Source organism: Stegodyphus dumicola, chromosome 1, assembly GCF_044657685.1.
Source record: "Stegodyphus dumicola isolate Sdum_Otavi_A_Nest chromosome 1, ASM4465768v1".
Lineage (NCBI taxonomy): Eukaryota > Metazoa > Arthropoda > Arachnida > Araneae > Eresidae > Stegodyphus > Stegodyphus dumicola.
The window spans coordinates 265996987-266141165 of NC_140768.1; the positions used below are offsets into that span (position 1 = coordinate 265996987).

General features: G+C 33.9%; 1 protein-coding gene across 3 annotated transcripts; it reads left to right on the plus strand.

Moving 5' to 3' along the window:
* The first annotated feature begins 215 nt into the window (after positions 1–215).
* On the plus strand, positions 216–112227 carry LOC118201283 (putative monocarboxylate transporter 5). 3 transcript variants are annotated; one of them, XM_085806511.1, is made up of 6 exons: positions 216–293; positions 95360–95589; positions 99715–99858; positions 102564–103126; positions 105171–105738; positions 108941–112227. In XM_085806511.1, the coding sequence occupies exons 2-6, from the start codon at positions 95391–95393 to the stop codon at positions 109102–109104; spliced, it is 1638 nt and encodes a 545-aa protein (XP_085662637.1). In that variant the 5' UTR covers positions 216–293; positions 95360–95390; the 3' UTR covers positions 109105–112227. The 3 variants fall into 3 exon arrangements, with proteins under 3 accessions (XP_085662637.1, XP_035229244.1, XP_035229243.1); XM_035373353.2 differs by lacking the exon at positions 216–293 and adding an exon at positions 89895–90009; XM_035373352.2 differs by lacking the exon at positions 216–293 and adding an exon at positions 89923–90063.
* Positions 112228–144179: the final 31952 nt, after the last annotated feature.

A 144179-nucleotide genomic window follows, 5' to 3' on the forward strand; every position in this document is an offset into this window, starting at 1 on the left:
TCAAGGTGTTATATAATAATGAAAACTATAGATGTAATTTTCTTGCCCAGTTAGACTTGGGCTACTAATTCTTAAGCAGATTCCTTATAATTCTTTGTATTTAATCTACCCATTCTATTTTATATCCTGTGATATTATCGTTAAGCTCTTCATTTGATTTTTTGTTTCGACATTTTTCTGCTGGCTGTTTGATCAGGTGTTTGAAAGTGCCACAAATCAAATAGAAGGCATATATACAGCCAGTTACAATCTCCAAATCCAGTCATCAGCTCTGTCTTGGAAGTATGTGAGAAGTAAGTGAGTATATATATATATATATAATATTGCTTTTTTATTTTTGCCTGGTTTTGCTGAAATCTTTCTGAAAAGAAAATTGATTATGGTTTTAGTGTTTATTTTAATCTCTGAGGGGATTTCTTTATTCTTAGTATTAAATAAGACATAAATAAATAGATTTTAAAGATTTACAAGGTGTACATTTTAACCATGGAGTTAAGACGTATATGGAGCGGACATTGTGCGCCAAATCGGAAATGGAAAAAGGGTCAGTTTCAATCCCATACTCCCTTTCCATCGACTCTCGCCCACTCCTTCGCTACAATAGGGTGCTATTTAATTACTTTGATGACACTCTTGGCAATATTTTCCATATTTTTTAAATTTAAAGGAATAAAATTATTTATTACTATGCTACTGAAAAAAGAAACGATACTTAAAAAGATAAGATTACTTATCTTATCATTAAGATAAGAAAAGATTACTTATCTTAATGATACATAAAGATAAGAAAAGATTTCGTTTTTTACTTAAAAAGATAGTTTTCACTGGTATGTGGTTTTGAAATATAAAGTAATCTATATTTTCCTTTTTTGTTTCTGCTTTCTTTTGCGTTGAAGCACCCTAGTGGTAATTTTTGCACTGAAAATATCTGTTTACAGTTTACGTTGGAGATAAGGTAATGTTGCATATATTAACAAATGCCATGCTACTACTTAATCTTTTAATGGATAAATGTACATAAAATAATATCCTATAGCATGGCAGAATATGATTATTTGAAGGACATTTTGATCTTCAAAACTTTAGTGATTTCATCTTAAGCTGAAATATTAATAAAATAGCTTTAATGAATAAAATCACTAAAGCTTAAGATAGAACTTAAGATTTACCGATTTTATTCAAGTAATTTTAAATTATTTGAAATTAGTTTCGCGTTAAATGATTTAAAATTAATATATTTATATATTTTTCGTAATTGCCACCCACTATAACTGTTAGGGCACTATAACAGCCAGTTGTATTAGAACTATTTATTTGAATAATTCTAATTAACTATTTATTTGAATAGCTTTAATTCCTTATCTTGCGATATGCTGGATAAAGAACGGACTGAAAACCATGTTGTGCACATAATTCGACCAAAGAATAAACATTATATAAGGATAACAAGCATGTATTGGTGTTTAGGTCTATAGGAAATTAAATCATTTTAAAGGAGATAATAAATTACTTCTGTTTAAAGGAAAATAATTTTTATGTTTATTAGTCAAGTATAATTAAGTTTTTTACAACACTGAACACATCTTAAAAATAAAAATTGGTAATAAAAAATATTCTTATAATAGAAATGCTTTAAAATATAAAATAATGATTTGATTTTGTTAAAATTTGAATTGATATTTTTACCAAATTTTATTCATTTAATTATCTTATATAAATAATTTATTTTATTTGGTTTATTCTAAAGGAAATTCAATTTGAAAAGTTCTCAAATTAATATCGTTTAAAGACTAGCGTACATTAAGTAATATGAATAAAAATTTAAGAAATATTATAATTAATTTTGTAAATTGTAAGAAAATACAAGTTTTATATTTTATAATATTTCCTTAGAATTATATTTGGTATTTCTAAATATATCACAAAGAAGCTATTTACATTATGTGACCTCCATAGAGATCTATCTCTTCCTTAAAATTTTAGGATGTAACTTAATAAATTTTGAACATTGACATAAAATTATATTTTGTATTTTTTATTAATGTATTCCATAATTTGTATCAAGTTTTTGATAATGTGGATGCTGTATTATGAAGTAAGTATTTAAACGCAAGTGGAATAAAAAAGTGCGTAACTTCATTTAATCTAATTTTTTGAACTTCTGATGAAATTCATCAGAAATTTCACATATACTATTGATCATCTATTTTAAAAAGTGCTTGTTTCGAAAAATGTTATTCAAATCATTTTTGTTAAAAAATAATTTATATAAAATGTTCTGTAAATGAACTCATCTAGGCATTCGGACACTTGGAATAAACAGTGTGTATTTAATAAAAACACAAAAATAAGTGGAAATTCAATATTTCATTGGATTTCCTTCAGCTAAAATTACATTTTTCATGCGATTTGGCATGGATTCAACAATTTTTTCGTGAAAGAATATTCAATTTTTTTCATTCCTATGTAAGAGTTGGTTTTACTAAAGTTTTCAAAGAAGTATCATGCTTCTTATACTTTATTACATCGTTCTATTACTTATACCAATTCGCTTCATACATATTCCCTAAAATTTAAGTCCGGAAAATAGGTAGAAGTTTGATAACTTCAGTACAGTTGTACAATAACCGCAAGCGAACATGGTTCTGTGTTTAGGATACTTAATGATAATGAAGTTTGAACGTATTTTTCATTCTAAGTTTTCTTGCAAATGCCATTAGATTTTCATTAAAAACATTTATATATTTATAGTAATCCATATTATTTTCGATAAACACTAAAGTTCGTATTCTAAAGGCAGCGAAACATCCCCAAAACATTATACCTCTAACAATAGGCAATAGATTTTCGAATTCTATCCTTTATTCGTATTTTAACCTTTATTCATTCGTCTATCAAACCTAAATATATAAAATTTGAAGCTTCTGAATACATCACATTGTTCTAAATATGATGAAACTTTGATTACTATAGATTTAGCGAATGCTAGGGCTTTCCTTTTTACTTCCTTGTTCGAAGTAAAAAGGAAGTATTGTAATCGCGAAAAGTTTCAGGCAGCATATTTCAACGCAAATATCCGTTTTTACCGCTATCGAATGCAATTTAACGATGTTTTTGCGTGATATATATATCCACTCTGTTACTCTGCTCAGTGATCTCAGTTTTTTTTATTTTTATATGTTTGTAAATTGTGCATTTTTTGCTTTAAAAATAATTGAATTATGTAGTTCCTATCTTCCGGTTAATGTTTCTGTGTCTTTATTAAATCGGTATGCAATATTTTTAGAATTATCAACAATTTAAAAGTTGTTTAAGTGCCGCTAAGCCTAATAATTTTTTCGATGGCTGCCATTGCTTGTTTACATATGAAACAGCAGAATAGTACATTTGTTGCCAATCTAGAGAAAGTAAGCTTTGCAATAACAAAGATAACGCCTTCTTTTATTATGGCGAATTAAATCATGTTTAATCCATTCTGGAATTTATTCGAGGAAATAAGTGTTTAAGATTTACTTCATAATTTTCAATACAGATATCTTGAGTTTTAATGTATTTTTGCCTTTCTCGAAGTGAGAACTGAATTAATTGAATGACAAATACTGAATCGTCTGTGAAAAAGTGTTTCTTTTGTTGTTGTTGTTGTTCTTTGCTTAATTTCTTTTATACTTCGTTTTAGATTTATTATAAAATTTGAATAGAACACATGGCAACGATTAGATAATTCTTAAGATGATATAAATTGTGTGCAGTATGAGTTAAAAAAATCAGAAAATGAATGAAATGTAACGCTGTTAAGTGAACCTAGGGCCAGAGTGTCGCTATGGTAAACAAATATAGTGAATTTTAAAGAATGCATTTATTATATTGTGGTTTATGCGATATCGACGAAATAGATTTAATTCAATCCAATAAGTGTAAATGAAATGCATGAAATAATGAATATAATTTAATATTCCGTACAAGGAAGTCATGTGGTGCACACATCAGATTTTTTTTGTATACTGTTGACGAGGAATTCCCTTATTGCTGATCACCTCTTCCATTTATGTGTCCTAAATAGCTTTTCTTAAAGTTTCAGGGTTAATTTTTTAAGCAAATGTTTTTTATAAATCTTTTGAAAGTTTTACAGTGCTAATTTTTGCATCTTGTTTGATTTTTCACACAACAAACCTGCGATTCCTTGGTGTTAACTTGGAATTTGGTCCAGATCTCTAAACATTTTCAACAGTTCCACGCAATTTCCATCGTTTTATTACATCCATAATCCTTGGATCACATGCATATGCATTATCCAACAACTGCCATATTCTGGTCATTTAACTTATTTTGCGCTTTTGCCTAATTTTCTTGTTATGTTTTTCTGTCCATTTCCTTTTTTCTCCTTCTTCTGTTACTAGTCTTGCAGCATCTTGTTTAGCTTTATTCTGTGATAATTTATGCTATTCTGCTTTTAATCTGGTGTTATTATTCCTTATGATTATAACTGGGACTATCATTCTACCATCAGTAACTTCCAATACACTGAATTCGAATTTTCCATTTCTAATTTGAAATAAAATCCCTTTATCATTTACATCAGGTACAAAACTTATGATATTTATTACTTTTTATTTCTGTTGGATTTCCAGAAAATAATTTTATGCGGTTAGACTCAATTTGACCTCCTTGTACGAAGTAAAGTATGTAATCGTTGTATTGTAAGGAAGTATTTTAATCACGAAAATTTTCGGGTATCATATTTCAACGACAGTAGCTATTTTTATCTCTCCGAATCAGTTGACACGATTTTTTTCGTAATGTCTGTACGCATGCAATAAAGGACTTCGTTTTTTAAAACGGATTGTATAATGGATTTTTTTGAGCGACATCTCTACGTACGTATGGGTACGTAATTATGTAGGTATTTATGTATGTATCTAGCATAAATCAAAACGATTAGCTGTAGAATGTTGAAATTTTGTATATGGGATTGCCATAACATCTAGGTGTGGATTTCCCTTTTCTATTGCAATCGGTAGCACCAAACGTGTATGTATATATGTATCCACCCATCCACCCACCCCTCATCTGGCTTAAAAGTTCTTATCCAGCCCTCTTTTCCCATCCCTCGTCGTACACATGTACTTCTAATTAAAGAGGTGTGTTCAATGACGAAAATATTCATGCTTTAGCAATGTCAAATTAACAAAAAAAATTTTTCGACAAGTTAGGAAATCTAACTTTTAATGAGGTCTCCCAATTCCTATTACTATATTTGGGAAAGTTTCATATTCTTTATGAAAAAATAAGATTATCAAATGTTTGACTTTCGTACGACAAAAATTGACAAGAATATTTAATTTCAAAATTTGCAGTTTTTGACTTCATTTTCAACTTGCTTTGAAGGATTGGTAATTCGGATTAGAATAATTCAAGGAAATGTCCACATTAGGTTTTTTTATTTGTGCAAAAGAAATATTTTTTCCAAATTTTAAATGTATCACATATTTTTCCATAAGCCAGCATTTTAGCGTTTAAAACAGGATTTCTTAAACTTTTTCAATAGCGACTTCTTTTTATCACTGAGATTTTTTTCGTGAACCCAGGACCCCAAAATATTTACGAAAATTTGCTGAGACCCCATAAGTATTGCGCCAATCCGAATTAACTTATTACTCAAACAATTTTACAATTACCAAATATTAAATGAATCACGCGTGAGTGAAACTGTCATTTTTTTCACTTGTGTCGTAACATACTATTGCTGTTTTAGGTCATTAACTTTAATTTCTAATCTTAAGACATAGAACAATCTCAAAATTTTAAATAACTAACAGACGAAATGACAGCGTAACGTGCATAGCAAATAAAACGAACGTTTATATTAAAAAAGAATGCGCTGAATAGTTTTCGTTTTTTTTATTTGTATCTATTTTCAGATACATCGTGTAAAAATATTTGGTAATTGTAAAATAGTTTGAGTAATAAGTTAATGAAATATTTAAATTGCTAAAATTCTTGGCGATCCCCCTGCTGCAGGTCCCGCAACCCCCATGGGGGGTGGCGACCCACAGTTTAAGAAACTCTAGTTTAAAATATCCCTGTGAATAATGAGGTGTGCGTCATTATTATCTATTATAAAGAAATCCAAAGTTGTGATTTCACCCATTAAAAGCTGAACATTAATCCCAAAGTAGCGGCAGATACGAAATTTCTACTTCCGAACTCTAAATAATTTCTTTATTTCCGGTCGTATAAGGAGCTGCAATTTCAACGCTACTGGAGGATTTTAAAAGACTAATTCTTCAAGGTGTCTTTCTGTTTCCACGGTTGTTAAAAAAGTTTCTGTTTTCGCAAAATCATCAATCTTTATTACCTCTATCCCAAAGGGGTTACATATGGTCATTACAGGTGGGGGCCGACTGGGTCTTGACCTCTCCTGAAATGTAGTTTTTGAAAGCAAAAAGTTTTTAGAATTAAAAAAAGAATTTTTGAAAGAAATAATAAAAAATATTTACGATCTGAGATCTTTCCATGAATGAAGCTAATACTGTATTTAAAAGGGCAGAGAGAGATGATTTAGCCATGAATTAAAAGATCGTTTTCTAGAGTAAAAATGAAATTCTTCCGAAATTCTGCATAAAGGAGAGTTAAAATAAAATCTTTCAGAATAAATATTCGTTACGAAACGAAAGGTGGATTAAAAGAAAATACACCTCGCCATATCATCGCAGCATCTGACAAAGTATATCCTAGCCAAAAGAAGCCTTTTTTCCTGCCAACGTCATAATTGAGAAATATAGCATCGGAATCTCGATTGAATAGACTTGCTTTACTTACATTCATCGGAATATCCAAATAAATACGCCTCTTAATGTAATGTAATTAATTTTCTTGTTGTACAGACAGCCAATTATCATCGACATATTCCGCGGGTATGTATGCCAGGGACGCGCACATTCTGAGGTGAGTTCTAATTTATTTATTATGCCTATATTCGATAACAAGTTCCAATTCTTGTATCTTTCTCCAGAGACACTGATTTAAGTGGAAATAATGTCTTATTTTTTCCTGAAGTAAAAAGATTTTTCAGTGAAATTATAACTGCAGTTTCAAAATCCATCACAATTTCTTTAGGATCACAATCAGAAAGATGATATTTTAATTAAACAAAATAATCTATCATAAGTTTGCTTTCGCTTATGGGGGTGTAAGCAAAACAACATTAATCTCTTTGGAGTTACTCCCAGTGTCAACATGTATAGTATAAATCTGAGAGAAAAGCTTTGAACAACTTTTGAAAGTTCCATCCATAAAAAAAGTTTTGCAGCTTTTCATTGCTTCTCTTCTCTTCTTATTTGAAAAAAATTCATCGAACAACAAGAAACCAAAGTTATCATCTATAGCTAATAATTCATTAGTAATTTCCAAATCTTCCATATAAGTAGCTCCTCGAGGTATCCTTCCACACTTTGCCTAGATTTGTAGAGAGCTATTTGAATACTTGAAAACTACGAAATACTGGTTAATATGTCAAAGCCTTAATTGCATAGTTTTCAAACTTCTTCATTTTAAATTTAAGAAAGTGGATTATTTTCTTCTTTCAGCTGTTTTTTTGCTAACTTTTTTTTTTAGTACAAAGGGGCTTTGTCCTTGAAGGACTATTGTTTTCGTTTCGCGATTTTGCGTAGGAACCCTATAAACGCCGCATCACTTTTCAAGCTGTTACCACAAAGTATTATCGCCCTGTGTTATATATAAAGAAATTAAATAATGGAAAATCTGCATAAATGCATGTACACTGACTACCAATAAGTATTTGGACACCTATGCAAATGACGATATTTGCGGTCCTAAGGTATGTCACGGACTCCGCCGGTATATATCGTGTAGGAAACAGCATCGGCTTTAGTCGCATGCAGGATGCCTCGCAGTTCGGAGCTCTCTGATTTCGAGAAAGGTACAATTATCGGGTATCACAAATGTGGCCGATTCTTAAGGGACATATCTAGCGATCTGAAGTACCCAAAATCGACAGTGGCCTATGTGATTAAGAAGTGGAAGGTGAGCGGTGATTGTCGGAATGTGCCCCGAGTCGTCAGACCAACGAAACTGGGAGATAGAGACCGACGAGTGCTGTCCAGAGAAATTCGGAAGAACCACACCCAACCGATAGCTCTCATCCGCGAGGAGTTTCAACAGGCATCCGGAAGTATTGTTTCAATGAATACCATCCGTAAGGAAGCACATCTGCTTGGTTTTCATGGTCGTGCTGCTGCCCATAAGCCTTTGATCACAAAGTCCAACCGTGCTGCTCGATTAATGTGGTGCAATGTGGTGCTGCTCGATTAATGTGATTGGACCGTAGATCAGTGGAAACGGGTTCTTTGGAGTGATGAATCAAGGTTCACCTTTTACTGTTCGGATGGCAGGGTCTGGGTCTGGCGTCTACCTGGGGAACGTCTCCTGCCAGAATGCATTGTGCCAACAGTCAAGTTCGGCGGAGGTGAAATTATGGTCTGGGGTTTTTTCTCCTGGTATGGGCTGGGACCCTTGGTCCCCATTCATGGTAAGCTCAACTCCGATGATCTATTTTGGATGACAATGTGCTTCCTACGTTGTGGCAGTTTTACGGGTTGGACCCCTGTTCCTTTCAGGACGACAATGCCAGTTGTCATGTTTCGACGTTAACCAAGGCTTGGTATGGTGCTAATGGAGTTCATCGAATGGACTGGCCTGCCCAGAGTCCAGACCTTAACCCTATCGAGAACCTCTGGGACGAGTTGCATAGTCGAATTCAGGGGTGCACTACCCGTGCAAAATCGGTGAAGGAACTTCTATGTCTTCTTCAAGCCGAGTGGAAAAAATACCACTAGCTGTCATACAAAGACTTGTGGAAAGTATGCCCCGGAGGGTCCACGCTGTAATTACCTCTCGTGGAGGCTCTACCAACTATTGATTTTGAATAAAGTTAGTTTTTTTTTCTACCACAGGTGTCCAAATACTTATTGGTAGTCAGTGTATATTTCTCGCATTGTGATAAAACAACGGTACATAGAGCCATAGAATTTTGAATGATGTAATCCTTCTACGAATATGGGCATGTGGAAGACCAAATTTTGAAATTTAAAATTTGTTTTATGATCGATTTCCTATTTTGTAAAACTTTAAAGAATTTTCGATTAACAAATTCAAGGATTTCAAAGCGAGCAACGGCAACGTTGTACAGAAAAATCATTTTTATCTCCAGCGCGCGAGTCTCTGTATCGGAAATTCTAAAGATATGCTCATTTAAAAACTATTTTGCGATATTTACTGTTGAACTGAATTTTATGGTTTAAATGCGAAGAATGTGATATTTAATAAATAAATGTAACACATAAAATGTTTAAAAAACGCCCCTTTGGACGTAATTTAAAATCTGAAACATTTCAGATTTTCTTTTTTATGGGGACCAAAGAATCTGCTGTGTCAGGTTGATATAAACGAATTTTTCTTCTAAAACGACTTCTTCTTTGGTCTTAATTGCGCCTTTTTAGCTTTTAATTCTTTCATTTATTGAAATTCAATGTAGTCCATTGAACTACTTTTTCCTTATTTCTATTCCGAATTCGATATTGATAAACTTTATAAATTTTTTTTTTCCCTTTTAGTTTTAAAAATGTCTAAAACATCTATATTGATTAAGATAAGATGCGAAAATAACAGCTAATACTGTAACAGAATTACAAATAGAATAAAACTAAAGATTTCAAGAAGAGCCTAAAGACTAACAACGTCAAGTCGAAGACTAACTTATTCACAAAGAAACTGCCCACTTCTTCTTAATGACTTATCGTGGGATCCCCACCTGAGGAGCTGTGGGAAAGGGACTGCACTCTCTGATTTCGCGGAAACAGGAAGAATTTTGATAAACGCGGAAAGAGAAATCGCGGAGACAGAACTAATTCTACTTTTGTTAAACAGTATTTTTAAGTGCGGTCAGATTAAATATATTTTTTATAGTATGTGGGAAAACTTTCGGTTCAGTGATATAGTTGATAAGATGGCGAGGGTATTCTAAACATTTATAGCATCTAAATTCTCTTTCGTGTCAGAGACTACGAATTCGTTCAGGTTTTGAATATATATTTAGTTCTTTGTTTAATTGGCAAAATTTTATTCCTTTGATTATTTTTATAGACTTTTTCAAAGGAATATCTAGATTTCAGGGTCTTAGGGACGAATATCTGTGATAATTTGTAATAACAATAAGCTATTTTTCAGGTATATTTTGAATTTATACATTAATTATACTTAATGCTTTTATGCCTTCATTAAATAAGTTTCTCATACTATTTTTTATGGTTTCATAATCATTTAAGTTTTGTATAAATCTTCTGAAATGTTTAATTTATCCCTCTCTATAAAATGTTCATTAATTGTAACGGAGACTTTCTTCTTTAACTAGACTACTATGAGCAGTTTCTTCAATGCCTTAATTTTATTAATTTCTAATCCCAATACCCACTTTTGAAAGTAATTATTCAAGTACCAATTAAGTACCAATTTTGTCACGAAATCTAGGGTACGTTTTCATGTCCAATAAATTTTTGCTTAAAATACTCCTACTTATCGTCACAAAAGTTATTATTTCACAAATTCGTAGCTATTCGCATCCTTTGCGGATTCTCTAGCAGTTAACTGATTTATATTATACGACGGTTAAATTTATATCACTGCATTCATTTTTAAAACTTCTGTTTCCAACATTTGGAGTTCAAATTCTTTTCCTTTAGCTTCCTTAGTTGATCTATCATTCAACATTCTTTCTTAAAGAACCCTAAGGAATTATTTATTATAATTCTTACTTTTTAAAATGATATCTAATTTCATATTGAATTTGATATCAAAACGAGCTTCTTCACTTAATTCTCATGAACTTTATATCAAATCTTTTTTTCTGCTTTTAGCTATGTATGCCACTTTTCTATGTCATTTGAGCCATTTTGATTCAATAAATTATACACAATTTATAATTCTTAAAAGTTAGCAGAATAGTTTAAGCAATTAGTCACTTTTATTCCGATTTCGTCCTCAGTAGGTTGCACACTCAAAGACAAGAAAGTAACCACCTCTGAGATATGTGAACTTTGTTCTCATTGACGCTTTACCACATACTAATATTTCTTGCATTTTAATTTATTAATACAGTATTTTATTTACATTTTACCCATCCAGCCATTTGCTGGGGTATCTAAACCACATTCCATTACAGGCGCTCCGCATCCTCGCACTTTTACTCATTCTGTGCCTTCTGTCTATTTGCAAATTATTAAACTTCCCGCATTCATTAAAACCCATCAGTTTAAGTTTATGGCTTTAACTCCAGTACTGCTTTTCTCAAAATGTTTAAAAACCTTTACCACGTTATAACTTTGTTCGGATTGTCTTCAGAAACTCTCCTCCTAGGAAAGCATTTTCTCATTCGGAAACAAAAGACCATACCAGCTGTGCCTTTTGTTTGCATACTAAACATTATACTTCGCGCATGAAACTTGCATTATTTCGTTTCCAGAAGACGTTAGTTTACTCTCTACATAAGAAATGTATGAAGTGACCGCCATCTGGAACAACTCTTATTGTAGCACAAACAGTGTTAAAGTAGCTATTGATTGTTAACAAGATATCTTATTTCCAGCAAAGAAAATGCAGCTAAGAAATTTTATTTTTTGCCTGCCTGTGGAGAAAAGTACAGCCTTTAGAATTGCACACACTACAGTCTTTCATACTGAAACGCGCTAGTGCTAGGAAATCAAAAGTCAAAGTCATGTCGATCGTTTTCTTCAATAATTTGAGATGATTTATCATGAGGTTTTGCTAGCAAAAGATCTACTCTTAGTGTTGCGGATTGCGCATAAGCTTTTTTACATTTGGGCAATAAAGTCAGAAGAAAATGGCTACAGAAAATGGAGGACCGGATGGATTGTGCATGATGACAACTGTCCTATGAAAAATGTGAAAATCTGTTTCATTCGCCATAATTTTCACCAACTGACGCGAACGGGCTGGCTGCATGGGTGTTTTCGTGGTTTTCCCCATGTGTAACGTGTATATGAGCCAGTTCCCTTAAAAAGTCCTCCACGAAGGCATCCCTCCCTTAAGGCAGATAGCCCTCGAGTGCTTTGCCGTAATCTAATAAACCAAACCAACCAAATCACCAACTGACTTTTGCCTTTTCTTTCTTATCAAAATGGCTCTATATACATTTTTCAAGCTAACCAGAACGGTAAGATGACCATTCTATAATCGATTCCAAAAGAGTTGTTCTTCTAATGCTTCCAGGAATGGCAAGAGTTCTGGAGCGAATGTAAGCGTTCCTAGGAATGTTACTTTGAAAGTAATAGATATTAAAATCTTACGTTTGAAATAAAACTTCCTACAAGCATTTTATGAGTTCTTGTTTTATACAGGAATATTTATAATCAAATGAATTTATGTATTTCTGTTACTTAATTTTTATTTTCATATTTAAATGAAACAAAATAAAGAGAAGTCTAAATAGTAGGTAAGTAGGTGACGGAGGATGGGGACGCCTGATGTATAACATAAGTGAACAGGCATGTGTCACGCATCCTTCCAGGACCAAATCGGGAATTTATTAGTTTTGAAAGAATACATTGCCATAGAAGGGCGCTTTTGACATATTCGTTGTACATTGCTATAATTTTGACATGCGTTGAGATGATGGTGGACATATACATACATAAATACATTGTAGGGTTTATATTTATTTTAACTAACATTTATTTTAAGTTTAAACTACCTTTCCTGTCAAGCCTTACTTTCCCCTGGAACTGCCAATGCCAGAGTATGTAAATTTTAGTAGAACACGCAAGGATTCAAATTATCAGCGGAAGTATTCTGAGTTAAATAGAAAGGAAACGAGTTCGAGGTGTGCTGTTCTTACTTCACGAGCGCGGAGGTAGTTAGCCAGAAATTGAAGAACCCCGCCTGTGTGCTTGCCTGGAAGTATTGTTAATCGTTCAACGTGATCTTCAAGTTTGCTGAATTAGCAGCGGTATTGTAAAACGCGGTGAGGTTACTTACTTTTAGTTACTTACTTTACTCGTAGTTAGAGTCTTGTCTTTAGTTTCTTTTCAGGTTATTATTTTTATTTTACCGCCAAGTTGGCGTAGTTTGTGAGCGTCAAGAGCACGCACTTGTAATTTATTACGTTGAATAAAAAGGGACTTAAACCCTTAACAAGACTCTGTCTTTTATCCAGTTTCAACAGTCACCTCTTGGTTGCGTGCAAGTTGGAGGCGCGCAACGCTACATTGGCGCCCGAACACTTATCGAACTGAAATGGCCGAAAATTGGATGGAAGCCGCTGGACAACACCAAGAAATGACAAGCCAATTGGAAGGATTTGGATACCTGGTCCAGACTTTGAGAGCGTCAATCAAGCCAAACGTCAATTTCGACGGAAAAAATTCGGTGGCGATATTTCTAGAAGGCCTAGAAAATAACTTCCAGCTCTACCCTGTGCTTGAAAGACAAAAAGTTGCCATCGCCACATCCGCACTAAGAGGACAGGCCGCGCTATGGTGGAAAAATATAGGCAAATTTTTATTAGGGGAATTTGGAAGCCAGACATATACATTTGAAAATTTCAAAAAATAGTTAGTAAAGGCCTTCCCCATAGTGAAAGATCGAGCAAGGCTGGAAGCCGAACTATATAGTTTCTATCAACGGGATATAGAAGAGTTGACGGACTTTATTCTACGAAAAATTAAGCTGACGGATATGCTGTATGGGAAGAAACCCGATGCGGAGATTATTGAAATAATCTTACTAAGATTGTTACCCGCTGTTCAAGACTACTTCGAAATTAGAAACCCAAGCACATTGCAGGAGCTCTTAGAATTGGCGTAGAAGTTTCAAAATCGCAGAATAGCGGAAAAAGCTAGAGGGGCAACGTATTCTCAAAGTACCCGAAGGAAATCTTCAAGTGAGGAAACCATAAATGGAAATCGCTCTTATTGGGGGAAAGAGTTATCAAGCTAACTCATCGAAACTCGAAGGTCAAGGCCCAAAAAGAAAATTCGAAAATAAACATCCGCGTACCCAGAAGGCACAGATTGAAAGGAAAGCTTTAAACGAGTAGAGGGGCCTGTGAAAGGGAGGGTCCAGACCCCGGAAGTTTAAAAAAAAAAAAAACCCTCAAAAAGACATTTAAATACGGTCATCGTAAAAAACTCACATCTACCAATTATACAAGTCCTGGTTGGCGATGTACCAGTAGAAGCCCTCATCGATACAGGAGCAGAAGGGAATTTTATGAGCGAAAATTTCTTCAAAAAGAATTTTTATAGGGTCCGATTATTTAAAACCAAAAATACGGAAATTATAGCGGCGCAAGGAAAAACATGTCACTGCATCGGGAAATTATCATTAAACATACAGGTAAAAGAGGAAAGCCTCAAAGTATTAATTTTTGTAGTGAAGAATCTGCAAAATCCTCTTATTTTAAGTATGGAGTTTTTAAGGGCCGCGAGGGCCAAATTGAATTTTCAAGACAGTTCCGTGGTGCTGGAGATGGACCAGAGGGTGGTGGAACCTGTGGAAAAACCGCAAGTGGACCTTAGCCATCTGAATGACCATGAAAGGCAAGCAATACAGCAAGTGGTGAGTAATTTTTCTAACTTGTTCTCAGAAAAGCCGGGAAATTGTCAAATAGTTACGCATAAGATACAATTAAGTGCCGAAAAACCTTGTAGGACTAAACCTTATCGGTACGACAAACAAAAAGACTTAATCATCGAAGAACATATTCAGGAGATGTTAAAGAATAAAATAATAACGCCCATAAATAGTGAGTACGCGATTCCAGTCGTACTACGTAAGAAAAAGAACGAGTTTCCTCCTTCGGATAAAAGGGCTTGGAGGTTTGCTATCGATTACAGAAAACTAAATAGTATTACTAAATTTCCAGTTTACCTTTTGCCGGTTATAGAGGAAATTGTTAGACAGATCAAATCGACAAGATACATGTCTACTTTGGACTTAACGTCTGGCTACTATCAAATAGCTATGAGACCCGAAGACATACATAAAACCGCGTTTATAACAAAATCGGGCACTTATGCATTTTTACGCATGCCCTTTGGGTTGTGTGGGGCCCCATCAACATTCCAGAGAGCTATGGACATTGTTCTAAAGCCTGTCCTAGGAAAATCAACTTTAATTTATCTAGATGATATAATTATAACGAGTAGTACGTTGGAACAACACATTAATGATCTAGAGCAAGTTTTTAAATTATTAAAAGAGGCCGGTCTTACAATTAACGCCTCAAAATGCAAGTTCGCAACTAAAGAACTTAAATATCTCGGTTATAAAATTTCGCAAAAGGGTATAGAAACGCAAGATTCAAAAATAAAAGCCATCAAGAATTTTCCACCGCCCAACACCGCCAAGAAACTTTCTTCTTTCCTTGGGTTATGTTCTTACTATCGGTCTTTCATAAAAGATTTCGCTAATATTGTTGAACCACTCTTAGTAATCAAAAGAAAGAGAGGTAAATTTACGTGGACAGCGGAAGCAAATACAGCTTTTGAAAGATTAAAAGAAGCGCTCATCAATGCCCCTGTTTTAAAATTCCCGGAGGGGGACGAAAACCTGGAAATTGCAGCAGATGCGTCAGACTATGCGGTGGGTGCGGTTCTTATGCAAAATAGCCATCCTCTGGCATTTTTTAGTAAAACGTTGAATCAGACACAAAGGAATTATACAGCTACAGAAAGAGAAACATTAGCCGTATTAATGGCTGTACACAAATTTCGAGTTTATTTCGGCAAAGCGCCAGTAACAGTCTTTTCGGATCATGCGGCTGTTGGTAGACTTTACTCGGGGAAAAGCCTAACGCCCAGGTTAATAAGATGGGCTTTAAAACTCCAAGAATATAATATCAGAATAAAATATAAACCGGGTAAGGAAAACAATGTAGCTGACGCACTTTCTCGTATAAAACTGGATGATGAAGGAAATGAACTTAAATGCGCTGTGTTGACTTCAAAAATTTTAGATTCTAGAGATACGATTATTACTGAACTGAAAGCTGATCCTAAATTTGGAAATATCTATGCATATTTGAAAGACCCCGAAAGCTTTGATCACACAGATATCGATGCGATAAGAAATAGAGCAGAAAACTGTGAAATAATAGATAATTTATTATTTTATACGAAAACAAAAAACGAAAATCTTGAGTACAAACCAGTCATCCCAGCCTCGCTTCGATTAAGCATTTTGAAGAAATTACACGACGCGAAAACAGCGGGTCATTTAGGGGTCAGAAAGACTTTAAAAAGGGTACGCGAGGCGGTATATTTCCCGCAATTATACAAAATAGTAACGGCGTATGTCAGGTCCTGCAATCAATGTCAGTTAATAAATGATATTAATTACAGCCCGGCCGGGTACTTAAATAGCATTCGCGCTACATTTCCGAATGAAATTTTAGGCATAGATCTTCTTGGTCCCTTCCCCCAGAGCGAGTTAAATAAAAATCGTTTTCTTTTAGTAATAGTAGATCATTTTTCAAAATGGACAGAAATTGTTCCACTTAAACGCGCGTCAGCCAAAATAGTCGCAGATGCATTCTTACACAGATACATTTTAAAATACGGTGCACCGATAAAAGTCATTAGCGATAACGGAAAACAATTCATTAGTCAAATATTTGAAAACATATGCAATGGACTTGGCATACGCCATATCAAAATGGTTCCGTATAGACCACAGGCAAACATAGCAGAAAGAGTGAATAAAAACATAGTAAAAATAATTCGCAGTTACGTGAGCACACATCACAAGCGCTGGGATGGCTACATAAATGAATTAGCTTATGCTTTAAGAACGGAAAATCACGATACTACGGGAAAAACCCCAGCAGAATTATTTTTAGGCAGAAAGTTAATTACGCCTTTAGATAAATTATTCTTTGTGCAACAAAGAGAGCAAGAGTTTAAACAGAAAGATGTGCAAAAACTGATTGATCAGGCGCTTAAAAGCTCGGATACGGCAAGCAAAAAGCATATTATGATAGAAAACGCCGTGAAGCAGATTTTAAAGTTGGGGATAAAGTATTGAAGCGGAAATTTTCTTTATCAAGTGCCCCAGAAAATTTTACGGCAAAGCTAGCTCCAAAATTTGAAGGCCCCTATGTAATTCAGGAAATCAAAGGAGTCTTATTATATCTTAAGAAGGAGAGAGGGGAGATCTGTAAAGCAAGTCCCGACCAGGTGAAAAAATACTATAATCCAAATGATTTTGAAATCCTTAAAAGTTTCTTGCAGGACTCAAGTCTAAACGAAGTAGAAGGTCCAGAAATAACAACAACTGTTCCACCACCCAAGAAGCAGAGAACTGAAGAGAGACCTAGCCCTTCTACAACCCGGACGACGGTATCAAAAAGAAAAAATAAAAACTTTCAAACTCCAGAATTTAAGAAAAACAAGAATACAGATGCACCGCGTAAAGAAACCGTGGTAAAGAGCAAAACACCACCTACAACGGATCGCAGGAGAAATTATACATCAAGGAGAACGCGCCCAGGGCCAGAAGGTCAGGTGCGAGCAAGGCCGGTGTTCCGGAAACTGAAACGGCAACAGGAGGAACAAAAATACCAGGAACAACAGAAGAAATTCAAGAAGGACTCCAGGCCGCAGGACGTCAAGACCAGCCGTCCCATGGAAAAACGGAAACGACAACAGCCCGACGATTACTCCGCCAAGAGGCCAGCATGCAGAGGACGCAAAAGAAAAACTAATGTGGACGACACTCGGAGGTCAGTAAGGAGAAGATTGACGTCCATGAAACCTATAACTTGGGAACAATGAACCAGAAAAGAATGACGGAGTTTCAAGCATCGAAAACTCAAAGATAAGTTAAAATCTTCTATAAAATTTTTTTTCTCTTTTGTTCCGAAATGTTATGCATAAGTACGAAGTTCTATGTTTTGACGAAAGTCAATATGTCTCGGTTGAGACTTAGTTTTGTTTTACTTTATTTAGCTAAGGCAAAAGTATTATTCTCTTTAAGTATAAAAGCTAAGAACAAACATTTTCTGTTGGTCGAAAGACTAATTCTGTTATGTTAAAGCCAAAATTTGGCCGAAGATAAAAATAACTTCGTATTCTTGTATTAATAAGAATTTTAGTTTCAGTGCCGCCAGCTTGGCGAAGAATGAGTAAAGTAAAAATTTATTTCTCTTATTCATTTTATGGTAAATTGTAAAAATCATATGTATTAAAATTTTGTAAATGTACGTAAATACTTGAATGTTATGTAAAAGTAGAATTTAGTCTAGAAGCATAAAATTTTAGATGCTAAAAGTAAAATGCTCAAAAGGAATGAATTCAAAATTTAAGTATTAAACTGTAGATAAAGTCATGCTTTAGAGCGAAAGCCTGCATGTTTAAAGATGAATGAGGGGGAAGTTAGAATGAATGTGTTTTGTAGGGTTCTCCACCTACACTTGAATTTTTAAGAATGTTAAAGTAGCTCATCGAGTTGTAGAATGTCGAGTAAGGTGTGTCTATTTGGTCGTTGAATTCTAACAAATCATGGTGGTTAGGGGAAGTGTTGTAAGACTAAAACACGAATATTCCCGCTTGACACCACACATGGTGGAGAGCCAAGGTAAAGTTAAATTAATGCTTGAAAAATTGAATGAATGTGAATTAAGCAATAACTAAGGAAAACGAATCGTTTAAAAACAAAAATTTATTGTGTCAAGAAAGTGTAAATTATAATGTATTTAGAAAGATACTGATACTTATTCCTTCCAGATGCTGGAAGGAAAAGACCAAGATTGATTGATGAAGTCCAGGAAAAGTTGCTGTAAGAAGAGAGAGTTATAAGTATACACAGAAATTTAGTATACAATTTGTTACATAAGATTTTTTTTGTGTAAACGAGGTTCTCGAGAGTTAGTTCAGAATTATAGAAACTTACAACAGGTCGTTTGTAGGAACTGCTTTTTCAAATTCTGGCAGAGGCAAATGTAGGGTTTATATTTATTTTAACTAACATTTATTTTAAGTTTAAACTACCTTTCCTGTCAAGCCTTACTTTCCCCTGGAACTGCCAATGCCAGAGTATGTAAATTTTAGTAGAACGCGCAAGGATTCAAATTATCAGCGGAAGTATTCTGAGTTAAATAGAAAGGAAACGAGTTCGAGGTATGCTGTTCTTACTTCACGAGCGCGGAGGTAGTTAGCCAGAAATTGAAGAACCCCGCCGGTGTGCTTGCCTGGAAGTATTGTTAATCGTTCAACGTGATCTTCAAGTTTGCTGAATTAGCAGCGGTATTGTAAAACGCGGTGAGGTTACTTACTTTTAGTTACTTACTTTACTCGTAGTTAGAGTCTTGTCTTTAGTTTCTTTTCAGGTTATTATTTTTATTTTACCGCCAAGTTGGCGTAGTTTGTGAGCGTCAAGAGCACGCACTTGTAATTTATTACGTTGAATAAAAAGGGACTTAAACCCTTAACAAGACTCTGTCTTTTATCCAGTTTCAACAGTCACCTCTTGGTTGCGTGCAAGTTGGAGGCGCGCAACGCTACAACATAACATATAAATAATAGAGATACAATTAAACATATAAGTAAGCATATAAATAAAAACATAAATAAACATAAATAAATACATATTTAAAGAAGTTAAAACACTTTTTACAAATATTAACATACATAAATGAAGTAAAATAAAAATATAAATAAAAATAGAAAGAACAGATATAAGAATACAGTAGCATAAAAATAACTAATTTAAATACAAAATAATGCATAAATAACTAGTCATATAAGACTTTCAGCAAAATATGTAAGCACAGAATATAATTATAATAAATGCAAATAACATAATGGATGTTTGTATACTAATGATTGATTGTGGTTGGCAGAGTTCTTTTCTAAGTGCTGCTATTGTATCGATTATTTTACAGATTTTATTTACAGCAGCTTTATTCTTTATTAAGAAGCGGCGGTAAGCTTCCCTATTATTTAATAGGGAAGCAGTGGCAGATGAAGGTTTGCTGTAATAGGACATGCAAATAAGTAGTGGTCAGACATACCATTTTGTCCACGAACGCATAAATCTGTTGTTGAAACTCCATGTTTATAGAAGTATGATGAAAATGGGCCATGCCCTGGGATAAAGTTGGTGAGTGGTGCTGTAGCTATAAGTCGATCTGTTGTAACTTTTGGTAAAAGATCATATGTACGCCTGCCCGTTTCGCCTTGGATCCATTCTCGTTGCCATTGTTGCAGAGCCTTTGTTTTTAGAGCTGTGTTTAAATATGAAGGAGGAGCAGGAATTGTAATTTCCTGTGCATTATGGTTGTTAGCAGCAGCTTTGGCAAGCAGATCTGCTGCCTCGTTACCAGTATTGCCAACATATGCTATCCCATCATATTAATATGAGATTGTGAATAGCGTTGTAGAGTTTCTTGCAGATTTATTATAAGCCGTGAAGCATGATTTGGATTTTCTGTTGCATATATAGTCTAAATATATGCATATAGTCTAAATAGTGCGGTATAGTTGTAATCCTTTAAAAAGAAAGCTCAAGCTAGATTCTCGCGGATTTTTCATGAAACTAAAGAGGTTATCACATATGGCGACAGTCCCTGCTAATCGGGACTTTTCTGAGAAACGAGATTCTGGTAGCACTGGTTTAAATGGGAGGATTCCTAGAAAAAAAGAGACCCGCTGGAAGCGAAGTCCCACCTAGCTACGGAAACGATATAGCAGCTACGCGGAATTTTTTCAAACCTCACTGAAAATGTCTTGGCTGGAGTTCTATCCCGAGTAGAGATTAACCAGTCAGACGAAAGTTCTGCTTCTGAAGGATCACGTGATCCTAATCTGAGGGATAATCGATTACTGTTTGGCGTTCAAGTCTTTGTAGTAAGTGAAAATGGTTACCTAGCTACGTGGGTTTCCTGGAAATGTGCGGGTTCTGAGAATTGTCCCTTTCGATGTCAAATCCCGCGTAGCCGAAACATGATGTGATTTGGACCTTATATTAATTAAAGGCTAAATGTTATCTAATATATAATCTAAATTTTATAAATATATAAATATTTTGCGAAATGTACAGCGGTGGCCTGGTGAGATAGCTATACGACGGGCTTAGGGTTGGCAGATTTAGCGCGAACTCGCCCATTTGGCTACAAAATCGGCGATATGCCATAGACAGAGCGAGAGTGCTCTAAAACGCATTCTTAGCGGTTTTCTAGGAAATATTCTCGAAGGAGGTTTAAAGCTATAACCTGCCTGTAGGGGGGGGTGAAGTAGTGTCTTAAGAGATTAGCTTGAGAGCGATCGATCCAGTCGGGAGCTGTACTTATGTGTATTGTCGTAAAGCTGTCTTCATCGTTATAGCCCAAAGACTGTGTTGCGAATTTTTTCAGCGTGCTTGTCGTAGTTCTTCGACGACTGTAAACGTGTCTTTCGAACTGCCCTGTGTAACAGTACATACTGGCGAATAAATTATGATTTGATTCTTCCTCAAATGTTTTCATCAGTCACTCCAAATCCACGAACCCATAGAACGCAACAATATGCGTAAATATATTTTATAAATATATATTTTTAAATATAGTTTATAAATATATATATTTAAATATATTTTATAAATATATTTAAAAATATATATCTAAATTTTGTCTAATACAGTAAGAACATCCAATAGGATAAAACGAATGTCTGTGGTAGAATTAAAAATAAACAGATGTATATCCTACAACCAACAAGAGCAAGGTATCATTTAACTTGCACAAGAGAACTATGCACAATATAATAATGAGATTTTCTTTAAATTCTAATTTCTTACCTAAACTTTTAAAAAACTCAATTTATAAAACTGCAATTCATTAACTATAATATTCAAAGCCTATATATTTTGAGAAAATATTGAACCTCAAATTCTTATGCTGTTACTTTTTTTTGCTTTCAAGGCCCCACTCTTTTTCATGTGTTTTTGAAGTGAGCAACAGATCAGCTGAGCAAACATAACTTCATTAATAAAATGCTGGCTTTACTTTTCTTAACTAAATCCGCTGAAGTACATATATCTTATCACATTGTCTAGGACACCTTTTCGGATGAAAACGTCTACATTGAATACATAATATCTTCCAAATGTGAATGCAGATCGCTGGCTGATAACTGGGGATTAGCGACTGAAATTCTCTCGAAGAGAATATTAGTCATAGACAATAATAAGATGAAGAGAAAGATAGAAATATTATTCTCGTCGCTTAAAATAAAAGCTAAACGAATAACCTCACGAAATAAATATAAACCCGTCCTTTTTACAACTAAAAATGTCATAAACAGGTACCTTTGCTGTGTCAAACTTTCAAAGAGGAGAGGATAGAAGACTCAATCACTAAAGTCCTAAACTGTATTTTAGAGATGGCAGAAGTTTCAGAATATCATCAAAAGATCATTATAAAAATTGTCGAAATTATCCTAACTCAGCAAAAATTAAGGAAGATTATTCTCAAGAAGTGAATATGTAAAAGTTAACTCGATGATTCAATAAGCTATGCCAGGACACAGAAATCATCTTAGAATGATAATTACAAGGATTGGTATCTTGATTAAGCTTTAAAAAGATGCGCGCGAGTATATTATATGCATATATATATATATACAGGGTGTTTCATAGATCATTGGACAAATTTGAAGGGTTGGTGGAGCGTACTAAAACATGCATTTTTTGTATAGGAATGTAGAGTCTAAAGTGACGGGAAAAAAAAAAAAAAGACACGAGAAGAAAATTTGTTTATATACAAAATCAACACAAAGTGCTTCTTTGTAGCAATGCAGTATTCACAATAAATGTTCAAAATTGCGACCACTAGCAGTAATATATGCTTGGTAACGTCGCAGAAGGGATTGACGAACATTTTGAAAAACGACAGGCATTTCGCGCACGCTTGCAGCCACTATAGATAGTCATGCAACGAGGTCCTCCAGTGAGTCAACGGGAGTCTCGTAAATGATGCTCCTCAGAGGGCCTAATATGAAAAATCCAAGCTAGATAAATCTGGCAAACGGGGTGGTCATCGAACGGGTCCACCACGGCCAATCTATCGGCCCGGAAATGTTCCATCCAAGTAATTGCGAACCCGCAGGTGGTTATGGGCTGATAGAACCACATGCGATCACAAACGACAGCCGGAACATCCTCCAGCAATTCCAGTGACACCTCTTGCAGAAAAATATCATAACATAAGCCATTTGTACATGCAGGTAAGAGCTATGGGCCTATGAGGTAGTCGTTAACAATACCCGCCCACACATTCACGGAGAAGCGGGTTTGGAATGCATGTAGACGTGTGCCGTGTGGATTATGAGTTGCCCACACATGCATGTCGTGGCTATTGAAGATGCCGTCCTGTGAGAAAGTTGCCTCGTCCGTGAATAGCCCATCCGATGCGAAATCCGCCTGCACCGCACTGTGCTGCAAGAACCAACGACAGAAATGAACTCGAAGAGGGTAAACTGTCTCTTGCAAGGCTTGGACTCTGCAAATGGTATGGGTGCAAACCATTTTCATGCAATACTCTCCAAACGGTGGAATGACTCAGCTGCAGACGACGTACAATAGCTATTGTACTTGTCTGAGGTGATTCATACACAATGTTCAAGACGGATTCTTCAATGCGAGGTTGTCGTGCACTTCTTCCACTCCTAGTGTTACATGTGGCTTCAAATGTCCCGTTTTCACACAGAGACCGATGCAACCTCTTGAACATTATGTGCTTCGGCATACACCTGTTCTGAAACCGTTCCTGGTACAACCGTAGCGCTGCTCTGCCGTTACCATTAGCAGCACCATACATGAGATGCATGTCAGCGTTTTCCCTGCGCGTAAACTCACCCATCACACTCGACATCAGAGTTCCGAATGATCCTCTGATGCATCGGATCCCGGTTTGTCCGGCACACTACCGCCCTCTACCGCTGCATTGCCAATCAATCACAGCTGTAGTTGCTATTACTGTTAGTGTTCCCCTTTTTGACCATTTATTGTGAATACTATTCTGCTGCAAAGAAGCACGTTGCGTTGATTTTGTACATAAACACATTTTCCTCTCGTGTCGTTTTTTTTGTGTTCCTGCCTTAACCCGTCACTTTAAACCCTACATTCCTATACAAAAAATGCGTGTTTTAGTACGCTCCACTACCACTCCAAGTTTATCCCATGATCTATGAATCACCCTTATACATATACACTCTTTTGCAAAAAAATCGAAGCACCAAGAAGGACTCTTGCGATCGTAACGAAATTTTGTATGTAAAAACATCTTGATCGAACATGAGCAAAGTTCCAAGGCAAATGAACAAGAATTGCGATAATAGCGCGCATTTGTAGTGCGCTATTCGCAAAGTATAAAACCAGTAATAGAGGCGAAAAATGTATCTTGTTGGTTGCTACCATTGTAATTTCGTAAAAAAGAAACTAAAGATGCCATTACAACGATATCGAAAACCTTAGAGACAACTAAACGACTTCGAACGTGGTCGCATTGTAGGGTTGCGGGAAGCTGGGTGGTCATACCGAGCAATAGGCCGCCACCTGCAGCGTACAGACACTGCTGTGCAAAGATGTTGGCAGCAACGGTTGCTACAAGGAAATTGCCGACGAAATGAAGACTCTGGAAGGCCAAGGAGCACAAATGCGAGGCAAGATAGGAGGACTGTTCGCCAGACACGAACCGCCGCAACGGTATCATTGTCGACTATTCAACGCACTACAGCCTCGTCTATACCTCTCGTGGTACAGTCCACCATCTCACGGCGCTCACTCTGTGAGGCGGGGTTACGCTCAATGAGGCCTTTGAGACGTTTGCCTTTGACTCCATCCACAACATCGGCGGAGTCGTCTGGAGTGGTGTCACAGCCGATCATCATGGATGCCGTCAGACTGGCATCGTCTACTGTTCAGGGATGAATCCCGCTTCACTCTTGAATCAGATAACCACCGTGTTCGTGTCTGGAGAGGACGGGGACAGCAGTCTCAATCAGCCTTTGCTTTACAGAGGCATACAGCCCTAACCCCAGGTGTGAGGGTGTGGGGCGCTATTTCTTATGACAGCAAGTCATCTTTAGTCATTCTCCATACATTTTTAACAGCTCAACGATATGTTGATACCATCCTGAGGCCGGTTGCATTACCCTTCATGGCACGTCATCCTGGGGACATTTTCCAACAAGATAATGCCAGGCCATATACCGCTCGCATATCTTTGGACTGTCTCCGTGCGGTTGATACTCTTCCTTTGCCAGTAAAGTCACCTGACCTTTCCCCAATTGAGCATGACTGGGACTTGGTAGGCCGTCAGATTCGGGCACCACAAAATATCACAGATCTGGAGGGACAACTGATGAATGCCTGGCAGAATGTGTTGCAGGATGACATTAGAAACCTGTACCATTCCGTGCCTCGACGAATTCAAGCATGCATTGCCGCCAGGTTCGGTTCGACCAACTACTAATTTGAACACTCAATGGGTGATTGTGAGCCGTGAACAGGTACTATGACTTTGGATTTTTAATCATTTTATTATCTGTGTATCAGCTATACACATATTCAATTTCATCAAAATCAACCACTTCATTCATGGTGATTCGATTTAACGAAGCTGTAATAAAACAAATTCCAAATTCCAAATTAGTGCTTCCAAATACCCATATTCGGCAGAGGATTACGGTATTCAAAATTTGATGGCTCTAGGTACCCTTGTTTTATCACAGTGCGGGAAACATATATACATCTATGCAGATACTTCATTATTTAATTTCTTTAAATATAACGCAGGGCTCTAACATTTGGTGGCAACAATTTGAAAAGTGATAGTGTTTATAGTGATTCAACGCAAAATGCCAAAACAAAATTAATAGGCCTTCTGGGCTAGCGTCTTTGGGCTAACAATAACTAAATAAATCAAAAAATCTGAAAGGTTTCAGATTTGAAATTACATCCAAAGTGGCGGTTTTTTAACATTTTTTCTGGTACCTTTATTTATTAAATATCACGTTCTTCGCACTTAAACCATAAAATTCAGTTCAAGAGCAATATCGCAAAATAGTTTTAAATTGATCACATCTTTAGAATTTCCGATACAGAGTCTAGCGCGCTGGAGATAAAAATTTTTTTTCCCCGTATACAATGTTGCCATTGCTCGCTTTGAAATCGTTTAGTTTTTTTAATCAAAAATTCGTTGAAGCGTTACAAAATACGAAATCGAAAGTAAAATACATATATTAATACAGATCACATACACACATACATTCATGAAGATTCTTCATTATTAAATTTCTTTAAATATAATATAAGGCAATAATGTTTGGTGGCAACAATTTGGAAAGTGATTAGAAGTTTATAGATTTCAACGGAAAATGCCAAAACTAAATTAATAGTCCTTGAGGACAAATTGCCTCTTTGGATTAAAAAAGTATGCTTGCTCTGCAGCCGTTCTTTGGTCTACTGAACGGTTCTTAACGGAAATCAATGAAATATCACCTTTGTTTCTTTTTTGTTACGGTACGCATTAGCGCCGGTAGCAACGGCACAGGGCTCCATTTTTTTCAATATTTTTCCGTTGCAAACACTATAAATACTAGTTCATTTTTAAAATATCCTCAGCTATAATTTTCAAGTAAAAGAAACATCTTTCAAAGAAATAAGAAGTAAAGATTTAAGCTTTCGCACTATGAAGCTCTGTTCATTAGGCGGGGTGAGGAACCCAGTGACATCACATTGCTCCCCAACTGGGTTCATGTGGGCATTGTTCCCTTCAAAGGGATAACCCAGCCCTTTTTTTTCTTTAGCCCTGTGCCTGTTGTAGATTTCTTCCCCCACGTCGCATAAAATGGTTGGCAACACTTCGTATTTCATAGCAGAGCTTCCTTTTACTCGCAATAAAAGTGATTTTGACAGACCGAATAATTCACTACAAATAGTTCCCATTAGGAAGCGGTTCGGAGAATGAACTTCCAATTTAGAACTTTCGCACCTGCAATAGAAAGTTGGATTGTATGGCAGTTTAAACGCTTCAACGCATTGTCTGTGCTTCTGAAATTGGTGCCATTCTCTAGGTAGATCATAGATTGGCAACCTCGTATTGCAATCAATTTTCTTGGCGCTTGTAAAAATGTATCTATGCTAAGAGATACAACCAGATCTAGATTCACTGCTCTGAGAGAGGACACTAGTATACAGTGTTGCCATTGCTCGCTTTGAAATGTAGACAAGACGATCCATACGTTTGCTCTATTTTCTAAGAAAAGAGGTCTACAGAGATCGATACCAAGACCTCAAATGTGGCTGCATTGCCAACACGGTCCATATGCAAATGAATCGGAGGAACATTGCATACTGTCGAGTTTAACCTTTTTCAGACAGTACATTTGGTTATGACATTTCTAATGACTCATCTACTTACGATTACAAAATATTTCTATCTTAATGCTGCGGACTCATTCCGGCATCCCGATTTTTTTCTATGAAGTTTTCTGATTAATCACAGGGTTAAATGCGTTTCGGACGGAAGTAGATTGGGTAGGGATAAGCAAATTCATCGCTTGGCTCAATAATCTTTGTCTTAACTGTTATTAACCTTTCGTCATCTTTAACGATCACTAGACAGTCCAAAGCTAATAAATTAAAACAGCCTTCCAAAGATGCTTTTCAGCATTTTCAATTTTTGCCACTGATAGGATATTTTCCTTGAAAACTGTCCGTTTGCAAGCATTGTTAATAAATCTTATCATCCAGCCTAAAATTTTGAGTCTTTGAAAACTGAGAAAACTTGCAGTATTAGTTTTTTTCTGCATCTACAATGAGATTGGTCAAACTGGTCCCTTTCTTGCGTCCTTCCCGTATATTTCTTCATCTTTCTGACCCGTTAATTCAGGATGGTCTATCTCTTCTTTATACAACCTTTATGATCCATCCCACCATCTCGACTCGAACTACATTCTTGTGATGAGATCTCAGCAACATTTAACTTACTGGGAATATCATCGGTCTGAGACTGTTGATTTTTAAATTTTCCTAACCTTCTTTTCCACGAGAGCTCCCCATTCATCGTTTCTTTGTATCCACGCTAATGCTCCAACAGAGTCCTTCGAGTAACACATTGGTATATCAGACACAGCAAATGCTTTTAAAATGGCTACAGAAAGCCCTACTCCCAGAGCACAAGCCAAAAGTTCGAGCCTTAGTAGAGTTATTTATTCTAAGGCGACAATCGACTTTTAAAACCCCAAGCCAATTGCACTCTGAAACCTTTTCGTCTTCACATCGCAGGTAGATCACTGCCGCGTATTCCTGCTTACTTGCATCGCAATAGGTATAGAGTGGTCAACTATTTTGAGTTCCAAATCTCTTCTAGATATTTTTGTACTCCGTAGATTTCAATTTCTTTGTATCACTTCAAAAGATCTGATTGATGTTATCTGGGAGAAGAGAATCCAATTCTTATTTCTCTTGGATTAGAATTTTAGCTGTAGTAACGCAGCGACAAGGTATCCTACAGAATCAAGTATACCCTACGTAACTAGAATTTATCTATTCGAAGGTTTAGAATTCTTCAGTTCTATTTTGAAACTAATTTTTATTCAACTAATAATTTATTCATCTTCTTAGTCCCCATTAGACCTAATACAGGAACCAAACAGTTACTTTCTGTATCGGGAAACGTCAACGAAAAATCAGAGCTGATCGCGTTGCAAGGTCCGAATTCCCACATTCTTAAACTCATTTTAGCTTTGATCATGATTTCAGTAGTGTTAAGAATAAAATCTTTCAGCTTAGCTTCATTTTCTACGGATGAAATACAGTTATTCACATAAATGATCTGGATAGGTTTTCTGCAGAATTTCTCGATTTTTCGAAAACGGTAGATAAATGGTAGCGAATGACGGCTCCTAACAAAAAGGGACTGTAAGTAGTTACAAATACTACTTTGTTATGTTGAAACTTTTCAATATGAATTTTATTTTTCCACCACAGAAATTTTAGATAGTCCCAGTATTCAAGGTACTTCGAGATTTAACCTCTATTTACAGAAAGGTCTTCTTATGTCTAAAACAAATCCTAAATTTCCCCCCTAAATCTGTTTCCCCCCCTAAATCTCCGAAACATAGCTGGTATTTGTTCAAAGGGGTTGAGACCCTTTAAAAGACAACCATTGGGAGACGGGTTTTGATGTATTTTGCATTCAAATCCGGTTTAATTTTTGTCTTTAGATTATCTACTTTGATTACTAAGTGACGGGGAAGAAAATGATCTTTAATTTCTATTCTTTCGTTTGGTGCTTCCTTTATCACACCCTTTTTCTAACCATTCTAAAGAACCCTTGTCGTAAAAATCCAGCTTGTCCAAAGTTTTCAGTTTCTGAGTAGTACTCAAAAGTCTTCTCTTAGCAATATGTCGATTTGACGGAGTATACAGACTATTATTATCAATCCATGGAACATCCTATAACGAGTGATATTTTTATTCTATTTTCTTGAAAAATGTCTCTATCTCATCGATAATTTTGAGCGTTTCCAATTTCCTAAGTTTTTGTACTTTCATTTCCCCAGTATCCAAGCTGCCTATAAAGGTCTGTATATGCACTAGCATCGCCCCTTGGGCTGATCTTTCATCTTGACCACAAAGTGTCGAACCTAGTTTATTTTTTACTGTTGTAAGGCCTCTCTGCAACTGTTTGATTCTTCCTGTCGGAAGTCAGCCATACACATCACTTCCTATTAATAAATCAATTTTTGTGAGACCAGCCCCTAAATTAGATAACCGAGTTTTATTATGTTTGAGCTCTGTCAGAAATCGGTTTTTCGTAATACGGGGAAGATCTCTGCAAATAACTTCGTGATCCAGAAATTGTAACTGAAGAACCTCTTTTGAATTTGGATGACAAAGTAGAATGAGGAATTTCTGATGAGGCTTTGCTTTATATATATGTTCTTCCTAATTATGTATGTGCTAAACTTTGAGTGGAGACAAGTTTCAGATTTAGGTCCTTGGCAATAGAACTCAGGATATAAATTTTTTAAGAGCCGATATTTCACAACCTGTACCCTTTTTGTTTTGTTTGTAAGATTCTTACTAATGTACTTTTCAGTTACTGTAGAATGTGACGAATCTTAAGAACTAATTAACGAATAATCGGTTAAGTTCGTGGAGCAAGAAACAACAAGAAGGAAGGGTAACTAACCCTTTATTATTCCAATAAGATTTAACAAAACTCCGTCTTGGAGTGTACAATCAAAACCGACACTTGGGCTTGACCTTAAGGACTACGAAGCTTATCAAGGGCCTAAGTACGGCCGAACGTAATAACAGCTTTGAGAGAAAGAGTAGTGTAACGTCAGGACACCCGTGTCGGGTGAAAGAAAGACAGGTTGTCTTTTAAATTATTTATTTGATAAACTAAAATAGATTTCTTGATTAAAACATAAAAATAAACTGATCATTACAGCCCTAAATCATACAATATCCGCTAACGCAGATTGGACGCAAAAAAGCGTCCTTTTTACTGTAGTTACAGCATAAAAAAACTATTGTTCTACAGAAACCACTGGCGTGGTTTAGAACGTAAAAGATGCGTCCTGTCACCTCAAAATCACATGAAGAACTCTTACACAAAGATTTCACTCGTTTTGTTGTCTGCGAAGAGAAACATAATTAGTTCCTTGTGTCCGGAAACTCCCAGGGTTTTTTTTTCTTCAGTCCTGCTTTTTGCAGGTATGGTCCATTCCGTCCGCGAACCAAACAGGAAGTTATAATTCAGCACCTGTGCCCGCGGGGGGGGGGGGTGCTGGTAGCTGTAACGTCACAACCGCTTTTCTCCCCGGGGGCGGGGGTTTTCAGAACTCCAATTCCTGGTAGCTATCACAGCAAGTTTTCGAAGTAACCTAATTAGCAGCTATTAGCATTAATATATTTTACAACAACACTGGGCTAAGTACCAAGGATAATATAACAAAAACTATATTGAGGCCAGTAAAAAAATAAACATATAATCAACATAATACTGAGAAATAAACTTAATTATACACCTACAAATAAAGAACGTATAATTTTCTGAAAAATGGAACATACATTCCTAAGTTTAATATTAAATATATATTTAGCCAGGCTGAAAAGGAAAACCTTGTAGATTTTTAATTTTCCGTTTGTGATAAACTCTCAATGGTAACCCAACACCTGGATGAGAACCACTACATTTGACCTCAAAATAAACATGTACATTTAATTTGGCTTTAACATTAGAAAAAACCACTTCATTAAAATTTGGATTTACCTCATTTATGAAGTAGCTATATGTAATCCCCTTTGACCGTTCAGTATCAGGCACTAGTATAGATAAATGATAAACTGGGGATTCTTCTACTTTCCTTGGTAAATTTACACTACTAGGTGTCTTGGGCAATTCTCCTACGGAATTTCTAGGCATTCGCAAACCTCCCGAGTCTGGTTGGTACGAAAAGTCATTTAGCTTATCTACAGTTTCTTGTTCGTGCCGAACCGAAAAGGTAATTCTTAACTTGTACACCTTTACCAAAGAGTTACTGTGATCGTTTAACGCGACTAAGTCACAAGATGGCTTTACAACGTCACTTTTCTTTTGTAGGTCCGCTATAAAAGAATATTTTATTGTAGGCAGTGATAGTGCATTCACTTTTGTTTCAGGCAGAAAGAAATTGGTTTTCTCTATCCTTTGTGTTTGAGACAAGACTTTACCCCTTTCTATAATGAGGGGAGAAACTTCGCTTGAGGGTTCGAGTTCGCCGCGTTCAGACTCCAGTGGACAACCTTGCCCCATTTCATTCTTTGATTGACTCGGAGCTCGAATACCTGTTTTCACCTGAAAGAAAAGTTTATCGTGATAATTTTTCGGCGGTTCTGTTTCCTAACAGATAATGTTCCAATTCATTTCGAGTGATCGCTGCTTTTGTTGTTACTTGGCCAAAAGTTCCTTCTATTGTAACGTTTGCTAAGGGTAAACAAATTGGGGCCTCATCAAACGGGTGTTTTACTCAAACAGTCTCGCCCGTCAGCATCGAAGGAGTGAGATATTTCTTGCAAATTACGTCGATGTATGACCCGGTATCTCTCAAAACTGGAAGATCAAAACCGTTCACTTTAGCCATCGTTAGATATGGGGCTAAACAATCTTCTTCAATCTCCTGGACTCTATTTACAATAAACGGAGTTTTGAGATCCCTTTTAATTTCCGGACATTGAGGCTTTAAGTGTTGGGTTGAACCACACGAATAACACTCAAATGGTTTTCTCATATCAAATTGACGCTCATCCTGATTCCGGAGATGTTCCTTTCTGTCAGAGGCATATCTATCTTCCCCTCCAGACTGGTGATACTTTTGCGGATCCCTCGAATTTAAATTATTTGTATTTTCCCTTTGTGACTCCGAACTATGAACAGGAGAGATCTTCTTCCGGGGTTCACGCACATTTTCATATTCTTCCAGCATTTCCGCTAATTTCTCTGGAGTCCTTATCTTCGACCATTCGTCAATAAAATGTTGCCGCACTTCGGCATTTACACGACGCTTCATTTGGTCCGTTATCATGAGCTCCTTTAAAAGTTCAAAATCCGTAACTTCCAAACCTGCAATCCATTCTTCAAAGTAATTCCTTACTTCAAAGGCAAAATCTCTCCAAGTGGTTTGGGGGTGTTTCTGAGATTGCACGAATTTGATGCGAAATCTTTCTGGACTAAGTTTGAACCTTTTAAGCAGTATCCCTTTTATATAAGCGTAATCATAAGCCTGCTGCTCTGGTTCTCGCATAATCAGCTGAACTATGTCAGTTGGCAAAATTGTCAATAAAACCGAAACCCATTCTGATTGGTGAAGATTCGCACGCTTTGCTTGGCGCTCAAACATGACTAGATACAAACTGATATCGTTCTCTTCAGGATCAAATTTTGGCATCATTTTTTTAGATCGTATCGGCTTTTTTTTTAGTCCATTTTCTTCATTCCCACCATTTCCAGAGTCATTTCCGTTAGCGGCTAGTAAACGTAACTTGGATAATTCAAATTCCATTTCTTCTCTTCTAATTCTATCCTGCCTTTCTTCTTCTTCTCTCCTAATTCTTTCCCGCCTTTCTTCTTCTTCTCTCCTAATTCTTTCCTGCTCTTTTTTTCTTCTCTCCTAATTCTTTCTTGCCTTTCTTCTTCTTCTCTCCTAATTCTTTCTTGCCTTTCTTCTTCTTCTCTCCTAATTCTTCTTTGCCTTTCTTCTTCTTCTCTCCTAATTCTTTCTTGCTCCTTTTTTTCTCACTCAAGCCTCGTTGAACCGATATTTTCTAACAGGCCTTTCACTAGTTCCTCCTCATAGGATTCATTTCCCATAATCAGCTATCTTAAATCCAATATCAAGTTCAGGGCTAACTTTTTCCCCTAACTCTTCAGCCAAGGATTGAAGATCCTCTTTCCTAACTTTTGCTAAGCATGCCATGATATAACCAAAATTATGATCCTAACAATTTTAGCTCCCTCACACTACAGATACATACAATTGATTTAAACAGATATCATTTTCACAAGAGAGAGTAAAAATTAAACTTTTATAATTTTTTCACAACCTATTTTACAGATGTTAGACAAAAACAAAACAGTTTACACTATAATATGCACATTATGCATTCAAAAATAAAAATTAAAACAAAAATTGTCTACTTGAGGACGTATGAAACTACAAATAATATTATCCTCTGAAAAGCTTTAAATTCAGTTGCGTAAAACACACTTGCTTATGATAATACAATATACTTTCCTCAAAATTTGGGATATGTTAAAATATGCATTCAGAATACAATAAATTACACAATACCTATCCATATGCTAGTGATTAACATTAATATGACAACAGTTAAAAGGAAAGATACTGGGGGTTTTATCATTCCTCTTTTACTCCTTCAACAGAAAAAAAAAATTTCTCAGTTCTTACACAAATAAAAGTTTGACACACCTTAACTGAAATTCTAATATTTATAACATTCAAAACGTCTTAGCAATGAATTGTCAGTGTTTATGTGAGTATCGTTTGCTTCATTTTATTGTTGCAAACAGCGTAAATTCCTTTTGTTTTTCTTCTTTTAGTTTTGAACTTTATGTGTGGCAACAAGATTAATTGATTGATAGAATTGTGTTTGTGACAGCCATGTAGAATGGCTCGCTTATTTTGTATCAATTATTTCGCATCGCTGACAAGTGTAATAAAATAAAAGTGTAGGAATACAGTCCATTTGTTGATTGATTATTGTTTGTGAAACATATTAAGTGTAAAAAACATTTATTGTTGGTCAAAAGTCTAGCCGGAGAGCTAGTGAAGATAGTGACTGTTCTAAGTGTATTCTAACAACGCAAATATGCATATGGTTGGTGAAAATTATCCACTTTGTGAGTAAGTGGATTTTGAACAAAAATTCGTTTAATTTGTTGTTAAATTTTAAGAACAATGTTGTAATACAACATAGAATTCGATTTCATTTTAATAATAGTGTTAAGTGATTTAAGAACAATTTCTATTTTTGAATTGATCAATTATGAGTGAACTTATAACTTTTAAAACAAAAAGAGCGGTCTTACGCAGGAGTGTTACTAATTATGTAAAGAAAATTGAAATTATTTTAACTGCAGATGAAATTAATTTAATAGAACTAGAGGAATGTGTTGAATTATTGACACAAAAAGAAACTGAGTTAAGGAAGCTTGATTCTGAAATCGAAAGTGTAATTACAGATACTAAAGAATTAGAAAACGAAATAGATAATGTTCAGGAGTACACAGATAAAATTTATTTGTGGAAATTTAAAGGTGAAAAAATATTAAAAAATCAAAATAATAAAAATAATTCTAATAGTGTAATTTCAGAACAGGTTCTTGACAATATTAAATTACCCAAGTTAACATTACCGACTTTTGGTGGTAATATTACAGAATGGATAGCTTTTAAAGATCTTTTCAGTGCTTGTGTAAGAAATAATACAAATTTATCTAATGCTCAAAAATTGCAGTATTTGAAGGCTTCGTTGAAAGGTGAAGCATATCGCATTATTCAAACCATTCAAATTTCGGATTGTAATTTTGAAATAGCATGAAATCTGTTAGACGAAAGATATTCAAATAAGAGAGAACAAATTTTTGCATATATTAAACGTTTTTTAAGTTTACCAACTATTCAAAATGAATCAGCATTTGCTATTTTAAATTTAGTTGACAATATTAATGAAGTAATTCGTTCTTTAGAAGTATTGAATCAAACCATTGATAATTTTGGTGACACTTTAATGACTTATTTAATTTTGCAAAAATTAGACCCTGCTACAAAATTATGGTGGGAACGTCAGTTAAAATCTAATGAAATTCCAAAACTTACGACTTTAATTGAATTCCTAAAAAACTATGCAAGAACACTTCAAAATAGCAAATCAACAAGTAATAAGGTACCTAAATCTGTGTTTCAAAATAAGAATAATGTTCTGGTTGCTACTTTGGTTGTGGTTATTGTAAAGAAGATCATAGTTTAGCCAAATGTTCGAAATTTCTAAATTTATCGGTTCAGCAAAGGATAGATTTTGTAAAATCTAATCGTTACTGTTTTAATTGTTTATCTAATATGCACTTGCTCAAAAATGCAAGAGTTTAAATACATGTCAACATTGCTTTAAGAAGCATCACAGTATTTTGCACATTGTAAATAATTCAAAGAATAAAACTCAGTTAAACAGTATATCTCCGCCTACGCAATCTATCATTAAAAGAGATGAATTAACGAGTCCTAAGGACGTTTCAGCCACAGTTTGTGCTTCTCATTATGATTCGAATGCAAAAGGTAATCAAACCAGTCACATTTTATTGTATACTACTTTAATAAAAGTTCAAAATTCTAAGCAACAATTTGTGAAGTGTAGATGTTTATGTGACACTGGATCTCAGAGATCATTTATTTCAAGGGATTGTGTGAAGAAATTAGGATTACGAGTGAAAGATAATTCCATTTCTGTATCATGTCTAGGAGAATTTAATACTATAAGTAATGAGGAAGTCGATTTAGTATTCACTTCTCATTTTAAAAGTGATCAGTATATGTAAATCATTTGAATACAAACACAGATGAGTTAGTAAATTCTTTCTGGGAGTTAGAAAAGTTTCCAAATGTACAACCTTTAACAAAGAAAAACTTTGTGAAGAACATTTTAAAAACTCGCATTTTAGAGACACATCAGGTCGTTATTCAGTTGCATTACCATTCAAACATAATAGAGATATTCTAGGTGACTCCCGTGAAGTGGCGTACAGAAGATTTCAATACTTGGAGAAGAGGCTGTTATCTATGAAAGAAATTTACGACCAGTATATTCAGTTTATGAAAGAGTACTTTTCACTAGAACACCTAGAATTAGTGCCAGACACAGATTATGAATTAGAGAATAAACACGATTATATCCCACATCACTTCGTGTTGAAGGACTCTAGCTTGACAACAAAATTGAGAGTTGTTTTCGATGCGAGCGTTAAAACAACCACAGGTGTTTCTTTAAATGATACACTAATGATAGGCCCAAAAATACAAGATGACTTAATTTGTATTTTACTAAGATTTAGACTTCATAACATTACAATAACCGCTGATATTAAAATGATGTACAGACAGATAAAGGTTCATGAAAAAGATAGAGATTTTCAGAGAATATTATGGAGAGATAGCCCGTATAAGCAAATACAAGTTTGTCGTTTGAAAACAGTTACATATGGAACTGCAGCTGCTCCATATCTTGCAACCAAAGTTTTGAGTCAGTTAGCGATTGATGAAGGATTGAACTTTCCAAAGGCAAAGAATATAGTTTTAAGAGATTTTTATGTTGATGATATGTTAACTGGTGTAAAAGATAGTTCGGAAGGTATTGCATTAATAGACGAATTGCAACATCTGCTAAAAAGTGATGGCTTTGAGCTTCACAAATGATCGACAAGTGAACCATCGTTGTTAAAAACCTCTGGCTTAACAAACACAGATAGTGACAATATTCATCGTGTAATAGAAGACAAACCATTGAAAGTTCTGGGATTGGAATGGCATCCGGAAAATGATGAATTCAAATGTAATGTCTGTGTAATAGAGTATCAAAGTGTTCCGACTAAAAGAATTATTTTGTCATTCGTAGCAAAACTATTCGATCCATTGGGGTGGATAGCTCCGTTTGTAATTCTCGCTAAAATGATCCTTCAGCAATTGTGGAAATTACAGTTATCATGGGATGATCCTGTAACAGAAGAGATTGATCGAAATTGGAGAAATCTATGTAGAGACTATGCAGTCTGTAAAAGCTGCATTAGTTATAAATTTTGATTTAGTGCAAGCTTGGAGTGATTCACAAATCGTGTTGTCATGGCTAAGGTCAGATCCCTAAAAAATGGCAAGTATTCGTATCCAATAGAGTTTCTGAAATACAATCCATCTTACCACCTGAGAACTGGAGCCATATTGATGGAAAGGAAAATCCAGCTGATTGTGCTTCACGTGGATTATTTCCTGCAGAACTATTATCTCATCAATTGTGGTGGAATGGTCCTTCTTGGTTAAAGTGCAGTGAGATTGCCTTGTCTAAAAATATTCTTATAGATGAAGAGGCATTACCAGATGCACGTAAAACAGTCTCATTTGTAGTTTCTGAACCTGTACAGGAACTTGGCTATTATATCAAATATATCTTCATTTCCAAAGTTACAACGCATATTTGCTTGGATATTAAGATTCATATCGAATTCTAAAGTAGCATATCTAGAAAGAAATACGTCTTTTTTATCTAGTAATGAAATTCAAGCTGCAACTTTCTGTATTGTCCGAATAATACAGCGATTTCACTTTTTAAAGAAATTCAATGTTTGGAGTTGGGAAAGGACTTACCTACAAACAGCAACCTCCTTAGCTTGTGTCCAATTTTAGATGACAACAAAGTGTTACGTGTAGGAGGAAGACTGAAAAATGCGCAACTATCAGAAAATGAAAAACATCCAATCTTATTACCTTCAAAACACAATCTGACAGAAATCATAATTAGACACTTTCATGTCAAATATCTGCATGCAGCACCGGAACTTCTTCTATCTTTAATTAGACAACAATTTTGGATCATAGATGCTAGATCTGCTATCCGAAAAGTAGTAAGATCTTGTATCACGTGTTGCAAACTTAGAGCTAAAACTGCAAGTCAAATAATGGCTGATCTACCGGAATCTAGAGTAACACAATCGTGACCATTTCATCGAACTGGAATAGATTTTTCTGGACCGTTCATGATTAAACATCGTGCAGGACGTGGACAGAAATCATTTAAGTATTACTTATGCTTATTTGTGTGTTTTGTAATCAAGGCAGTACATCTTGAAGTGGTAGAAGATTTGTCAACAAAGGCATTTTTAAGTGCATTGAAACGATTTATTGCAAGAAGAGGGAAACCATTTGAGATTTATAGTGACTGCGGTACTAACTTTAAAGGTGCAGACAAAGAAATCAGAAAATGTTTTTTTGCAATGTAAGCAAAATCAAGAAATTCACAAATTTTTGTCTTTAGAGGAAATAAAATGGATATTCAACCCGCCATCATCTCCCCATTTTGGTGGACTATGGGAATCGGCAGTAAAGTCAATGAAATTACATCTAAAAAGGACTGTTGGTGATACTGTGCTGACCTATCCGGAATTTCAGACCTTGATAGCGCAGGTTGAGGCTTGTCTCAACTCTAGGCCATTGTGTCCAACTTCGGCTGATCCAAATGATTTAACTGCATTAAGACCTGGTCATTTCCTAATAGGAACGTCTTTAACTGCCATACCTGAACCAGACCTAAATTATAGTTCCTTTAATCACATTGACAGATGGCGTGTGAGACAGTTTATTTTTCAGCACTTCTGGAAAAGATGGAGTCGAGAATACCTGTCTCAGCTTCAACAAAGACCTAAATGGCAAAAATGTCAAAACAATTTAGAAGTCAATGACTTAGTCCTCATCAAAGAAGACAACCTTCCGCCTTTTAAATGGAGGTTAGGGAGAATAATTGCTGTTCATCCGGGCTCAGATCAAAGAGTCAGAGTTGCTAGTATTAAAACTGGTCATGGTGTCATTAAACGACCAGTCGTGAAATTGTGTCCTCTTCCTATTCAGACTAAAAAACTATGAACTGCTTCGCATATAATATTTTGTATTATTTTTCTTATGTTTATCTTTATTACAAACTAAGAAGTTTCAAAATGCTCCAACTGTTGAAATCCCCTGGGATTTCAACGAGGGCCAGGATGTTTATGTGAGTATCGTTTGCTTCATTTTATTGTTGCAAACAGCGTAAATTCCTTTTGTTTTCTTCTTTTAGTTTTGAACTTTATGTGTGGCAACAAGATTAATTGATTGATAGAATTGTGTTTGTGACAGCCATGTAGAATGGCTCGCTTATTTTGTATCAATTATTTCGCATCGCTGACAAGTTTAATAAAATAAAAGTGTAGGAATACAGTCCATTTGTTGATTGATTATTGTTTGTGAAACATATTAAGTGTAAAGCACAGTCAGAATGCCACCTAACATTAAAACCTTCAAGTTACAGTAATTCTACTCCTTTACACAATCCAATATATAAGTTTAATTTAAGCACAACACATTAACATTTCAGATATAAAAAAAAATCTATTAACACAGGTTTAAATTCTAAAATTTTATACTTTCTTATTGTAACATAAAACCCAAAAAGCACATTTCTTTAAGCTTTACAGGAACAAGTTGACTTAAAACAGTTATGTGAACTTACATACTGATTTACAGAAATAAATTAAATTACTTTACTGCCTCAATATAAAAATCCAAGGTACTTACCCGTCTGGATTGGAGAGTTGAAATGGTTGCGATGCAAAACCGGATGCCGTCACAACTTCGCTTTCTCACAATTTAAGATTTTATGGACACTGATGATCCAGGCACCTATATCGCACACACACAAGATCTGATGATCTAAATTTTCTCGATCACAAGGGTGATCACCCACATATCACTTTTTCAATACCCTACACATCACAATGATCTGATGATCTTCGGACAATGATTGTCCCACACGCTCACTGTGGTAAATTTTCTCGAACACAAAAGTTGACGCACAAGTAGCACCTTTATCACCGCGCTTAAAGATGAGCTTATTTCAGGAGACTGTCGTTCCTCTTTTTCTGGACTGATGTCCGTAACTTCTTCGTGGATTCTATTCCCCACTTCGAAGAGCTGTAAATCACTTTTCGAACGGATGTTCGTAAATTCGTGCTGCACTTTAGAACGTGGCGGTCTGTACTATCTGCAAACACTGATGATGTTCAGACAATGGCTGTCCTACAAACTCGAGATGAATTTCAGACTCGGACGGTCTGCAAACTCTGCATGGATTTCTTATCTCGTCGCTTCGGAGAGCTGTAATCACTTTTTCGAACTGATGTTCGTAACTTTTCGTGCTGCTCTTCAGAACCTGATGGTCTGTAATACCTGCAAAACACTGTTGATATCCGGACAATGACTGTCCCACAATCTTGAGGTGAATTCTTAGAGCCTGACGGTCTGTAATTTCTGCATGGATTTTCTCATCAACACCGCTTCGGAGAGCTGTAATCACTTTTTCGAACTGATGTTCGTAACTTTTCGTGTTGCACTTCAGAACCTGACGGTCTGTAGTATCTGCAAAACACTGTTGATATCCGGACAATGACTGTCCCACAATCTTGAGATGAATTTTTAGAGCCTGACGGTCTGTAATTTCTGCATGGATTTTCTCATCTCGTCGCTTCGGAGAGCTGTAATCACTTTTTCGAACTGATGTTCGTAAATTTTCGCGCTGCACTTCAGAACCTGACGGTCTGTAATATCTGAAAAACACTGTTGATATCCGGACAATGACTGTCCCACAATCTTGAGATGAATCTTTAGAGCCTGACGGTCTGTAATTTCTGCATGGATTTTCTCATCTCACCGCTGCCGCCATTTATTATAGCTGTAACGTTAGGACACCCGTGTCGGGTGAAAGAAAGACAGATTGTCTTTTAAATTATTTATTTGATAAACTAAAATAGATTTCTTGATTAAAACATAAAAATAAACTGATCATTACAGCCCTAAATCATACAATATCCGCTAACGCAGATTGGACGCAAAAAAGCGTCCTTTTTACTGTAGTTACAGCATAAAAAAAAACTATTGTTCTACAGAAACCACTGGCGTGGTTTAGGACGTAAAAGATGCGTCCTGTCACCTCAAAATCACATGAAGAACTCTTACACAAAGATTTTACTCGTTTTGTTATCTGCGAAGAGAAACATAATTAGTTCCTTGTGTCCGGAAACTCCCAGGGTTTTTTTTCTGCAGTCCTGCTTTTTGCAGTTATGGTCCATTCCGTCCGCGAATCAAACAGGAAGTTATAATTCAGCACCTGTGCCCGCGGAGGGGGTGCTAGTAGCTGTAACGTCACAGTAGCCAAAAGGCAGACGCGCGTAAATCAGAAACTCTGATTCTCTCTAACTCTGCAAATAGACTTCACGGTTTAAATACCGCTTCTCCTCATTAAGTATTCAGAAAGATTCCAAAACTACTTTCTGGCCGGAAGTAGTAAGTTGAAGTTAAGAATTTGACAGGAAAGGAACTTTTAAAATTTAAGTGTTAATAAAATTAACATAATCCTTACACGTTATTTACTTCTAATGTCATGAGAACAATATCACAGGAGCACTCATTTATTATTTTACTCTGCACCACATCGTGGTAATCAATGGTTTTCTTACTATCCTTTTCCTTATCCCTGTGATGTGCTAACTGGTCACAAAGCATCTACGAGTGATCTTTAGAATAAACATAACATACCTTTACACTTACAAAGTTTCGCTAGAGGTCCATATTAGAGACACTTAAACAACTTTTTTCTTTAACCATAGCAATTTTTTTTTTAAATAAAGAACATACGTCAGATAGCCTTCGCTTTTGCATGTATTTTGTGGCAGAAGACGCATTTGGTCTCTTTTCCAAAGAATAAACCTGCCGTTGCTGGAAAGCGTTTTTAATTTTTCTTAATTTTTTCCTTTCCTGAATCTGCAGAATTCACGCCACGGAAACGGTTCCAACCTAACAAATATTGTGCGCTCACCGATTTCTTCCTCCTTGTGTGTAAATTCCATTAATTGCACTAGACGGCGAGTCTGACTCGATTCAGGGAAATACGTCTTCAGATGTTTTTACTTCCGATTCCTCTGTGTTACGCTAACTTCGGCGTTATACCTTCTAAAGATCTTCGGACAAGCAACGATTCAACATGTGGGAAAAGCACTAAGCGTTATTACCGGGATTATATACCTCTCAATAGTTTCGAATGCTCTTAAATGAGTTTCTAACATATCGACCGATAAACTATGGAACAACCTTTTCTTTTGATTTCCTGTATTTTGTATAACTAATTTTAATAATTCCTTTAAACTTCAGTTAACCGTTCCTCATTGCTAAATCTATTTCTCAACGTAAAAAAAGCCTTTCATAATTTTTGGTAGTAACCGGAAGACTACTAGTAAACTCTCTAACTCGACTACCCAGTAATATAAGTTGCAAAAAATAATGGAATTTTTCTTAATTATTGAAATCTTTTCGTTTTCATGAATTTCTCTAAACTGTGCCCAAACAGGTTAATAGTTTAAGAGAATTCCCGAATTTCCTTAAGACAATTTCTGTGACTTCCGCTCGAGATTCTGATTTAACTTGGCCTAACGAATCGTTGACACCTAGTTCCTGATTCATTATATTCTGATAGTCATATCAGAATATTCTTCCGCTTTCTAGGATACTGTATTTTAATACACTTTGTGTCACTCTCTCACCATCTAATAGAATATTCAAAATTTCTTCATTACACTCAATTAATTTTCTATTTAAGTTTTCTAGTTTGGCGAATTTATCATTTAAAATTCGGTTGTCTTCCTTATCCTTTTAGATCTCTTCATTTAGAAGCTTGACAGTTTTGTAAACGAAGTTCTGAACAGACCACGTTTTTAAAATGCCTAATCCTTTTCGTGTTCTAATTACAACTTATCTCTACATATAATAAAAGAAAGAGTCTGTATGTGCATCTTTAGTTCGTGCTGCGCGTAAGCTAATAGACCCAGAGCTGCGAAATTTAGTACATAGGTGCATCTAGACAAGAGCAAGTGCACCTTCAAAATTAGAATCAGATTCTTTTGATTTTATCTTTTTTGATGAAATCGCATCATTTTGAATAGTTTCATTCAATGTTTTATCTGCTGGACTGCTGACTGTTGAAAATATGAGATAAAATGCTGCTTATTTTCTTTTGATTTTTGGACACGCAACACGCATATCGCAGTCTTTTTATTTTGAAGCCCATGTGTCTCGTGAGGCACAACAGAAAGGAATTTCCATTTTTTTTCTTTCTTTCTCTTCATTAGCTAATGGCAAAGAGGTTTGTAAATTTTAAATTATGTAATCCACAAAGCACAATTTTGATTGGTTATTGCTTTCTGATGCCAGTTTCCATCTTTTAGAAATGTGGTTTTGGCAACAGTTTATTATTCATTGCTTTGGATACTGGCCTGCTGACTGTTTTCGTTTGAAAATATGAGATTTATTGCTTATTTTATTGTAATTTTTTATATTATGTTTTAATTATATAAAATGTTTTGCATGATTTTGTTTAGGAAACAAAGTTCTTAACTTGCTTTATTATAACAGAAAACCTAATTTCTGAATTCTCGATACAGAATCAAAAGACTTTTGCTTTTCCCCAAGGCGTCAGTCTGTCCGTCTCTTTAAAATAAACATAAACTCATCTACCTGTGCTATCTCTTGGGGAGAAGCTAAGTTAAGCATTTAAATCATGAGTGTCTAAAGTGCGGCTCACAAGTCTTTAAAATACGGCCCAAACGCAAATTATGAAAGTATTTAAATTTACACAATTTTATTAAAAAATGTTTGAATTAGATTTATGTATAATCGATTCGTTGGCATTTATTTTAAAATAAAAATTTAACTAAAAACATCTTAGTATGTCATGATGTGTTAACTGCAAAGTGACATTCAACTGAAAGAAAAACTTTGAAAATGTTTCTTTACTGAAGTTTTATACAGATTAATACCCCGCGATAAATATCCTAATTTTAACAATCATGCTTTATTAATGTCTTCAGCTTTTGTCAGTACCTATATTTGTGAACAATTATTTTCAAGAATGAAGCATACAAAAAACAAAGCTAGGACAAATATCACTGACAGACATCTTGAAAATGAATTTAGAATTGCAACCTCATCTATTGAACACGATATCGATTTGCTTGTTTAAAAAAAGAAAATTCATCCATCTCATTAATTTGAATTTTTTTCATCTTTATGAAATCCAAACTAAATGTAACGAAACTTTTACAAATTAATAATAAATAAATATGTACATATTTGAATTAGATATATACTATACATATCTAATTCAAATTAAAAAAATAATAATGAAGAGAATTTATTTTAATAAAACAACACAGAGCTAATTTTTATTTCAATTTGTTAAAAAAATATTGTATGTATGGATGGCCTTGCAAATTTTTTTTTCTTTGCTATGTGGCCCTCAAACAATCATAGTTTAGACCCATGATTTAAATGTAACAGGAGCGTTTAAATTCTTCGTAATTACTTACTTATCATAACCAAAGCTTTTAATTAAATAAGAATTCTGTATTTGACATTCATACTAAAACTTTCACAGAGAGCAAACCAACTTCAGCCACCTTGTTTTCCCAAGGCTGCTGTATCTTTTAGAAATCAAGGATCATTCAGAATAACTTTTACAAACAGTATTTTACAAGTATACATTTTAAAGACCTTTCCTAAGGTTTTTTAGTGCTGCAATTTAAATAGGAGCTGCATCCTAGTGTCTAGTGATTCTGGATTCACTATAACTAGTGATTCTATATTAGTGATTACACCAGTATACGGGTATTTCTTGTTATTTTATAGTTTCTTGAATCCGACAATTGCTTATGTAAAATACCGGTATTTTCGGTATTATCTGTAAATGATAAATATAGTTTTAAAGGGTTTAAATGAACTCGTTTGACCTCTACTGTTATTTGAAGAACGTATTTTTTTTTCATCGCTGTGGCAGTATCAACATTTGTCATAGTCTGCATAATGTCAAGATCAAATATGAAGCGTTTAGGAAATCTAATTTCACGTTATCCAATTCGACTCCGCCAACCAACTTTCTACGGAATGTTCAGACCTCGATTTCTTCGCCAGCACTTCAAAATAGCGTCATAGCTATTGCTACACGACGATCTTCAAGCTTATCGTTCCTTCTGAATAATGTTAACATTCGAAGAGTGACTCTACATTCTCTAAGATTGAGCAGAACCACCCAAGAACTCTCTAGTCAAAACCCGCTTAGTTTACCGATGATCGTTTGAAGATGTGCATAATGTTTTAAATTTTTAAACATTTAGACATTTTTTAAACTATTGAGTTTCTTTTTCAAAACTAAGTACACATTTTGTACTATGCTTTACTGTTCAAAATATTTATACTTGTAACGCACATGTTTTGAGATATTTACCCATAGTGAATAATAATAATTTCAAAGAACATAAAAATTCTGCCGATAATACTTCGGCTTGGTTTAACTATCTGTATGATGAAAACAATATGCTAGCAAAATGCAAAACATGTTTAAAGCATTTTTTGTGAAAAGTTTTTGGAGGAAGTGCAAGGGGACTACATGCACATTTAAAACACAATATAATATTAATTTACTTGAAAGGAAAATAATGCGAGACAAAAACTAACTCCCCTAAAATTATATTACTAAACCAAAGGCATCACAAATTACAGATTTTTTTAATAGAAAAAGTGTTACGATGATGTTATATGCAGATGACAGCACTAGATGCTTTTCCGTTTAAAGTGCTTTGTGCTTCAGTTGAACTGAGAATGCCATTAATTGCAAGATTTCAATTAATTGCAAGATTACCAAAATCTGATAATCCTATACGGTGAACTGTTATTAACCACAATAACAGTGTTCGATATTCTCTGAAAAAAAAAAAAAAAAAAAAAAAGAATTAACAGAATTGAAATTAAATGGTACAAAATTTAGTCTCACATTTGATGAATGCACAAGTGTACGGATTAGGGGTTTCTTAAGCATAAACATTTATTCAGAAAGGAAAATTTGGAATATATTACTCACACATGTCTCAGAAAGATGCGCCAGCTATAAAAATGTAGAAGCAGTTAACTGCAAATTGGAGGATTTGAATTATCTCTGAAAGAAGATACTGCCAGCACAACTACTATGTACCATAATAGGTAAACTCCAGATCATTTGCCATTTCCTCAAATTTCTTTCTAAATCTTATAAAGCTTGTAATTGTTTTTAAGAGTTAGTATAGAGAAGTCGCAAGTCTTACTTATCAGAAAATTTCGTACCAAAGACCCTCTTCGGACATCAAGTTCCAAAAGTCAACCAAGCAGTATACCTTGGAGTCACATTAACCCACCGGGCGGCTCGCATTCAAATCTATTTACGTCTCGAAAACTGCAGTAAAAATTAACCATGTTTACAATTTTTTTTTCATTTAGTGTGAACCAAAATTGTCCTGAAAACGGCCTTTGTTAGATTTTCTTCCCCCCTTCTTGTAGGGCGATCAACAAGTCGTTTCACTTAAGTGATGGTTTCCTACTGTCCTTTGATTACCACCTAGAGGCGAGTAAGCAGATGGGCTGCTTTTGCCCTTACGGAGGAAGGAACACGTTTTGTGTCCATGCTTTGGTTAGACGAAAATAGATATTTTTTTCTGGAAATCCAAAACAGAAAAGGAAGTTTTGTATTGCCTTGTTACTAATTTTGTGCATATTTCTAATCTTAATTGCTTATCAGAGCCGTGCCAAGATAAATTTTCCCCTGAGGCAGAAAGGTCAATGCGCGTCTATATAAATATAAAAATAGCTACACTTGTATTAAGCAAAAGTAATTGTATTAAATCAAAATGTCATAACTCTTATAGCATAATTATACCATAATTCTTGAAGTATTTTTTAATCGTAGTTTTATAAATTCAGAGAAATAATGTAGCCAATTATTTATAATTTTCAAATGAAAACGTTAAATATTCGTTTTTGATAAATAAGAAATAACACTGAAATGCATATTGCATTAATTTCCAGGTTTTCTTGCAATTTTTTTGGTTTGTTTTATTGATTTAAGTTTGACGAAGCCTATTTCCTCTAATAATTAAAGTAATTTTCGAATTCGTATAGCCAATTTGGCGTCTCTTCTAGTGATTCACATGAGCCCAGCTTTGTTGCTTTTTAAGTATAAATGTTATTGATTTTTATTGCGTTTCGGTATTTTAATGTACGTTTATAAAATGTTAATTTGTTTTTATATACATATTTCAGTAATATAATCTTACGACTAGTGAGACAGTGTAGTTTAACTAATTTTCTGCTTTTGATTCATGTTATCGAGCTTTAACGCTAAGAAAAAATTTATAAAAGGCTTAAAATACCTAATTCCTATTGAAAGCTACATGTAATTGATAATTAAATTACTATTAAAATAACAAACACATGCTCAGTGTCAGTCATTTCGACATAATGTTTGTAATTCATTTTACCACAAATTTATTTCGTTTATCTTGTTTCATATTTATAAAAGGTGAGTTTACCTTTATCGCATTTATTGGTTGATAGAAGTTATGAAATATTGAATATTTTGAAACAAATTTCAGTCATAATAACCTTATTAAAAATTTTCTACATATAGACAAGAAGTCACAGATAACTCTCAGTTTCCGAACTAAATTACATGGTACTGAAATTCGGTGCATTTTCATATGATTATTTTTGACAGAAAGAGTTACCTTACGTTAATCACAAAAGAACATTGTTTTAATTCTTAATTAAATATAGCACTTGTATTAAATTGCTAAAATTCATTGTTAGGAAAATCTCGCTCTAAAAAATTAGACACTTTTACCTTTCAAAGTGGAATTTTTGTGGTTTTCTCTGTGCATAATGTGGGCGCGAGTAAGTTTTTCTTAGAATGTCCTCCACGGAGGCATTCCTCCCTTTAGGCAGATAGCTCTCGCGTGCTTTGAAGGAAAAATAAAGCAAACCAAAACAAAAGCTTCAAAATTGGTGTTTAACATTTTTTTGGATTCAAATACGCAAATTACTTCTTGATCTCAATTCACATTATCAAATGTTATTATTTAAATAAATAAAAGCAAGCTGAGTATTTCCATTTAAATTGTTTGTTTTAAAATAAAAAATAAGAACAGTAAGTTTTGAATAAATCTTGTCAACATCAAGCAGGGACAGAAACATGCCAATGTAAAATTTAATATTAGGCCAAAAAGAAACGCTTTGACGTAGATTTTGGATAAAACTTAATCAAATTCGCAGGTAGTCAGAGACAGGCCTTTCTTCAGTAGAGAGAAAAAAATGTTTCTGAAGTATTTGTGTATTTATTACATAAATGTTTTAATGCTTCCATAGCACTGCTAATCGATAAAATTTATTTGATGAAAAGTAGGAAGTTTGCTTTTAAAATTCCGATTTTTCAACTTTTTCAGTGACATATGTGGCATTGAAAAACACGTCTGGCCAGGAGGCAGATTAATGCTGAAAAATTCTTAGAATTTAAAGAGGCATCGAACAAGAAAATTTAGGGATGGCGAAATTCTAAGAATTTGGCACTTGACAACGGCAAAAGTTTTAGAATGTAGAGAGCTACAGAATTTAGGCAGGGCAAAATATTTTAAATTTATAGAACATCGGTCAGAAGAATTAAGATCCCACAGCGATTGCACTGAGAAACAAATCGACCTCCTCCTCGATTATGCGGATGGACGCAGATTAACTTCTGAAAGCTCAGCGAAGCAAGAGCTATACATAATGCAGCTATTTACGATTTCTGCTATAATAAACTGAAATTTAATATAATAATTTAACACTATATATCAGTTTACGAAAACATGATGATACTTTTGAGAAATTTTCTTTAATTCCCCAGTACACTAAAAAGAAAAAAGTACAATAGATTATATAATGATATTACTAACAAAATGATGTCGATGACGCATTTAATTTTTATCTTTTTATTTATCTAAATAAATATGTCATTGAGTTTTCCATAACTTATAGTTTTGCAAATTAAAAATGTTCAATAATATAAATATGTGATTAAGGTATTGTTGGTATGGCGCTATTCAAGGCAAAGCACACGAGGGTTATCTGCCTAAATGGAGAGATGCTTTCGTGGAGGACTTTCTAAGGGAAACTGGCTCGTATACACGTTACACATGGGGAAAACCACGAAAACGACCATGCAGCCAGCCCGTTCGCGGGATTCGAACCTCGGACCGAACTACCAGTGTTCAGCGTCTTTACCGCTCGGCCGCTGGTGAGTAATATATAATTATGAAAGCTGTGTAAAAGAAGAAAAATTCTTGCACATTCGTCAGGCAGCATACGATGGGCACCTGCTTGAGGAAAAGGATGCGTTTGTAGATGACTTTTTCAGGGAAACTGGTTTGATATATTCAACCTAAAATTCACCAAAATACCAAGCAACGAACGCATTCGCCGGAATTCAAACTTAGGCAAAACTACCAGTGTTCAGTTGCAAAAGAGAGTTAACAACATAAACAGGCAACATGTCTGAAATTAGTATTTATTGCATCCATCAGTGATATGATTTTCTGATATAATTTAATGGAATATCACTGTAAAAAAATGGGAATCTTTTTTTTTCCTTTTGTAAGGAGATTTTTTACCGCTTTGTTTTCAACATTTGGTTGAAATGCAAATTAAATAAATATTTACAAATGCACAATATTGGATAGTTATTGATGATTTCGAGATTCAGTTTCTGAAATCCATTTCATGTGTCATTTCCTTAAAAAGGTGATACTGAAACCGACTTTCGAGGAGTAAATTGATTACTAGAAAAGAGTTTCCAATTTCTTTCATTCTTTTATTCCCATTATAAATTTGTCCCGTAGTTCTTAGAACATTCTTCTATCCGTAAGTGATGATTTGCTTTCCGAGAAAATTTTCTGAAAGGAGTAAATTACTTAGTCTTCAATCCATGGGAAAATCTTGCCATCGCCGGTACTTAATTCCCTTCATTTACTGAGATAACCTGCTTTGTTATAAGTATGGTACTTGTTTTCTGATTTTTACTGAATTTGCATGCTCAAAGCTATCTAAATAAAGAAACGCTATTGTGAATATCAGGGTATGAGTACATATATGAAAGTGTTATATATTTTTCAGAATTCCCCTATGAGCTGTTTATTCTTAGGGCAGAAAGAGGAAAAAGCTTGCATACATCGCCATTCCCGGAAACTAGACAGTACCGAAAACATTAATAGACAGTCCGGTTTACCAGACAATAGAGTTTATCTGATTCCTATTTGTAAAAGCTGACAGTTATAAATTGTTATGTTCATGGCGACCTTCAGAAGGCATGAAATTACTTCAAAAGTTCCGCTGCTATAAATTTTCAGACTGCAATTTTGTTCCTTTAAAGTTTCGAAAATTTTTTAAGTATTTTTCGGTACTTATATTAATATTGATACAAATAATATAGAAAGCACCAAACGTAGCTATGATGTATTTCAATTTGTCCTTAGTATTTTCTCACATATAGTATTAACACTTTGTCTACACGTTTCTAATGTTTCACCATAGTAAGCCTTCTCTTTCCGAATGTATTCAGTTCCTTTTCGCTTTCGTTTTCTGCTTCTTCTTTTTTTTTTTTTTTTTAAATTTTATTTATTTATTTATTTAATGTTACCATATCCTGAGTTTTACTCTAGCTATTAACTAGAGTATCTACTAGGTAGCATTCATTATAGTACATTCATTATATTCATATAGCTACTAGCTAGCATTCATTATAGTACAAAAACTAATATAGCTTGTCAATATCAACACATTTTTATCTTCAATAAAATCCACTAATTCGATTGATGCTGTAAAAATTACAATTTAATACTTTAGCCAATTATTCTGATTATAGTGATTTAAATTCGATTTTAGGCAACATATGCATTCTTTTAGAAAACGCGATATATTGAGCACCGCTGTTACAAGTAAATACTGTACATTCAACCGTTTCATAATATGTAAATGTAGCATAACTTCTTTTCGAGTGCTTGCACTGAGAGTCTCCTTCAAGTAAACTTTAATGGAACTTTATTTCATGAAAATTTAGAAGTATTATAAAAGCCTCAGAATTATTTCCATTGCAAACATTTATGAATTATGCAGAAAAATATATAAGAAAAACACCAATGAGAAACTATTATCGAATATACATTTCATGACAGTAGTAAAACATTTTTTCAGTACCGACAGTATTAAAAAGCTCAATATTGTGATAAGCTAAATAAAATAAAACGGCATTAAAAGTTTAATATTGTGATAAGTATACTAATCTATAAAACTCATTTGATATTTTTGCCATTAGAACTATAATGCATTTCTAATCGTTAAAGTAACATTGTATTTGTATTAACTAAAATTATAATTGTAATTTCAATTAAATTTATCAGTACTTGTTGTTTCCTGCACCTTGAGGGAGACGCATTATTATTATTATTTTTTTCTCTTATATAAAATACTGTCCTCAGAAAAAAATGTCTCTAGACATGATTCTGCTCCAAAATTAATGGATGAGGTGAACAGAAATAATCTTGGAACAGCCTTTGGGCAAGTGCTGCGAGTATGCGAAATGTAAGACTGTAATTAAACTTCGACCATCCTGGAAACTACACTTTCTTAGAATATTGCCATTCGACAAATTATAAGACCTTCCATTTATCTTTAAAGATTAAGCTATCTGTTATTGACTGAGAAAAGCTGGTAATTCATTGTAGTTAAAACTACAACTAATGCAGTTATAATTGTAATTGTGCCGCCCAGGTGGTATAGTGGTTAGGGAAGCCTGACTGCGATACCGAAGGGCCTGGGTTCGAATCCCGGAGAAGGCATGGCTTTAACTGTTCGTCCTTTCATAGGAGGCGATGATCCCACATATTAGATGCCTCCATAATAAAGTGACTGCAACTTCTGGCCTTGTATAGACTAATGGACTGTGTTGCACTGTAACTGTTCAGAATCTGCCATTGGGGAAAAAAAAAAATAATAATAATTGTAATACAATGATTGTTCGAATTACAATATAACTTCAAAAGCAATTAGATTTTTCGCTCAGCAGAGTAATAAGTCGTCTTTTGAATACTACTAGTTCAAATCGGATGCCCATTTTGGCAAACAATCTAAATGTTTAGATAGCTCCGTGGATTTCCTTATGTGTAACATGAATACAAATCATTTTATTTTAGAAAGTTCTCTATGAGTACATCATTCTTCTTAAACGTTTCGTTGCATTCAATTAAGTAAAGATCTTTTTCTGCTTTTATTAACGGGTGATGTGAACATGAGCTTGTTTCCCTTAGAAAGTCCTCCACAGAAGCATCTTTGCAGTCTTTACCGTAATCCAAATAATATGACAATCACAGGTGCATAAGAAAATTGTACTTTTATTTGTTCTTACGTGAAACAATGATGGAAAATAGTTCATGCAAGTACTTTCACTTGTAACTGAATAATGCATTTTAACTATTTATGGAAAATGTGTGTTATGTTGAATAAAAGACCAATTCGTAAATTTTTTTTTCCAATGGCAGGTAGTAGCCGTTTATAGACATTGATCACTACTAAGGCCGGTCATGTTATTAAGGAGGGAACTAATACGTGGACCACCGTTGCCACCTATGAAGAGGACGAAGAAATTACATTCATGCCCTATCCGGGATTCGAACCCAGGCTCTTCGGTACGGCAACCAGAGTCACGAACCGCTTTACTGTCTGGGCGGTAATTCATAATAAATGGATTTAGTAAAATGTCTAATACACACAGCAATTAAGCATAATGATTGCTGATCAGAATCCTTTTTTACCAGCTAAAGCAATAGGTTGGATAAAATTATGAGGCTTAGTTTAGTCCTTGATGATCTTCTTTCTGAAAAGAGACCCACCAGCGGCCGAGCGGTAAAGTCGCTGAACACTGGTAGTTCGGTCCGAGGTTCGAATCTCGCGAACGGGCTGGCTGCATGGGTGTTTTCGTGGTTTTCCCCATGTGTAACGTGTATACGAGCCAGTTTCCCTTAGAAAGTCCTCCACGAAAGCATCCCTCCTCATAGGCAGATAGCCCTAGTGTGCTTTGCCATAATTAAATAAACCAAACCAAACCTTTCTGAAAAGAAAAGGATAAATGTAATTTTTATGATTTATTTCTTGTGTAATGTAAACAAGACAAGCGTCCCGTAACAAATCCTTTGCGAAAACATCCCTTTGCACTGGCATAAACTCTTTGCTTGCTTTCCCTTAATCTTGTAATTTAAGTTCACATGTATATCGAAGATCATAAACATACATATTTGCTTACTAACGTTATGTGCATTTCGGTCTATATAAAATATTTCTTTTAAATAAACTCCTATTTATGCTGGTACCACAAACTACGATATATGTAAGATGATTCAGAAGACATGACAGAAAATATTAATATTTTTCTTATAGGTGCTTATCCCGTTGTACTATTTAAAAACTCATTATCCAAAATGCAGAAACATTTCGAATATAATATTATTCACTGTAATTTTCAAATATTATCACGATTTCCTTAGCCTGTGTCACTGAAATTATAAGGTGCAGTTGTTTTTCTGATTAAATAGTTACAATCATCTGCTGCGCAATTTTAATTAAGAGGTCATTACAATTGCATTGTAATTTTTATTAGATTGTATAATTACAGTTATACTATTTATTCAATTAGATTTCACAATTAAAATGTAATTATAATTAAAATGCATTTGAGTAAATTGTATATGTAATTAAAAATTGTTACATTGTAAATACAAGATAATTGCATAATATTATTCCAATTACTATGTGTTTTCAATTGCATTCTGCAATTACTTTGCAATTAAGATCATGATTTTCCTGGGCTACGTAACTGCTTTTATCAGAAACAATTGCTATCCTAATTACATTATTATAATTACTTACTGAAGTTACAATGACAGTGTAATTGTAATTAGATTATATGATTGCAGTTGCATTGAATATGAAATTGGATTTCACAAGTATAGAGTAATTGTAATTTAAATGAAATTACGTAAATTGTAATTGTAATTAAAAAAACAGCTACTTTTTAACTATAACTACTTAGTAATTGCATAATTTTATTACAATTGCATACTACACTTAGAATTACAATTATGATCATAATTTCACTATGTTAAGTAATTCAAATTATCAGAGACAATTACTTTCCTAATTAAGTAGTTATAATTACCAACTGCATTTGCAGTTAAAATTACGTTGTAATTAGCTATATTACCGTAGTTGTGATTAGATGCAATAAAATTTTTAATTGTAATTAGATTATATAATGTTTGTGATTATCATTGCATTGTAATTGTAAGACTTAAGAATTAAAATGCAATTACATACATTATTGTTGCACTTAAAAAGTACTTACTTTCTAATTGTAATTGCGAAGCTAATTACAATTGCAATATAATTGAAATCACATATTTCAAAATATTGTTGCAGTTTCTTGCAATTTTAATTTTAATTCCAATTACATTTTGCCAAACTGTATCTAAAATTTGGAGAATAATTAGGCTGGAAAATGAAAATTCTCTTTACATTTATATATAAACATTTAAGTTTACTATAGCTGGTAGAAGCACAGAACAGCTGGAACAGCTGGAAGTTTTGAACGAGCTATTTATTTCGAACTGTTATTCAAAACCTAACGATAAAACCCATTTGCCCCTAGCGAATAGATAGTTTCCTCTCCTCAGTTACCTCCCGCAGAGAAAAATTATCACCTGTCAGTTTACATTAAGAGCAGTGAGGGGAGGGCATTCTGAGACAGGCCGTATATATGCTGCTTTGCCGTTTCGTGCCAAAATTTAGGTTTACGTATATATGCTGCCTTGCCGCCATGAGGACCAAAATATTTGGACGCATATATGCTGCCTTGCCGCTATGAGAGCCATTATTTTCGAACGCATATATACGGCCTTGCCACCTGGAGGGTTAAATCGCTCATTCACATGGTCTTCTCACATGAAACGAGCTCGCAGTAAGGCGTGGGGAGTGGCCTTGAAATTACATCCCCTTCTAAAGAATCAGCTCCTGTTACTATATCGTTAAAGGCAAATTTACACCTCAGTCATTCGGCCTATTCTTACATACGCCTCGCATACCTGTGCAAGCGTCAGTAAAAGTGACATCTATTCCCTACAAAGAATTCAAAACAAGATTCTCAAGATAATCACCGGAGCTCCATACTACGCTAGAAACAAAAATCTGCGTGCTGACCTGAATGTGGGACTTATTTCTGATTTTCTGCACAGAATAAATGCTAAATTTTATGATAAAGCTACGCAGAACATGTCCGCTGGCTTTTAAAGTTGAATGGTATATATTTTTATTTTAGATATTTTCGCTTACGAAATACTTGAAGAAAGGAATAGGCCATTTGTTGCTTTTTCTCTTAGATAGCACAAACACGCAGAAACAAGATCAACATGTGTAACCTTCGTATTGCAATTTCTTGACTTAAAAACTTTCAGTAGCTCAGGAGTCATAGGACTGCCGCCACACTCCTGATAGGACAATGCTAGTCTTCTGTCATCGCATCCTCATCCACCAGTGAGATTTCAGAGACAATGCGTTTAATATCTGCTTATTTTTACTGTTATTTTATCTTAAGGTACACACCTTCAGGGTGGACCAATTTGATGAGCCCTTATGTATGAGGCCCCTCGTGGAATTCTCTGCTAAGCTCTGGTAAGAGCGGAATTAATTCCCGTTCTAAAGCATAATATGCAAGCAAAGCATCAAAGAGTTAATATAGGACGTCATTTAACAGCTGACCCATGGTACATCGCTGGTGTCCCTCATACTTTTATCTGTACCTTCTATGGAGCAACGGTGAAGAGAAGCAGATTTATCTGAAACCTCCAGACGAGAGATCGAGTTTTTAAAAGATGAAGGACTTCAAAGAAAATATTTAGAGGAAGTATATAACTCGTTATTAATATTATCACCAACCATTGTGGATGCAGAAAGAGCATTTTCAATTTCAAACAATTTGGGCACAAAATACGTTCCAGGCTTAATGACAGTTGAATAGATGCATTGTGTTTATTACTATCACATTTCAAAAATATGTAGTTATTAAATTAATTATTTGTTTTCGATTAATAGGTATTATGTACTAGACCACACAACAGGATTTTTATATGATACTTACTCTTTCCGAGTAATAATGCTATATGTTTTTTCCCTTTACTGCATTGTAATATTATAGTAGTTTATTTTTTAGATTATATTTTTAATTTCTAATGTTATAAATTATTATTGTGCTAATCTTCTTTATTAATATTTCATTATAACATTATTTGCTCCTTTATTTTATATTTGAATATAATAAAATTTCTTATATTTTTATAGTTTATGCATTTTTCGTATAAAACTATATACATATGTTACGGTGAAACACTGAAATCTGGATAATGTCGACTTTCACCGGTGAATGTCAACATTCACATAGTCGCTTGGTGTATGTCCGAAATATTTTCCAAATACTCTTAGTTCTGACTTACATCGGTGAATGTCAACATTCACATAGTCGCTTGGTGTATGTCCGAAATATTTTCCAAATACTCTTAGTTCTGACTTACATCGGTGAATGTCGACATTCACCATGTACTAATGGTGAATGTTGAACATATAAGAATATTATATTTCCTTCTCCATAATTCATTCGCGAAAAAAAGCACTTGAGACTCAGAATAAGAACTTAAGAACATAAGAACTTAAAACACACAGTACATTCAAAATGAGAAAAGAAAATAATAGAAGTTATAAACTTACCAAATTATGTGATTCAAATCTTATTTATTGCAACAACTTAAACTATTATGACACTTTGACTTGTACAAGAGGCCCTTGCTTTTACAACTGCATTTATTTGTGGAACACTTTCTTTTGGAATGGCAGCGTGCACATATACTCTCTTTTCGACCTACACCAGAGCATATCTGTGATTGTCGACATACACCGGTGAGGGTCCGAATGTACAAGAATGTAAAGAAATATTCGATCTTTCACCGACGTATTTGGTGAAGGTTGACATTCTCCGGTGAAAATCGACATTCTCCAATTTCGGTCTTTCACAGTAACATATATATATAAAACTATATATATATAAAACTATATATATATAAAACTATATGTATATAAAACTATATGTATATAAAACTATATGTATATAAAACTATATATATATAAAACTATATATATAAAACTATATCAAATGTTGTATGATCTTCAATTCACTTAGTGCGAAATCGAGTTATTCTACTACTTGCGCAATTGCTGCAAAGTAAGTTAATAATAATTTATTTACTAAAGAAATTTTGATTATATTATCTCCTAAGAATAATTTTAGTGGAATTATCTTAAAGTGAATCCATAGTTAGTAAGGTAAATTTCGAAAATTGTTTTAAAGTAACTTGAATGTAGATTGTTAAAAATATTTAACAGGGACTTGAATTAAATCATGAATAACCAAATCTCAATTGTAAAAAGAAAACAATTTGTAAAAAGAAAAAATTGTAAAAAGAAAAAAAAATTAATTGTAAAAAGAAAAAAAATTTAATTGTAAGAAGAAAAAAATTGTAATAAGAAAAAAGTTGAATTGTAAAAAGAAAAAAAAATTTAAAAAGAAAAAAAAATAATTATAAAAAGAAAAAAATTAAAAAAAAAATATTAAAAGCAAGTAATCTGAAATTTTGTTATTCATGATTTAATTCAAGTCCCCGTTAAACATTTTTAACAATTTACATTCAAGTTACTTTAAAACAATTTTCGAAATTGAACTTACTTAACTATGGATTCACTCTTTTAAGATAATTCTACTAAAATTAATCTTAGGAGATTTTATAATCAATATTTCTTTAGTAAATAAAATATATAAAACTATATATATATATATCTATATATATAACTATATATATAGATATATAATACGGTACAAAAACAACTGCGTTTTTTGAAAAATTCTAACACAGGTATTAAATACGGTATTCCGCTACAATATTTAAAAAAGCACCGGATAGAAAATACGGAAGTCATTTAATACATTTTTGTATTATATTCTTCCGATTAACACATAAATATTTATCACACTTTTATTTGCCTTATCATGTACGTGAAGTACGTGATACTTAAATGTCAACTTTTCATCTAAGATGACGCTGAAGTATTTTGTTTGTGTGCAGTAGAAATGTTGGGTGCTAAATGTTTTGCTTCAAGGATAACCCTAAGTGTAAGAAGGCACCAATCTACAAGAATGTTTTTCGTGGCGATGACAATCCCTTTATTAGGCTTTATTCACGTGAGCTCAAACAATGGGCCAGTTCCTTCTCTGGGGGCTCATTGCGCTACAGTTAAGGAAAGGGAAAATGAAATAAATTGCAGTGAATCTTGACGATTAGGTGATTAGTGGCTTTTCTCTGTAGGCAACGACACGGTCAGTCTTGCCTATGACTACAGTTCTAGAATTCCACTCGTGAGAATCTGGTAAGTGCTTTAATCGCTTTCGCCTTACAGATAGATTACTGTAGTTTTCAAAGTTACGCTAGTTACCATTTCTTTTTCAAATTAAATGGACGATACTGCCAGAGAATTTTATTCTAAAGAAATAGTTCAATTTTATGATTAAAATTAAAAAAAAAAACTTGCACTTAAATTATGTATTGAAGAATAATCGAGATAATATATAATTGCATCTAAGAAATAAGTACTGACTTTTATAGCACAAAGAGCTCTCCTTTAAATAATAAGTAATTATTTTATTTTTTAAGTTGTGTATAAGTAACCTGATTTTGAAGATCATTTTGAGTAGTTCTCATTTATTTTTTATAACTATTCACGCGACGTTGCAAAGAGCAATTCTTTGGACATGATTGCGAACCTTTAGATGTGTAACATAAGATCTTTAATTTTTTTTAGTCTGTTTTCACCTTTCTGTTTAAATCATTTGAGTTTAACAAAAAAATGCTGCAGTTTTTCTTAATGAGCTCACTGAGTTTTAATTATATTCAACAATAGAAATTTAGATTTTTCATTTAGTGGTATGAGGTATCATTTTTATCTCAAAGAAGAAGCGAGATATTTGTTTGACATTTTATGTTACTACTGAATTTATTTGAACGCAAAATGGGTATAAACCAGAAAGCGTGAAAATCTTAATCAAAGATCATACGTAAAGTCGAACTGCTATAAATAATTGTACACTTTTTTTAAATGCAGTATAGTTTTAGAATTTTAAATTTCCTCTTTCCATTGCTGGTTCCTTTAACGTTTCATTTCCATTTATATTTCTATTCAAAATCCATTAGCTCTTTTTGACGCACTCTATATATTCAAGAATTGTGATTCTAGCAGAGAACCTTACGGAATCTTTGCCTTTTATTGCTGAAAACGTTGCTCTGAAGCAAGCTTGAATTTTTTGTCTGTAAGGCCATTAATAATTAGTAGAATAAATTCGAAACTTACGTATTATTCGGTCGACGGTGAAAGATGGTTATCACTAGACCATGGAAATGGCAGAGATCGCGTCAGAGTTATGCCAGTCATTTCTGCTAAATCCTGAGTTGCTCTACTGCCTGCAGTTATTACAATAAAACATTCACTAGTCTCTCCCCACTGTCCACCAAGTAGCCACTACTGCGGAGTATTCGACCCACTTCGTTTTTTTCCAGGCGTTGAGGCAGAACACGAGTGTATGGTTGTGTGTTTGGAGTGCTTGTATAACTGGGCCAGGAGATGCATTTTTTAATTTTTTCATGATAAGGCAAATAAAACTGTGCTGTGATAAATATTCATGTGTTAATGGGAAGAATGTAACACAAAAATGCATTAAATGACTTCCGTATTTTCTATCCGGTGCTTTTTTGAGCCAGAACTCGAGTGTATGGATGTGTGTTTGGAGTGCTTGTATAACTGGGCCAGAAGATGCATTTTTGAGAGAATTGCCGTGTCTCAAAAAATGCATCTCCTGGCCCAGTTATACAAGCACTCCAAACACACATCCATACACTCGAGTTCTGGCGTACATAGCCAGGGTGGTGTGTGGTGATTGAGAAATATCGTTCGTGTAGATATTATAGTAAATGGGCCCAATAAGGCTCCCTTGCCGGACGCCAGCCTTGATAGCCCGTGCAGTAGAGAGTGAATTGTTTACACGAACGATAAAGTGTCTATCCTTAAGATAGGAATAAGTGATGGCTGTGATGTACTCTGGAAAGCCCAGAGTAATGATTTTGTGCATGAAGCCAAACACGGTCAAAGGCTTTAGCTACATCGAGGAAGATGGCACCTGTAGTCTGATGGTCTTGGAGGCCTTGTGAGATCAGCTCAGTGACCCTGTACAGCTAGTGTACAGTTGAGTGCTTCTTACGAAACCCATGCTGCTGCGGTATAATGATATATTTTAGTTCAGTGTATGCAAAGATTCTCTGCAGGATGATATATTCTGCTACCTTGCTTAATAACGAAAGAAGGCCGATGGGTCTGTAAGACGATGGCTCCGATGGTGGCTTTCCAGGCTTTGGGACTGAGGTGATGATGGCGGTCTTCCATGGCGAAAGAAAGTGGCCCAGGCGTAACATGGCGTTGATGATTGCAACAAGTTTTAGAAGCATAAAACACCCATGTTTTTGAGCATCTTGTTGGAGATTTTATCCAGTCCAAGACTCTTCTTGACTTGAAGTTTCTCAATGTAGCCGTAGACATCTGATGGTTTGACAGGAGTAATGTTGTTTGTGCGTGGCTTTGAGAGGAAATTCATTAGTGTGCTGGTAACCAAGTGTTCTGTTGGAGGGTGGGAGATGTTGTTTGGGCAAAATTGAGAAGCATAGTGATCAGCTAGTGACTCAGGTTTCTCAATTTCGGTGGTGCCAATTTTTTGTCGGACTTTTAGGGGCGGAATGTTGGTGTAGCATCTCTTTAATTTTGCTGTCGCCTTCCAAACTAAGCCTTTCTCTGCTGAGAGGGAAGAGAGATAAGTGGCCCAGTCGCGTTGAGCGTGTTGACGTGTGAGAGCCCTGACCTGGTGGTTTAAGTGATTGAGTGCAGTCTTATCCGCTGGATATCTGTACCTCTGTCATTCTTTGCGTGTAGCGTTTTTTTTTTTTTTTTTTTTGGATGAGCTTTCTAATTTCAGGATGAGTGGCCTTTTTTCCTGTGTGAAACAGGAGTGCTGTTGGCATAAAGAGCGTTTACCAGATCAGTAGTGAGGCTGGTGACTAATGGGTCTAACTCATCACCTGCGTGTGCTGTTGGAATGTGTAGTGTAGAGTTGTTTAAGGCTTTGGCATATCCTGCCCAGTTGGTAATAAAGGCCTTTTTGTGTGGTGTGCCACAGACAGAGGTCCCCACTTTAATCACGACCGGGTTGTGGTCAGAGAATAACTCATTAAGAGTTTGGATGGAACTTGAGAAGTAGCCTTTGTGAAGGAAGAAATCCAAAACATTGGCTGATCTGTCCTTGTAGCGTGTTGGGGTATCTGGAGCTGCAATAGTAATACCTGCCTCATTGGCAAAACGGTAAATTACAGAACCTAGGTGTGTGGAATAATTGCAGTTCCATGCGTTGAAGTCTCCGCCTATTATTGTTTTTCTATTGAGTTGGAATAACGCTTCAAAGTCACGAGCAATATTCGCTTGGGATCTTTTTTTGCATGGGACATAGGCAGAGGTAACTGTAAGTGGGTGTGACGTGAGTGTAGTGATTGTGATAGCTAGGGCCTCTACGGTTAAAAGTTGTGGCAGTGTTGTAAGGTGGTGGGTGATGGAGCGCTTAATGAGGATGATGAGCCCTCCTCCAGGATGCCTGATACCTGTACGCTCTCTATCGTATCTGTAGAGGCAGTAGTTTGCAATCTGGAAAGTAAATTGTGGACTAAGCTTGTGTTCTTGTAGGAGTAAAATATCAGGGCAATACTCATTTATAAAGATATGTAATTCATATAGTCTATGGCGTAACCCGTTAGAGTTCCATGTTATAATTACAAGATTATTATCTATAAATTAAACATTATTAGCTAACCGTGAATTTCTTCAAGAATAATATACAAAACTTGAGTTTTATCTAATATGTTGTCTCATTTGCGAAGTTCGAGTAGCATACTTCAGTAAATATAAATTATTTGGCTGATATTACATCCAAATATGCTTTCAACCTCTTTCATGACTTTAATTAACTCAAATATATGATTTGTACTATTTTTTTGACAGAATTTGAATTTACAGGGGGTAATTCTTGACTTTTGACATTTGCAAAAATACTATTAATCTAATTAACAGGAATGTGTGAGGAATTACTTAGTACATTTTGCATAGTAGAGTTACCCGCATCCGCAGAGACATTGATGGCAGAGGCCTTGCTAGAGTTTGTTGTAGGTTTTATTGCTTGGGCGTAACTAATCGCTGGCTTGACATTAGATGATTTAGTAGACTTTTTATAGGTAGGGAACCTAGGGCACCCACTATAAGACGCGACTTGAGGCCCAAGGCAGTTTATACAAACTGGATTATTAATTCTGCCAGGTTTGTCACAATTTCCAGTTTTATGAAAACCGGCACATTTGACGCACCTGGGTGCGACATGGCAAATTCTGACGAATGGTGCCATTTCTGGCAATTGTGACATTGTGGCACCTGGTCTTTAGATACATATTTTTCTATAATGGCATTAAAGTTCATGAGATGCTTAACTTTATAAATTTTATCAATGTTCTTATCTGGAAATATCTGTGCCTGAAAAAGCGGCATTATAGCTTTAGTGCGGTATCTTGTTAATTGAACAACTTTGTTTACATTATAATTTAACTCGCTCAAGGCCTCTGTAAATGTGCTAATTTCAGCATCTATTGGTAAGCCTCTAATGAGGACTTTGATTGGTTTTTTATTCTTTGGATTAACCACATAATGTTCTATGTTATTTTGCAGGAAGAAATCACTTAGGGTTCTATGATCATTGCGGGTGGAAGGTACAACTTTCAGAAATTCGCCGGTTACACGGCCAAAGAACTTACATTCGGGTAGTTCGCCCGATATATCTTTCAGAAAATCATAATATTTAGTGCCCACTTTGGGCCTGACTATAATACGGGAGGTTTGATTGTCAAACTGCGGATGTGGGTTTCCTGTTTGGGGGTTTACATCACCATCAGTAGTATCCATATTTGCAGCATTATTAGACATATTTACATTTGCATCAGTATTATTGGACATATTTATATTAGAGTCATTTACATTATTAACTACATTTTCAATGCATTTATTTACATGATTAATACATACATTATTAGTCTGATTAATTATTATTAGTAGAATTAGCATTTTGCACAGATAAATTTGCAAATTTGTTTTGTAAGGGCAATATGGCCTGGGGCTGAGTCAGCCGTTACCTTTGGCCGTTTTAGTTGGTTTTTGAAATCCGTCATTATTCTTATCAGCATGTTTAGCTGAATTTTTTACGTTTATGCTTAACAGTTTTGCTGACATTAGAATTATCATCAGAAAAATTTTTCAAGTACATTAATAGAAGTATCATACATATTATAACATAGCCATGCGCACTTACCTTGGAGATCAACAGAATATTCCTGATACAGCTGCACATTTTTCCGTAATTCCTGGATAATATTTGGCGATAAGAACACAGGTGATTCAAGTAATCCATTATCACGTTGCAAAGCTGTTTGTAGCTTTTCAAGATACACACCATAGAATTTAAGAACGGCATCTGCATGAGCTTGATCTAACTTTTTAGCTAAATGCACATTAATGTTGACACACTTTTTCACCACATTGATATCCCTAGGATTAAGGCGGTCAACGTTACGCAAAAATTCTAACGATTCATTTTCCGAAATCACATCATCCGTGTTGTTTGCAGGGGTATTTATATCCATTTTATCGGCACTTTCCATGATATCGCTCCACGAGGTAGCCTTAGCACTCTCGCCATTTTTATCCGGGGTAGCACTTAGCAGTGGAAAATTATCTTCCGAGGAAGAAATATTCACTTTACTATACGCTGAAGACATTGTAATCCAACCGAATACAATTCACTTACAAGCAGCAAAAAAGAACGCTCCTCAGAAAAGCAAAATGTAAGTCGGACATTTTGCACAGAAATGAAACGTTCAAGCACTGTATTATTCTACTGTATTATTCGACTTTCTCCTCCTTCCTCTGTGTCTTGAGATATTCTTTCAGTATTACAATATCTCACAGTAGTTATCTTTCCAGTATAAGACGCCGTTTCGAATGTGAAGTGAATCTCAGAGTGCCCAGTATTGTTTTGTTGTAGGAGTATAGATAGAAATGTCCTACCATGTAGGTTTTCTGTTTGATGACTCCATTAAATCAATCATTGGTTTAATGTCACGGTCTTTGGGACGGTCTTTCGTGACTTCATCTTCACTCCACGGGCCTGGATCAGCCAAAGTTGATGTCGTAATTTCTCGTGCGACCGGACTCAGCATTATATAAACCATCGTTTATTTCTTGTGAAAAATTTCAGAGGGAAGTTAGATCAAATATAAGCATAATTATATATGTAAATAGTAGAAGTCTTAGCAATTTTTGTTGCAGTCCACATGAAAAAGATGTTCTATAATAATAGCCAATGCACAATTTTATTTACAGTGACTTGTCATAATTTTCATTCCTACATATTTTGTGAGTTAAATTTCATGTTAATAACTGTTCACAATTAAATGTATTGCCTGCAGAAGGAATACTCTTCAGACAGAATGAATTTATCTTATTCATAACGAGTACATTTAATTTGTTCATAATTAACTTTTAATGTTAACAATAGGTATAATCAGATTATTGATAATACATATTTTGAATCTTACACTTTAAAAATCAAAGGAATGCGAGAAGTGAGATAAGAAAATATTAGATTCATTGTAACAGTTTCAGTTATTCTCAGCTCAATAAATAATTGTACATTTGAATTCTATTAATCCACAGGTGCTAGTAAATGGATAATATTCGAGGCTAATAGTAATTTGAGCCATTAGCTTCGATATAGAGTGATAATATGCCACTAACATTAATCCGAGTATTCAGTGCGTGATAAGTTTCGTGAAAGTGAAATGTTGATGATTAAATAAACTTATAAAATGAACGCACTACGTGATTTTTCTATTAAAATGAAAGCAGCATTTATACGCCATACATTTATAACTGCGAAACAAATGCAAAGTAAAACGTAATCAACAATATGCGCAGTTTCAAAGATTCAGCGTCACAAGAGCAATAGAAGCTCGTTGTGAATTATGCATCGCGGCAACACAAGAAAAGCCACTGTCATAGAAGGAAATTTGCTTTACAGATGTTATTAGGTCGTTCTGTACTAACTGCTTCTCACAGCGAACTAAGTGTAATACGGTGACATGGTACGGTATATTATATTAATGGTTTAACGAAAAAGAAAAAATATTAATCTACTTTGAGCGCATTTGATAACATACAATCAACATATATGCTGAATCTTCTACATGCAGATTCGAGCGTAGCAAATATATTATTGCTAATCTCAGACTACATCACATGGTTCATACTACGAGCCTGACTACAGCAATATTAAAGGGTAGCATTTTGAGTCAGTATGCCTCATGTGCGTATTGCAGTAAGACTGTAAAAAACTGATAACAAATACGGTGAAATATTAAAATTTCTTAGAGATAAATGATCCTCTAGCTATTATTAAAATATCTCAGTCATACATAACATTACTTTTAATTAATCGCATTATTTCTTTTTAATCCTTTTTTAGATGAGAGAGAATAATTCTCTTGTTTTCTGTTGGTACCATCATAGTAAAAGTGAATTCTGCTGGAAATTATTTCTTTTTATACTTTGTTTCCCATCATAAACATCAGAATTTAAATTTTAATGATATTTTTTTGCATATACGTAAACGTTTCGACTCTACTTATAAAAAGAAAGAAACAGTAAAGCTCTTTACGATTTTGTAAATTGTAACTCTTCCAACCAAGATTTTGTATTTTTGACGTATCTAATACTATTTTTATCATAATCCTTTTATTTATATGAATATAACCTTTAAATCTTGGTTTCATGTCCTTCTTATCATTGTAATGGGTTATACTTCATAAACGCTGCACTTTGAGGAAATACGAATATTTCGTAAATATTTAGATGCGTTTCTACAGGAAGTTCCCATTCATGTTTAGATATGAGAAATTAAATCTTAATTCTCGTTTTATCATGGTTCAATATGCTTGTAAGATATGATATTCGCTTTTACAACATTTATAGGTACGTATTTTTCAGAGAAATAGGAAGAATATTTATTTTTTTGGGAAATGAATAACAGCCATAGTACTTTTTTTAAAATTTAATGCTTATCTTCAGAGTATGCGATTTAGCCCCTGGTACGAATTCTAAGCTTCAGAATCCAGCAAGTGATGTTAGATTTATGGCCTGTATGGACCATGAGCGCCAAAAACAAATTTTAATGCACAAAAAATATTATTTCATTGAAGTAATAGTCTGATTTAACTGTACATGGGCGAAAAGTTAAGTAGTAAAAGACAACTTTAATTAAACAGATTGATTAAATAAGATTAGGCATTTAATTAATAAGCATACAATAATATTTTAATATGTTTCTGAAACGCAAGGAATGAGATATTGTCATCCACAGGTGAAGAAAAGTGCTTTTTATCAGTTTAAGTTTATTTTAACAGTAGAAAATACCTTCTACCGAACTTCTGCAGTTCAGGGTTTGATTCTAAAAGTTATTGAATGAAAGCTTTATTTTTTAATGGTTTCTATTTATCATTTGGTTTTTATGTTTAACTGAATACAGAAGTATACACAGGCTGTATTCTAAAATGCGAAACACCTTCGGGGGAAAATTTATAAGAGAAACACTTTCGATTTTACGTTATACAAGGGGAAAAAAAGGCAATACAGCCAGCTCTTTACCTGTAATCGGAACCCGAGGTAAATTAGCATTAGTCAACAATTCTCTCCACTCCGTAAGTTGAGAACTAGGGTATTATTAGATAGAATTTTTGAAGTAACGCTCTGTCAGTCATTTAAGTGCAGAGCAGCCAGTCATAGGCAAGATAACTGGATTTTCCAATACAGATACTTTGTCTCAAAGCAAGTTATAGGTTCTGTTATTAGGAAGTTGGAAGAACGTCGAAGCAGAAAAATAACTGCTTTTCGAGATTGTATTTATAACTATCCTTATCAACAAATGCCCATCAGCAGCCGAGCGGCGAAATCTCTGAACACTAGTAGTTGTGACTGGCTTCGATTCCAGTTTCCCTTAGAAACTTCCACCGAAGGCATCAGTCCCCTTTGGAAGATATAGCCATCGTGTGCTTTGCGATAATTAAATAAACCAACCTAAACCACCAGTACTAGGGAATGTGACATTAACGGCGATGTAAATGTATGGTCTGGGAAGGCTAGGTTATTTGATTACGGCAAAGCACATGCGGGCTACCTGCTTAAGGGAAAGGATGCTTTCTTAGAGGACTTCTGTGGAAACTGGTTGGCTCGCGTATACGTTACACGTGGAGAAAAATACGAAAACGTTCATACTGCCTATGTTCAGCGACTTAACCACTTGGCCGCTGTTCGGCTTAATAGGAAGAATAATGAACAAGAGACTGATTCTGTACACTTGTTCGACAGAGTGTCTGTGGCCCGCCAAAGATACTTTGCATGTTGATATGATTTTCTTTTTACGAATGGTAACGTGTGCCAACATTGAGGAAAGCTAGTTGACAGCGACAAATATTGATGAAGCTACACCCTTACTCCACGTGAGTTAGTATACTATCATAGAAGTACATGCCCACCAATGGCCCAATGGGTATGAAAACTGGTAGTTCGATCTAACTTAAATTCGGCGAATCGGCTAGCTGGATAAATTTTTTTTCACCTTTTTAGCTCAGAAGGACTATTAATTTCGTTTTGGCATTTTGCATCATCCATTATGAAACGTAATTTTACTTTTCAAATTGTTGCCACCAAATATTAGAGCATTTTAAAGGAATTAAATAACGCCCGAAGGGAATACATACATTCTGGCATGAATGTATGTATGTTTCTAACACTGTGAAAAAAACAACGGTACTTAGAGACATAAAATTTTGAATAAAATACTCCTGCACTTGAATATGGGCATTTGGAAGTCCAAATTTGAAATCTGGAATTGGTTTTATTATCGATTTCATATTTTGTAAAGCTTTAACGATTTTTTGCTTAACAAACTCAACGACTTCAAAGCGAGCAATAACAACACTGCAGGAGAAAAGAAATATTTTTAACTCCAGTGCACGAGACTATGTATCGAAAATTCTAAAGATATGCTTTTTAAAAATATTTTGTGATACTGCTGTTGAATTGGAATTTATGGTTTAAATTCAAAGAACATGATATTTGATAAATAAAGGCAACACACAAAATGGTAAAAAACACCTCTTTGGGCGTAATATTAAATTTGAAAACTTTCACTTTTTCTTTATCTTCTTTTTTTTTTTTTTTTTTTTTTAATTTTTATTTTTATTTTTTTTATTTTTTTCATTTGTGAGAGAAACTTGAACATGCGTCAATTTCCTGTATGAAATTTTTGATGAAAGAGTCTTTTGCTCAGGCATGTAGCCTCGTGCCCTACCCATAATTCATAAAACATCAGCTGGAACGATATTATTGTCGTAAATCAAATAGGCCATTCTACCACAAGTTAACTAGTAACTGATTGACAAGACCGCTTGATAACTGTCACTGATTCTCATTCTATGATAACATGCGTTCAGGGGAAGTAACCGACAATTGTCTGAAGAGAATTTGTGGGAGTTGCGCGATAATTTTTCAGAAGTTATATTTAAAGATGTGTTTGTAGAATGAAATGACGTCTTCCATCTACATGACAAACATTTATTTATGCTTTGAAGACGTAAAACAACAGAGTAGAAACGTAGTAAGTAAGATACATGACTACACAGCACTTAGCACTTCTTGCTTGCATGTGATACTCACCATATTGAAGTTGGCTAACTATGAAGAAAGTATTGCGCAGCACAGAACTTGCTTATCATGCGCATGCGCTAGGAAAATCAACGGCAGTTGCCAACTGTGGTGTTGCTGGCCGTGATCGTATAAAAGTAAGTATACTAAGAGTATCAAATGCGAATTAATTCCGCGTAAATCGTTAATCTAAAAATTTAGTGGTTAGTACATTGCATGATTATTAATAATAAGAATCAAATGACTTACCCAATAAGGCATGCATGAATCAGTATCTCTCTTTTAAATATACATTTATTAGATCACAAAAACACACATTTCTTGATTAACCTATATAAATCACAAAAATACACTTTTCTTGATTAGCCTATATTCGATATGTTATAAGAAAAAAACACATTCATGAATGCCCTGCGGCATGTGCTACTCGTTAGTCCGACGGGACTGTCACAGCGTTCATTTTTACGGTATATTGCAATTCCTAATTTTGCTGCATCAAATGCACATTACTTATCAGCATCTTGCAAGAAGCTTAATTAATATGCAGTGCACTTACTCGTGATAGAAGAGATCAAATTTCTAGCAGATAGGCTTGAAATTGGCGCACATGGTCGTCACTTCGAAACATCCAACTGTCAGGATTATACACGTTGAGTCACAGCACAGGAACAATTTTTACCTCGCAGCCTAATCAGTAAAGTTTACCTGATTTCTTATATTCTTCGTACAAGAACATATTTTCTCCTCCATCCTTGAAAATGGACTTTTTATCGAGTACCGTGGACGATGGCGAGAGCTGTATGTGTGTGTGTGTGGCCCGAAGGCCCACACACTCGTTAACACGACGACAGGCAGAAAAAGAAAGAGACAAAACCAGTCCTTCCAGTTTTTATTCACTGCGATGCACGTGGTAGGGCGCGATAACGATTTAAGAAACGATACAGCCACCGTGTTCACTGTGAGAATTCTGTGTTCTCACATTCCCTCCGGCCGAAGAAAAAAAATTTTGTCCGATCACTGGAAAAATGAAATCCCTCTCTGCTGGATACACTTGAACTTTCGTCACTTGCAAAGGCACTGCACTTTATCATTTCGTTGGCACTATATAAACATTTCACATTACACGCACACAGTTGAGCTCTCGTATGCACTATACACACATAATTCACATTAATTTTTCACATTGCTTGGGAAAAAAAAACACAGCACTTTAAACACTTTGTGATACACATTTTTTTATATTCTTAAATTAGTATTATTCTTTTACGTACTCATGCATGTCTACTCTTACCTAAAATATCACCACAGATGTGATTCCATAAAAGAAATTTTGACATATATAATTTATAACACACATGTCATAAAATCAATTTATCAATTACTAATGATATTGCATTATCAATTTAATGTTACTCCTCTTAACCATTGTTTACCTTTGTTTACATTATCTCATTCTTTACATTTTAGAATCACATTCACTATTTTATTACTTAGCTACTTTTATCATTTAATCATATTCAGTTCACATATACATTTCATATACCAATGTGTCATGACATTGTTACAAGCTACATTTGTATTAGATCCACTACTAAATTACATACCTTCAATTTGATTCAGCAGTAAGACAAGGAGATTAGCACCACACTTTTTGTTTTTTAATCTGCTACCTAGTAATCAATGAGACCCTGCATAATACAATTCAATTCTTCTGGTATATGGACCAGCCAACTCTACCAAAAATCGTGCAATTAGCGCTTTATTACACTAAATTGACCCATACCACACATGATCATCATTCATTATCTAGCTTGTACACCTGCTACATTCTTATCATAATCACTTCTTTACACTTTTTTTTTTCTTTTGATTTGCTGATCTACAATTTACAATTGTGTTACACTCCTAATCCTCATTTTGTGTTGAATCTATTCTTGAAGGCTTTTGTAAAAACAATTTACTTACGTGAACTTTAGTGGTTTTATTCTCTAATTGTATTATATAATTATCATTTCGTAGCTTTTTTATGATCTCATATGGCCCCTTGTATTTTGGATGTAACACCCTTCTATCAGTAAATTCCTGCATAAAAACTTTATCCCCTGATTTCAATTCTGGAATTTTTCTCCCTTTCAAATATTTTTTTGCACAATTAAAGTATTCAACCTCATTTAATTTTACTTGTTGCTTATCTCTACTCAATTGTTCCTTTATTCTTTTGGAATATTCCTGGAAATCTTCTGCTAATTTAAGAGGATCATTGCTATCTATGGGAGTATTTAATGTTCTACCGAAAAATAGTTCTGCTGGTGAAAATTGAGTTACAGAATGTTTAGCATTATTATCATACAGTTTAAACATCAGTACTTTTTGTGGCCATTCAAATATTTTGTTTGATATTGCTGCAATAGATTCTTTCATTACCCTGTGAACTCTTTCAATCAACCCATTGGACTGTGGATAATAAATTGAACTTTTTCTGTGTTCTATTTTAAGCGATTTTAAAAATTGAGTAAATTCTGTGGAACAAAAATAGGAACCGTTGTCTGATAACAAAATTTTTGGAATGCCAAATCTGGCAAAATAATCATTTAAAGATTTTATGATGGATTGAGAAGTGCAGTTGTTTAACGGAACTGTTTCCAAATATCTGGAATAATGATCAATGATAGTGAGTACATAAAACTTATTATCTATGGATCTTGGCAGTTTACCAACTATGTCTATAGCTATCATCTCTCCAGGAGCAAGATCTTTCTTAGGAATTAGACGTGGCAGAGTGTTGTGAGGTCTACACTTATTTTGTAAGCAATCTGAACAATTTTCTACAAAACTTTTCGTATCGCTGTACATACCTTTCCAATAATACTTAGCCTTTACAAACTCATACGTCTTTTGAATACCAAAGTGAGGTGCATGAACTGTCTGTAATACATCTTTAATTAATGCCTTAGGGATTAGAATTTTATTCTGAATACTTCTGTCTTTCTTTCTAGTATTTACAGGTTTTAATTTTATCATTACTACATCTGTATGACTATCAATAAAATACTGTTCTACACTTTCTTTGTGGTTATCCTGTAATTTTGTTATAATTGATTTTATGTCTGGATCACTTTGCTGTTTACTAATTATTTTTTGAATAGACAAATTATCATTGGTCTTAAATATATTTACATTGTTTACCACTACATCCTCTGAAACTCTTGACAAGTAGTCTGCTGGGTTTTTTAAACCAGGAATATGCTCCATCGTGTATTGAAATTCCTGTAAATATAACAACCAGCGTGCTACAATATCTGGCTGTTTGTCAAGACTAATATGGAAAATCAGTGGTTTAGCATCAGTTAATATTATAAATTTTTTCCCATACAGATGTTCGTGAAATTGCTTTACTGATCTGAAGATTGCATAAAGTTCTCTCCTAATTGAAGGATATCTAGCCTCAGCAGGTGTTAAAATTTTTGAGTAAAATTGTACTGGGAAAAACTTATCATTTTTTTGCATTAATATGCCACAAATGGCTGATCTAGAAGCATCGGTTACTAAATATAAAGGTTTATCATTTTCTATGTTTTTTATTGTGGGTTTTTCTAAAATTAATTCTTGTATTTTATCTAATGCATTTTGGCATCTGTCGTTCCACACGAATGGTATATTTTTTCTTGTTAAATTTACTATTGGCTTGACAATTTCTGCATAATTAAAAATTAAGTGTCGAAAATAATTTACCATGCCTATGAATGTTTGAACCTCTTTCACATTTCTTGGCCTAGGAAATTTGGCTACTTTCTGAATATTCTCCTCTGAAGGAGCAAAACCATTGTTATTAACCGAAAAACCTAAATACGTAATCTCTTGTTTACATAACTGCAATTTGACTGGGTCTAGCGTTAAATTAAATTTTTTTTAACTTGTCAAACACCTTTTGTAAAATAATTACTAGTTCATTTATACTGTTAGCTGCAACAATTATGTCATCTAGAAAATATTGTAAATTTGGACCCTGCAATTCACCTAAACATTTTGATATTAGAGTATGGAAATAAGCAGATGAATTTTTTGCACCAAAAGGTAACCGAGTTGGTTGAAAATTGCCAAGTTCCGTGCAAAAGGATAATTTTTCTTTATCTTTCTGATCTAACTTTATTTGAAAAAATGCTGACTTAAGATCTAGCACACAATAATAACTTTTACCTGCTATATTATGCAAAATATCTGAAATCTTAGGTAGACATATTTGATATGATTCAGTTATGCAATTTAGCAATCTATAATCTACTGCCATTCTAAATTTTAATTTGCTAGGATCAGTATTAGGTGGTGCTTTCTTTTTGACAAAAATTACTGGAAAACTGTAACTCGATGTCGATGGCTCTATAATACCTGCTTCTAACAATTTGGCTATCTCCTCTTGGGCATATTTTTTAGCAATGCGAGGAATAGTGTATGGTCTAGTTTGAATTGGAAAGTTATGTAATAAATTAAATTGTGGCACGACAGCATCAGTCTCACCCAGAGTGGTGTAAGATTTTGAAAACACAGCTGAATTTTTCATGAGCATTTCAATCATCTTATTTTTTTTGTTCTGCTTCTAAATGACTTAAATCAAAATCATCCGGGCTTAATTCATCCTTTCTTAATTTTTTAATTTCTTTTAAAGTTATATGGTTAATCTGCAAATTTTGTTGCTCTCTAGGTTTTTCAAATTGTTTTTCTTCGACTTTATATACCTTACCAATCTTTTCACCCTTTCTTAGAATAATTGCGGAATTGGAGTTGTTTTCAATTATGGTGAATATATATTGCCTGTCACTTATCTCATGAATTGAATCAGTCATACCTATCTTGCCCACTTTTCGCCTGTCTGGTGAGAACATTATTTGCTTTTCTTTCTGCATATTAATTGGAATGCTTAACTTTACTATCTCTGCTGTATTTGGCGCAATTCTGGTATTCAATACTACTCTTAAAATACCCGACTCCTCTGGTCTACTATTTTGTCTACCTTTTTTGCATTAATATTAGTACAATTTTTTTCTTTTGTCCAGAAGATCAAAATATGTGTTATCAATGATTAACTGACTTTTATCTACATCTATAAGTATCTTATTTTTTTGAATGAAATCATACCCTAAGATCATTTGATAATTTGTGTTCCAATTATGTTGTGTAACAAAAAATTGGTTGGCAAGCCATTTATTTCCTAAACGAAATTTTAAGTTTACAGCAGATAAATATGGGATAGTAGCATTATTTAGCGTATGTATTCTTACAGATCTGCTTAAGTAATGAATCTTTGTATGTTTTATTACTTGCAAGGTGTCTGGCTGTATTAAGCTTAAATTTGCACCTGTATCAAGTAATGCTTCTACCACAAAGTCGCCAAATTTGATTTCTATTACTGGTAATTCTGTGATACTATTAGTCTGGCAAGAAGCTACCAATTTTTGTTCAATACTTTCTTTAATTTTGTGTCGGAATCTTTCATGTGTATTTGGCCTATTTGAGTTCCTTATTTTCTTACTTTTGTCTTGTTTCCCCCAAATTTTTTTATGGGCACTTGAGTAATACTTTGTGTATCTGGGAGATCTGTAAGTACCCTTCATTAGTTTAAATTATTTGTACGAGTATTGTATCTTCTGTATTGTGGCCTATTTCTATTACTGTTCTGTGGTCTAATTCCTCGCGTGAAAGCATATTGACTATTATATCTATTCCTTCTATTGATAAAGTTACCCCTATAAAAATTTCTTCTGTGGTTGTTTCTAGCCTGTCTATAATATTGAAAATTATTGTTTGAAGGAAAATAAGGACACTCTGTAGTCCAATGATTCTGTTGGCAAATATGACAAGACTCTCTATTATTACTACTTTGTGTAGCATTATTTTCTAGGCTAGTTACATTGTTTACATTACCATTAGGTAAAATTTCATTAAATTTTTTTGACAAATCCTCAATGGCTCTATTATTTTGCATTTGTTGCATAATTAATGTATTTAATTCAGGTGAAAAATCATGTGTCTGTGAGCTATTACCAGAATCCTCCAATGCTTTTTCTATGTTCTTTGCCTGTTTAACAGCAGTAGCAAAATCAATAGGTCCTAGATTTTTTACCTCCAGTCTTAAATCTGGTCTGAGAGCTTCTAAGAATTTTGAAAGCATTGCTTTTTGAGTGAGGTTATGTACCTCTTCACTCGAACTAGGATAGCACCCAAAATATTTTGTGGCATAAGTATTCACTTTTTCCGCTAAGTCCTCGACTGACTGATCTGGGGTCTGTCTAATTGAGTTAAAGTTATTTTGAATTGTGTCAAATGACTGAGATTTTGCAAATTTTTTACTTAGTAATGATTTTAAATCATCAAATGACATATCTTTACACGATTCATTATCAATTACAAATTTTAATGCTTTACCCTTCAATTGAATTTTTAACACCAAACTTTTTCTGTTCTCATTCCAGTTCTCTAAATTTGCCATTTGGCATAACTGATCTAAAAAAAATGTTATATTTTCGTCATGCTTCCCTGAAAAAGTAGGCAGAGCAGTAGCCAGACTCATATTCATTACATTATTTTTCTTATCCCTTCTGAATCAATTTACTATACTTTATTACCACTCTAAATTACTATTATTATTACTTCTAATATATAGTACATTCATAAATACACTATTGTAACTTATCGAAATTTTTCACATGGGTACAAGTTATTACATACTCATTACCACACAATATGATATACATTCAGGAATAATTTCTTAAATACTGACCAATTTCGAATTGGTATTACCATTTTCACATATCTATTTTTTATCATTAAATTATTTCACATTAGCAGGAAACAGTCATATGGAATTCTATATATATTTTTTTTTACATATGCAATTTTCAACTTTTTCTTAATGATTCATATCAGATAAACACAAAATTTAAAATTTTATCCAATCATTACTAATATTCACCTATTTGATATCAGACATCATCACAAAATTCAAAATATTTAAGCAATTATCAAACTGAAATCACATGTGTAGTTATATTTTTAGGCATAAGCATAAAATGGTTCTCTACCTGAAATCAAACAGTTAAAACTTAAATCCCCCCTTTTTTTTGTCACGGCACCATAAAGTGGTGCCTTTATTATTATTATCCTGGTCACGGCACCATAAATGTGGTGTTGCTGGCCGTGATCGTATAAAAGTAAGTATACTAAGAGTATCAAATGCGAATTAATTCCGCGTAAATCGTTAATCTAAAAATTTAGTGGTTAGTACATTGCATGATTATTAATAATAAGAATCAAATGACTTACCCAATAAGGCATGCATGAATCAGTATCTCTCTTTTAAATATATATTTATTAGATCACAAAAACACACATTTCTTGATTAACCTATATAAATCACAAAAATACACTTTTCTTGATTAGCCTATATTCGATATGTTATAAGAAAAAAAAACACATTCATGAATGCCCTGCGGCATGTGCTACTCGTTAGTCCGACGGGACTGTCACAGCGTTCATTTTTACGGTATATTGCAATTCCTAATCTTGCTGTATCAAATGCACATTACTTATCAGCATCTTGCAAGAAGCTTAATTAATATGCAGTGCACTTACTCGTGATAGAAGAGATCAAATTTCTAGCAGATAGGCTTGAAATTGGCGCACATGGTCGTCACTTCGAAACATCCAACTGTCAGGATTATACACGTTGAGTCACAGCACAGGAACAATTTTTACCTCGCAGCCTAATCAGTAAAGTTTACCTGATTTCTTATATTCTTCGTACAAGAACATATTTTCTCCTCCATCCTTGAAAATGGACTTTTTATCGAGTACCGTGGACGATGGCGAGAGCTGTATGTGTGTGTGTGTGGCCCGAAGGCCCACACACTCGTTAACACGACGACAGGCAGAAAAAAAAAAAGAGACAAAACCAGTCCTTCCAGTTTTTATTCACTGCGATGCACGTGGCAGGGCGCGATAACGATTTAAGAATTGATACAGCCACCGTGTTCACTGTGAGAATTCTGTGTTCTCACACCAACATACCCCCTTTCGACATTGATTCTTCTATTCCTGAAAAGTAAATCAAAATACATATTAGACAGTCTTCAATCCTATTATTGTACAATAGTTTTAATGTTTAACAGGAGTCAGGTGTTTAGTTAACACATCAGTTTCTATTTTACTGGCAGGTATGTACTGCACATCCAGTTAACCGCGTTTATATTCTTCGCGCACAAAATGATAACGAATGTCTGTGTGCTTTGTACGAGAGTGAAACACCAAGTTCATCATAATTTTCTGAGCTCCTTGATTGTCACAGTATATTGTTGTTGAGTTTTCTATGTTGTAACCCAGCTCCTTCAGGAAACGACGTGGGTAGACAGTTTCTTTGGCAGCCTCAGACAGAGCCATATATTCCGCCTCCGTTAAGATAGATCTACTTTGTAATGCACTTTAGTTCTTTGCCGAGAAGCTGACTTTACCGTTATAGGCTGAAAGCCTGAAGGCTGTGTTGCTGATTGTTTCAACGTGCATGTTGTAGTTTTTCGACGACGGTAACGCGTCTTTGGAACTGTCCTGTGTAATACCGACGAGTAAATTGCGTTTTGATTCTTTTTCAAGTGTTTCATCAATCACTCCAAATTCACGAACCCAACAATAATGTAAAATAAGTGTCCTTTATTGTAAGCGTGTAAAACAATAGACAGAGATCAAAATATGATTTCAAAACTATACCATTTCATTGTGAAGCTAGGCACATGCACTATACTATTGTTTAGAAAACTATAACTATATCATATCTAATATACAAAGTGAATCAAAATTACCTCGCACAAATATAAAGGGGACCGAAATAAGCTGATTTTGTAACGCTTTATTTAATGACCGCCTTACTTGGACACATCATGTTAATAATGTGCGTAACAGGGCACTTAAAATCATCAAATGCTTATACCCAATTATTGGGAAATACTCTTTACTGGACCTGAACAAGAAGAGACTTATTTACATTTCCGTTATCAGACCAGTCATGACTTACGCTTTGCCGGCATGACTTACGCTTCGCCGGCACTAACTCCGATAAGGAACTTAAAGCTTCAAGCGGTGCAAAGCAGATATCTTTGCATTATTACAAATGCCCACTTATATGTGCGTAACAAATGTCTTCACGACGACCTTAAGATGAACCGTTGGCGAAGTTTCTCAGAAATTTCAATGAACGCTTCTATCAGGAAGCACAAGAATGTAATATAATGAACCACTTTAAACTTTTCAGCTACGAGATTCTTCATGAGGACCGCCATCATCGCCCCTTTGCGGCTTTCATACTTAAAGATAACCAAAATTTTCCTACAACATGCTTAATTATGCTTTCGCATCTGCTCTGTCCAAAATCGCAGCTGAATATGTGTATATAGCATGATTTTGATTTCATCCTCATCACTCATTTCATGAAAGCAGATGCTTTGCATGAAATATTGCACATATAGTCTTCCAGTTTATGAGAAAAATTTGTATTTTTGTGTATTATATCTTGTCTTCAGGACTCACTCAGGAATTTCTGTCCCTGAATCGCTACATGAAACAACCAATTGAAGATAACAGGTATACAGCGCGCAGCTTTACCAGCTAGACACGGCGAAAACGGCAAACGGAACGGATGATTTTATAATGAAATATGGGAGCTGAAATGTCATACTGAGATGGTACAGGGCGCTGTTGATGTCCTACAGGTGGGGCCATGTTCGAATCTAGGAGAAGACAGGGGTATTTGAAAGCATATAGTGTCTGTGCTGTATGAGGACACTCAAAATACACGGTGAGTCGAAAGACTTGTCGAGAGGTTGGTGATGGAGAAAGAAAAGTGGGAGACCTTCGGACTGCCTCCTCAAACTATTCTTCCTCAATATTGGGGCAGAACTGCACAGTTAGTGAGGCAAGAATACACTTGTTAGGTGGCCGCAGGCCACGAGGCGCGGGTTCTTGAGCCGAAGCCCTATTGCAGAGTGGTAAGTATAAGTAGCCTAACGTTCAGAAAGTATAAATAGCATTTCAGAGAATTAAATAAGTCCAGAGTAGTGACGAGTAAGAGGAATAATGTCTATCGGTAGAAAAAGTGGTGTTGACGAATGAAGTTCTGAACTGTGGGTCACGTGAGAGCCAGAGTCAGAAAAGCTAGTTATTGGGAGAAACAGAGGTTAGCACCAGATCAAGAAAAACCACCTGCTTTGTTGGCAAGAATTTTAACAGGGTTCCCAGTAGATGACAGCCCATATGCAACAACGTATCAGCAGCAAAAGCAAAAAATAATACCACAAGTTACCAGCAGAATGTTGTCAGGACTGGTATTCCTCTTTACTTGCTTTGGGAACATTAACTGTCCTGATTCGGATCAGGGAGCTTACTGAAGCTATGTTCAATAAATTGTGAAGTAGACAATACACACAAGAAGGGTATACGAAACCCTTTATTTTTCTCTCTTTACAATGATTTCCGGAACTTCGGAATACAGAGACCAACCACTTGTGGTCTGAACGTAAGAATATAAAAATATTAACTTAAAATTAAACTAAACTAACTAAAATAAATAAACTAAACGGTAAAATTAAACTAAACTAACTAAAATAAATAATAATAAACTAGTAAGTTAATATAAACAAGTGCCTAACTCCAAGATTGGCCGTTAATTAACAAAAAGCCGTCTGTAGTACAGAGAGCTGCTAAATCTACGATACGTTTAAAATTATCACGAGGATTAAACCTCTGGCCTTGAAGGCAACCAGCAACCGAGTAAAACTGCTATGGCAAGCGGCCTGCTTCTAATAACTCCTTCCTCTCTCTTGCTTGGCAAAAAGCCACAACTTAAGTACTTGGCGTTAGCAAGACAAATTTGCATAAATAAGTTAAAAGCTTTTAATTCTGGCCGGAAGTAGAAAATAAGAAGTGATAGTAAAGATTTAAAATAAAATAAACGTTAGTAAAACTTAGGATCCTTACAATGTAAGTAATAAAAAAGGACAGATAAAACAAGCAATATACTAATGAGCAAACATATAAAAGTAATAAAAATGAATTGAGTACAAAGATGTCAGAATTTTTTTTCCCTATGACAGATTGTGAACAATTACAAATGTAACCCAATCCATTAATCTATACAAGGCCGGATGTGGTAGTCTCTTTATTATGGAGGCACTTAATAGGTGGGCCTCCATCGACTTTCCTATGAAGGGACAGACAGTTACAACCATGCCTTCTCCGGGATTCGAACACAGGCCCTTCGGCATCGCAGTCAGCTTCCCTGACCACTTTACCGACTTGGCGGCAAGATGTCAGAAATAAACATTAGAAGTTCATAAATACGGCTCCTGACCATCTGCGATTATGCACGTTAAGTGAGTCATAATTTTGTACAGGAATGGAAACATTTTGAACAAGTCCAGTTTTGCTGAAAACGTTTTGGCAATTTTTGCCATGAATTGAACAATTGATTTAACACCGAATTCCTCATGAATAACGGGAATACAACTGTACAATAAATGGTAAAATTCTGGTGTCCCGTCCACTTGTACCTTGGCTTGGCGAAAGTAGTTAGTTCTCGTAGGAATGCCGTTAAAAGCCGCTGAATACTGGTAATTCGGTCCAGGCTTCGAATCCCGGCGAACGAGCTGGTTGCATGGGCGTTTTCGTGGTTTTCTCCATGTGTTGTAGAGTCTTCTTGTGTGTTTTGGGAGCATATACTATAGACAGAGGTTCTAAACCTTTTCACTAACCTGCACCATCTAAACAAAAATTGAAAAACTACATTTTACGATGATTATTTTTCAATTTCTCAATAGAAATATTAACAAAAAATATTTTGCCATTTGTACAGCCTATTGGCTATTTGTGTTAAATATGGACGCATAAAAAATTGATTAAAAATTGGTTACCATTTTCATTATAAAAGTTAAGTTATAATAAAGTTTAGTGTGAAATTTGGGGCTGTTTAAGACAGATCAATGTCTTTATGTCTACTCTTATTTCACTTAATTTTATTCTGTATTTTTTTTGCAAATACAATATAGAAGAAAATCCTTGTTCACACAAATAGGTTGTGCAAGAAGGCAATATAGCTTTATTTGAAATGCCTCGATTCAGCCAAAAGTTAACAAGTCTGAATCTTTGAAAGTCTTTGAATTTTTGAAATCTTCCGTTAGACTTCGATCACAGGAAATTTCTATCAATTGTTATTTTTCTTCACAGGATTTTTGAATTTAATAGTAAAAAATATTTGTTTCTTTGCGTACCACCAGTGGTACGCGTACCGCTCATTGAGAATCACTGCTATAGACCCTACTGAAAAGACGAAGTAGCGAATTTTTCCTAGGTTTTGGAAGAACAGATGATTTCAAATGAAGATTGATTTCAAACGATGATTCTATTTTTACTAAACAGAACAGAAAATGCACTCACTCCATGCTCACAGTTTAACCACCCCTTGTGGCTAAGTAACTTGAACAGAAAATAGTATGTACAATCGCAATAAATTAAAGTTAGCTATATGACTGACTCCTACTTTATCTAAACCGCTTAAGTAACTTTCAGACACGCGGCATAAATTCAGAGCTAACTCTCCTACACCTCGAACTCTTAAAATCTGCTACTTAAATACTGTTTCCGAACTCATTTACATTTGCATATAGGTCATTAAATTTGCATTCTGACAGGAAATTGAAATCAGAAGAGAAAGGAAAGTTTCTTAAACTAAGAATAATTGGTTAGAATAAAATAAAGTCTTTACTGTGTAACGTGGATACGAGCCAGTTTCCCTTAAGAATACCTCCACAGGGCATCCTTTCCTTTTCGTGTAGTGCCTAAGAGAAGCACTTAATAAGAAAAAAAAAAAAAAAAGAATTTCGAGCTGTAATTCAGTGCTAAATGCTTGTAGAGCTTACCAACATGCGATTGAGGCTTTGACTAAAATAGAGCAGCTACTTATAAGAGGTACACTGCGGGAAAAAAAGGGACAGTTCTATATCTCTCGTTCTAAAAGGGGCGATTGACGAAATTTAACTTGTGGTTTTCATGTTTCGAAATCGCGACTTAGGATACGTATTAGATTTATATATAGCATTGTTCCAATACAGGTATTTTGACACAAAATAGGACTTTTTCTGAAATAATATGCCACCTTTTTCCATATTTCGATTCTACGACTCAAATTATGCTAAACTGCCAAGGTTTGTAAAAATCGCACGAGTAGTATTTAAAAAATTAGCTCTTGAAATTCCGGCTCCTCAATGTTAATCGATTTGGTGTATATTTATTAATCTCTTTTTTTATTAAACTTATTTAATTCTTCCTTTCACATTTCGAAATTTATGTTCGTTCCAAATAAAAGTCGGCCATTTTTTATAATTTAATTTTAAAATTTGTATTTTAAATACTTTTTATAAATTTTTCGAAAAACATTTTGTATTAATAATAATAATCTATAAAATGTTTATAATCTATAAAATATAATCTATAAAATGTTTATAATCTATAAAATAATCTATAATTATTTTATAATCTATAAAATGTTTGCCATCATCTTAATGTAGATGTATTTCTAAGCATACCTGCAAAGAATTAGAGTTTTTTATTTAAAATTTCCGAAGATATACGTGAATTTATATATTGGTGCGTTTTGAAATTTGGCATATTTGTTGAAAGCTGTAATAACATCAAATGTGGTATAGGCACTTTGTTAAAATTATTTGAAATTCACCAAGATAGTTTCGTGAGTTTCTTTGGTAAATTTCGCACCAAATTTTACACAATTTAATAGTTAGGCATAATTTGCGTCGTAGAATCGAAATATGGAAAAATAAGCGGCATGTCATTTCATTAAAATGTCCGATTCTATGCCAAAATACCTATATTAGAACAATGCTATATATGAATCTTAATATATATATATTAAGTCGCGTTTTCGAGATATGAAAAACGCAATTTGAATTTCGTCAATAGGCCCCGTAGAACGGGAGATATAGAACTGTCTCCACTTTTTTTCTGCGCATTGTACAGAAAACTAATCCCAGAGTTCTTTGAGCAGCTACACCTATATCCACCGTCCCGTAAATAAAATGTATATCGGGGAAACCGTATTGCTGTAATGATGCATACCGCTTGAAATTCGTTAGAGAATTACGGATTTATGCCAGTAGAACTCTTTTACGTGCTCTTCAATGGCGCCATGTAAGACATCAAAGCGCTATTTCTGCACACATAAATTTCATTTGCAAAATCTGTTTATTTCAGTCTTCTCTACTCTGACTTTGCATTTTTGTCTTACAAAATCTGTTTATTTCAGTCTTCTCTACTTTGCATTTTTGTCAGCTATTTTTTATTTGTACCACTTTTTTAATTGAGGAGATATATATCTCCCAAATAATGTTTTGGTAATTCTCGTGTGCTTTGTCATAATCGAATAAACAAACAAACAAACTAGAAAAGGCTTTCAGATGAGGTTGAATGTATATCGATTTATGTTCTTTTCCCCATTTCAGATGCCACTTTTTCATTATCAGTTCACGAATTGATCACTTTATTGATAAACAGCACATAAAACTAACCGTATTTATCTGCTCTCTATAATTCCGTTGTTAACCTAAAATTCAGCTAAGGTAATATATGGCAAGCTGTTTTATGTCTTCTGAGTGTTTTTTGTTTTTATTCATAATGATGAAGATTTGTCACATCATTGTGATAACACAGAAGAGAAGAAATTTTAAACAATAACACACTATAGGGATACTTTTACTTAAGTATGTAAGTGCTTGAATCTGCAAAGTTAAAGGATGCATCTAAAAGAAGCAAAGCTAAAACCGGAAGTTATAAAGAAGTGAGGAAACATAACATAAAGCAAGGTAAATAAATGAAATACAGAAAGACGAAATTTATCCTTAAATTCATATAAAATACACTCTGAAACCAGAATTGTTATATGCTTCGAATACTTTGTATCAGTATCTCTTCTGAGGAAAAAGCAATGACAGGTATTATTATTAATATTTTTAAGTTTAATAATTTCAAAAGTTGAACTTAAAGACTAAAGAAAGATAATATTCTTAAGGACTGTATCTATTACTTTCAAATAGCTTTTTTAATCAATAACAGACATATTAAATATGAAAGATAAATAAATATCTTACATTTTTTCGAATAGCAACAGACTCGAATGAAAAGGGTAAAATTTCATACACTGGACGCTATTTGAAATTCAAAGCAAAAGCGGGTTTTGAGACTAATCGTAAAGCGAGTACCTAAAATGACGAGTATTTTTGAGAGCATAAATGTATATGCAAATATATTTGGCACATAAGTAATGAGCATCAGATCTCTAAGACGACATTCTGACTAAGAGAATGACTTTTAAGATTTGATTATTGAAAGATAAAAATATACTAGAATAGTGAGGCGGCCATCTTAGAAAGGATTCATTATGCCATATTTTTATAAAACAAAAAAGAAACCTTAATTTGGCATAAAATTTTGAATAAAACTTTATAGATTTCAAACTCGATTGAATATAGGTCCCGCTTCATCAAAAGCAAAAGTGTTTTGCTGTTCAAAACTTATGATATAAAAATGTAGATCTAAGGTTGTTTTTTTGCTTACTTTTTATTTTCACATTGGCGTGTTTATGATTAAATTCTGAAGGCATATTCAGTTTACTTTAAAAACGTTACGTATGCTGAAAAAAAGTTTCGAAAATGTATCAGAAATTAAAATAATGTTCAAATTCAAATTTGAAAGAAACCAATCTCGAAAGTAACTGATTCAAATATCGCTTCAAGAATATGTTCTAAGGAGTACAGAAATATATCAGAAAAGCGAGGTGAAAAGAGGCTGCAAATATAACGCAGTTTGGAAAGATTTAGCTTAGCAAAAGTAGTCTTTGAGTTTACGAAGAGGCATATAGATCGATATATGCTATTTATAGATCTGAGCACGGCGTCCATGGTGTCAGGCTTCTGTTCACACTGTTCTAATTCTTCATTCTTTTTACCATGGTATTTAAATTGTTTGTGCTGCACATTTACCACTGCACATTTAGCCATGATTGCTTCATTTTCTTGTAGTATAAATAACATAACAGTTTATCATTTCTATTAAAATTCATTTCAGTGCTTTGCTATAAGAGAGAGAATTGTATTCTTCTGGAGGCTTTTCTAACAGATAGTTTTAGCAAAATGGTAAATGAAAGCACATCTTAGCGAGATTTGGTTAAATAATTCTATAAATGTAATTAATTTCGCGTAAAAATTTTTAAAATCTGTTTCTTAAATTAGACATATGGCAAATATTTGAATATGTTCTATTTTCATTCAAATATATTAGGGTTTGAACATCCTTGGGATATGAATTTCAATCAAAATTTGTCATTTTGAATTCCTAATCTAATCTAATTTATTTTAGAAGATGCGTATATGATTAAAACTCGTTTTTTAATAACTTTCGATATTTTATTATTATATAACTAGAAGTAGATAAGCCGGATGAAACATCTTGGATGGTTTCTCAAACTTATCGGCAACCATCACGTCTTACTACATTAAATGGTACTTATGTATTAGCGTAATAATCTTAGCGCAGTTTGGCGATATTACAAATGAAAAACAATCAAGAATATTAACTACAAATAATTATTTATAACCTATACATAGATTTTACCTTTTAATTAGGTAATTATCCCGAAAATTATTTAATAAAACTACCTACAGGCAGATTTTTGGTTTCTTTTAGTTTTTTGTTTGGAAGGAATTTCTGGAAATTCTTTTTAAAATCACAAAGAAAAATCTTTCCGTTGAGCGATTTTGACCAAAGTGCTGTCGAAAATTAACAGCAGTTTCTTCAATTATAGGGAAATTCCACACCTACATATTTTAAAATTGAACTGACACAAAAAATATCACTATTTGAATAAAATTACTGCTACAGTTTGGAATGGAACTCACTAAAAGAACGCACAGGGAAGCTGAGATATTGCATGTTAAAACTCAAGAATTTTTGTCAGCATTCTTGCCAGCTTTTGCAAGAGATCTGGGCGACTTCTCATTGAAGTAATATGTAAGTAACAATTATATATTTTTGAAAAGATTATACTGATATAAATAATGCTGCGTAACTTTTCGCTGATCATGGAACCATGCTGCTAAATACTTAACTGATTTTTATAAACCGTTAACTAAGTAGAGCAAAGATTATATTATTATATCATGAACGTGTTATAATATATTGGCCAACCCTAAATTAATATTTCATCACCATGATATGTCTTAACAAGCAATTTAACAAATTGTATTAGATGTAACAGGAAATTATTATACATATATATATTAATATGGATGCGCTTAAAAGATTAATTATGCAATTAATAGCATATAAATAAATTAATATATCATCGAAACGATTTATTTCATATAGAATTCCGTTTTTCGTTGTTTGATTGCTGAATATAAAAAGCATAATAGATGCTATTCATTGTTTTCATTTTAAAATGAAAATTACAAATGGCATTCAGCAGTGCACTTAACTTACGGTATTGTTACGAGTTTTGCACTTAGATGGATAATTTTAATGAAATTGTATGTGAAATTGCTGTATTTTGCTGTATAACGTAACATGAAAAGCTAAGAGAAACGATACTCTGACGGAAAAATAAGAATACAAGGATAAGTCTGTTTAACATTGAGTTAATGGCCTACTAGCTAATTTGGCGAGATATCGCCAAGCTAGCAATGGTTTCGGTAACTAATTTTTATCGCCAAATTTGGGAAGAAATAACTGAAAGTTTCCAAACTTGGCGACCGTTTGGTTTGGTCCCTGTGCAACTGATATGAATATTATAATTAAATAACTGTAATTGATGCTCTGTGTAACTGTAACCGTATTCGGCCCTCATGTGCCCTCCAGTAATTTCGAGAAGTACTAGATGTTCCACGGCGACCGGGTGAAATCTATATAAGATCCAGAGAGAAAATCTGCTCTCAGATTTTTGTTTAGCGTGGTTCGGACGAGTATTAAGGTATCTCTGTGTTAGCTTCGCTCTTCAGATGCGTTTTCCACTGAGTTGTGTTTAACGTCTTTTGCAGTCAGAACTGTGCAGTGTTTCTTTTGGTAAAATAAATTTTATCAAGCTGTCATCGGTTTTGTGCGCAATCAATCTTCTACGAACCTGTACGTACGCAATAGTATTAATTAGTGTATGGCATTTTGGTCATAATCAGACATTAGACATTTGACGAATGAGATTTAATTTTGCCGAGGTATGTAATAGGAATAATAGGAATTTAATATAAACCTTAACGAAAGAAAGAAAGCAGCAGTAAATTTTTCAATTAGTTGCTGCTGGTTTATTTTATAATTGCCCGTAAGTTCAACTAAGGAGTAATTTATAAATAAGAGTAACTTAACCTTCTGTTGTCGTCTTATTTGAGAAATACGCAATTAAAACTATACTTATTTTTAGAAGCTAATGCCTGTTTTAATTTAACCTATTTTAGAAATAAATATGGTATTTCGTTGTTATAGCGGCTCCCAACTGTATTTGGCGATTTTAGATTTGTGCCAAGATATCAGCTATAATTTCCTCAACCTCGTGAAGCGCGAATGTAAAAATAAACAACACGGTATACAATAATAACAATAATACTCACAATACCGTTTCCTAAGAATATTTTTAATCCTTCATCTTCTCCTTATTATTATTATTTTATCGCCTGTGATTGTTCCAGTCAACTGCAGCACTTTCACATATATTAAGCTGTTTGCTCAACAACTTCATCGACATCAACTCCTCTGCCCAAGGATACATAAATCTAATAGTAGTGATGAATGATATTCTGGAATCGCTGAACCAATTTCTAACACGGGGTCCCTTCTTCTTTTTGCAAATTTTAAAATTGCACCTCCAAATGGTTTCGTCGTTAACAAAAAGTTTCATGTTGTGACCATTTTCGCATACTCGTTTGTCAAGTGAAAGACCTCTTTCTTGAAAAAAATGGACGGCGGTAAAATTTACTTATATTATTTTAATTATTAGCATGTTTTAAGCACGTGCAGGTGCTTGTAACAATATTAGATTTAACCATACCATAATTCCTAGTTGAGAAATCGATTGTTTGAGAAGACCAAACCTGTGCTTAAATTGTATGAAGATAAAGGCAATGAAAATGTTTATTTTAAGCTGAATGAAGTTCGAAACATGTGTGCAGCGTCTTAATAATTTCAGATGTTAATTAAATTATTAAACATCTTATAGATAGAGAATGGAAACATAATAATGGGGCACGTTTTTTCTAGTCAAATGCAGCTTTCAAAACAAATAATCAATTCCGACTGAGTATAATAAAATTTTTTATTTTATATTAGACATAATAGGTAATTAAATAATTTTGTAACAGTTATACAGAAAGCTGAAAATAACAACTTCAAATTAAAAGTTCAATATGTTTTAGATTTTGAATTTAAAAAAATTGAAAATACGCAAAACATTTATTTCGGCCCTAAAAATTAAGTGTTGGTATTTATTTGCATGATATTCACCCTTTATAACAGCCTCCAAGTTTCATGATACCGAACCGCAAAATTTTTGAGTTACGTGAAACTATTTTCCTGAAAATGTATTTTGAATCGTTGAATTCTTAATCATACACTATTTTATTGCATATTTTAATGCACATTAATCATTAGGTTGAAACCGGCTTTCTCTTATTATTAGCAAATAATGATATAAAAATAATTTTAAATCAAATTCCCTGATTTAATTCTGACACTTTCGGTTAATGGTACAAAAAGCTACCTAAAAATGGCAGGTGGCCAAACTACAGCTGCTCATAAAAAGATTCCAAAATTAACTCTGCAATGCTACAACAAATAAGTCAACCCTGAAATAACGGGTTTGAACTGGTGACAATAATGAGCCAAGACTTATCTCAGTAAAAGTAGCCAATCGACAACTTTAGCTTTCTTTTGAAGATATAGTTGAAAACGAAATACTGCAAATTCATAACTAATTCAGGTATGTTAATATTAGCGGCAATCTTTAAATATTATATCTTAATTTTTTTTCGAAATGTTGTGGAATTGAGCAATTGTAAGTTCAAAACTAATTGTTGCGCGTTTCATTTAGGGGTCAGGAGGTGAATTGCATGTATCGGAAAGGATTATTCGATGGTGAAATTCATTTTGTAATAATTTCTGTTTTAAATTATAATACATTTGACTGAAACATGTCTTTGTATACTTGAGTGGTAAAATATTACCTCCAGACGATTCTGACATTTTCTGATAATGTTAAACCATGCTTTCTTTGAAAATTCCCTTAAACCGTAGATGAAAAACAACTTCATGAAATGTTGAAGAAAACCTGATTGAAAAGAAAACTGTCATTCCTATCTGTTGAGAACTTTAATTTATTCTTCCTTATATCCTCTTCAGAAGGTCATCTTAGCAGACAAAGTGCAATGGTTAATCTATGTAACGACCTAAACTGTCACAATTATCTCATTTAAAAGATTTCAAGATAATGAAGACAGCCTTTTCTTTCCGGTAGGAGTACTGAATTGGCGTGGAAAGCATTGCATTCCAGTATAATTTTTGTAAGAAATTAAAGGTAATTAATTACGGATAAAGGCACAGGCATGCTGTAAGGACTAGTAATTTAAGTGTAAGATGATATTTTATAAATTTATATATTTAGAAATGTCTGTTTCATTTTGTAAGCTGTTTTTAAGTAAAATTTGCTTATCGTATGAAAGAAGTTTTATCTTTTAAACTTTGTTATACTCTCAATTAAATATTTTTGATTAAAAAAAGGTAACTGAAGCTGCTTATTCGTTATTATTGTCGTTTACAAGTTCTGAAAAATTTCGTTCACAATGTCTTCAGAGTTTTCCCTAAATATTGTCGTTTGCCGCTGCTTGCGGTTTTAGGCCTTGAGCGATATAAATCAAACAATTTAGAAGAGCCTTTAGGCATCAGATATTTATTATGCTACATTTACGTCAAACTGAAACCCTCTAAATGGCATCGGTCACGGTTAATAATCTATTACTTATTTTCTGTGTTTTAAATTAATTTCAGACTAATGGTAGAATTAATTTAATTGTATATTTATCATAAATGGAGATTATTTCGAATGATCTTCGATGGAATTCACATATATGCACTTATAGTTTAAAGTTTCCAGATTTACATTTCAAAAAAGGGCTTTAAATATTTGTATTGTATTTAAAAATAATATTTGTTTTTAAGTCATGAAGCTTTTAGCTCTTTCTTATATTAATTGAAAATTTTAAAAAATTAGCTGTTAAAAAGTATGAAATCTATTTCCTTTTATATTACGTGGTGTTAATTTTTAGGCTTAATCATTTAGAGTTTTGCTCAGACAATTATCTTTTTATTAATATTTGGACAAAAGTTGTGATTATTACACCGAATCTTTTATTTTGTTACCAGAGAGATTCTGTTTGCAAATTTAACTTCTTTCATTTGGAAATTAGGTAACTTTCAGCAAATATGAGGTAAAGATAAGAAAGTTAACGGTTTGCTCCTAAAACCGATTAAGCTGAATCTGGTAAGCAAATAGGAATCTTACAAAATAATTATCACTAATATATTTTATAAGTTGTACCAGTGAATGCAGAAGTTTCAGTGGATATTCTATGAAATTTACGTTTGTACTGTAAATCAGTAATAAATGTAGTTTCTAATCATATTTTTATTGTATTGTGTTTGATAATATAGTTAAAACTGAGTGTCTTGGTGACAATGTTCATCTTCTCCGAGTTCATCCTTGAATTTTACCAAAGCAAGTGCATATTATACTGCGTATACTGCAGTCTGTTACGCATACTCTTTCCAGAAGTGTTATTTGACCATGTACAGACAAACAATAACAATGAAAATTTACCAAGCATCCTATTCGATCGTAGCTTGTTTCTTGAGAAATTCCTTTCATATCTTGGTCTTCTTTGAAAGTGTGCTGAAGATTTCTGCTTTGATATTATCCTGAAGATACTTAAGGAATAATTTCTGGAAGTGTTGTAATGCAGCCGAAGTGTTAAAGGCATCACTGATAAATAGTCTCATTAAGCCCAATTTGATGTGTAGCGATGACGTTAGTACGTTCTGGGGATAAAAATGATTTTCATTCAATAATTCTTACAAAAAAGTCTGCAGTTTTTCCTTTTAGTAGTACTGTGCCTTACTGTCCCTGTTGTACCAACAGCAGCAGTAGCAAAGAAACTTTCTGAAAAAAATTTGCAGACCCTCAAGTATGTAACCAGTTTGGTCTCCAGTGTATTCACAGGTATAGTCGCTACTGTATTGATAAAATTGCGAGAGACATAGCCAACTAATTTTTTGGGTTCCATGCAGTTTCGAAGGAAATTTGTACATTTATTTCGTAGTTCGTAATGAACTAATTTAGTAGTAGCATGGTCATGTGATCAATGTGTAAAATAAATCACATCAGAGTTGTATGTGATCCTCTCTTTTCAAATGAGAGTGACTAGATGACAGAGTTGTTGCAGTAACTAGGTACACTGCGCAAAAGAAAACAAAACGGGACAGTTTTATATCTTCCGTTCTACTGAGCCGATTGACGAAATTCAAATTGTGTTTTCCATGTCTCGAAAGCGTGGCATAAGATATATATTAGATTTATATATAGCTTTGTTCTAATATAGGTATTTTGACACAAAATATGACTTTTTCTGAAATAACGTAACAATTTTTTTCCATATTTCGGTTTTACGACTTGATTTATTCCTAAATATCAACGTAATGACCAGGATGTAGAATTCAAACTACATTCAGGATACAGTCAAGATACAATATACAAAATTCAACCTATAACAATAAATACAAATACAATATGCCTTACAAGAATTACAATAAATACAAATACAGAGAAGAATTCCGTAGAAATGTAAAATCAACAAGATTCGAAATAAGATAAGTGGTAAAAGTAAAGGCAATCACCGACCGAGGAGCTTAAGTAAGAAAGTTTTGGTCGCCATCGATGATAGTATATGCAGCAAGAGAGCTAATGTTTCTGTTTTCATAAAGTATCTCATAAATTAAAACTTGAGCATACTTGACAAAGTCACACTGGATGACCTTAGTAAAGAATTTCTCGTTGTCCTTTTGATGTATTCAGTAAAACTGGGATAGTTTCAATTTTTAAATCCCTATGTAGGAGTTAATTTCTGACAAAGTTATTAGCATCAGTAATAATTCACAGGAATTTGTTTTGAACCACTTGCAGTTGGTAAAGTTGATTCTTCACTGCAGTGTTCCATGCAGGAGCAGCGCAACATAAAATGGGCTTGATGCACGTAGTGTAGATATGCTTCTTGGTGCAAAGGCTCTGATTAGAATATTTCCCTATAACAGGAAGAAATCTGCTCATGATACCAATGTATTTACTTTTGACAAGGGAGGATAGTTGGATTGCAACGGTATTTATAGTAAAATGTTTCGTTAATCTGATTGGCTAAAATTTATGGACAATGCAAGGAGTTTAAGATGACATAATGCGGAATTAGTTTTCAGATATCACGCAGTTTCGAGAAAGTTATTATTAGAGAAGAAGTACCTAAATTAAAAACGAGCAATTAAAATTTCTTTTTCAAATTATCATTTTGATTTTCATATTTTTATCCTACATATATAAATTCGCTCTCAGCGATGACGATTATTTTCAGAGTTGATAATCTTACGGTGAACATCGTTATCGGAAGGTTCTTTGCTACATTATTAAAGCTCAAAATTTCAGCTAAAAATCATATATATTAATGGAAATTTTCAAAAATAGTGGAATTTCAATTAGTTGGAATAAAAGTTTCTTACCATTAGTTGTTTCTTCTAAACCATGTTTATTTAAAAACAAATTCTTGGTTTAAATAATAAGAAGAGTTAACAAGCAGTAGAGTAAATACAGCAAGTCCTGTGACAGTGAGCACGTTTGAAAATGATTGGTATTTCTAAGAAGTAAATAAACATCAGGGCACTTCAAGTTATGTCTCCAGGAAGATTGTTTAACTAAGAAGGTCGAGAACATAAGTAATCCTGGGCTGTGGTCTTACATAATGTCCTTTGTATTTTGTAAGAAGTTATTAAATTTGTTTAAGTTTTACCTTCTGTTTCATTAATATACAACAGACTGCAGTCATTAATTTCTATCATTCAATTTGGAATACGTTATTTATTTTAGTATATTTTTGTTTCTAATTCCTGAGAAAATTTCTGGTTTTTTCATTGAGGTTTAATTCGTTTTGCCGGAATAATCCTTGCCGGAGTAAAATAAAAAAAATATAAAATGTTTTCTTGCACTGTAGTAAGTATGATTTATAAGCTAATAACAGCCCAGTATTGTCCAGAAAATTTGAATTTCCATATAGGTAAAATTAGCAATAAAATAGGTAAAGTAAATATATGATTAAATAAATTATTAAATATATTATTAAATAATTATTATTAAACAAAATTATAATTAAATATATTATTATAATTAAATTATTAAATATATTATTAAAATAAAATAGGTAAAATAAATATATGATTATCTGGAACCTATCAGAATTAATAATCTATAATAATAATGATTCTATTTATTTCATAAACTTTTTTGGAAGAAATTTCTGAGTTAAATTAAAAGTGATTTTATTAATACTTCTTAATTTTCTCATATCAATAGTTTTTACGCACTTTTATATGCCATATTTCATAGCATTGTAAAATATATAGGACCATTAGGTTATTTTTAAGCAGAAAAGGTGAACAACGGGCAATGCCCTCGCCGGGACTTGATCCTTAACCTCTCGAATATGCGCCGAGTGTGCTACCGTTAAACTACGAAGGCATGTTGGAAGGAGGAAGAAAATACCTTGTAAATATATACTTAAATTTATTTTAAAGAGGTAAAATTTAATTTGGTTAATAATGGACTGGAAACCGCCAGACGGTTAGGGGAGCCTGCTGTGGTACCAAGGAGCCTGGGTTCGAATCCCGGAGAAGGCATGGATGTTTGTAAATGTATACTGTCTTTGCGGCATGGGGGCACTCTAAATATATGGCGAGCCGAAAGTTCTCTTGTGTGGTTTGGTGATGGGAGACCCTCGCGGTGGAAGTAGAAGTCCAGCTTCCTTGAGGCTCTGGCAACCATTCTTCCATAAAATATATGAACAAGAGAATAATATAATGAAGCTGAATTTTACAAAAAAGTTAAGTAAAATAAAAACTTCGAAATTTGCATTTTATTTTAAAGTACAAAATACAATAATTCATAATGAAAGATAGTTTGGGAAACTCAATTTGTGCGAAAAAATTCATGTTTTAAATTGTGACAAGATTTAACCTCAGATTAATATAGTTTTAATGATAAAACTATACACTATATTCTATACATACTGATATGAGTCTATCGAAATGCTGGTTGTTAAAAGAACATACGTCAATCTTACTTAATTTTTATCTATTTTTAAATTTCAGAACGACATGTTTTTATTGCATTTATACGTATTACAATCCAATTTATTAAAAAGGTGTCAAACAAAAGGACTAGACTTTCCGCGTTTGATTGATTGTATCATACCTGTTTATTTAAAGGAAAATTCCAGTTGAATAGATTTAACATAATTAATGTTAAGTTTTGCGAAAGCAACAGCGAAAAGTTGATTCAATTAATGTATGTAAGTAATTCCGAAGCACACATCACGCATATTTTGATTGTGTTACTGAATTACGGTGCAAAATGAATAATTCTAATCAGTGTCACAAAAAGCATTGAAAACAGAGTATTGAAGCCACAAAAATGCGACCGACCTATAATCTTGTAACGTATATCGTTAAATCTTGGTAATTTTAAAGATTTTTAACAGGTGAAATAATTTTTCAGATTTATAGAATTAGTGTGAATCAGATGTTTGAATACCTAAAATTTTTTCACCTGCTTCTAGGAAAAACTAAACTTTCTTTGGCGTCAGTAAAATGGTCAAAAGAGAAGAGGGACCTGATCAAGCTCGGTCATGGGCCATAGCATTTGCCGCATGTATTATCAACTCCGTTCTTTCTGGTATCAGCAGGACAACGGGACTTTTCTACGTGGCTCTGATTGAAACGTATGGTGTCTCCAGACTACAAGCAAATCTTCCTTTCACTTTACGGAACTTACTGAGGAATTTAGGAGGTAAATAAGAACTGTTTTTTGAAGCAAAATTTTGTTTTTAAGTGAAATTTTTACTTGTTATTTTCTTTGAAATTTTGCTCAATATTTTCTGCAACATTTTGTGTTAGAGTATGAACCTTTGCAATTTGTGCTTTTAAAGAACAGCTCGTGAATGATCTATAGCAAATTCTCGAGGACTATCCAGCTGATTGGGCAGAAGCTCTCATGAGTGAATTTTTTTAAGGAGAAAAATTTGGAATTACTTTATGATATACTAATATTATAGAATATTTTTATTATTTATTTTCAATGATATGTTAATATTATGGTATAATTTTAATATGTTTAATAAGACCCATTTTGTATTATTGTCAGCAATCTAGCAGAAATTCTTGCGTAACTTAATAATTAGGTATTTTATCTAGTTTTATATTTCATTTAAGCTTATTCAGGTCAGTATAATAGACGAGTCAGTAATATAAGTATCAATAATCAATAATCAGTATAATAAAAAATAATATATAATAATATTTTAATAATTAATATATAATAATATTTTAATAATTAATATATAATAATATATTTCTTTGGAATATGTATAATAATAAGTATCAATAATCAGTATAATAAGATGGGTCAGTATAATTTACAAAGTCATGTATGTTCAAATTAATCCGTAGTATGGTTCAAATTAATCCGTCGCCTACAATTGCACATGAAGAACTTTCTTTTTTTTCTCATTATGCAATAAATTTAAAAGCTAAACTTCGAATTATCGTAAAGCTTTGAAAGGGAAAAAATGCCTTTCATTTAACAAAACCAAATTTGGAAAAATACACTTATCCAAATACTATGTTGAATGTGTCTAAAAATTACCTGTGGAATGTTTAGTGCATTTTATTTGCTTTACATGATATGAAATATTCGTAAATATAAATGCTGTTTACACACTTTTAGAAGAAATTTGATAAAGGATTAAAAAAAGCAAATGATTTTTAATAAATATTTTTGGCAACAGCTTATTATTTAAAACGAGAAATATCGTTTGCCACTTTTAAAGTTATTCTTCTTTCAAAATGTGGCAAGTAAGCAAGCTGTGGATTTATTCGGTGCTTACTGCAGAATGGATGAGTATTTGAATCTGGATTTCTTTTATCAGTTGGAGCGAAGAGATAAAAAATGTGTTATTGAGTGGTGTATGGAGAAAGGTTTGATTGCAATATCGTATAAGTGCCCGATTTGTGGAACAAATATGAAACTAGTAGAGCGAAAAAACCGTATAGACGGTTTTGAGTGGATGTGCAGAGTTACTGGAGGCGAATGTAGGCATCGAATTTCAAGATCAATTCGAAAGAACTCCTGGTTTGCGAAGAGTAAATTGAGCATGTGTGATGTTTTGCGAGTTACCTATATGTGGTTGGGTAAGTGCGGGAATGATTTTATACGAACGGAATTACGTATTGCTAAAAATACGGTGACAGATTGGAAAAGTTTTTGTAGAGAAGTATGCATGGAGTTATGTTTGAAGGAGAATGTTAAGTTGGGTGGGGAAGGTGTCATTGTCGAAATCGACGAAAGCAAGTTTGGCAAGCAGAAGTATCATAGAGGGAAAAGAGTCGAAGGAAAATGGGTTTTTGGTTTGGTTGAGAGAGGAACAGATAAATGCGTCTTTAGAGTTGTTGAAAACAGAGGTGCCGAAACATTGCTGGAAATCATTAAAGAGAATGTTCTCCCAGGATCGATTATTATATCCGATTGTTGGAAAGCGTACGACTGTCTCGAGTTCGAAGGGTATGCGCACCTGAAAGTCAATCATAGCTTGAGTTTTAAAGATCCAGAAATGTGGTGCGCAATGCCGAGTTTGTGCAATTCTGGGATGTTTTTTTAAGTGAAAATAGGTTGATGTGCACATGGGCAAAGCCAATGTGGTGCGCTATGCCGAGTTTGTGCAATTCTGGGATTTTTTTTAAGTGAAAATAGATCGATGTGCACATGGGCAAAGCCATGTGGTGCTCAATGCAGAGTTTGTGCAACTCTGGGGTGTTTTTTAAGTGAAAATAGATCGATGTGCACATGGGCAAAGCCAATGTGGTGCGCAATGCCGAGTTTGTGCGCGATGCCGAGTTTGTGCAATTCTGGGATGTTTTTTAAGTGAAAATAGGTCGATGTGCACATGGGCAAATCCAATGTGGTGCGCAATGCCGAGTTTGTGCAACTCTGGGATGTTTTTTTAAGTGAAAATAGATCGATGTGCACATGGGAAAAGCCAATGTGGTGCGCAATGCCGAGTTTGTGCAATTCTGGGATGTTTTTTTAAGTGAAAATAGGTCGATGTGCATATGGGCAAATCCAATGTGGTGCGCAATGCCGAGTTTGTGCAACTCTGGAATGTTTTTTTTAATAAAAATAGATCGATGTGCACATGGGAAAAGCCAATGTGGTGCGCAATGCCGAGTTTGTGCAATTCTGGGATGTTTTTTTAAGTGAAAATAGATCGATGTACACATGGGCGAAGCCAATGTGGTGCGCGATGCCGAGTTTGTGCAATTCTGGGATTTTTTTAAAGTGAAAATAGGTCAATGTGCAAATGGGCAAATCCAATGTGGTGCGCGATGCCGAGTTTGTGCAACTCTGGGATGTTTATTTAAGTGAAAATAGATCGATGTGCACATGGGAAAAGCCAATGTGGTGCGCAATGCCGAGTTTGTGCGCGATGCCGAGTTTGTGCAATTCTGGGATGTTTTTTTAAGTGAAAATAGATGGATGTGCACATGGGTAAAGCCAATGTGGTGCGCGATGCCGAGTTTGTGCAATTCTGGGATGTTTTTTAAGTGAAAATAGGTCGATGTGCACATGGGCTAATCCAATGTGGTGCGCAATGCCGAGTTTGTGCAACTCTGGGATGTTTTTTTAAGTGAAAATAGATCGATGTGCACATGGGAAAAAGCCAATGTGGTGCGCGATGCCGAGTTTGTGCAATTCTGGGATGTTTTTTTAAGTGAAAATAGGTCGATGTGCACATGGGCAAATCCAATGTGGTGCGCAATGCCGAGCTTGTGCAACTCTGGAATGTTTTTTTAAGTGAAAATAGATCGATGTGCACATGGGCAAAGCCAATGTGGTGCGCAATGCCGAGTTTGAGCAATTGTCTGATTTTTCTTTAAGTGAAAATAGATAAATGAGCACAAGGACACCGAGTTTGTGGATTTCTTTAATGTTTTTCGAGCGAATACTGATCATTGAGTAAAAGGGAAAACGAGGTTGTGCGTGATGTCGAGGAGTAATGTGACTTTATTTATGTGCAATGTTTAACATATCGTTTGTGTATTTTAAATTTGTATTGTTGTTTTAATTGTGAATTATATTTAAGACATAATTTTTCATTTAAATTGTATTTTTAATTTTTTGTTTTTTGATATGTTTATAACGCTTTCCGATTTACGATATATATGGATAGTCCGACGATCGACTCAACAGTAGCAAAACTGTAAACTTTAACGCTTGAAGGAACGTTTACCTCATATTTTAATACGTAGTGTTTGGTATCGTAATTGCAAATAATATGTGTGTGTGTGCGTATGTGAAGCATTGCTTAGTGTTCCAAGTTTGTAGTATTTATTTTATTATATTATTTTCTTTCATTCTGAGAAATTAGATTTTTTTATTTATTAATGCGTAGAATTCTAGCATGCCTGCACAGAATATAGCGTGATAATGGAGTCTGTAAAGTAATGGAAGAAGAATAGAAATCAATACTCTTAAAAATTTCATGAAAAGCCCTTCTATCATGAGAATCTTGATGTAAAAGTCCAGAAAAAATGCTATCAGATTGAACATTTAGAAAATAATCTTTACATTTTAATCGATAATTCAACGACTCCGAAATCATTCTAAAATGCATAAAGCCTAGTTGTAGATTGTCGTTTTTTGAATTTCATGTATTCAGTTGGAAATGTGCGTAAGGTTTTGCAAAACTATTTCAAATTTTCCTTCTTTTTGAGTTTATATAATGGTTTTAAAAATTTCAAAACTAACACGTATTATGTAGAGTAAGTATGATGGTTTCTTTAAAAAATGTAAATGAGAAAGAAAAAATTTCATTAAAATTAAAATTCCAGATGTATTTAAAATTCGTGAAATTTCCAGGTCCTTTGGTTGGAGCCATCGGTCAACGGTATGGTCCGCTATCTGTGACAATCACCGGCTCGTTTCTTGGAGCTCTTGGAATTATACTTTGCACTTTTGCTCCAAATGTCATTTGGATTTGCGTATTGTGGGGAGGAATGCATGGTAACAGTTTTAACCTAATTGTTTTTTTTTATGTTTATGGCAGTCTTTTTTTTGTATTTATCATATGTAACTAAAACTATGTTCTGTTAATGTATTTATTAGATTAGTTTTGTTATTTTGTCAAAACAGCAAGTAATTAATATAATTTTTGTGTCCTTAAGTATTTTCATTTCCAAACGTTTGTGTTAATCGATGTACATATATATATATGTGTGTGTGTGTGTGTGTGAGTGTGGGTGGGTGTAAGTTTAATTCTTTATATTTTATACGGATGGATGTTAACGCAATAGATAAATATTAAATTTCTGTAAAAAATTCGATAAGAATTTGTAGATAATTATTTATTATTTATTAAAAGTTATTATATTGTTATATATTTCTAAATACTTGCTTGCATACATTTTTTATTTTAAAACCTTATATTAGGTTTTATAATTTTATCATGGCGAGTTCATCCTTGTGAAACGTGTCATTTCATGACAACATTGGAATTTTGCTATTTTGCTGTCTGCTAGAAAAACCCTAGACGTGGATACATTGATCATTTGTTTCTAGAAGGAAATGACGATCATCAGTAAGCATTACATATCCCCCACCTGCGTTCGTCTTAGTTCCTTTGGGCCTCTGGGCAAATACAGCTGTTAATATGTTGATGTTGAATATGGCATAGCGATTAGCTTTCTGTAAACGTCTGGAAGGCCATTTAGGCACGAAGCTGCTGCTACGTGTGTTGTATAATGGAATGATTTTTTAGGCACGAGGCAGCTGCTACGCGTGCTGTATAATGAATTGGATCACTGAAAATTCCATATATGCCATTCTCATAATGTTTCCATCCACTCTTTTGGTGGTCTCCATTTTCCTCCGTTCTCCATTATCTGTGGGTATGTTAAGTGGCTATTGCTCTAGTATCCCCGGATGATAAGATCTATGTCGCGGTTTATACTCCGGGCAGACCTTTCTATAGTTTTCAACTTGATGATAAGCTCTTTCCTGAAGTCCAAGAATTGAGCAAATCGATATCTCTAGTCCTCGATGCCACTCTATCTTTTCAGTTCATGCTCTTACTTGCGCTGGTTGATGATTTTCGTTTCATGTGCTTATAGAAATCCACTTAGCACTCCATCTATAAGTTAGTCGTTACTATAATATCTTCGTGATAATCTCAGTCATAAAAAGGAGTAGAATGTCTTCAGAAAATCAGAGTAAACATCATCTATTTTGTATCGTGGGATACAGTTAAGGATACTTCTGTGATTATTCGATTATAAGTCAATGTATTTTTAAGAGACCAAGGCCTAGAATCATCATAAAGCCTAGAATCATCATAAATCAATCATTTATGATGATTCTAGGCGTCTTGTTTCGCCCTTTATTTAGAGGTTACATTTTAATTTTTTTCTTTCTCGCTGAAGCTGCCTTCTGGCGACGCAAGATGGCGTATCTAATGGACAACTATTGCCTGTTAAGGAATATACTCATTATCATTCTATATGTCTTCCCTCTGGTGCATATTAAAAGTTAATCTATAATATATGATTACCCTCAAATTTTTAAGTTGGGTGTCAAGTGGTATGAAACGTCTATGAAAGTGATAACACCAATATGATAATTTGACTTATTTTTTCCTAACAATCACGATTTTGCTTTCAAATGTTTTAGTCTTCTAGTTGGAAATCACCAGTATAGTTTATACCGGCAGTTCTGAAACTGTTCTACAAACTCTTACTAAGATTTCGTGAAAAATTATGAGATAAAAGTGAAACATCATCTGTGTTTATGTACTTAACACAACTTTAAAAAGAAATTAACTACAAAACATAAAGCAAAGTGGACTAAATCACAGGCGTAATGAATTTAAAACGTAGCACGGCACCAGATGGCTTACAGTGGCAACTAAATACAAGCGAAAAGTATTTCTGTTAGTGTTTCTGTTCCATGCTAAGAAGTAAAGAAATGTTTCTGTGGTACTTTAGTGTTTTAAAAGTGTTATTTTCTTTGGACTTTTAAATTTTTTATTTTATTTTGTTTTTGAAATTGGTGAATTTAATTAATGAATTATGTTAGTGTGGCGGAAAATACTGTGAAATTAATACATAATTTATATTAACCAACGGTTTGAAATTAAAAACAACGGAAGCAAAAACTTTTAAAACAAAACTGAAATGAAGGAAATTAGTGCAAATAAAACAATAGTCATAAAAATATTTTTAATAATTAATAGTAACTGATAATTTATTGATCTCTATAAATGCAGTATAAATGCAGCGAAAATTAAGACTGCGTAAGGACTTTTATGTACATGCTCTATGTTTAGCGTAAAAATTTATTTTTATGTTATAAAAATACATTTATGCAAAAAGTCGTGTAATAGAATAACTACTTTCAATTATCGATAGATAATAATTGAACAACTGCTAAAATTAATATATATGTTGTTTAAAATCATAAATCTGCAATACTTGACTAGGAAGGAGGAAAAGACATGTTTAAATATTTTGCGCCTCTTTGATTTAAAAAAAAAAGGGGGGGTTTCCAGCGTTTGCTTTATAAAACTTGAATACGTCTCAGAGAATAGCCATCTCAGTATTATTTATTAAATATTGAGTATATATTTGTTATTATAATTACAAAATTCATATGCTTTCCGTTAAAAGTAATTTATAAAGTTTTGTTAAACTGTATGAGTCTCTTATTATTTGCAGGTTTCGGAGTGGCATTGGCTAACACGTTATTTCAAATAGTCGTAAATCAATATTTCTTGAAGTACCGTGCAACTGCTTCGGGATTTGCCCTTTCAGGAGCATGCATTGGAGCCTTTCTTTTCCCTATATTGATAGAATACTTATTAATAAATGTGGGATTGTCAGGAACCTTTCTTCTCACTGGAGGTATTATTATGCATGCGCTACCAGCATCCCTTATGATAAAGGAGCCGCCATGGATCAAACGAAATATTAAACAGCAAGAAGAACCTCCGATTCCAAACAAAACTTCATATATAAAAGCAAAATCTAGTCATTATTCTCAAACGATGTCAATGATATGCGAAGAATCGGTCATTCAAGAAGGAAAACCAAATGGTATTTATGTTATCGATGCAAAAATTAATTCATCGGAATCATCCGGAACTTACGAAGGGAAAGTTTTAGAGGACCAGTTTTTTCAGACGTATAACATGGATAAGTTTAACAAAGAGAGTGGAATTGATAATCCTTCATATGATGGTTCAAAGATCGATCTGAATGAGAGAACTGTTACCGAAAAGGTATTTAACATTAGCATGTAAAATTACAAAAAAAGTACAGGGCTGTTCAAAATGACTGATCCGATTTAAAAGCATCTTGTTTCTAATATATGTAAAGCGATAAGTAACATATAAAATAGAAGAGAAAGAGTAGAAATTTTACTTATGGGCATTCTATGTAACTTTTGCTTAACTGCAACATAAGGCGAATGCTCAAATGATCAAGCCACTCTTTTTTCAATCATACCTTTTATAATTTCTGCACAGAAGCAATTATATTTGATTTTTGAAATAATGCATAGCTGTCATAAAAAGTCTAAATGATCTAACATGTTTATTATACCTACAAAAGGAAACTCTGGCATACGATTACACTAATAATGGTATACCAACAATAATGTTATTCCAACAGTAATATATCTCAACGTTCATCTTAAAGTGGATGGCAAAATCTGAAGTGGGATTTCGGGTATATCGGGAAATTTTATGGCTAATAATTCCCTGAAAGTTTTGCATTTCAGAACTTATATTAACATTTAAGAAAAGAGTGGAAAACTAGACCCGAAGTAGTAAAATAAATAAAATTTAGGCGTAATGAGACAAGCTATAAACCCTTTCTAAAATGACCACCTTTTCTAAAATGATTTGTTATGTTCTATACAATTTTTCATCTAAACAAAAAATCGCTTTAAAAAGGTATTATTGCGTACTTATATTTATTTACGTTCTCCGAAAGATTTGCGTTTGCAATGGTGATTACGTCAAGGCGGTTGTCGCTGATGGAGATTTCAAAGTTCACGGTTAGGCTTATATTCATTACTATAAATTATTTGCAAATTATGATATGTTATCAATACCTTAACATGAAATTAACATGGTCCATACATGTCCGTGGATGGTGGCAAGTGGATGTCGTTTTGGTATTATACTGTACGCACACAGATTTCCTTCTTTAATGCTGGATCTTTGTAACCTTGTAACAAATTTTTTAAACTTAAAAATGGACATTCAGTATCCACACATTTATGGATAAAGACATTTAATGGAATTCAGCCTTAAGATACTTAAAAAAATTGTATTCTTTCGTATATAGGAAATCTTCAGGCTTTTGCTGGATCTGAAATCTTCAGGAGAAATTTAGGACTTAAAATTTGATATTAAATAAACAAAAGTAAAATTATTTTGTATCATAATTTTGTGTAAATTATGAGAAAGGAAATATCAAATTTAATTAAATATGGAAAAAATTTAAATTACAATACAGATTCGAAAAGAATTTAAAAAAATCTCTGAAATTCGTGAATTTATTTGATATTTGCGAAAGCTAAGGAGATTGCGTAAATTTGGCGAAAATAATCGAAAAAACTTGCTACGCTAAGGATTACTGATTCACTTATACTATCAAAGCTAGCTTTAAATTGTAAAGGTCGTTCAATTCATTGCAACGTTTTGAGCTCTTCCTCTGCCAAAGAGAAACTCCATTATAAATGTACGATATACTACCAAAATACTTTTGTGACATTCAAAAACTCGAAAATTTTCTTTCTCTCTGTATAATGTGTTCATGATTAATCTTAGAAAATAAAAGGTAAAAAGGCTTACCTTTTAATCGATCTTCTTTCTAATCCAAAGGCATATCCGGGATTGTTTTATTTTCATTCATCAAAGCACTACTCACAGAAAGAGAGAGGCTTCTAAGATAATAAGATATTTAATTTACAATCACATCACTAAACTAAAATATATATATAACACACAAGAGAAGGATTACATTTTTCACTCGAACGTCCATCACGATTTCTCAAAGATCAGTTAAAAAAAGTCTGTTTTAGTTTTTGCTGCGCGCATGCGCAAATCACGTGGTTTTCGGTGAGAGTTTCAACACTCTCAAATGTCTATCAAATTAATCTCATTAGATATGAAATTCCACTCTTCTGGAATTCAACCAGTCATTTTTAATAACCCTGTCATTTGAATAATCCTGCATGTTTGGTGAGATTTCACTCTAGAAGTTTATAGAATATTTGACTATGTTTTCATTAATGCTATGTTATTACATTTTTAGGAGGATACAACAAATTCCCTACGAATGCGAACTATTTCTATAAGTGATGTGAGTGTATCAATAGCAATGCCACCTGACAGTCAACAAGAAGTTTCTATCTACAAGGGAGTCATTAAAATGATTAGTGATCCAATGTTCCATATGATTAGTTTATCATTGGCCGCATTTGCCATGCTCTTTGATCCGTCCATAACTGTTATCGTGGACTACCTAAACGACAAAGGTCTTAAGGAAGATGTTGCCAAATATTTCATCAGTATGCTATCTTTGTCAGATCTTATAGGAAGACTTTGCTTTGGTTGGGTAACAGACAGGAATTACTTATCATTACCAAAGTTCATGATGCTCATACAAGTCTTACAAGGTATCTGCTTTTTACTCATACCAATCTTTTATTCCTTTGATGTTTTGATGACGCTGATCGTGATTTATGGAATGGCAGCTGGAGCGACTCTTGTTATGTTTCCTATATTAGTTGGCAAATATCTCATATCTGTGCAATCTTTGGCCATCGGTTGTATTTCGTTCCTCAGTGGTATGCTGACTTTTGGTATCCCACCACTTATAGGTAAGGAAACTCTTATACAAATTTCAAAATTAAATGCAGCATTATGTGTAAATAGCATGACAGCAACATAAATGTTGGCAGAATTAAAAACGCTAAATAATGAACACTGTTTTTGAACAGATCAGATTTAAAGGTTTCAGGCACACAAAATGTAGTTTTTAAAATTATAGAATACAGAATCATTAGCCAAAATTTCTTCAGTAGAAAATTGAGAGTAGATTTGAATTCATTAATTAAAAACGAAAAATATTTTTAATTATCAACTAATTATGAACACCTCGAGTTACTGAGGGCTGGGTTTTCCCTTCCTGACTATTTAAGGCGTTTTAATCATCATTGAAAATAAGATTTCCCTTCTTTCGGTTTTTTATGGAATTAGGAATATGCACTTTATACGCTTAAGTATACTGCAAAAACAAAAACCCAGTTCCATTTTATAAAGTGTTGTTCACACTGAAAATTATTATATACCAAGTGTTCCAAAAGTCGCGTACATCAAATTTTCAAAAGTTGTACAAATTCCAATATTAATGGCAAATTGTTTAAGAATATAACAAACACCCTTGTACTATTGCAAATAATGTATCATTTAAAGTTCAGTTGCAGTTTATGCTGTCAAAAAAAAAGTTTGTTTGTTTCAAGATTGAGATAAGTTTTCCTCAAGAAGAATGAACGTTTAGAGCTGAGCATTACCTCGAAAGTATAAATTTGAATTTGATGACATCTTTCTCTTACTCTTCGTTGGCGATGGCAACATTTTATTCCTGACTTCACCCATTTTGTCCGTATTCAGAAGAAACGGGTGGCCATTTTACTCTTCTAATTTCTTGAAATTAGGTTACAGAGCGGAAATTCATTGCCTTATTAGTTTCAAGAATACTTTGGAAGATCTCTTTATCTGCTTTAATAACGTTTCTGTAAAAATGTGTTGGAATTAACGTTCAGTCATACATATTAGTTTAGCTTTGGGAAAATTCCTCTCCATTGTGACTAAACAGTCGCTTTTTAAAAGTTAATAGCATGAACTGCAACTGAAATTTAAAATGATGCATAACTTGTGATAATATAGAGATATCATTCATTAAAACAATCCGCCATTAATATCTGTTACAAAATTTCCACTATTTTTGAAAATTTGATGTGCGTTACTATTAAATAATCCTTTATTAAGTATACTGGCTTGCATTGTTTCACTAAGGAATTTTAAATGGAATGAGAGTCGTAAACGTTAAGAAAATTGTATTTGAATGAGTTTTCAATGTGCCATTTTGGATAGAAATACATAAATTACCAATTTTTATACCCCAAAGAAATTTTACTGTACAAAATTTTTAACTGCAGTTATGACTGCTAAAGCGAGGTTCATCAGTAAAAGAATGTAAAATAACCACATAAAAAATAAATGCTCTATTTCGCAAATATCTCCATTGCTGAGCATTGCCTGTAGAAAAGCTAAGACGCCTGAACTCCTGAACTGCAGAAACAGCATTTTTGTAGGAGCCATTGCCTCATGTTGTTTCATAGCATGCTTTCGTATTGCAAGTGATACTAAATGATCTCTGTAAACATCCTGCTTTGGGTAACACCTATCATAATCGGAGGAGATCTGTTGGACGTTACCTTCTGAAACTGACAGTGTATTATTTCATTTGAGGCAAAGTCTGGGTTAGAGAGAGCAACGCAAGGCGAAAACACCATGGTACAAAATAACATGGTCGAAAATAAAGCGATTATAAAACTTCTCAGTTTAAAAACGTCTTCCTTGAAAATACCTTGGTAAAAAATAAAGTACCTTCAAATCATCGCATGATGATAACATTCCATATATGCATTTTCGCATAATGAGTTTAGAGCACAAGAAGGAAAGAGGGTGAAAATGTTAACGACACTTTAAGAATAAACGGAAACAAAACAAGATATAATTTGCACTAAAACAGTAACAGATTAACAAACGTGAAAGGAAATAATTTGATAATTAACTAAGCAATTTGTATAGCGGTAACTTCATGCAGTTATTTATCTTCCTTTTTCTAAAAACATTTTCAGACCGTATTTTTCATGAAAAACTATCCATAAAAACTTTATAAAAAAGATGAATTTATTAATAACCTTTGTTAATTAACTATGTAAATTTAAAATTATATTAAGTGCTATAAAATTGCATTAATTTTCTACGTATTTTAAATGCTTAAGTTTCCTTCTTACTTTTTCAGCAAAAATTTATTAGTTCATTCAGAGGTTTGAAATATAGAAGTAAAAATATCCCTAATTCTTCTTGCATTCCCAGATTATTGGAAAATGTACTTACAATTTTAAAACTTGAAAAACGCATATGTGCGATGTTATCGTCATGCAATGATTTTATTGGTACTACTTTATTTTTTACTACGATATATTCGACTACAACGTTTTTGCCTTGTGTTGTTTTCTCCGCGACGTTTTCATCCGCGATGTTTTCTACGGACACCAAATTCTGAGTGTAAGAAAGAGGCACTATAGAATGATGTCCTATCCTGCATGAATAATATAAAATCCTATACTTGTTTTTCTTCTCGGAATAATGTTGTTTTGGATAAGCTAACATATTGCTCCATTTAACAGTATTGACAAAAGCAAAGCCATATATTGTGGATTCCAGGTTCTGTTAAATAGTTCTAAGGTCTTCTATTGTCTGGTAGATGTAACTGCAATATATAGAACACATAATGACATTTCTTATCCCTCCCCATGCAATTAATTTCTAAAAATTTATTAAAGTATTATTTTATTTACTAAATGATTGATTTGGCTCTTTTTGTTTTATTACTATTTGAAAGATACTTTAATGCCATGACTGGTAATTATTCTGGGCTACTATTTTATGTTTTCTCCTTTCTGGGACAGATGAAACTGTCATGGGAATTTTAAGCTAAGTATTTTATATATGAAGAGAATAAACTTAATAATAATTTTGTGTAAATTTTAACAAATCATTGCTTTTTCAAATGGCAAACGAGCAAACTAATATTATCCTCATAATTGAAAGCATTTTATGATGCCACATGAAACAGTGACATTATTGTCTACTTCAAAACAATATGTTTCATTTATATCTGATAGAAAAATTCAATTAAAATATAATTATTTTCTGTTGTGTATTACATGAAGATATTTTATGTGCCTATATTGCTTTAATACCTTAAAATTTGTTTTAAATTCACAGGTTATTTCAGGGATAATTTAGGTTCTTACGATGGTTTGTTCTACATAACTGGAGGGCTCTCTGTGGTTGTTGGTCTCATGTGGTTATTAGAACCTTTGTTGTTAAAGATAAACTTCAGACTTAAGAAACCTGGCCACAGTGCTTCAGTGGTTATTACTCCTTAGAAATTCCAAAAGAAGCTATTCGTTTGCTTGATGAAGATTGCCGATAGTGTGGAATTCAAGCAGACATATTAAACTATCCAACTGAGATTAACTGCATTACATCGAAAGATTCATCAAAGGAAAACAAGATTTACTCAATATTTTTTACTGAGACTTTATACATTTTACTACATGTTCAAGATTCCTATTTATATTTTAGATACGTCTTAACAAGCAAATGGCCTTTCGACTTATTTAAGCTTCTTATAAAAACTGAGATTGTTACGGAACAATAATTTCTGATTGAAATATGACAATATATGCATAAAAGTAATATCAGAACTAAAATACGATTTACAGTAAACATCTCTATATTAATTTTTGTAACTTTGCAGGAAATAATGGGAAAATCAACAGCTATCCAACACTATTTTGTAAATTAATGAAACCAGTCGTAATATTACAATTCAAGTCTTGCTATTCAGCTGTAAGGGCTTCTTTTTGGATTACAAAAACATAATGCTTTTCTATCAGCAATACGTATATATTAACTAGGAATTTAGAATTACCAATGAATTAAAAGTAGAACAAATACCTTCAATAAATTTTGCAATTTTTATCAACGAAAAACTGATAAACTGATTTACAATTTATTTTAGAAATACTGTGAACCCTCTCTAAGACAACAAGCCACAGTTCTAAAAGAATTTCAAAATTCTTTTATTAGATATAATTGAATTGGAAATATGACATTCAAATCCTACTTTTATTTATGTTCCAAGAAACAATAGTGACTTTCAGTTAAAGAGTTTTAAGAAAATTAACACTTGGACGAGCAAGCGATTAACTCTTGCTGATATAACATAGCTTGCAGAAATGAAATAAGATAATATAATTTGGATAGGTATTGAAAATGAAATGAAATAGATCTAAAAATGAGAAACACAGCTTCAAAATGCATAAACAGCTGTAACTAAAACGAAATGTCTTAAGCAATATAAAAGGTATAAAGTATTCAGGATATTTTATGCAGAATTTTAATATTTATTTTTGGAAGAATATTCAAAAAGCAAGAATTAAAAAAATAATACCCGCCTAATTTTAATCTAATGATAAATTAATTATAATCATTCCAATCTCTTTTATTATATAACAATTTCTGTAAGTTAAAATAATATTCATTGGTGTTTTAAACCTCCTGAACTGAACCAGATCATATCCATAAGTCTTATTGGGCCAAGAAACGAGAGATGCACCTAACCTTGGTTTATCTTGGGTACCTTATCAATGGCAGTACAAATTTGCCCAGATCTGTTCTAAACCCAGATCAGGTTTTGAAGGATGTCTCCGGAGGAGAGATCCGAGCATACTCTAATCCTTTTATCCTAGCAACTAGCTCTCGAGATAACTTTCGGTTCGACATTATTTTAAGTGCTGCTCAACAACAAAGACACCGCATTTACAAATATCAAAACCTTTCTTTGGAACTCGAAGCTGGCCTAAGGCGAATTCCCTGCCTCCATGATAATAGCGGGGCCACAAAACGTTTAGTTTATTTGATTATAAGTAAAGTCAGTGCAGTCAAACATTTTAGCAGAAGATTTATTTTTGAAGGTAATATAAGTAAGCCTGTATAATAGTTTTTTCATAATAATACATCGAGCCTTCTCTTGATAGCTTGACCTCTGAGTAACCAATATTTCTCACAGCAAAATTAAATATCATTGTTACCTGTTTGAGGTGGTTATCTGTATATATAAAGAAAAATGTGTGTTTGTGTGTATGTTCGCAATGAACTCATTCACTACCATAGCTATCATCATCAATTTTTCTACAGTTCTTTTCTGGATCCTGAGAAAGGACGAAGTCCCCTTTTTTCCAAATAAAATGGTTAAAATCAGAGATATTAATTAAACATTCTGAAATCGCTAACTTTCGCCATCATTTTTCTGAGTGGCAACAGTCTCGCACGCTGGAGATAAAAATATGCTTTATTTCGAGAAGAATTGCCACTGCTCGCTTTCAAATCGTAGATATTGTTAATAAAATATTTCTAAGTTATACAATGAAGGAAAAATACAAGTAGCATTGCCAAACTTTAAATACATTATCCACGATTCCAAAAATTCACGGGAAGCCATTTCGACTGTTCCCATCTTCGTACGACTTTAATCAGCCGAGATGTTAATTAAAAACTTTGAAAACACTAATTTTCGGACTTCTTTTGCCGAATGGTAAAAGTCTCCTGCGTTGGAGATAAAAATGTTTTAATTCGAAACGTGTTGCTACTGCTCGCTTTCAAATTCTAGAGTTTGTTAATCAAAACTTTTTACCTTTCTCAAAATCTATATATATAAATAAAAATGCCTGTTTGTTTTGCGTTATTGATTTCTGATCAATTATGATCATTTTTTGGCCACATTTAATCAACTAAAATTGAATATAGGTGAAATATTGGATGGAACTTGAGCTTTTACGACCATTTGACTAGAAAGACGAAAATCATTTAAAACGGCGTGCCATTGTTGATGATATAATGAGAGAGAGAATTAGTTTATTTTTCTATGGAAATTTTTTATGTGCATTCCATATCGCATCAGATTTAAAAATGTATAACTATGAATCGCATTTTTTGCACCATTAGAGAAGGATTACAGCCGTATCATTTTCTCTGTTGTTAGATATATTACTCTCAATATCACTTAACTGACATCGGATACTTCCGCTAGTATCTAATAAAGATTAAAGTGTTTGGAATTGCGAATGGCCGTGTTAAAGAAGGTTCACTTAATTAATAAATATTCTTTCGAATAAGAAAGAAAAAATACATTAAATGCAAAATGGAAATTAAATACATAGAAATTAAAATACGTATTCTTTAGATATGACTTTAAAGAAGAAACCGAATTACGGAATGCGATGCTCTTTACAAAAGCAACATAACGAGGGGTAAATGTTACGCAGTAACTCTCAGATATTAAATTTTAGAATATTTCTGAATGCCAGAAATTCTGTATATATCCTATAAATATTATCATTAAAAGTTTAATGTAGTCATATGATGCAAATGTATTATATTAATACATTCCTGTATTCAGTTTAAGTAAGATGTGAAATATCAGAAATAAAAATCATAACTAATGACATTGTTTTATAATTTTCATTGTAAACATAAAGATTTTCAATATGTAAATCGATATTTTGTTACTGTAAAAATACTATTAAAACAATATATCTGGAATCATAATTTTATTATTTGGTTGCACATTAAAAAAATATCCGTTTTGAAGGTTAGCGTATTATTTATACAGCTATTTTCTCGATGTCACCCTAATTAGGAAATAAACACTTCAAAATATTGTCATTATTAAATTCGAAAATGAAATCAGAAGATAAATTAAAAATGATAACTTAAATGTTATCTCTATATTACGTCGGGTGTTTTACTTGTAAACGATGTGAAGTTTGCTACAAATTTAACACAGGGGGATCACAGAAACACTTCCCCGGCATATGAACCCCTAGCACCGTATCCGCTCAAGTAAGCGAAATGAAATTTTAGGATATTGTTATCTGAAGGTATTTGCTAGAGATTGTAGTGATTTAAAACAAAAGCCTCTCACAGATGGTGAAAAAGAGTCTAAATTTTCGAATGGCAACACCCACATTTTTTCCTAGTAAACTGAGCGCATTGGAAAACTATACATTAAAACTATGAAAGTATGACTAAAATTACCGGCGTAAAATATATGCAAAACATTTTCTTTGTAAAGGACCAGTATAACATAAGAAAGGAAACGGAAAAAAACTTGGTACTTACGTATTAACGCAACCAGGCCAAAATTCGCATAAATCGCCAAATTTGACGACCCTGCTTACGGCAACCCTACATGTTATACGTAGTTTTGTATAAAGAATTTATTTTTAAAAAGAAAAAAAAAACAACACTGGGCGTGTACTACCACAGCAATGGGTTTTCGGTGGAATTTGCCGAGAAAAGAAAGAGACTTTTTTGGTTACTGTACCTAACAGAAGCGCCGTTACCTTCATGGAAAAAATTTTCGAAAATATCAAGGAAGGAAGCATCATTTATTCGGATTGCTGGAAAGGATACAATAAAAGTGAGTTCGAAAATGCTGGATTTCTGCATGGAACTGTTAATCACAAATATAACTTTGTGGATCCCAACACGGGCGTTCACATACAACATGTAGAGCGCATGTGGGGCTCAGCCAAATGGCGCAACAAAAAACAGAGAGGAACAGCCCGTCATCATCTTGACTCATACCTTATCGAATTTATATGGCGCCAAGCTCAAGCTGTTAATGGCGAAGACGGTTTTCAATCAGTGCTGAAAGCAATAGCCAAAAGATTTCCGCCGAAAGAATAATTCTGCAACTTATTCAAATTCGAAACCGGAAGGGTTTAATTGCTATTTTATATTTTAAAACAAAATAATATAAAAAACTGTATTAAAAATTATCTGTAATTAATAAATGTACATTTTCTTTCTATTCATACTTTTTTACTCAAACTTACAAATCGCGCCAACCTGGTTGCGATAATACGTAAGTACCAAAAAGGGTTATTAGAATTATAATTTTTCGATGTCTACAACATTTCAAGATAGCGACCTTTCTCATAACTTAAGTTTCGTGGCCACTGCGATCCTCAGGAATCACTCCGATGGATTTCTGGTTCTGGGGTTAACTGAAATGTAAGATGTACACTGCGCTGAAAAAAAGGGGACAGTTCTATATCTCTCGTTCTACTGGGCCGATTGACGAAATTCAACTTGCATTTTCCATCTCTCGAAAGCGTGACTTGGGATATGTATTAGATTTATATATAACACTCTTCTAATATAGGTATTTTGACATAAAATCAGACTTTTTCTGAAATAACATACCAATTATTTTCCCTACTACATTTAAATTACTCCAAACTACCAAGTTTTGTAAAAATCGCACGAGGAGTTTTTTTTATAAAAATTAGCTTTCAAAACTTTAGCTCCTCAGTGTTAATTGACTTTGGTATATATTTATTATTCTCTCTTTTTTTATTAAACTTATGTGAATCTTCCTTTCACATTTTGAAATTCACGTTCATTCCAAATAAAATTCACCCATTTGTTATGATTTATTTTTAAAATTTGTATTTTTAAATAATTTTTATAAATTTTTAAAAATATTTTGAATGATAGCCTATAAATTTTTTTACCCTCATCTTAAAGTCGACATATTTCAAAGCATACCTGCAAAAAATTATAGTTTTTTTATGCAAAATTTTCGAAAATATACGTGAATTTATATATTGGCGCGTTTTAAAATTTGACATATTTGTCGAAAAGCGATAAAACATCAAATGTGGCGTAGACACTTTGCTAAAATTCTTTGAAAGTAGGAACGATGTAACCTTTTTTCTCGTTCAGTAGGTAGGAACGAGGTCCCTTTTTTTCCGCTCCGGCATAAGGGAAAAGAAAATTGGTTGCCATATATTAAGAAGTTCGCTAAATGAATTATTTTTGGCTCAAACTGAAAAAAATTGCGCGAAGATAAATTTTTGAATTTGTCCGTAAATTTCGCACCAAATTTTATAAAATTTCATGTCTAGGCATGATTTGAGGCGTAGAATCGAAATATAGAAAAAACTGGTATGTTATTTCAGAAAAGGTCCGATTTTGTATCAAAATACCTATGTTAGAACAATGATATATATAAATCTAATATACAACCTAAGTCGCGCTTTCAAGACATGGAAAACACAATTTTAATTTTGTCAATCGGCCCACTAGAACGGGAGATATAAAACTGTCCCAGTTTTTTTTTCGCAGTGTACATATCAAATCTACGAGATTTGTGAAAACTCAAAGATGCACTAAAACTTGAAGTTATACAGATTCCTCCCAGGATGTTACACTTGTCATTGCTGCCAACAATCTCTCGTATGCAATGCGTTATTGTCTCCGAAGTTGAGCCCGTTGAAAACTCCCAATTCCAATTTGTTTCCCTTCTGCTCTCCTGTGTTGCCTTTTACAATCCTTTGTAAATGTTTTACGCAGGCAATTTTTGCCATGCGGGTATCGTTCCAACGTCATTTATAGTTTTTCAGTGGCCTGATCAATTATCACAGGAAAATGAAAACGTGTTACCATTCGAAAATTTCGAAAAGTTTCCACTATAGCCTTAACTGTTGGAGCTCTACTGTTTAAAATCATTTCAATCTCGAGCGCATATGTTCAACAAGTATATCTAAAGCTTTATTTTGATTGGTTGAGCGTATACGCCACTAGGGATTCATATACGGGGAAATTTTTCTATGACCATCCTGTATCTAAAGAACGTGAATATATCGTGGCATACTGTAAAAAACACTTAAGTTACAAGATGAGAACAAATATTGACAATATACTTTTCTTTTTTAGAGATGTATGAGAATTTCGTGTTTTGTCTTTGCCGATAAGTCTTTCTGATGCTACGTAATTTCAATTCTACGATGACGTTTTTCTTATTGCTAGATTGTGTGCAATATATAGAGAGATTTTATTAGCCATAGTATGTTGGAAATAATATGAAGCTGGTAACAAACCACTGTTCTTCTAAAAGTATGACAGTCAATCCTGAGAATAACGTCTTTGCAATTTTATTTCTTACCCAACGACTACATTAATGATCGGTAACTAATTATCCAACTAATTAAAATGATTTAGGAACAGGGAGTGCACTGTTGAAGTTACAGATAACCATCTGTTTTATTCACAAAGTATAAGTAAAAGCAACAGATCACAGCCGATTACCTCAGTTAATTCAAGATTAAGTATTTTACAGTAATTGCATGATGCGTCACTATCGATCCATTTGGGAATCAGAAAAATAATAGTGCAAAGAAAGGTAATCAATTTATTTTATTCCATAACAAAGTTAACTGTTAAATTTATCCATTAATTAAAGTACATTTGTTACACATTTCCATTAACTGAATACATTATTTTTTTTTTGGAAAAGAAAATTTGGATTATTGAACTTACACATGTGGTATGTATTAATCGTTCTATTTTTTTAAGCTTAAGTTGTTTTGCTTATTTCAGTTTTGATTTGTAATTGAAGTTCTAATTTTTTTTTTTTTTTTTTTTTTTTTCTGTTTAAAGTTGGTTGTAAGTTTAACTTGTAACTTTTGTAAGTTTTGGTTAGGTTGCTTTGAAAGTTCTGAGTTGAATTTGTTTAATTTTAATTTGATTTTAGGGACTTAAGATTTTTTTTGGGTTTTTGTATCTAGTTGTTTTGACCCTTAAGGTTGTTTAACTTTAATTTTTTATTTTAAAGCCTTGTTGCTGCACTTTGATGTGTTAATTTTTTTTTCTTAACCTTAAGTAATTTAATTTGTATCCCTCTTTCTTTTAACGTTAAACGAATACATACTTTCTGACTGGCGGTAGAAGAAAAATAATTTGATTTTATTTGTATTTCTTTTTGGATAAATTGTGTTTAGTCTCAATTTGTGGCTGAGGAAACAATTATATCAGTGCTGACATTTTTATTATGAATTATAATGTTGTGTAATTAGTAGCTTCATTTTTTTAAATTTCCCAAAGTCATTTTGTGTTAACTTAGTTCAGAGATTTTTACCCCTTGCCTTCGGCTTGGTTTTCCTTCCAGCGGAAATTCTTATCAGCAATTGTACTGCACCCCAAAATTCCTTTCTACTAAGCGTTCCACCATGTGTGGGGGGCGAAGTGCTTGATAGTTTTACCATGTGTTTTCACGAAAAGAGGACCCTGTTTTGCTGGACCAGGCTAGCAGGGTGATGTTCTACAGCATACTTATGGTGGAGGAAAATATTCGTTGAGACAGAATATCTGCATTATCGACTGGGACCCTGGAGCGAGGCTAGTTTCTTCCCCCCCTGTTTCCGCCAGCAGTTTTGATGACCCATTGGTGTGGCCTTGGAAGTTGAACGATGGAATGGCGAGAAACGGCTCCTTTTGGTAGTCGGGAAACCCCTTCCCGTGAAGATCCAGAGTATGGTTTACCTTTTTTTGGCTTCCTGCTAGTCAACATCTACGCCAAGTTTTCAAAAAACGGGCCAGCTACTAAAGCGGCTGCGCAGTGTTTTTCGTGGAGACGGAGACGAAAGAAGAGAGACGGAGAGGAGGAATGGATCGACGTTGACATTTTTTTCCTGAGGCTTGTCGCAGCTGCAGCGACTAGATGAGACCTTCTTCTATCTTTTGCCTGGCACACCCCGAGAGTTCGGGAAATATACATCATACTCGATATGCTAAGCCGTGACGGGAAGATGAAGTGACTCGTGATCCTCTCAGAAATGGTCCACAGAGGATAACCTCAACGAACCTTCTTGACGGAATTTGCTGTTTGAGCGGCAGAACGGAGCCAGACGATGTTGATATCATATCTTGTTTTCTTTTTAGTTACGCTAACTTCTATCTTTTCCTTCCCACAGTTATGCCGAAATGCCTGTAAAGATACCTGAGTCGTATTACCTGTTAAGTCTCAAGATTTTTGTGTGAAATTTCTTTGTGGTGTTGGGGCCCCCCACTAACCCTGTTTGTTTAAAGATATGTTTTATTTAGTGTTCTTCAGCTATGCTCAATATCCAGCCACCACGTTTTAATTGTAATGTATAGTGAGGTCATGACTCTCTTCTGTTTTGTAATCATAATATTTTCTTGCCATAAATAAACGTTAAGTGATTCTACTATCCTGTTTGTATTTATTGTAATTAACGTTTACACTGGACCTTAAACATAGAACGGGTTTTTTTAAATAAATTTCACAACGCATTTTGAACTGTTTACATATTTTGTTTTTATGTTTCACTATGACTGCTCACACACTTAGTATGTTATTGTTACAATACTGATTGATATGTTCAGATAAGTGACTTATACACACAGTTACCTACCGCATAACCCAGAATGAACTTTTGCTCTAGTAGTTTCACAGATATGGTGTTCATTTGTAATTATTAAGTATGAATTTATATATATGTTTTACATGACATAAAAAATGGTGCCGTGTTTAAAGTTGGTCCAGTGTACTTAAAAATTTCTGTGCTGGTAGTAGTGGCAGTAAATTTAATTGAATGCTTAATTAGTTAAGTTTTGATTTTCATAATTGCTTTTGTTTACTGTTTTGATTACTGTTATGCTTCGTGATGAAAAATTGTGTTTAATTAAGTTTACACATATTATTTTGTTGTTACACTTTTATATGGTTTATCAGTTTAACTTTCACAATGCCTGTAATTCATAAATTAGTAAGGAAGAATACCAGAGCACCTACCAGAATGGCGGTAAATAACAATTCTACTGGGAATCAGACTACACAGCCTAATACTAGTAGAATATCAGTTTTTGGGGCTGATCCCCTTGTGTCTATTCCCACTTTTAGTGGAGCTGATGGTTCTACACAGCTTAGTGATTTTATTGACAGAGTTAATTTAGTTGCAGCACATGTTGGCTGGACTGATTCTGATAAGTTGACTGCCATTAAGGTAAAATTGGAGGGTGAGGCAGCTGCTTTGATTCGCAGTGTTCCTCGTCTCAAGAATAAGAGCAACTTGGTTGCTGTAGTTGATGCCTTAAAGGACAGGTTTTCGACAGTGCACAATTTGCATGCTCATATTAGAGCATTAATTCAGGCTTTTCAGAAGCCTATAGAGACAGTTAGGCAGTTTGCTGCTAGAATAGAGGCATTTTCTTGTAAAATTGTGCCATTGGATAAATTGGAAGATCCAACTGTGGAGAGTCAGAGACTTGATTTACTTTTGTCAGTTTTTCTGGAAGGTCTCCATTTACATTTGAGGCGATTGTTGTTACCTCAGAACCACAAAACATATGCAGCAGCGAAAAGACATGTTATAGCTGAAGAAGATGTTTGGGTTAAGACTCATGCAGATGAGCTTAAGAATGTGCGCACTGTTGAAGTTAATGCAGTTTCCACTCCTCGTGTCACAGTTAAGGCTGCACAGGTTAATAGTTCGAAAGACGAACTAACTGCAGCTATCAAGGCACAGCAAGAGAACATTGTTACTTTGACTAACATGTTAGGGAATTTGCAAACACAAGTACAGTCATTGATGTCTAAGTCTACAGTTAATAGTAGATGCAATAGGTTAGGTCACATAGCTAGAAATTGTATGGTGAATTTATCTGAGGTTCTTAACAACAATGTCAGAGCGAGACAGTTTTCATGTAACATTGCTAGCCAGCAAGGTAATGCTAGAGTGACACCTAACACACAACAGGTTCCAGCTCAGGCTAATACAAGCAACATGACTCAGTTAAATCCTGAGGCTCCTGTTTTTAGCCAGAATTTAAACTAGTTAGGGGTAGGGAGAGCAAAACCTTCAGTTCATCCCAGGAAGCCCTTTTGAAGGTACCTTCAGTGTATTCAGTTTCTTTAGGTGAAGCACCTCTTCCAATAGTGAATGGCTCGATTTTGGGTAATAAACTCAAATTTCGTTTAGATTCAGGAGCTACTGTTAACTTGTTAAATGCTAAACACTGTCAGTGTTTTGGAAAGAAACTAAAAGTTCAACCTCGTGAAGTTTATTTAAAAGGGATTTCAAGCAACAAGGTGTTAGTTAACAAGAAGGCCACTTTGCCTGTTAAATTTCAAGATCAGATCTTTGAAACTGAATTTCTCAATTATTGATAGTTTATCTGATCAGTATGCTGCACTGTTAGGAACTACATTGTTAAGTTTAAACAAACTGTGTATTGATTTTAATACATCTAATTTGCTAGGTCAACACATTTTAGTGCCTTTGCACCTTCACAAGTCTACGTCAAATGCTGATGTTTCTAATAATTGTGCTTCATCTCCTATTAACCCTCCTAATGATATCTTTTGCTACTCTGTGACAAGACATAAACTTCCTCCTTTCTCTGAGAATATTCTCAAAGTCTCATCTCCTCTTTTACCCTTTTCTCAGTCTTCTGTACTTATTGAACCTCTCACTCACCATCAGCACTCTAAATTTTGTGTAGCACGTTCAGTCAATAGTAAACATGATAGTAATGAATTTTTCATTAAGGTTGCAAATTTTTCTCCTGACTTCATACACATCAACAAAGGTATGAAATTAGCCACTTTGGCTCCTGTTAATGCCAGTACACCTGATATTCAGCCAGTATTTTCAACGAGTCTTGAGACTGGTGATCAGTTTGAACCCTGGGGAGGTCAGTTTGACTTAAGGGTACTCATACACCTTAAAACCCATAAGATCTTCGAATACGAGACTGTTGCAAGAATTGGGATAACTTATTTATTTTAAAAGCAATTACTTCCAACTTTTTACAGCTGCTTTCTGAAATAGTAATCAGAAAGTTTGTGTTGCCACAAATATTTTTATAATTTATTCCGCTTTGTGACAAAATTTTTCGTCATGTTCCCACCTTGCGGGCACAGTTTAAAACATTCTTTTGCATAATATATTTAATATGTATCTTTTATACCACTTGGAAACTACCGTGAACCAAAAATTCTAAAAATTCCATGTTAAATTTTTATTTTATTTGAAGTTGAGTTTAAAAAATGTATTTTATTTAAAAAATCTGTAATGTTTTTTAATATTAAAATATTCATCATATTTTTGGTTCAGTTAGAAGATAGTGCCCATATAAAGAGTTCCATCAACTTTCAAGTACGTACCATTACCCATTTTTGAAATATCATGCGCACAAGGTGGAAATTGAACGAAAGCTTTTGTCACAAAGCGGATTAAATTACAAAAGTATTTGTGGCAACACAAACTTTCTGGTTACTAGTTCCCGAAGCAGCTATATTATGTAGTCAGCTGTAAAAGGTTGGAAGTAATTGCTTTTAAAATACATAAAATATCCCAATTCTTGAAACAATCACATACGAGTATTTGAAGATCATAAGGGGTTTAAGGTGTATGAGCCCCCTTAAGTCATTTACCTGAACAACAGAAACATGAACTTATGAGTCTCATAGAAAAGAATAAGCATATTTTTGCTTCTTCAGTTACTGAACTTACTGGTTGTGATACTATTTTGCATAATATCAATTTAAAGGACAATATTCCTGTCAGACAGAAACCTTACAGAGTTCCTTATCATTTAAGACAAGAGTTAGATAAACAAATTGCTGAGTTGTTAGAGGCTAAAATTATAGAGGAAAGTGATAGGGCTTATTCTGCACCTGTTATTTTGGTTAGAAAGCAAGATGGTAGTTATCGTTTGGTTACAGATTTTAGAAAATTGAATGAAAAAGACTGTTGAAAATTCGTTTCCTCTGCCAAACATGTTTGAACTTATTGAGGGTTTAGGGAATGCTACTTATTTTTCGACGTTGGGTTTAACCTCAGGTTTCTTCCAAATGAAAATACACCCTGAAGACATTTACAAAAGTGGTTTCACTACACCTTCTGGTCATTATCATTGGACACGTGTTCCATTTGGTTTGAGAAACGCTCCTAGTTCCTTTCAGAGACTTATGTCAATTGTGTTGGCAAATCTTTCGCCTTTACAGATAGGTATTTATATTGATGACATAGCTTCTAATACATTTGAAGAACACTTAAACAAATTAAAAATTGTATTTGATAGACTTGATGCACATAATCTCAAATTAAAATCTTCTAAATGCAATTTTCTGAGAAATGAGATCACTTATTTAGGCTTTAAAGTTTCTGAAGGTAAAGTTAAGCCTGATGATAAAAACCTTAAGGTTATTAATAGCTTTCAAGTGCCTAACAATAGGAAGGAAGTGAGAAGATTTTTAGGTCTTGTAAGATTTTATCGTAGATTTATTCAAAATTTTGCACACAAAGCATTACCACTACCTAAATTAACTAAAGATAAAGTAACTTTTAGTTGGACTGATGAAACTCAACAGGCTTTTGATACTTTAAAGACTGAACTTTTAAAACAGCCTATTTTGGCTTTATCTGACGTCAAGAAACCTTTTGCTTTGTGTACAGATGCCTCGAATTTTGCTCTGGGAGCCATTTTAGGTCAAGAGGATGAGAATGGATTTTTACACCCTATTTGCTTTGCTAGCAGAAAGCTGAAGGGTCCTGAAATTAATTATAGCACAGTTGAGAAAGAGGCTTTAGCTGTAGTTTGGGCGACTGCCCATTTTAGACAATATTTCTTAGGTAAAAGTTTTACTGTTTATTGTGATCAGGCTTCACTTTCCCATGTGTTAAAATTAAAAGATCCAACATCTAGGATTGCCAGGTGGATAATGGGGTTGTCTCAGTATGATTATAAAATTATTCATAAACCAGGAAAATTAAATTCGACTGCTGATTATTTATCCAGATCTGTCAATGTAGCTGAACAAATACAAACTTCTACTACACCTGATTTTATACACACCATTAAAGAACAACAAGCTCTAGATCCTTATTGTAAACAAATAAAAGAAAAATTACTAAACAATAAAACTCCAAAACCTCTTTCACAAATTTTTTCAATTGAAAATGATATCTTGTATTGTAAATTTAAAAATCCTAAAGCTCGTTGGCAAAAGCAAAATAGAATTGTGGTACCACAAACATTAGTTCCACAAATTTTGCAACAGAATCATGATTCACCTGTAGCTGCTCATTCTGGTTTTCATAGAACACTTCATAGAATTCAAAAAGCTTTCTTTTGGAAGAACATGCATAAAAAAATTCTAAATTACATAAAGTCTTGTCATTCATGTATACAGAAGCGTGGTTTTAAACCTTCACAGAAAGCTTCTTTAATGAGAGTTCCAATAGCTAATAGGCCAATTGAACGTATTGCCATGGATATTGTAGGTCCTTTGTCTTTGACAGTTTCTGGACATAAATATATTTTGGTCATTACTGATTATTTCACTAGATGGCCTGAGGCTTATGCTTTACAAAATTGCTCGTCTGAAATTGAAAGATTGGAAATGTTTATTGCTTCTCATGGAGTGCCACAGCATATAATTACAGACAGAGGTACAAATTTCATTTCACAAGCTATTACTGATGTTTATAAAAAACTTGGAATTTGTAAACACACCACTACAAGTTATCACCCACAATCAGATGGGGTTGTGGAAAGGTTAAATGGTACACTCATCAATTTTTGAAGTCATTTGGTGTCTGAAACACAGGAAGATTGGGACAGGCATTTACCATTTGCTTTGTTAGCACATAGAACTGGGAAGCATCAGGCTTTGGATGATTGTCCGGATTTTCTTTTGTATGGCCGAGATTTAACGTTACCTGTTGACATTTTGACACAGTCGAAATTTAAGACGTATGATGATACTAAGACGTATTCAAAGGATTTGATCATAAGACTGCAAAAATCATTTCAAGTTGTAAAGACAAATTTAACTACTTGCAGCTGAGAAACAAGAAAATACGAGAGAGTCTAAAGCTTATCACAAGAACGTAGAGTTAGGTGATACAGTATATTTATATACTCCTGTGGTACCGCCAGGAACGGCTAAGAAGTTATGTAAATTTAACAAGGGACCTTATCGAGTAGTAGAGAAGTTATCAAAGGTTAACTTCAGGATAGAGTTGGTGTCTAAACCACATACACGTCAGGTAGTACATGTTGATCGTTTAACCAAAGTGCCAGATAGAATTATATTTCCTACTTTAGAGATCTCTGATCAAGATCGTTGTTCTGCTGGTCAACTTAGTGACACTACTACACAAGTGCCTTACAATTTAAGGTCTAGAGACACTCATGGTTTTGTAAAGAAGTAATTGAGCTTTACACTTTTGTATACATTGGTAGGGTTAGGAAGTTATTTTCTTCTTCACCACAAGTTTTGTTTGCGTACGATTACTGGATCCAGTGGTTTTGTTTTTGTGTGTGCTGCGCGATTGGTTAGTTGTTTTAGGGTTGTTTTGGCCTTATCCAGATCACGTTTTGTCAGGGTTGTCAACCTTCTTGTCTCAATATTGGTCTTTTTTTCTTTTTTTTTTAATTTTTTAATTTAATTTTTTTTTAAATCTTGGTGGCTGGACCACTTGGTTTCTTCTTCAAGTCAAGGTTATCAAAATTTTTTTTTCCTTCTAAGTGGTAACTTAGGGCTTTTAGGCTTAGTATTGACTTGTTGGTTGTCGTTTCTTAATTTACGTGTTGCTGAGTTTTGGGTTATTTCATTTTTGCCTACTTTTGTATCTATTTGGGAAGGTTAGTTGAACAACTTATGAGCAATTTTGTGTTTTACTTTGTAGTTTATTGTTTTATTTTGCAAGACGATTATATTTCGTTTTTGGTATTGGATTCATTGATCTTTGTAGTTTCGTCAGGTTCACCGTTTGGGTTCGGTGAGGTTAGTGGTGTACTAAAGTATACAAATTGAATTCTTGTTTTTTTTTTTTTTTTTTTTTTTTTTTTTTTGCTTGGCTTGTTTCGCCATTTGTTTGATTATTACTTTGAGTGTTTACTTTGAGTGGTTTGTTTTGTTGTGAGTGTTGGGTGTTTCTGATTCTCATTAGAATTGGTAGGTTAGTTAATTGTGTTTTCATTTAAATGTTTAGCTAATGTTTTGTAATTTCTGCCCAGTTTAAGAGCTGGCTTAGGTTTCCATTTAATTCTTAATTTCTGTGACTGTCACCACTACTTAGCTTGTATCTTGCATTATGAGTGTTTGTAAAGTCAGAGACTATTGATTCTTTTCGGAACGAGGGAGGATTTGTTATGTATTAATAGTTCTATTTTTTTAAGCTTAAGTTGTTTTGCTTATTTCAGTTTTGATTTGTAATTGAAGTTCTATTTTTTTTTTTTTTTTTTTTTTTATTTTTTATTTTTTTTTTTTTGCTGTTTAAAGTTGGTTGTAAGTTTAATTTGTAACTTTTGTAAACTTTACGTTTTGGTTAGGTTGCTTTAAAAGTTTTGAGTTCAAGTTGTTTAATTTTAATTTGATTTTAGGGACTTAAGATTTTTTTGGGTTTTTGTATCTAGTTGTTTTGATCCTTAAGGTTGTTTAACTTTCAAATTTAATTTTTTATTTTAAAGCCTTGTTTCTGCACTTTGGTGTGTTAATTTTTTTCTTAACCTTAAGTAATTTAATTTGTATCCCTCTTTCTTTTAACGTTAAACGAATACATACTTTCTGACTGGCGGATTCAGAGATTTTCCCCCCTTGCCTTCGGCTTGGTTTTCCTTCCAGCGGAAATTCTTATCAGCAATTGTACTGCACCCCAAAATTCCTTTCTGCTAAGCGTTCCACCATGTGTGTGTGGGGGGGACGAAGTGCTTGATAGTTTTACCATGTGTTTTCAAGAAAAGAGGACCCTTTTTTGCTGGACCAGGCTAGCAGGGTGATGTTCTACAGCATACTTATGGTGGGGGAAAATATTCGTTGAGACAGAATATCTGCATTATCGACTGAGACCCTGGAGCGAGGCTAGTTTCTTCCCCCCCCGTTTACGCCTGCAGTTTTGATGACCCATTGGTGTGGCCTTGGAAGTTGAACGATGGAATGGCGTGAAACGGCTCCTTTTGGTAGTCGGGAAACCCCTTCCCGTGAAGATCCAGAGTATGGTTTACCTTTTTTTGGCTTCCTGCTAGTCAACATCTACGCCAAGTTTTCAAAAAACGGGCTAGCTACTAAAGCGGCTGCGCAGTGTTTTTCGTGGAGACGGAGACGAAAGAAGAGAGACGGAGAGGAGGAATGGATCGACGTTGACATTTTTTTCCTGAGGCTTGTCGCAGCTGCAGCGACTAGATGAGACCTTCTTCTATCTTTTGCCTGGCAGACCCCGAGAGTTCGGGAAATATACATCATACTCGATATGCTAAGCCGTGACGGGAAGATGAAGTGACTCGTGATCCTCTCAGAAATGGTCTACAGAGGATAACCATAACGAACCTTCTTGACGGAATTTGCTGTTTGAGCGGCAGAACGGAGCTAGACGATGTTGATATCATATCTTGTTTTCTTTTTAGTTACGCTAACTTCTATCTTTTCCTTCCCACAGTTATGCCGAAATGCCTGTAAAGATACCTGAGTCGTATTACCTGTTAAGTCTCAAGATTTTTGTGTGAATTTCCTTTGTGGTGTTTGGGCGCCCCACTAACCCTGTTTGTTTAAAGGTATGTTTTATTTAGTGTTCTTCAGCTGTGCTCAATATACAGCCACCACGTTTTAATTGTAATGTATAGTGAGGTCATGACTCTCTTCTGTTTTGTAATCATAATGTTTTCCTGCCATAAATAAACTTAATTAAGTGATTCTACTATCCTGTTTGTATTTATTGTAATTAACGTTTACACTGGACCTTAAACATAGAACGGGTTTTTTTAAATAAATTTCACAACGCATTTTGAACTGTTTACATATTTTGTTTTTATGTTTCACTATGACTGCTCACACACTTAGTATGTTATTGTTACAATATTGATTGATATGTTCAAATAAGTGACTTATTCACACAGTTACCTACCGCATAACCCAGAATGAACTTTTGCTCTAGTTGTTTCACAGATATGGTGTTCATTTGTAATTATTAAGTATGAATTTATATATATGTTTTACATAACACATGCCTCAGAAAAATGCGCCAGCTACAAAAATGTAGTAGCTGTTAACTGCAAATTGAAGGAATATGAATTATCTCTGAAAGAAGATACTGCGTGCACAATTACTGTGTACCATAATAGGTAATCTCTAGATCATTTGGAAAACTTCAGTTGCCTATTTCCTCAACATTTCTTTGTAAATTATTATAAAGCTTGTAATTTTTTTTTAAGAGTTAGTGTTTATTCTTACCTCCCTGATGCCTCCAGAGGGCAGTGCTGTGCAAAAAGGGAAGAACTCAGAGTGTGTTCTCGCTTTGGAGAGGTCAGTGTTCCCGCTATTGTTGAGAAAATGTTGAATTAATTGTAGAGATGTGAAATAAAAGCTACAGCCCTAAGTTTAGGAAGTGTTTTCGAGTTATTTGAGAAACTTCGATTTATAATATGAATTTTCGTGGGCCTTCGAGCCCGAGTTACAAACGAATCAGAGACATCTAAATAATGAATTCGGGAAAACGAAAGTGTGCTCTTCTTCCGAAGCGGTTGTGTTGTGTAACCTATGTTCATAATAATTGAAGAAAAATTAATTCGTTAAAACGTGAAAAAGCTACCATAAAGGGTAAAATCACCGGATTGGAAACCTTTATAGATTCCGTGGTTGAACCGATAGCTGAAGATAACCGAATTAGAAGTAAGATTAGAAACTGTATGCAACGTGAAAGGATGTATAGCTGAATTACAAAAGGATTACTTCAAATTGCCTGTAAAAGTGGATATTAGTGAAGCAGAATGGGATTTAGAAGACATGGAGATTCGTCTGGAAAAAATCGAAGAAGATTAATAACATTCTTACATAAATTAAATGTCAAACTTTCTGTGAAAAGTATTGAGAATGAACTAGGTAAAATAAGTGTTGATAATTGTTCTAAAATAGCCTCCGATGTAAAGCTTCCAAAATTGAGCTTACCTACATTTACTGGTAATGTTCATGAATGGATAATTTTTAATGAATTGTTTAAGGCTGCTGTGCGTAACAATGATGATTTGTCAAAAGGACAAAAGCTTCAATATTTATTATCAGCTCTTAAAGACGATGCATTCCGAGTCGTAAAGTCAGTCCCAATTTCGGATCAAAATTATGAAGTTGCTTGGTCACTGTTAGAAGAAAGATTTTCAAATCATCCAGAACAGTTTTTGCCCACATTAAGCGATTTATATCAATTCCATCTATTCACAGTGAATATGCTAGTACTTTACTAAAGTTAGTTGACATTACCTTTGAATGTAAAAAAGCGTTAGAAGTTATAGAACACAAAATTGATACAATGTTTGCGTATGTTTTGTTACAAAAATTAGATGCTTCAACAAAATTATGGTTCAAATGCGAATTTGGTAAGAAAAAAATGTTCCCAAATTGAGAATTGAATATCTAAAAAATCTTGCAAGAACATTAGAAGCGTCTAGAGTGTCTTCGTGTGCGAAGTGCGGTAAAAAACATAACACCCCGATTCACTTTGAGAAAAGAAATAATTGTGTGTGTGTGAATGAAGTGTACATTCTCAAAAAGCATTTTTCGCCCAGAATAATGCAAGTAAATTAAATATTTCAAGCGAATTAAATCTGAACGCAATTAGTTTCGAAACTAAAACTGCGACTTCTTCCATAAATCAGTCATTTGTCGGAACGAGTTATTGAATGTGAACATAAATCTTTCTCGGCCAAGGTTGAAAAACTTACACGTTTTTGTCTATTGCTGTGATTAAAGTTCGAATGGGAAACGGAGAAGTAATAAACATTTTAAGCAGTTCTTGACATAGGCAGTCAAGTCAGCCTAATTCGAAAGGAAATTGCGGATATGTTACAAGTAAAACAACAAGGAATAAATTCTCCTATATCTGGCCTGAATAATTCTATTCTAACTGTTAAAAGTAAGCTAGTAACATCAGTGGAAAATTCGAATGGAGACTTTACAAGGAATGTTGAATTTTCAATTGTAGATAATATTACTGATCTTACGCTTTCGAAACAATTGGGTGTTAAGAAATTTTTTGTCCAATAAATATTTGTTAACGCTAACTCAAATGTTTAGAGACCAACGAAGATTGTTGCTCTTCTGGGAGCTGATATATTTTACCTGCTGCTCAAACCAAATCAAATTACAAGATGAATCTATCGTGTTGCAAGAGACAGTGTTTTGTTAGGTAGTAAGTGGGTCTATGAATTTAAGTAAACAAAAGAGTTATCATTGTGGATTAGTAAACAATTTCGAGGATTTAGATAATCAGTCAGTGAACTTCTGGGAGTTAGAATCCCTTGCTATTAAAAATACCGAATTGAAAAATGAGGAAGATAAGGCCCTAGGTTTGGATCCTAGCAGAGCCCACACCCTTGGCGCGAATGATTTTGGTTATCGCACTTATCGATGTGTAGCAGAACCGAGCCCACACCCTTAGCCCGAACGATTTTGGGTATGGCGCGTATCGTTGTGTACATGGACAAAGTCAAGTAAGTAGGCAATGCCAAGTTTGTGCAATGTTTTGATGTTTTATTTAAGTGAAAATAGGTCGATGTGTTGTGCAATTCTTTGACTTGTTGTTTTCAAGTTGGCGATTTTGAGAAACGCGCGAAGCAGTGCGCACTTTACCAGTTTGTCGCCAAGCATGTGGGCTCTCCTACGATTTTACTGTATAAGGCGGACGATATGAGGTTGAGTTACTTTGGAGGAGAAATTGGGAGGAACTTGAAGACAATTATGATGTTGCAAAAATCGACTTGCAAACCTTATTAAGAGAATGATAATTCCCTGTATTTGGAGTACTGTGATATCTTGAATAATTATTTGAATGAGGGAATTATTGAGAAAGTGACGAACCCAGTTAAGGAAGTGAGTAAACCTGTATATTACTTACCCCACCTTGCAGTTGTAAGAGAAGAGAGCTTAACTACTAAGGTAAGGATTGTTTTTAATGGAAGTTGGCATGAACCAGGACAATTATCTCTAAATGATTGTTTATATCAAGGAGCTAATTTAAACGCAAATATATTTCATTTATTGACATTCTTTCGCTTGAACCTTCTTGGAAGATATAGAGAAGGCTTTCTTGCAAATTTCTTCACGTGAAAAAGACAGAAACGCAGTGAGATTTCTTTTCATTGACAATATGAATAATATATGTGTATATAAATTCAGAAGGATAATTTTTGGAGCAGGGGTTCTCAACCGGTGGTACGCAAGAGAAAAGTAGGTGGTATGCAAAGAAGCAAAGTACTTTGAATTATTAAATTCAAAAATTAAAACCCCAACATACGGATTGAGTTTTTTTCTCTAACACTCGTCAATTTATGCGATCTGAGCTTTGTTCAAGAGTGGTGGTAGTAGTAGTACTTTATGGTGGTGGTACTAAAGAGTTTCAATTTTTATTTAGATGGTACGCGTTCGTCAAAAGGTTGAGAACCGCTTTTGGAGTAAACGCAAGTCCCTTATTATTGGCAGTAACTATTAAAAACCATATAGAAAAATATAGAAAGGACTTTCCTGATACAGTGCAGATGCTTGATACCAGTTTTTATGTAGATGACCTTATCACATTTAATGATGATATTCCATCTGCCTTTAAAATTTCTAAAAGTGCCAAAAAATAATGGGAGATGCTGGGATGCCCTTAAGGAAGAGGATTTTATATTCTGAAAGGTTAATAAGCTGTGGAAAGCTATAGGATTTAAGCAGTTATGTCCAGAAGATTTAAAGGATAAATTACACAGAGTTCGTGGTCTCTTATGGGATCCATGTAGTGATTACCTGTTCTTAGAAATTAATAGTTTACTGGAATTTCTCCAACAGGAAAGGAACGTCAAGCGGTTTCTAATAATGGCTGCTGGAAGAATCTTCGACCCATTGGGTTCTTGTGACTCCTTTTACTATCCATTTCAAGTGCCTGTTCCAGGAGATCTGGCAAAGAAAAATTTCTTGGGATGAAGCTTTACCTTCTGATATAAGCTAGAAGTGGATGAGATAGTGTAAAGAAGCTCCACAATTCAAAAGTTTCGAGATGTATACTTGGTTCTCTTAATGGTCAAAATGCAGAACGGGAAATTCATACATTTTCGGATGCCAGTACTAAGGTTTATGGAGCAGTTGCTTACGTAAAGTTAAAGGTTGAGAACGAAATCTTAATCAATCTTGTAGCTTTAAAATCCAGAGTGGCTCCGTTAAAGAAGCTATCATTGCCAAGACTTGAGCTTAATGGTGCTTTACTTACGGCAAGATTAGCTAGTGAAATGAAACCAATTATTTACAAAAACAAATATCGAAAAGTTTGTTTTGGAGTGATTCGAAAGTCACCTTATACTGGATTCAAAGTCCAAGTAAAAAGTGGAAACAATTTGTATGAAACCGTGAGAAGGAGATACAAGGCTTGACAACTGAGGCTACGTGGCATCATTGTCCTGGTAAGGACAATCCAGCTGATTTACTTACCCGTGGTGCAAGTAGTGATTCTCTTATAAATTATTGAACTTGGTGGACTGGACCTGCCTTCCTAAAGAAAATTACTCTGAGCCTCCAGAAATTAGTGTCACAGAGGATGAGTATTTTAATGCACTGAAAAGGACTGTGATAATATTGACTCTTTGAAACTTTTCAGTTTAACAAAGGACTTTAACTTTTTAAATCGTATTTTTGACTTAAGTAAAGATTTTATGCATATTTTACGTATTTTAAGTTTTCTTTTCAGTTTCATCTATAATGCAAGAAGCCCAAGTACCAAAAGGTCAGGATATGTAACCGCTGCTGAACTAGACCAAACAGAGGTTTTCTTAATCAGACAAGTACAATCTCAAGAATTTTCGTCAGAGCTGAAAAGTTTATCTAAGGGTGAAACAGAAGCCTCCTAGTAGTAAGTTAAAAGGTTTATCCCCTTTTATTGAGGATAGAATTGGTGGTCGCCTCCAAAATTCTAATCTTGAGTTCTGTATAGAACATCCTGTGGTGCTTCCACCAAAAAACCATTTAACAGATTTAATTGTAATGTGTTTTCACAAAAAATGCTTTCATGTGGGATCACAAACTTTATTATATTATGAGAGAGGAAAATATTGGTCCATAAATGGGAGAAATATTTGCAGAAAAATTTGCCATCAGTACGTTGTTCGTTTTAAGTCAAATCCTTCTACTTCTTCTCAGTTAATAGGCAATCTGCTATCTGAGCGTGTTAATGAAAATTTTGCATTTAATGACACAGAAATCGATTTTTGTGGACCCTTTCTTGTGAGATAAAAAAACCAATGTAAGGGTGTATTTAACAAAGTTTATGTTGCCATATTTGTTTGCCTCGCAAACCGTGCAATTCATTTGAAAATCATAACAGATCTAACTACACAAACTTTTATTTCTTGTCATAAAAGATTTTTTTCACGAAAGGCAAATCTAGAAAACTTTTTACGGATAACGGACAAACATTTGTAGGTGCGGCAGCAGATTTAAAGAGATTGTTTTATATGGTGAATTCTCCTGATTGCAGGATATTTATCTTCCGAATCTCTTGCAGGATATTTATCTTCCGAAGGTGTTGACTGGAAGTTTATCCCTCCGAAGGCTCCCAATCTTGGCGGTCTTTGAGGGGCTGGCGTAAAGTCATTCAAATACCATTTGAAACGTGTTCAAATACCATTTGAAGGGTTTTTGAATTATCGCCCTCTTTCTCTTCTGTCTGCCGATCTTAATGATTTTGGAGTTTTGTCTCTCGGACACGTTTTAATCGGCAGAAAAATCACCTCTATACCTGAGCCTAATTTAACAGGTATTTCCGAAAACAGACTTTCCAAGTGGCAAAAAATAACTAATTACGTTAACAAAATTTGGACGTAGTGGCGATAAGATTGTCTTAGTAATTTACGTCAAAGATGGAAGTGGCAGTTTGATAAAAATGATGTTAATGTTGGAATTGTTGTACTTATAAAAGATGAGAATCTTCCACCAACCATTTGGCTTGGTTGCTGGAATTGCTGAGATATTTCCAGGCAAGGATGGTGTTCAGTTTTAAAAATGTTCATGCCTTATTTATCCTTTTCTATAAATGGCGCTGCCCTCACGCCAGATGTTTCATTCGTAATGTATTTTTTAATTTTGCCGTGTGTTTGTGGCAACAGATAAAATAAAACCAAACGACTAGTATTCGATGCTAAAAAAGAATGAAAACATGTAAACAATTCTGATAGCTGATAATGTCAAAATCTTATTCAATTCTTTGAGTCTTTTTACTGTGGAAAATTCAATTTTTTAGGTAACTATAAGTCGATGAACATTCAAAGTAAGCTATTAAATAATTATGTATTATTGAACTTACCAATTAACAGATGGAAAGATAAGAGTTGTCAATTTACGCTTAACAGATGGAAAATTTCGGTAAAAATATATTTACGGCTACCCCTTGGAGAAAATTGGCGATTTTTGGCGGTACATGGTACCGAGTTTGTGCAATTCTTTGACCTTGCTATTTTGGCGATTTTGGTTCAAAATCGCCGCTACACACAGCCAAAATAACAAGACAAAGAATTGCACAAATTCGGTATCCATGTACACATCCACCTATTTTCAATTCAAAAGACATCAGAGAATTGCACAAACTTGGCATTGCACACTCCCTTGACGTTATCCATGTAGACCTCGACCTATTTTCACTTAAAAAAAATCAGAGAATTGGACAAACTAGGCACTGTGTACTTCCTTGACTTTTACACATCGAAATATATTCACTTAAAAAGGCTGTAATTTTGCCGTGTTTTTGTTGTAACAGATAAAATAAAACCAAACAACTAGCAAAATGATATCAATAAACTACATTTCAAATCAAACAATGAAATAACATAAAAAAGGAAATTCATCTTTGCATTACAAAATCTTTCAAAATCTTTACAAAATCTTTGCATTACAAAAAGGAAATATCCACTTACCTTATTTACGTAACTAACATGTCTTCAAACAAAATTTCTTACCAGCATCCAAAGCTTCCTAAAATTATCTGAACTAGAATTTGTATACTAGCGTTGCCACATAAATTCACATAATAAGAGTCAAAAATATCCTCCATAGCGCCATTCCGACGTTTGACCATGCGCATTTCCTTCCTACAAACAGAGCACTTAATAATGGCTACTAAGTAAGCCTTCGTTTACACACCAGTCAAGTAATGCTCTTTTACCCTTTCTTTCCAAATCGTACAGAAACTTCAAATTAATCTTACCACATTCAGCCATTTTACCGTCTAAACCACAAAACAAGCAATATACTTCCCAACCAACACAGTTACAAGTCATCCACCAGAATACGTCATAATAGGGTTTCCATAAGATTCAACTACCATAAATGAAACAACAACAACCATAAATGAAACAACAACTTGGCGATAAATGAAACAACTTCGCGATAGTACAAGAGACACCCTTCTCTCTACTTTAACCAAAATTTCTTAAAAGAAGTAGTCGTCACATATGTATCTTGCCAAATCAATAATTAGACTATTTGGTATTATTGCAACTGTTGTATTCATTATGTTACAATTATCTTCATTTAATTTGTTAAACAGTGCTATTGTAATATGTGTTTTATTATTGTATATTATTGTTATTCAACTTTTGCTAAAATTGTTGGGATATTCTCACATTGAAATTTTCAATCAATTTCAATGGGTGGAAGGATGTTCAATCTTACCTTCGTGATATATGAACTGAAACATGTAGAAAATGCCTCCAGAGGGCAGTGCTGTGCAAAAAGGGTAAAACCCAGAGTATGTTCTTGCTTTGGAGAAGTGAGTGTTCCCGTTATTGTGGAAAAAGTGTTGAAACAATTGTGAGATGTGAAATTAAAGCTACAGTCCTAACCTTATAAAGTGTTTTCGAGTTACTTATCGTAAAACGAGAGATCGAGTTCTTAGAAGATGAAGGTGTTCGAAGAAAATATTTAGAGGAAGTATATCACTCATTATTAATAGTACAGTAGAAGTCCATTAGTCCGGCATTCAACAGTCCGGAATGCCCGATAGTCCGGAATCGCTCCGGAAAATTTTAAAAATTTTGGTTTTCTCCAAAAGTGTGTCTTTAAAGCAAATAAAACCGCTCGAGAGCTATTCGGAAGTTTTCGGGGTAGTTCGAGATCATCGGGAAGCGCTCGGTATTGTTCGGAAACAATTAGCGGCCGGCTAGTCTCAGCTGTCACAACAAATTCAGGTGCAGTGCAGCTCCGTTAATCAATCACGAAGCGTCTTCGCCATTTTTTTGTGCGTTGTTGTTTTGTGTCCTTTCACATCGCAGTAAACGTAACTTTTGAAACTGTTTATAAAAAAAGTGATTTTCGTTCTAACTGTACAGTGACCATGTTTTCAAAACCTAAGCCTTCGAGTTCAAAAGGAGAGAAACGAAAACACGTAACACTGACTCTCAATCAGAAACTAGAAATCATCAAACGGCTAGAAAAAGGCGAGAATAGAAATGTTTTAATGAATGAGTTTAATATCGGCTCATCAACTATTTATGACATTAAAAAACAAAAAGATGAACTAATGAAGTTTGCTTCTCAATCGGTAACAACTGAAAAATTGGCTTCTAGACAAACATTAAAAAAACCAAAACTGGAACAGCTAGATAGTGTATTGTTCAAATGGTTTAGTGCAGTACGTTCTGAAGGAAAGCCGGTAACAGGGCCAATGATTGTTGAAAAGGCAAAGAAATTCGGCCAAGATTTAGGAGTTGCTGAAAGTGAATGTAATTATTCTGATGGTTGGCTCAGAAACTTTAAGTTTTGGCATGGAATTCGAAGACTTGATGTAACTGGAGAAACCCTTTCAGCAAACCAAAACTCTGCAGAAAAATACAAAGACGAGTTTGAGAAAATTACCGCCCGATAGACCGGAATTTTCGGTAGTCCGCCACCGAGCCGGTTCCGAACGTGCCGGATTATCGGACTTCTACTGTACCACCAACCAGCGTGGATGCAGAAAGAGAATTTTCAACTTCAGGCAATTTGGGCACAAAATACCTTGCAAGCTTATAAAAAATATGCAGTTAATAAATTCGTTATTTGTTTTCTATTAATAGATGTTATATAATAGATCACACGACAAGTTTTTTATATGATACTTACTCTTCTGAGTAAAAATGCTATATGTTTTGTTTCTTTATTGTATCGTAATACTATAATAGTATATTTTCTATATTATATTTTTATTTTCTAATTTTATAAATTATTATTCTACTACTATAAATAATATTTGATTATAACATTTGTTACTTTATTTTATATTTGTACATAATGAAATTTCTTATATTTTTATAATTTATGCAGTTTTTGTATAAAACTAATAAATATGGTAAAGAAACAACTGCGTTTTTGTACTTTTTTTGAAAAAAATTGAAGTAAAAGAAGTAAGAAAGTACTGAATACCAGGTAATGTATTTTTGAAATATAATCATCTTAATTCGGAGGAGATACGGAAGTCTTTTAGTCTGCATTTTTGTGTTACATTCTTCCCATTAACAGATGAACATTTATCCCAGTTTTATTTGCCTTATCATTTACATGAAGTACATGATACTTAAATGTCAACTTTTCACCAAAGATGACACTGAAGTATTTTGTTTTTGTACGGTAGGGAATGTTGGGTGCCAATTGTCTTGATATCTTCAAGGATAACTCTGGTTGTAAGAAGGCACCAATCTACAAGACTGCTTTTCATAGCGATGACAAACCATTTATTAGCCTTTATTCACGTGAACTCAAGAAATGGCTGAGTGCCTTCTTTGGGGACTCATTACGCAACAGTTAAGGAAAGGGAAAATGAAATAAGTGCAACGACTCCTTGATGATTAGGTGATTAGTGGCTTTTGCGGGTAGGGAGCGAAACGGTCAGCCTTGCCTATGACTACAGATTCTAGAACTCTACGCGTTAGACTCGGGTAAGTGCTTTCGCTTTCGCCTTGCAGATTAGATTACTGCAATTTTCTAAGTTACGCTAATTACCATTTTGTCTTCAAACGAAAACGCTTGTTACCATTTCTTTTTCAAACCAAATGGACGCTACTACCAGACAATTTTATCACAAAGAAAACCCCATTGTATGATTAAAATTTTTGTTTTAATTGTGCACTTAATTTATGCATTAAAATAATCTAGATAATATAGTCACATCTGAGAAATAAGTACTGACTTTTATAGCACATAGAGCCCTCCTTTAAATAATAAGTAATTATTTTATTTTTAAGTAGTGTAATTAACCTGATTTTGAAGCTCATTTTGTGCAATTCTCATTTATTACAAGTATAATTTTTCAAATATTTAACACTCAAAGGAATATTACTATTTCTATTGCTGGTAGTAAAATTGCATTGTGTGCATTGGTTTTGCTCAGAATTAGTGTTTCCTCAAAGCGAGGCAATGACAAAACTTACCAGCGTACTAACACAAACCTTTTCTTACTATTCACGCGGTGTTGTAAACAGCGATTCTTTGGACACGGCAGCGAGCCTTTAGCCATGTAATATAAGAACTTTATTTCTTTTTCGTGTGTTGTCGCTTCTCTGTGTAAATACATTTTTTTAGTCTGTTCCCGCTTTTCTATTTAAATACTTTGTGTTCAACAAAGGAATGCTGGAGGTTTTCTGAGTTAATGAGAAAGTCTCATTGAGTTTTAATTACATTCAACAATAAAAATTTAGATTTTTCATTTAGCGGTATGAAGTATTATTTGTTTCTTAAAAGAGAAGCTAGATATTTGTTTGACTTTTTATATTACTTCTGCATTTCTTCTTTGAACGCAAAATGGGTATAAATCAGAAAGCCTGAAAATCTTAAAAAGTAAAGATTACAGGCAAAGTCGAACTGCGAAATATTTGTGCAGATTTTTATACTGCAATATAGTTTTATAAAAATACCAAAATCACCTTTCAAATATTAAACTGCTATGGAAAGTTTTCAGTTCGCAAGTTAACTTTCTGGTATGACCATTGTGTTCTTAAGGAAAAAAGCTCACAGGAAAAAAGCCCACAGGAAAAATGCTCACAGGTATAAATGTTCACAGGAAAAAAGGCCCACACAGAAAAATACTCACATGGAAAAAAGCTCACATAGATATATGCTCACATGGAAATAAGGCCACTGATAAATGAAATACGTAGAAATATCCTTACATTAATCAATCAATAATTAATCGATTTGAACATTGTACACAACTTGAATTTTTTAAAGAAAAATTATTTCATCATTTGAAAAAAATATTGGACAAATGCTCATATTAACCTTTTCAGAGGCGGTATATAAAGGAATGAAAGCTATAGTAAAATTTTGCATGTACTGTAATATTTTATACCACTGCCCCCTGTACGACATTTTTTTCCGTCTAACTGGCAATTTCTTTTTGTTTTTTATTTACTCTTTTTGCATACTTTTGATGTGTATCTATAGAAATTAATATCTGAATGTAGTTATTTAAGTTTGGAGCCAAAAATGTTTTAGAAGACCACAGTTTCCAATCGAAGTGTAGAATAATTATGAAGCAACCTCCGAAAATCTCCTGAAACAACAAATTATTACGAAAGCTTTCATAAGGTAATAAATTCATTATTTAATTAAAGCCATTCTAGTATGTGGTTTTTGTTTGACGGACTGAAAAAAAATTTAGGCTGTCAACGTTACTAGCTATTGTAAATACAGGACGTACTGAAGTAAAAGAAAATATGAAAACTTACATTTGGTAATCTCGAATCATGTATGAAACTGTGATGAAATTGATGATAAAATTAGATAGTTACATATATTAGCTAATATTCAGTAAGTTTGTAGAGACATTAGGTATTTTGGAAGCAGGAGATGTGAAAAATGAGCAAAGCCTTGGTCGGGAATCCAACCACATACCTCTGGAATACGCTCCCAGCGTGCAGACCACCACACCACGAAGTCATGCTAGGAAGGCGGAAGAAATACCTTATATACATCCCACTTTTAAAGGGCAATTAAGGTTTTTAGGGGACCCAATCGCCAAATCCTGGGTGTAGAGAATCATCATCCACCACCCTTTTAGTTCGGGCGCCACTGTAGAGACACTAGGAATTTTGGAAGCAGGAGATGGGAAAAACGAGCAAAGCCTTCGCCCGAAATCGAACCACGGACCTCTGAAGTACGCGGCCAACGTGCAGACCACCACACCACGAAAGCATGCTAAGAAGGCGGGAGAATACCTTATAAGTTTATGTGAAATATACATGATAACAAGGTATTTTACGTAATTTAAATAAAATAATTATTTCTATTTGCTTATTCTTCTAAATGTTTACATTATAAAATGTTTAACTTACTATTATTTTGTTTTTTTAACAATTCAAATTGTAATAATTTTTCGCTGTATATTCTGTTTCATTTTTCTTTCTTCCTTCTCTCTTTTTCCTGATTCAAAACGGCTCATTTGTTAATCTTATATAGCAACTAAATCTACACATAAGTTATACAATTTTTGATATATATATATATATATACCACAGATGTTTTAGTAATTTAAATAATTTTTCTTTGAAAAATTCAAGTAGGTGTACGATGTTCAAATTGATTAATTATTGATTTATTAATGTAAGGATATTTCGACGTATTTTATTTATCAGTGGCTTATTTCCATGTGAGCATATATCTATGTGAGTTTTTTTTCCGTGTGAGCATATTTCTAAATGAACATTTTTCTATGTGAGCTTTTTTCTATGTGGGCATATTTCTGTGTGGGCTTTTTCCTGTGAGCATTAAAACCTGTGAACATTATTCTGTGAGCATTTTTCCTGTGAGCTTTTTTCCTGTGGGCATTTTACCGGTCACCGGATAAATTAGTAATTATTTGTTTCCATTTCGCATGATTTGCAATATAAACGCAATAATTGTGTTAACAAAATTATTGTATTTTACTTATTGCAACCTTGAGATTAATTTTGCCATAAAAATATTCATAAAGTAAAGCGTTTCTAAACATAGCCCCATCTTTAGTAATTTAGTTTTAATTTAAAATAGAATTTAATTTTTTTTGTATAAGGGCAAAGAACACCAGAGCTATCTGCCTAATAGAATTAATGCCCTCGCGGATTTAAATTAGTAATATGAAACCAATGCTATTCTTCCGTTTTCAGAAATGTATGGATGTACATGTTCGTATATTTATACATATGTACTTATGAATGTAGGTGTTTGTATACATATACACGTAATTAAGATACAATGACACGCCGAACAAATATTAACTTAGAAGCCAAACAACACAAAGTCCGCGTTATGTTTTCAAACTTTCACAGGACTAGTTCCGAACCATCATCCTCAGCGGCAAAAGCGTAAACCTAAGTGCTGATTTACGCTTTTGCAGCTGAGGTTGATGGTTCGAAAACCATCGAAACTAGTTCTGTGAAAGTTTGAAAATATAACGTTGATTTTTTGTTGTTTGGCTTCTAAGTTAATACACATACACGTATATACACATGCATTCTGAATCCGGTCCCGATAACAGAAGAGTACCAAACAATAAATGATCAATATAATTTTTTCCAAATTACTTTGAGAATTGAAATTGAAATTACTTTGAGAATTTTCCTAGCGATCTCCGCGACATAGCTCAAACTTGCAGGTTTTACATACTACAAACAAGTATTTCTTTATTATTTTTGCTGCATATAACATATCGTCATCTCGAATCAGATTTTGTTGGCCTATGAAATGATTGAGGGTTTTGAGAGATTGCGGTACGTAAATTAAAATTATATCTATTAAAAATCGGATTAAATTATTTGATATAAAAATTCGACGTGGCAATGATGCGATTTTGTCTCGTTCGTATGAAAAATTAGACGTTCAAAATTATTTTCGCCTCAATATCCGAAATTCCCTTTTTGTTTAAATGCCTTTTCACTGTTATTTCGCATAAAATTCGAAAGCAAGATGTTTGTTACCTTGAAAGACCGACATTGGAGAGTATCGACATTCTACGGTAAATGTGAACGCATACCAAATACGTAGGTGAAAGACCGAATTTTATACATTCGGGCCATCATCGTTGTATGTTGACAAGCATAGATATTCTCTGGTGGAGGTCGAAACGAGAAGCCGATAAGACAGACAGAGGGATGTAGTACAAGCAAGGGTCTCTTATGCAAATCAAAGTGTCTTAATTTAGTTGTAATAAATAAGATTGTATAACTTCAATCAGATAATCAAATAAGTCAATTGTTGTTGTTATCTTTTTTCTCCTTTAGAATGTACAGTTCGTTTGAACAGCAACAGTTTATTTACACGTGCTGTTGTTACTTAAGTTTTCTGATATTTTGACATATATCATAATATATTTTAATAAGAAAGTTTTAAAAACGTAACAAAATTATTTTTATTCAACATTCACCATCAGTGCATGGTGAATATCAACATTTGTCGATGTAAGTGAGAAATAAGGATATTTAGTAAATATTTCGGACATACACCAAGCAACACTGTGAATGTTGATATTCAGCAGAGATTGCCGACATTCTACAGACTTTGGTCTTTGATGGCCTTTTATATGTACTAGAAGAAAAAACAGTAATAGTAGGCTACGTTAAAGGAAATTTTACATCAACAAAACACACAAACACATATAAACAACAACAGCACACAAAACGATATCAACAAAACACGTAGAAGCACATTCTGTAAAACACGTCTTCATACTACTAATGATTTAAAGTCGTTGTCTGATTTGGTTTGTCCTGATTATGGCAAAGCACGCGAGGTCCTTCTTGGAGATAATTAAACAAACAAAATCCCCTTACCATCTTTCCTGGAGTAATGTATTCAGCAACTGATTAGTCCCATGCCTTCTGTAACATTATAAACATGATAGGATAATATCAAAAATCTAAAGATTTTGTGACTTACGTTAGAAACTATACATTTTCTCTTTTCCTTGACGATTCCTTTAACTTCTCATTCCCATTTATATTTCGAGCCCACCAGCGGCTGAGCGGTAAATTCGCTGAACACTGGTAGTTCGGTCTGAGGTTCGAATTCCGCGAACGGGCTGGCTGCATGGGTGTTTTCGTGGTTTTCTCCATGTGTAACGTATATACGAGCCAGTTTCCCTTAGAAAGTCTTCCACGAAGGCATCCCTCCCCATAGGCAGATAGCCCTCGAGGCTATGCCGTAATTAAATAACCTAACCTAACCCATTTATATTTCTCTTCAAAAACAATTAGCTCTTTTTGAGGCACTCTGTATATTCAAGAGTTGTGATTCCAACACGGGACCTCACGGAATCTGTGCTTTCATTGCTGAAAATTTTGCTTTGAAACAAACTTGAATTTTTTTCTCTGCAAGGCAGTAATAAATTTGATAATTACATAATATTCGGTCTATGGTGAGAGTTCTTTACCACCAGACCATAAAAGTCGGCGGAAATCACTTCAAACTTAGTATGCCAGTCGTTTCTGCTGAATTTTGAGTCGCGCTTCTGCCTGTAGTTATTGCAATACAACATTTGTTAGTCTCTCTGCTCTATTCACTAAGTAGCCACTGCTGCGGAGTATTCAACGCGCTGCGTTTTTATACTTCGTAAAAATGTTTTTCAATGATTTCTGTTATTTCGTTAGACTTTCAGACTTTACCGAGAGCTGGTATTTAGAACGCTTTGAGTGCAAACTTTCTTTGGGTAATTCTTTCAATCTACAGTTTTATCTACAGCATCCAGCTTTTTTTTTATTATTCAACAGATGTTAATTCTCTGCGCCATTTGTATTTATGAACCAGTATTATTCTATACGCCTCGAACCACGTTCCGTTTCGAATAAATATTGTCTTGGCACAATTTTCCAAGTTGCGTCGCCATTTTTGGCGTAGGTATAACAGTCGGAAGCACATATGTAATGAGTATGTTTTGATGCTCCGCTTATTCATAACCGGTATTACATCGCCATGCTTGGCGAAAGATTTATGGTCTATGCCAGGGGTCTCCAAACTTTCCAGCCTTAGGGCCATACTGATTACTCCAGTAAGTTCCGAGGGCCAAAACCATATTATCATTGTTGCCGGTGGTAAAAAGTGAAATAGTCCATTGATGAAAAAAAAAGTCCGAAAAAGTACGCTACGTTTAAAAAAGGCTGCAAATCGGACTGAAGTCCGCAAAACGGCAACACTGCATATTACAGTCAAAAGTCGTTAATTCGGACACCCATAATCCGGAATGATCTATAATCCGAACCTCAAAGCTGAAAACTTTCTGCGCATGCGCCGCGTTGACACATGCGCATAGGCGTTTACGCGTGCGCGTAAGACCTTTACGCGCACGCGCATATGCGTGTGCGCAAGTGCAGAATACGTTTTCGCGTGCGCGTTTAACGTATAACGGACGATATAAACTAAAATTATACAATTATATATTTCAGTTAATGTTGATGCTTGCGTTATACCTTAATCTTCGAACTGGATGCAGCTTATTATTTTTTGCAGATTGTAAGAGCAATTTTATAAAAGTAAACTTGAACTTTCGATTATGCCAATTTCCGATTTGGAGCTCCCAAAGGATCTACAAAACGAAAGTATGTCTCGATGTCCGTCAAACAAAAAGTGAATAAAGACACGAAGAAGGTGACAGAGAGGTTAGTGAAAACGAAAAAATTTCGATTGACAAGTTAGTCGGTATTCTCGGCACAGCAATTAGGGGACTTGAACAGCGGAGCTTTTTAACTGAACAAGAAATTATGTCTGTTTATAGAATTAAAGAGAAAGTATTATCACATAAAACGAAACAACTTACATTGAAAGAAATGTTTAATAAAGTAAACAAATAAATATTAAGCTTCTTTTTTTGTAAATTTTGATACCCTTTAGATCATAATTGTTCTTTATTTCCTAAAATACGGTTTCATATTTTTAATTTTAGAATTTGTGCATGCCATCTTACGAGATTTAAACTGATGATCTATAATCCGGAAAAATCGATAATCCGGAATCGCCGAAGTCCCGAAGAGTCCGGATTAACGACTTTTGACTGCATTAATTTTCCTGTCATTATCTGTAATTTCTAGATTAGTCGTAGAGTACGAGCCATGAGGAGTAACGTGACACGACATCTGGTGGACACAAGTGGAAATAGGTAGTACCTTATTATGCCAGGGGTCTCCAAACTTTCCAGCCTTAGGGCCATACTGATTACTCCAGTAAGTTCCGAGGGCCAAAACCATATTATCATTGTTGCCGGTGGTAAAAAGTGAAATAGTCCACTGATGAAAAAAAAAGTCCGAAAAAGTACGCTACGTTTAAAAAAGGCTGCAAATCGGACTGAAGTCCGCAAAACGGCAACACTGCATATTACAGTCAAAAGTCGTTAATTCGGACACCCATAATCCGGAATGATCTATAATCCGAACCTCAAAGCTGAAAACTTTCTGCGCATGCGCCGCGTTGACACATGCGCATAGGCGTTTACGCGTGCGCGTAAGACCTTTACGCGCACGCGCATATGCGTGTGCGCAAGTGCAGAATACGTTTTCGCGTGCGCGTTTAACGTATAACGGACGATATAAACTAAAATTATACAATTATATATTTCAGTTAATGTTGATG

What these genes read in the sequence shown, in the direction of transcription:
- LOC118201283 (XM_085806511.1), top strand. Translation starts at nt 95,391, where the DNA reads ATGGTCAAAAGAGAAGAGGGACCTGATCAAGCTCGGTCATGGGCCATA. An exon ending in CTTACTGAGGAATTTAGGAG is followed by an intron (nt 95,590 to 99,714) that starts GTAAATAAGAAC and finishes TGAAATTTCCAG; the next exon opens with GTCCTTTGGTTGGAGCCATC. An exon ending in ATTGTGGGGAGGAATGCATG is followed by an intron (nt 99,859 to 102,563) that starts GTAACAGTTTTA and finishes TATTATTTGCAG; the next exon opens with GTTTCGGAGTGGCATTGGCT.